Here is a 101,034-nt window from a genome sequence, read left to right as displayed (position 1 = left end):
GGGGCGGGAGGCTCCCGCGGGGGGAGCGGCCGGGCGGCGGGGGGCTTCTGCGGCGCGAGTAGATTAATGTTGTCTTGCTGCTCGAGGAGAAGCTCTCCGCTTCGGGCAGCAGCAGCAGCACGGGTCCTGCGGGGAGGCTCTCAGCCCGGGCCCTGGACGAGTTCGGGTGGGAGCGGGGGCTCTGCTGAAAGACCCTTCCCAAAGCTGCTGGGCGCAGCTTGGCGGACCTGGCCGGCCCCTGCCACGGTGGCGATCGAGCGCTGCTATCTTCTGCGTGGTCCCCAGGCAGTTATTTGCAGAGTTGAATCTTGCCACTTGGCATGGATTACTGAAAGCGTTGCTTAACCGCTTCAGTATTGCGAWGAGTTTATTTTTTGGCCGTGATGCTGGCAGCGCTGGTGCTCTCTTCTTCCTTCTCCATCCTACCTGCAAATCTCTTTTCATAATGCAGCTAAAATGAACTTTGCAGTTCTCCTCCAAACCAGTGTTTCTGTTTCAATATGTGAAGCGCAACTTCTCTTCACCCCAGAACACCCCCTTTCCCTTAACTTAGCCATGTCACATTTTTTGATCGCCACGTATAACTCAGTAAGACAAGTACGCTTTCTTTGCTGATGAGAAGTTTCATGCCACTTCTTACATCTAAACAATAGAGAGACTGTGTCAACGCTTTCAGTYGCTGTTTTATCCTCAGCTCTCGTCTCTGCAGCTTGTGGGTCACTGACTAATACATATTAGCCTGCTTTTCTGGGTTAGTCCCTTTCACATTAGTTCAATGGGTGTGAAATATTTTAGACTGAAAATTTGTGGGATGCAGGAAAGCCTGTGTCTCATATTTAGCTAAGACTTAGATGTGGTCAAAGCTTCCTTCCCTGTTCCTCTCACCTTGGTGTGCCTGTCTTGCCCRGAAGGCAGCGGATATGTTTTCACCATGTCAGTGTGAGTGATCAATAATCCGCTTGCCTCGCCTGGGTTATGAGCATYCATTACTATAGTCTCATCCCAGCATTTGCAGTTATGACTCAAGGCGTGTTTATGGTTATTTGCGCTGAAATGGTCTAGGATCTTCCTTCAGTCTTTTGTMGGTCCTGTGCRCTTTTTTTGGTGTTGTGTTGGKTTTTTTTTGTTGTTGTTTTTAAACTGCATTGTGAGTAGGGAAGTGGGGGAGGTAGGAGAGGCTCTGTTAACTGTAGCTTTGATTCTAACCCACATCCTTAGTCATGCTGGCTAGATCAGACTTAAAGCGCTTTCAAACCCAGCTGAAGGCTCTTGGACTAGTTCGTGGGGATGTTAGTCTGGGTTTTGATGCAGGTGACAAGCCTAAGCTTACTTTGCAATATATCTGTGGTCTTTCAGGTGCAAGGCAGAYTGCCATGCATCTGTCCGGAGCACACTGAGCGTTTTGGTCTGCCTTTGTTTTGCTAAGGCAATGTTAAGTGTTTAGTAAGGCTCCATTCTCCCTGCTGAATTGAATCTTCTTGCTTGAAGGGCATTATTTTAAGTTGAGTCATTTTCTGGTTTTTATTTAGTAAAAAACAGTTTTGAAAACATGAAGGAAATGTCTTTGATGGCTCTTCTTAGGAGAAACAGATGAAGGTTCAGTTTTTGTTTTAGAAACACTTTGCCATAAGCTTTTTCATAATGAACAAAACGCCTTCAGTCCTTGGGTTTTTTCAGCCAGCTCTAATAATAGGTGTCTGCATTGGAGATTAACGGTTTACCCAAGGTGACGGGGGGAGCACAGCGGGTAGAGATTAGAAATACTGCACCCAAATTGATGACTTTAAATACTGGAGTAAATATTTACCTCTGATAAAATTTTCAAGCTTTGTAAAGCATCAGCCTTTGAGATGGTGTCTAAACATGTGTTTCTATGCAAGTGTTAATATGCAGTTTATTCGAAGGACTTCTGTTGGTCAGATCAAGTTAACTGCAAGATGTAATAGAAAAGTAATTTGTGTATTTCAGCTATCTTCCTTCTGCAGCTGTAAGATCCAGAAACTGATCTTGCAAAAGAGTCCACCTTAGTAGAAATGTTTATGAGCTGGAAATAARCTATAGTAGAACTTTGGCCTGCGTTGAAATTATATGTACTGGTGCTATTTAATATCCTTTCTTATGACGAGAATTAGTTAAGCTCACAAAAATATTTAGCGGTGAAATGGATCTACTAATCGTAGATATTAAGATTAGTTTAGAGCCAGGACATACATGGCCAAGATATTCTGTTGAAGGACTTGCTGTATTGCATCAGCTTCTGTTTTACTGGCATCTCTTGGCTTTGCTGGACACTAAATGAAACATGATGAATAAAAGCGGACCAACTCTKTTTGTTTGTTTGTTTTTATTTTTTAAGGACAACACCCTATTGAGGCAAAGTAAGGCAAAGTCATCCAACATAATGATAAATACCTCTTGTTGTTTTCTGCTATAGTGCCTTAACTGGAAATCACTTAAATTCTTCCTCTGCAGAACTTTAATGTGTATAACCTTGAGAATTTGGATTCTTTACTACTCTGGGAATGCACCCTAATTTAGTTTTATAGCTAATCTGGAATAGCTACACTCAGTGTGTTTATAGCTCGTGGATTGGTTTAACAGGGTTGCAGCTTTAGAGCAAGTGCAGATGTTTGATAATTACTACTTCGTACTGTTTTAATCCAGTATATGAAACTTAAAATAAAACATATCCACAAAATCGTTTACTAATACATCTTATTGGAGGAACTAAACTGAAAAGACAAGCAATTGAGAATGACCTGCTGCACCACAAAGCGACATGGAAAAACTGACCTCAGTGCAAATATATTTTATTATATTGAGATAAATGTATCCAGGGAAGAATGCAGTCTCTGCAACTATAAGTGAGATCTTTCTCCTTGAATAACTGAGCCTTGTTGTCTTCCATTCTGGGGAAGAATGGGTGTTAACTTTGTTTTCCTGTCTGTGTTGGGCTAGTAGAGAGTCTCCTATTAGCAAATCTGATACTTAAATATGATTTCGTAATTCCTCCTATTTAAAGTGCCAGCTACCTTTTCTCTAAACATAGATTGTATATTTTTGTTAGTTAATCCCAGATGTACTACATAAAACATCTGCTAGTCCTTTTACGTATGTTAATGGCTCTGGTGGAATTACAGAGGAATAACCTTTTTCCATGCTTTATAAAGTGATAGAAATTATTAAATACACAGGTCTAAACTACCACAGTTGTGCAAAGGGAAGTTCTCCCCAAATCTACTGATATTCCATTGCTTCTGTTGTAATTTTTCTAAGACAGCTACTTGATTAATCATTTAAACTCATCAGAATCTCTTTGAAAGGCTTGCTTTTTCTATTTATAAATGCTGAAGTTTAAAGAAAAAATAAGGTCAGATATAACTAAAGGGATAAGAGTTATCAAGGTAGAGAGTGGAACAGTATCTGAGAACATGAAACCAAGTGGGGTGCCAAATGATTCTCCAATAGATCTATTTTAATGTATTAAATGACAGAATAGAGAGGAGCACTGATTGTACATTACAATCTACAGGTGAGTTCAACTCTAATTCTGCAAAGGTGTTGAGGGGTTTGAGAGTAAATAAACTAGGGAACAAGTAGCAGTGTGGCAGGTAGAACTTCACTATTGATGATGTAAGATGTAACTTAAGCTCTCAGTGTGCCTTTTTCCAAAAAACTTTCAGCTTTCTAAGCTGTCCATGTCCTGTTATGGAGCAGATCTGTGTACCCTTCTGTATATTTAGGAAGGATTTCTGGTCAGTGTAGAGCTGAGGTCAGGGAGCAAATGATACGTTAGCGTAAGTTAAGATAAAAGATGCTGTAAGACCATTGGTGCTCCCTGTTCTGGAATAGCCTACAATAGCTATTTAAAAAAACCCCCAAATCTGTGAAATTAGAGGGCTTGTGGATAGCTGATGAGTAGCTGATACTCTGCAGAATCCGATTTTTTTTTTTCTTCTTTTTCTGGAGGCTAACTGAAAGAAATTAGGAATGTGTAAATAAGGAACAGACACATATGTAAAAGTGATGAATGAATGGTGCAGAGAGTGTTGACCAGGCACTTCTCTCCTTTCTGTTGTCCAGCACAAGATCCAGAGGGCATTTAGGAAAATAGCCAGTTCTGCTTCTTTTCAGTTAACAAAATGAAGCTCCCCATTAGCGTTTGGAGAGGTTTTCATTCATTATTTTATTTTGGATACTTTTATGGATGGTATCCATGTAGATCTAAGGCTCTAAGGTAGGATTCTTCTTGCCCTATCTTTTCCTGGAGGATACAGACTCAGCCAAAAACATCCATTTAAATAAATGGCCTATACAAGGGATACACTAGCAATAATAACTTGACATGGCCAAAAGGGTCAGTTTAATTTTTTTTCATGTAAAAAAGGATGAACTGTGTGCCTGTAAAATAGTGTTTAACCTGCATAACACTGAGCAAGTCAGGATTAATCTCTGTAAAGTGCTCTTGAGGTCTTCAGCTAAAGCTATAGAAAATTAAGTATTTTTATTGACTTGAATAATAAGTACAGAAAAGGTGGTGCAGAACAGCAGAAGGTAAAATTGGTGGTATGCGCACTGAGAAGAAAGAAGATGCAAGTAGGCTTTACTCCTGCCTAAACTTGGCTAATAAAAACTTGCAAACTGCTTGTTCTGTAGCTACTTTCTTGCAAGTATGTTACTGTAATGTAAACTTGAAAAGAGTATTTTCTTTAGTGCAACTTAAAAATCTAGAATCTTATTGCACAATATTGAAGGGTCGCACAAGACTTTGGATAATTCATAACCCATTATTTCATGATGGGTTCCAGAAACATATGCGAGTGAAAAGTGCTGTATTAAGTTAATGTAAAATTTACCATTTGTTGTGAAATAAAGTTCCAGTTCAACCAATATCTGATGTCCAGGCGTTTGTGAATTTAAGTGTCTTGAAATTAAATGATCTATCTGTTGAAGGGACGAGAAGTCAGAACAGTGAACTGGAAATAGGGAGGGAGGGACTTGATATGATCTGATTTAATATACCGGAGAGGTCCGTGCAGCCTAGTATCCTGTCTCCGTGACCCTTGTCGGGAGGTTTTGGTTGTACTTCTCTCATCACCTTTTGATCAGTCTAGTCCTTGTCTGAGGCCCAAAGTTATGGGACCTTCTCCTGGCCTTGGCCAAGGTGGCTGCTAACACCAGAAGGAGGAAGTAGGACAGGAGAGGGACCCCAGGTATGATAGGGACCCCACTTCCATTCCCTCCGCTTGTTGCACATGGAGCAGTATTTGCTGGCTCCTTCGATGCCTCTGAGGAGAGATGAACGCTGTTGGGTGGTGTTTGGTGTCCCCCCCGACTGGTTTATAATTTTTGATCCTTATTCCCTTTCTTTTCAATTTGTTGTTCCTTGCAGGCATTTGTCTCTCTTTCTCTGTACTTTTCCCACCTCCCTTGTCCTCTTCCTTGAGTGGTGGGAATGTCTAAAACCATCTCCAATAGGGAAAGCAACAGGAACAGTAAGTAGTGGTGAATGCCTAGAGCAAAATAGAAGGAAAGGGCAAACAAGTAGCATTACTTCCCCACAGTGCTCTGCCAAACTCCTCCAGCTTAAGAACTTCTGAGCCAGGAGCTCTAGCTCTGCTTTTCACAGCCTTCGGCAGACTCCTGTGAGTTTGTCCGGTTGCTTTCGTGGCCAGTGACCGGCGCTTGGCGAAGTGCTATTCAGCTTTTGACGCTAGCAGTCTCTTCTGCAGGTGCAGAGAGTCTGTCACTTCATTGTGTTCAATGGGCTCTGTTCATTGACTTTATTCCATTCAAATTTACAAACCTGATTGAGAGTTGAAAAGCTTCATACAAACTACAAGTGAAATGAATAACGTGACATATTTTCCGAGAGACTAAAAAACAAGGATCTGGATTAGATGCATGAAAAGCTCTGGAATGGTTTAAGTTTCTATACAAAGTACGGCTTTGTAGTTCCTGCTATTTAGTACTTTTTGGAAGACGTGTTTAATTAGAGACCGCTGCTGTTACATCTAAAAACACATTTTGTAACTAACATTAAACAATACATCATGAAAGCAGAGATGTGAAGAAGGCTTTTGGGAAAATAGGCATAACCCTTACTTGTTAATCTGTGGCCCTTCCGCTGCTGGCGAGATCTTTAATCAAAATGTTCTTATTTTGTCCTGATGCAGCAGAAAATGCAAAGTGATTGTTTTTGTTTTCTCCTAGCTGGGCTTAGGGAGAAAAAAATTGAAGAAATAGGATGCAACAAACAGTAGCAAAAAAAAAAATAAATAAATAAAAAGCAAGCTACTAATTAGTGGCAAAACAGAGCAAGACAAATTAATTGTACAGGATTAAAGGCTTATAACCTAAAAAAACAAGTACTAAATTCATTCCCAGTCTGTATGCCTCAGTACTTACGTGTCAGGTGTTTTAAACTGTTTTATTTAGCTTGTAAGAATTGGTCAAGACAATTTGATTATGCTTAACAGAATATTATGGGCCTACTACAAAGTTCATTGTTAGCAGTGAAAGACAGCATTCATCAGAACCGGAGAATAAGACCGTCAGTGTAAAGCCAATTAAACAGGGTTTCTTGGCTTGTCTCTTCTTTCTTCATTATCGCTATCTGGTTTCCTGTTCTTGGGGGTGAGAAGTAGGGAGCGAGAGGAAGCCCGTGTGTGTATATGTGTGCACGCACAATTTTTGTGTGTGTTTAATCTGGTATAACTTGGTTTCCATTCAGTATATGGCTGAGTTATCAGCTTAAAAATCCTGCTTTCCCTCTTTTTCTAGTAAGAACAACTAAACACTGACTCCTTCCTCTGAAACCTTCTAATTACTTTCCATTGCCTCTTTATGAAATGTGGGTGGGTGTTGTGTTTTTGTTTGTTTTTAACACAAGTTGTTTTAATGGTACCTCCTTATTTTAAGGTGGTGTTTCTCAAAGTTTCCTGGCCAGATGGGTCGTGTTAGCTCTGATTCTGATGGAGCACTACACCCTTAGCAAATCTGTACTTGCTAATTCTGTGGAGGTGGTTCTGGCTTCGTGGATAACTGGTGTGCATCCAGAAGTTAATTGCACCTTCAGTTTTGTAGTTAGTTATTTTGCTTTTCTGAAGAAACTGCAAAGTTCGTGTTAATCTGTCCGCTCTGTGTCCTCGGCTTTGTGGCAGTTTGGGGGTAGGGGGAGGTTAAAACACCTTGCCTTGTGCGCTCTGAAGGATAACTGCAGCCATTTAAAAGACGTTTAACTCATCCAACTAACACTTCGGCATTGCATTCCTGTTGACTACTCTTCCTGAGGTTTGCTTTTGTGCTTTTCCTTCTTCACTAGCAGCATGTGTTGGTAGAGCTGCAAGTTGAGTGCTGTCTGGAGGCATGCAGTGATGGTGCAGTTCTTTTTCCTATAGAAGTCATTCGTTGCTTGTCTTTAAGAGATGTCATTGAAGGCTGTCGTTTGCATGAAGTGAAATTCTTGGCCTTCTCACTTTTGGCTTTTTTCTTTTTTTAATTACTTTGTTTTCTTTTAGGTAAGACTGACAGACTGTTCCTGAATGAAAGTAAGGGGCTGGAAAAAGAATTCTAAATAACTTTTTCTAATAACTTCAAAAAAACATTTTACTTTGAGGAAGCCCATGTTCTCCTCTTGCTTCAGTGGATACGCTTCTTTTAGTAGCTTATGCAATTTGAAAGAATCAACTGTTCTTTCACTCTTTTAATATGACTGAATCTTTTTTCTTGTTATGTAGTCTTTAATTGATACTGTACTAGGCATGCAACTGAGAAAGAATATGATATTTAACCTCTGTTAATACAGACTGACTGTTTCATCATTGTTTCAGCAAATTGTCTTTTATCAAACCTCCAGCTATAGTGTTCTCTCATTCTTCAAAATATATCTGTCAGCTCAAAGAACTCCCGTATCTGCGTACTTCTGTTTTAAAATTGTCAATGAAGGTCTAGATTTAGGAGATGTGGTCAGCTAAAGAAACTGAAGGTTATTACATAACAACGTTTCAGTGTAGGAATGAAAATGTGGTTTGAGTGGGGTCAGATCCTGGTTATTTTTGACTCTATAGCTTAAACTGCACTTTTTATTGCGGACTGAGTACTGAAGAAGATCAGAGCAAAAACACCCAGGGTGTTTTGCCCTTTATTGCCAGCAGTCAGGGTTTTTTTGCAAGCCAAGCAAGAATTAATTTTGCAACACTGGTAGATCCTTGTGCCAACTGATAAAGTAGGCTAATTTATAACAAACTCTTGTTTGAGGAATATTTGCGGTAAAATTAATTTGTTATAAGCAGAAAGGGGCRACCTTTTGTATTCATTGCTAACGTGAGTTTGGTAACTCAATCCTGTGGGAGCATAATTTGAGGTTCGAAGAGCCATGCTCCGTAGCCCCAGCCTAGTCACTGTATCTTCCCTTACAGCGTGTATCCCTGGAGCCTGACATGCATACTGTGGTTCCGTAAGTGGCAGTAGGCTAAGCTGCTCTTTGAGTCTTTCCTAATGATTTATGGGAAGCTTTATGTTGTTTTGAGCCCCAAGGGTGGGAAGAGACTGTGTAAGGTCAGCAGGGTTCTCAGTAGTTGATGTTCCCCAGCAGATGTAGTCTCACCTGGGCTCTAAAGCTCCCCCCTCCCTCTTGCCCAGGCTGAGCCCACTTGTTTTGTTTGAAACTACGATCAGTTAAGTTTGAATGTGAGAAATGTGGCTGTGGGAGGGCTGGAGCTTGGAGCTTGGAAGTTATCTTCAGTGTGTACATAGTTTAGTGTTCCTCCTGCTGCTGTCATCTTAAAATGCAGGTGTGTTGCTTTCGACTGCCCGGCCAGAATGCTGCCGTCCTGATCCAGGGAGCAGACAGCTAAAATGGGTCAGTTCAAAACCTAGTGGTTACTTGCTCTGGTGGTGTAAGCGTCTTCGTGGGGTAACATTGCAGGTTTTAGGCATAAAATACACCAACCTTACTGTGAAGACAAAACGAGTGGTTGTATTACTCGTAGTAGAAGCTCACTTGAAATACTTCTCATGACATGCCATCTCCCCTTCTCAAATTTGAAGTCTTGCAGCTAGAATGTTAAAATTAATCTTAGTCATATAGGAGATTCTTTTGTTTAGAAAAAGTATGTGCGTCTCGTAAAGCAGTGTCTTGATATCCCACCAAATTTTCTTTGTGTGTAGTTAGAATCCTACTTGAATTTTTTTGGAAACTGGTAACTGCAGAAATAAATTGGAGGTTTATTCTGACATACCATGATATCCATCTGGACAGTTAAATGAATACAAGCATGAGTTTGGTTCCTGCAATTTTTGAGGGTATCATCCATGAATTGAAGACTTAATGTGGCATCAATAAACCACTGATTGCTTGTATTTGCTGTGATTTGGCTTGCCATGCACCTCCACTCTAGCTCTTTTGAGGCAAAATATTCATGCCAAAATAAGATGATCAAAGCCTAATGCTTGTGTAACTGAACGGAAGAGGCTGTTGTTAGAAGTGGCTTCTCTGAAAATGTTTCATTTGTAGCTGTGAAATTATTGTAGTGGTCCCAAGAACACTGTTAAAGTGGTTTTCACAAAGTATGCCTTCCATCTTTCTAATGATGGCTAGACCAAAATGAAGACTTGAAAAAGCTATTTAAAACAAAATAGTTTTCTTTTTAATGTTTTACTTTTGTGCTGCACTGTTACAGAGTGTATTTTCCTTTGGCGTTGAAAGCAAGTTACTTGAATCTACGATAAAGTATCGACTAAGTAGGTGTCAGGAGCTATCTCATAGTCCTGTGAAAAGTGTGTAGTATATTAATTTGGTCACATGCCTCATGCGTGCTTTCATGGGACAAGGCATGGTATATGAAGGACTTCACTTCCAGAAGGAAATATGTAGCAGGCTTTCTATGGGAGACTGCTGGCTTTGGTAACAAGTCTCARTGTAATAAGGTGGGAGAAAACACCCACGTAAGGAGAGAAGCTAGAGTTATAAACTTCATTGCTTTCTGACACCAGATTAGATTGCATTTCTTAAGAGCAAAATCTAAAGATTTGCTAAACAAAAGGATAAATAAAGAAGCGTTTGTTTATTGCTGTCTGTGGAACGCTTTCTGACCAGCGGTTTCAGGTTACTCCGTATAGGCCTTCTGCACARCAGCAGCAGAGAGAGAAACCTGTGAAGACGGACTGTGAGCGTTTGATCTGAATGGTAACTGTTCCAGCCTTGAAACTGAGGAGAAACATGCTCATCGGGACCTGAATTTTATTCTTTTAGTTTGGCTGGTTACTACAGCCTGTGTAAAAGTATTTAGCAGAGTTGAATGCACACAGGTAACAAATATTAAAGAATATGGCCAATGCATTATCTGTAATTTGTAGTCATGTTTAAGATTGTGAATCCTGAATACTAAAACTTTGTAAGGAAAAACATCATTGCATTTATGGTGAAGAAGATTTTGGTAGTTGAGCAGAAGGAATTTAAGATTGAAAGTTATGTTAGAAGAGGATGACTATCTGTTTTTAGCTGTGTAGACTTGGCATTAAATCAAAACTGCTTAAATCCTTCCTGAAAAGCATCATTTTTGCCAAACATCCTCCACTAGCAGCCATTCAACCATTGAGTATTTCTTTAATTGTGGAACAAGGCTAACAAATTCATTTGGGAGCTGTGAAGGGAAAGAGCAAAGCATGAAACTGGTTCTTTCTGAGTACTCTTAGTTGTACGGAAAATGGTCTTGAACTGTCGGTAGAGCATGACCAAACCCCTGAACATGCATGTGAACTGGGCTTAAAATGTGGTGTCCCTTAACCATCTTCAGACCAAAATGTTCAGAAGGTTCATACTTCATGTGTTAGATACCTGGTCTTTATCTGCTCTGTCTTGGTCTTCTCCTTTAGCAGGGTTAAAAAGTCCCTGCTGATTATCAGATGGGTTAGGTACTTAGGTTAAGAAAACAACAAAACAGTCTTCTCAGGAGTAAATGCATGTGGTTTATTTTCTGTCTGGAAGATGAAGCTGAATCATCTTGTTGTGAATTCTACCATGCTCATGCCTTAGATGATGGAATAAGGGGTACACTCACTACATTTGCACGTAATATCAAAAGACTGTGAGCATGTTACAGGATGGAATTATAATTCAAAATAACTGTGACTACTTAGAGAAATATTAGAAGAAAAAACAGGCTGCAAAATAATGCAGTCAAATATATATTAATTGTGCCTGAGCAAAATCAGCTGCCCAAAATGGGCAACAGCTGGCTGGGTAGCAGGAAGGGAGTTGATGCGGAGGATGTTCTCCCAGGTATAAACAAAGTATTATATTCAAAATATTTTTCTACAATACTCTTGTTGTTTTTGAATAGTATAATGCTCAAGTTCAGCATGCAGTCTATTGTGCTTGGCCCAGGTTAATCCCCCACTGCGATCTAAGACCATTGGTTGAATACCGCTTTTCCTCAAGCATGCCAAAAGAGAATGGCAAGTGTAGTTGAAGGCTTCTAGAAAGCAGCCTGTCAGGATAGTTAAAACTTGAAGACTGGTCAAGGATGGCATGTTAAAGACTGTTATAAAGAGGAAAAATTCTTGTTTGCTGCAGCTAACACAAGGTGGTGGGCTTAAGTTGTAGCACAGGAGACCAGCAGTTAGATCTTCCACTGTGTCTAACTGAAAGACGTTGGATCCAGTCCAGCTAGGGAGACTGAGATCTCCTGATACGGAACAGGTTGAACTTACTGTCCTGTTCAGCAGGGCCTAAGATAAAGGCCGCATTGCCTTCAGGTGTGCATGGGAGTGGAACCTGGAAGAACAGGACTGTGCGCACTAGACCTCTCGGTGATACTGTAACTTGATTAATGTGTAGCGCTCATTGTTGAAATAGTGGCTCCTTCATAGGTTGAAAAATCTTGAGTGCCTTCAGGACACTTCTGTAAGGAAACCAGATAGCTGCATTCTTACACTTACCAAAGTCTAGAAATTATTGGCTTGCCAGTATTCTGGAAGAGTGCATGTCTTAAGTTATTCTTAAAACCTTGAAGTACCAGTTTTTGAAAACACTGTAGTCTTTAGTTGTTGTTTTCAGAAAGACCATTGTATGCCTATCGCTTTAGTGCATTCAAGGAATGCCAGCTATTTCAGAGTGATATACAAGTACAGCCGCAGCAGCTTAATACGTCCTGCTGCTCAGATAAGGAGCTGCTGCTAGCTGTGTCCTAATCCCTGCCCCAAAAGGCTGGGAAGCACCTTGGGGTGCAGTTTCGTGGCAGAGCTGACTTCGGTTGGGGCTGCTGCCATCCCACCCTCTTCCCCATGCAATCCCATCTCCTTTTTCAGGAGAGCACACTGGCAAGGTAACTGCAGTAGTTACTTCATTATTCGGAGACCATTTTAGTTTCCTAAACCGTATCAGGTGAGTGCCAATTTTGGTGTCAGTTTGAGGCAGGTTTTTGGCAGGGGAAGGAGTGGTAGGACTGCAGCAGCACTTTCTTAGATTAGTTTAAAGTATAATGGAAACTTGGTCTTAAACTTTAGGTGTTGATGGAACTTTGATTTGTTGTAGAAGGCAGAAAGTAGGTTGTCCTAGAATAGCAGGTTTTCTCTGCTTACAGAGCTGCTAGTTGGCTGGAACCTATGAAGTTTCTGGAAGCAAAAGAGAACTTTGAAAATGACTTCTTTAAACTCACAATCTTCCCCGTGCCCCTCATGTTCTTGCAGGCACACTAAAACCCAACAAGATATAACTGCATTACTTTGGAGTGCCTACTRAAGTAATCAGCACCATCACGACCACTGTGATAACCTCAAGGGTTTAGAGTTAACCTGCTGCACCGAGCATGGTTTAACATTGCAGCCTCCCACGTCTAAAGGTTAGATGTGCTGAGAGAGTGTTCCTGCCCTTTGCAGCAGCTTCACTTGATACTGCACTTCCAGTGGGCACAACTTAGGTGAAACATCAAACTTTACTCTGCCTTTTCACTTGAATGCCTTTGGCGACAATGCCGGCTTAGCAGCCATCTTCTCTCACCGTTGGTTCTTCTGCTAGTGGAAGTATTTGTGGTAGCATGGTGAACCAGATGGGGATCTGATCCCACCATGCAAAAATGGATTTTTTTCCCTCCAGTCAGATCCATTCTCCCCCATCTGGTTAATCATTCAGCCATGTGCAAAGCTGTGCCAGTGCAAAGGGGGTGTGATGTGAAGATGGGAATGAGCTCCTAGAGGGGTGTAGGAGGATGAGCATGGGTTTCTAAGCAGAGTTGCTGCTGATTATGAAACCACAGTCTGGGCAAATGCAACTTCTTGAGTGGTGGTGTCTTGCTATATATTCCAACACTTTAGATTCAGTGTTGCCAGCTCTCTTCCGCTTTGTGGTATGTGCTGCTTCGTCCTTGAAATTCCTGCTGCAAGTACATGTACTACGGTATGTGCTGTTCGTTGTCATTCTGTGGTGTGGAAAATCGGTTTCTGCATTAGATGGATTATCCCAGCTCTTTGAAACCAATGCTATGCTGGCTTTCAGTTGGGTCCATCTTTCCAAAGAACATCATCACTCTTTATTAAATGTTACAGTTAACGAAGTTGTCAGGGRAATCATTACATGCTCTCAAAGAGAGAATGATTAATCACTCTGCTACAAAATCCTCTGACTTTGTTTACTAGATGTTATCATGCTYGAATACAGTGAGGTAAAAACTTGAACAGTCACAAGAACAAGACAAGTGTCAGAGAATCAGATTTCTTATCTTGAGAAAGCAGCCCTGCTTTAAGTTGGCCCTGGGAGTTGTCCTTTTATCCTCTAAACCTACCCAATTCACATATGTGTTTGTAAGTTGTATCTCGTTTTTGTATTCTTCACAAGCATTTAATTGAATAAATATCGTATTTAATGCAGTGTACAAATGATATCCACACCATTGCTGCCAAACAATATATTTGATATCAAACCACGTTTTCAAGGTAAACTTCAATAAAGTTCACATTAAATGGTCTTACAGACCATTACTTTTGGCCAGGTTAGAAGATTTGTGAACTATCATATTAACAAGTTACCGGTTGAATTGCTTTCATTATCCTACCAATACAACAAAATGCATCTTTTTACTGTTTTCTCCACAGCCCTACACTTCATTTCTGTAAGAGGCATAACAACGCTAAATATATAGAATTAATTTTTTCCTATAAACCAAGTGGGCTTTCTGGATATCTATGGGTAGATCTCAGAAACCATAAGGCTTTCAACATATTTTTCTTGGCTACTTATGTAGCTAGTGCTTAAACCAGCTAATTAAGAGGGGCTAAAACGGTGAAATTCCTTGCTTGGAGCAGGATGTTAATGTGATGAGTGGGGAGGGAGGCTTCTGTCTGAACTGCTTCTGCCAGACCGCGTGCTAAAATCTTAATAGGTCCCTGCTCATGCTCCCAGCCCAGGGTTCGCGTTTGTACAGTGTGTCAATGTGCAGAAACGTTACATTCGCAGAGGGAGGAATCCTTGTTCTCTCTTACCTGGGGGAGCAGTGTAGACATGCGGTTTTTGGAGGAGTCGGAGCCCGTGGTTCCAGGAGACGTGCCGAGCTCGTGAAGGAGTCGGCTGCTGTTGGCGGGGGCAGCTCCTGCTTCTCCCCCCGTGCCCCTTCGTGCTCCCCTGGCCCGTTCTGGCTGTGCATTTCACAGCTTGCCTTGTGCCGGGTTCCGCACATCGGGGCCTTTGCACGAGCCGGTTTAACTCACTGGAGTGGCAACAGGCTCGGCAGAAAAGGGGAAAAACGGGGAGGGGGGATAGGTAGTTATCTTGCAGGTGAGTTCATAGGAGTAACTGATAAGCGCTAGACCTGGTGCAAGGGTGAGGAAGAGGAGGAGGAAGAAGAGGAGTCCATCCCTCCTGCGGCAAGTCAGCTGGCCGCGGTGTTGGAGGCTGCAGCCTGGCGCGCCTTCTGCTGCTGAAATTGGGACCCTTCATCTACATTTTTAGCTTTTGATCTAAAACCATCGGAAATATTGTATGTATGCTAACATGGATAAGCTTCTACCTGTTTCTTTTTCTTTTATACGCTTTCAGCTTTTTAAAATTTTCTTTAGTCTCCAGCGGTGTGGGCATTGTGAGCTTGGGAGCGAGGGCAATGGTGAATGGAGGGTGGGTGAATATTCCTGCTGGGCATCTTGCAAAGTTGTGCTTCGCAGTATGATTCATTGTAGGCTCTTCGGGGCAAAAGTGCGCTTTAGTACTGTCTCAAATACTTCATCTATGGCGTTGTATTGTGTCCTTTGAGAAAGCATAAGGCTCTAGTGACGCTGCAACATTACACCTGGCGAAGGTGCTGGGGACTTGAGCCAGGTGATGTTAAGCTCCAACTTTGTCAGGGTTCTCTCAGTCTGGAGCTTCTCAAGTGCCTGAGAGATCTTGTTTTATTTTTTTAAGGGGAAGGAGGGAACCATGTCTGTGCTGTTTCCGCACGTTAGAGTTGAATTGCCGGTGTCGGAATATAAAATGGCCAGTTGTCAGCATGTGGTGTGAACATCATGGGTTACTAACCTTAGTGGCTTGCGTCCTGCTTCTTAAAAATAATGGATTGCTGCGCTTGCCTAGCAGTTTAGGGACATCTGGTGCTGGTGGAGCATCTGTCTTGTAAGAGGCTATTCAGACAACGCCCTGTCCAGAGTAAGGTTTTAAAAATATCAGCTACTAAGCTTTTGAAACAACTCTAACAGCAATTGCTTAGGTGGGAATGAGACCTTAAACTTCTCTTCATGACTTTTTTGGAAATTTAAAATTACAAACCTGTGTCCAGTCTAATCTTGAATTTTGAGGACAACCCTTAGCAGGAAAGGCTGGAATGTATTAAATCTAAAGTAATGCAAACTGCTTCTGTGGACTCTGTAAATATTTTAAATCCTGTTTTTTTTTTTCCTGAAATTATGATTCTAATCATCTGGCTATTTCTTTGTTGCACTATTCAGTATCGTGGTGTTAATCTGAAGATCGGTTTTAGTTAATTCTTTAACCTTTTTCAGACTATTGGTTTCAAAATCAGAACTCTTTTAGTAATTTTGCTAAGCCTTTCCCATAATCATTTTTGCTGTTCCACTGGGGTTTTAATAGAAAACTGTAATGAGGAGGAAAGGCTCCGTGACAGCTTCTAACAGATCTCTTCATGCAAATCTGCTTTTTGCTCCTGTGTAAATGTTAAGGGAAAGCGTAATAGATATGTAAGTCGTTAAATATGAACCAACTTAGTATTCTGGCTTTATAAGGCTTACATTTGCATTATTTTACCTTTGTACTTCCAAAAGTTGAATTGGAATAAACTGGCAGTTCAAATTACTTGAGTTGGAAGCCGGCTCCGTGTTTGACAAAGCACTTAGAGTAGTGGCTGGTGGTGCAGCTGAGTAATGCTTGAGAAAACGGGGCATTTTCTCCTGTTTTTTGGAGCTCGAGTGCTCCCTCCTGCTCCCCCACGGCTGCAGGCCGCCTCTCAAAGCCCGGTCGGGGAGCACGGGAGAGCCAGCCYGGCTCGCCGGCGGCAGCAGAAACCTGGGAGAGTTCAGCCCCTTGCCCTCTGTGCTTCGTGGCGAAAGCGCCCGCGTTGCCCGTGAGGTCCTTTCCCACTGCTGGGGAGCCGGTGGGGGACAGATTAAACGTTACCTACGTACCTCGTTGTTCTGAGTAACTGTCCCGATGCCTCGGTTGGCATCTGATAGAATACTGCAGCTTTCGGGTAGTTTGTTTCTTTGGGTTCTTTTATTTCCTAACCAAAGTGTGCAGATAATGTCTATATATTTTATAGCAAGCATTTTTTTTAATATATATTTATTATCACAAGTTAAACCAAAACTGCTATTTCCAGACACAGTATAAACTTAAATAATGCACAATGGCTGTGTGTTGTGTTTAGTATCCTCCGGGTTTGTTTTGATTTTTTTTTTTTTTTCCCACACAAAGTTGGATAGAGTTATTTGAAACAAAGTTTATATTAATCTCGTTCTCTTTCTTTTTTCTTTTTTTTTTTTTCTTCTTCTTCTTCTAGAAATGACTACTGTTACTGCAGGCAATGTTAACTTCAAATGGGACCCCAAAAGCTTGGAGATAAGAACACTGGCAGTTGAAAGACTACTTGAGCCTCTTGTTACACAGGTAAAAACCAACCAAACAAGGATTATTACCTGCTTTGATGTATTGTTTCAATTAAATAACTTTCAGAGCTTTAAATAGTATAAGTAAAAACACTACGAAACTAGTGATGGCAAGTATGTATTCAAGTCATTTTTTGTTCATCTTTTATTTTAACAGTGCTATTGGGCACAGCTCTAGAAAGGCTGTGCTTTTTCAGCTCCTGATAAGACACGGTGTTTCACTTATGCCAAAGTGCAGAAATGGATGCAAGAACTAATGTTTCATTGCTGATATGTTGTTTCTCACCTGTTTTTTAAGGGGTTTACTTCTTACTTGTCTTCTCTTTTAAAAAGCTGTTATGTGTCATTTACAAACTGTGATATTCAGGAATTTTTAGGGTTTTAGGGCTTTTGTCTTATGTGACAAAATAAAGTCTCATAAGTTTTCTTTTGAGATTGCCTACTAGAGTGATAAACATAAATAGAGCTCCCTTTGGAGAGAGCTCCAGATAAATGGTGACGTCTGATACATCATTGTGTTAATCATAAGGCAATGAAGCAACATTTTCATATTTCCTATGAAGAGTGCAACGTGTCTAGAACAGCCAGTGGTTAGGAGGGGTTAGTAATCTGAGTTCCACAAGAGAAATGTGCTTTTATGGGATTTGTTACAGTTTCAATGTATCTTTTAAAAGAAGATGTGCACGTGTGTGTTTATATTAATTCCTGCCTATGCTTTGTGCTGGGTTTGTAAATAAAAACTTATTTCTGCATGGTGTATGTTTCCCAGTGAAATGTACCTAAGACTATAGGAAAGGCTGGAATAAGTCTTGTAAATAAAAGCTGTATGTATTGAGCATTTTGAAGATTCTTGGAAAAGATTCTTACAGGCTTCTTAAAGTGCATTGGAGAGAGGTAACTTAGTTTTCTGGCATAGTTGCCCTGAGGTACAGAATTTTTAAATTAACAATAGGAACTAGACACCACTCCTGCAAAGTGAGAACTGTAAATGATCAAGTTCTCTTTCCAGTACTAACATCCCTTTAATTGCCAGGCCACAGATTGTATCACTGAAATAACTTGCCGTTTTTTCCCTCCAGATACATAGATGAGCAGCTGGATGCTCTACTATACAACTTTGAAGCCAGAGTTATTGATGGAACCTTTCCTTCAAAGAAACTGTCCTAGTTGGCAAACTTCCTCAAGTAGCACAACTGCCTGTAATGGCAATCCCAAATTTTGTGAATGATTTGTCTGGCAAAATATCTAGAGGAAGGTTGGATAAATTGCCTTGTTGCAACTACTTCTTTATTTGTAGTGCATGATGAACTGAGACTACCAGATGCAAGTGCTCCCCATTAAAAGACAGTGCTGTTCCCTGCTGAGGGCTTTCCTGCTCTGAATCAGTCTGCCGAGAAGATGGATTCAGCTCTGAGGACCTTTATGTCAGCAGTCCTTGGGCTTTCCAGAGCAGTAATTTTTTTAGTGTTGTGATTTAACGTTCCTCTGAAGTAGCTTTGTATGCATTTTCCTAGACTTAAAAAAAAGAAAGGAAAAAGAGAAACGGAGACATGTATGTGGATTGTTTTGTTGGATTGAAGAGATTGGATCCACTGTCCTGAGCTAACGGGGGATAACAGATGGTCAGCTGGCCCGTGGTGACCGGCTACTAACAGGGTTTTAGACTAAACCATGAATAGTTGTAAATATTTGTTGATTGCAGGAGGACTGTGACAGTTCAGTTTTGGTTCTTGTAAGGAAATACTGGGCTCTAGGAAGTGCTCTGCTTAGCATTTAGTGCATTGGCGGTTATATTTGCTGTTTTGGACTGAAAAGAAGCTGTGTTAGATTTCTGTAGATAATCATGTCAAGCCTGTTTTGTGTCTTTTATGTCCAAAGTCTGCGGAGAACTATCACAAGCTAATTATCCTAAACTGGCATTTAAACTTTTTATAGTGGTGCTAAATAGCTCTGGCCTGTTACTGAGGCTGCATTTGTCAATACACAAATATGTCTCAATTTTTAACATCAAGTTTTCAGGGCTGCTGCTGCTGCTAAGAAAAATCTCTGAGCAGTTTAGCTGAATTTATAATGCATATCTAATGAATCAAGAAGCACAGTAATGTTTAAAGAGACATAAAAAATACTTAAGTTGTTTGCCATCAGTTTGAAGTATTTCTAGTCTTTGGAACTGGCAACAGTGCAGGCATTGCAAATATGCTGTCTGGAAAAAATGCATGCATGTGGTGCAGCTCTCAAATCGATAAACTTCTAATTTGTTTTATGTTTTGTTTTTTTCCTCCGTCTACACCTTTAGGTTACAACATTGGTTAATACTAGTAACAAGGGCCCCTCTAATAAAAAAAGAGGGCGCTCTAAAAAGGCCCATGTTTTGGCTGCTTCAGTTGAACAAGCAACAGAGAATTTCCTGGAGAAAGGAGACAAAATTGCAAAAGAGAGTCAGTTTCTTAAAGAGGAGCTAGTAGCAGCTGTGGAAGATGTTCGCAAGCAAGGTAAGAGATCTGTGCTTGATAGCTTTTAAAACTAGAAATTCTCCTAGCAAGTGGAAGTATTCCCATGTCCCTTAGCTGTTGTTTCTAATGACTGTGCTCTTTGTTTGCATAGGTTTTCATCTTGTCTCAGTGGGTTTTCTTAGCAAAGGTGTTAACTGGGCAGACTAGGAAATCAGATGTCCCACAAAGAGATTCAGAAGAGAGAAGGGCTGATACTTTAAAGCGCATTTAAAGCTCAGTTTAGGCTAAAAAGTGAACTTTTTTCCCCTACCTATAAACATTATGTAAACACTTCTCAAGTATTTGTCAATAGCTTCTTCAAAACTTGGATGTATTTAAGACAGCATTGTAGGAGGAAGAACTGCGTATCCTTGACTGAGCTGGGTGTTTTGAATATGCTAAATAGCAGCAGCAATAAACAGAATGCAAGGATCTTGATTAAATCTTCTATACTTCCTCTCCCACATCTAATGTTGATTTTTACCATTTTCCTTGTTACTTCCTTGGACAAGACCTGTAAGAAAAGCCTATGGAGCTGACTTACTGTAAAATTTGAACCAGTAAATGTTGTTGCTCATAAATCATTTATCATTCTTCCACTCATGAGCCTTTTCTATGCTTCAGTGAAACCCAGTCAACTGGTATTAATGGTGGTGCTGCAGCAAAAGAAAAGACTCATTAGCATTAATTACTTGTTTGTAGCTGAAATTGCACAGTGCTGAAATATTAGTTGAAAATGGTTCTAAGTTCTGGAATAGCCTGGTTGACAGACCAGTGAAACATCAACATAAGGGGCTGAGCTGGCTTAAATTAACAACAACAACAATCAACAACAAAGACCCCTTTGACTTCAAGGCCTTTAATTCTTGATTGCTACTCAGTACTGGGAATCGGAGTTCAACTGTGGATATCTTCAAGTGACCCTTAGTGGTATTAATGAGGGAGGAGCTGTACTCAATCCTCGAGATGGACAACTTCAGGAATTTCGCCATTAGCTGAATTTGTAGTTGTATATTACAGTGAGAAGCTGGTAGGAAAGAAAGATTGATAGAAAAGCTTCAGTACAACAGTTTCATTTGTTTCTTGGTTCCCACTGGATTTCAAGAGTATACAGGCTTGTTGCCAAAGCTTCCCCTGCTCTGGAGATCTTTGACGGAGGAAGCAGGATCCATAGCTGAAAGGTTCTAGAGTGAAATAACTTTCCACCTTAACATTGTTTCACTTCTTCTGTACTATTTACAGCTTGCATGAAATCTGGTGCCTGGAGACGGTAGCTATATCCATTTTCTGAAGCTGAGGGTGGATGGTTATTAGACTTAAATGATTCACCTGAATACAATTGGCACATGCTGCCTCTTGCGGCAGCGCAGTCGCAGGATGGCTGGGCTGCTGGGGCGGCATGACCATGATAAAAGCCTGTGCGTCTGTCATGGTGTCAGGATTTGGTCAGATTGAGCAGAGTGGAGCAGCTCTTCCTAAGGGGAGGGGAAAAAAATCCTTTGAGGTAATTAGAAGCAAATCATGGAAAATGAGATAGAGCAGACCACAGAAGGAAGGGTTATTGCCAATACTCAGCAATCTGTTTTGGGAGGACTGCTGTTCTCAGCAGCGCTAATGACAGTGAGGAGATACAAAGTTGCAAAGTACACAGTTATATTCTGTGAATTTAGAAGTGTTTCCAGTGTTGTGGTAGACCGGCTGGATTCATGAACTGGGGAAATGAGAAAAAGTGTAATATAAAGCCTAGTCATTTGCTTAGCAAAACTTCCTGTTGTTTATGCGTTTATCTGCATTTTGCAACTGGAGGCAAAAGTGGAGAGGAAATTCTGGATACCTTGGTCAGCAGGAGAATGATTGTGAATAGCCAGCATCTATGTGGCTGTGAAGACAGCAGGGGGATTAGGGATGGATAGCACACTGTTCAGCAGAAGGCAGGAAAACAGAATTAATAATGCCTCCATTTAGAGTAGCAAGAGGTTTAGTTACCGTGATAAAAAGAGATGAATGAATGCAGACAGAGATTATGAAGATGATTAGGACAATAGATAACTTGTCTCATCAGAGAAAATTAAAAGTGTGTCTGGCTGAATGGCAGAGCTCAGAGGGTTGTGATCAGTGGTGCAAAGTCTAGTTGGAGACCTGTAGCTGGTGGTGTCTTCCAGGGGTCAATACTGGGTCCAGTATTGTTCAACTTATTCATCAGTGACTTGGATGAAGGGACAGAGTGCACGCTCAGCAAGTTTGGGAGGAGTGGCTGATACACCAGAGGGCTGTGCTGCCATTCAGAGGGACCTCGACAGGCTGGAGAGAGAGGCAGAGAGGAACCTCATGAAGTTCAACAGAATCAAGTGCAAGGTCCTGCACCTGGGGAGGAATAACCCCATGCACCAGTACAGGTTGGGGACTGACCTGCTGGAAAGCAGCTCTGCGGAGAAGGGGGTCCTGGTGGACAACAAGTTGATCATGGCAAGGGCAGTGTGCCCTTGTGGCCCAGGCTGATGTTATCCTGGGSTGCATCAGGAAGAGTGTTGCCAGCAGGTTGAGGGAGGTGATCCTGCCCCTCTACTTAGCCCTGGTGAGGCCACATCTGGAGTACTGCGTCCAGTTCTGGGCTCCCCAGTACAAGAGGGATGTGGCACTACTGGAGCAAGTCCAGCGAAGGGCTACAAAGGTGATTAGGGGACTGGAGCATCTCTCTTATTAGGAAAGACTAAGAGAGCTTGGCCTGTTTAGCCTGGAGAAGAGAAGGCTGAGAGGAGCTCTTATTAATGTGCACAAGTATCTTAAGGGAGGGGTGTCAAGAGGATGGGGCTAGACTCTTCTCAGTGGTGGCCAGTGACAGGATGAGAGGCAATGGGAACTGCCTGTGTTTCAGTTTGTGCCATCTGAACATGAGGAAAAACTTCTTTACTGTGAGGGTGACCGAGCAGTGGAACAGGTTGCCCAGAGAGGTTGTGGAGTCTCCTTCCTTGGAGATGCTCAAAAGCCGTCTGGACACAATCCTGTGCAACGTGCTCTAGGTGACCCTGCTTGAGCAGGGGGGTTGGACTAGATGATCTCCAGAGGTCCTTTCCAGCCTCAGCTATTCTGTGATTCTGTCTGTGTGTGTTTGTGGTTATAGCCTGGCAAAAGATTATTGAGATGGGGTGTGTGATTTTTGTGAGTGCACTTGTTTGTAAAAATCTATTTGTTGGGGTAAAAACAAAGTGAAATCAGCTATTTAGAATGAAGGATAGTATGGCTACATACTAAATCAGTGTAAGTGCATCATTTAAGTCTTTCTGATTTTAGAATGAAAAAATAAATAAAATCACAGCTTGCTTTCAATATTAATTATTAATATTTATCATTAAATATTAATATGTAAATATCTTAATATTAGATCTATCATGAAATATCCTAAAGTAGGCTTTCTGGCCCTTTAAGACTTTGGTCTCTTGACTTTTGCTGGTTCAAAAAAGGGGCAAGAGTGGTCTTATCTTACTACTCTCTCCTCCCATAAGCTTTATGTAGGGCTTTACCTTCTTCTGAAGCATTGGAGATTGGTCGTACCATGAAGTGCATGAAGTGTTTAGCTGTCCTGGTACTGTTGGGAAGTATTTTGGAACCAAAGTGGTTTCTTACCCACATGCTTGGCACTGAGACTGGCAGCAAAATCTGGGGTTAAGAAGAAATTTTCCTCCAGGTCATATTGACAAGGACAGCTATTCTCTATTCCTGTTCTCCTCAAGTATGACCACAGCTCACTTCCTGTATATATCTGTATACTAGTCTGAAGACCCAAGGTATAAGCTATGTTCTTACTGTTGCACTTCTTCCAGTGGGACATTTCACATAAAGGATGAAAAATTAAGGCTTAAAATTAAAAAGCTTAATCTGTGTGTAGGGTTGGAGGTGGGAGAATGGATGATTTTATGAATCCTGTGGATTTGGATTGCGTTTCATGGTGACCTCCAGTTGCAGGGGAGAGGACCTGCTGATTCACCATGATCTCATTCAGTCCTATGCTTCTGTAAATGAAGTTCTCTAAAACTGAACAAAAGAGCAAATTATAAAAGGGGAAGAAAGTTTTTCAGCTGCACTTTATACACTGCTTAAAGTTTTCAGAGGAACATAAGAAAGCCAGTTTCTTGAATAACATAAAGTTAAACACTGAATTCTTCTTGGAAAGCTCAGATTAAAATTCTGCTGTGATCAGTTACCTTAATTTCTTGAGACATTGCAAAGAGCTCTCTTGCTCGCTTCCTCCAAGAAAAACGTTCTAGGAGTGTGCCATGTATTACAAGTAATCCCCCTGCCCCGGACTTGGGAGCTTTGTAAAGCCCCACCTAGGGGAACTCGGACAGCTCTAGGCAGACCACAGGTGAGTGTTATACACAGCAGATGGGTGGAACTGAAGGCAAGATTAAGGAATTACCGGAAGCTTTTGTTTCCATAACTATCAACACCCATGTTGATTAGGGCAAAAGGAAATCCGAAATAGGGGCTTGAATAAAGAAACAGCAAATGTCTGCCGGAGCGCAGAAAAGCAAGAACAGCCTGCTTGGTCTCTCATGTTGGACACTGAGGGTGGCAGTAGTGGGAAGATAGAAGGACTTACGTATCCAAGATAATACAGTCTTTAAACTCTGATTTCATCCTTATCTTCATTTGGTGGGGAATAGCCAGCCATTAGGGAAATCTGATACGGTATTACGAGCAGAGAGAAGTATGGCCTGGACACCAGTGAGCAATGAATTGTAAAATCCCTGAATGGGAGCACTGCTCTGCAAGGTAACCAAAGCAAGGCGTAATTGGTGCATGCCCAAATATTTGTCAGGTCAGTAAAAATGACTCTTTAAAATGCTGAGGAAGAGTGTGCAAGAGCTGGCATGCTCATGGAGTTCTTTGCATTTCTAATACCGCCAGTGAAGCAGCCAGGACACAGGCTTTAAACTGGAAGGTGCTGATGGGTAGGAGATGACGGATGTATGGGCACAAATTTGTACCTTGAAAAAAAAAAAAATGCATTTGTGCCTGTGTGCGCGCTGAATGTGTGTCGGTTGTCTCTGCACTGCCTGTGCCGAACTCCCCTACCATTTTCTAGTAAGGTGTTCATATAAAGAAAACCTTTTCTGTCATGGTCATCGTTTACCATGCTGTGGAGGAGGATTAATAGTGCTGTCTGCAACTGCTCTCAGACCCCGTGGGCACAGTGAGAATGAGACTAGAAGATGGTAATTTGCTTTTGATGGACTAAAATCTTAGCATTTCTGAAATGGGCTTTGTTCTGTTAGATTTAATTGAATTCTTAGTATTTTATTGGCAAGATCACAGTATGGCTACTTTTGTCTGTTCTTTTCTTGACTCTGTTTTATCTTCTTTCCCTGTGCAATATCTGGTGAAAATCTAAGGTTATATTGGAAAAACAGATTATTCATATAAGAATTCATACCAGTTGCATAATCTGAGTCATACAGTCTGACCCTTTTGCATTGCAACTCGTGAAATTCTGCTGGCTAACTAACTTTGTTACCTCTGGTTCAAACATGAAAAGCTTATATTGGATCAAATCGGATCTCCTAATGCATGCACATAATGCAGTAGCTGCATACCCAAGCTGGGGCAGAGTTTCTTATTACTCTTGGTACCTTTGAATCTAGTTTAAGTAACCACGCTGCGTTGCTTTTTCTTTGTAAAAGAAGTCTGAAAACTAGTTTTCTTTGATTTGCAGAAAAATATATGCAACAACGTTAAATTTAATCTGCTGTTAGTTATGAAAAGCTGGTTATCTTTTAACACTTTGACAAGCTGTCTGAAACTTGCTGAATCTTTTAAAATCTCTCATTAAAATAAAAAAGGATAACTTTTTATTTCAGACTGGCTTGTAAGGTTGCAACTTAAGAGATGGAATGAAGTTTTTTTGTTGTTGTTGTTTTTTATTTTTTGTTTTTTTAGCCTTGGTAGCAACTTTTAAGCTTCAAACAAAGTGAGTGGCCACCTCTGAGTTGTCTCGGACAGGAAAGTAATGAAAACAACGTTGCTCTACTTTAGAGGTTTAGGAAGTAAGAATTTCACATTTATTTAAATGAGGGAGGGAGCAGATGTCATGAACCTTGTCTCTGACATGTCTTAAATACTGCTATTGTTAATAGATTTTATAGCTTGTGGTGGTGAAATTAATTTTGCTATTGTTAGTCTCTTACAGAAGGAACGAGGAAAAGTCATGTCAATTATAACTTGAAGCTTATGGCTTTCATAATCTCCTTGCTGGTTGCAGGTATTCAGCATTGGAACAGATGCTCTTTCACCCATTTAGGAAGCTAAGGCTTCTAACACTTGTTAAACTAATGAGTCATGTTCCTCAAAAAGTTGTGTTAGGGAGAGCTTTAGTCTGATAGTTAGAGTTGGTCTATGCTTGTCCAGAAGCCTTTCTTTTACATGTCGCAGTGCTGAGGCAGCAAATTGTTTACCTTAATGTTATATGTCATTCGTCATAGTACTATTTTAAGATGATGGAGGGGTGTAGCACATGAGGGAGCATTTGAACAAAATTGAGTGTCTTGATGTAATTTCTTGGACAAACAAGCAACTGTGTTCGGGCTGTAGTCCTCTATGAAGATAGAGAACGTTTGGGTGCTAGAAACTCTTCCAGGGCGAGGTATTAATTACTTAATGGTAGGCATGTGAATGATTAATCTCTTGCTCATCAGTGGTAGATGATTTCTGAGCAGTTAAAGTACGCTTCCCAGACCAGGGATGTGTCATCCTGGACTACCTGGCCGTGGGAGTAGGCAAGCCATTGGCAGGATGATACTGCTGCTCATCTTGGGATTTAGGTGTAAATCCAGCCCAGCTCCATTTGCTAGTGGATTGCTGGGAGTTAGTGTCTGCCTCTGCTTGTGAAGTACTACTTGAGATTCTTTTCTTCTCATCTGTGAGACGTGTGCTATTTGTGTTCTGGCATTTGGCCATACAGACACTTTTTCATGCAGGTTTAGGAAGCCTCTGACACAGCAGTTAGTCATAAAAGAGCTTTTGTGTGCTTTCTGGTCATCTCCACTTACCCACAAATCCTTGGCTTTGAGTACCTACCATTTTCTAAACTAAATCCTAGCTGTTCACCAAATGTTTCAGAAGTGCAAAGAAATCAAAGAACAATAATCTAGATTCCAAAACTTGTTGCTATGAAAGCAAAATGCTACTTCAGAAAGGGAAAATTTTCAGAATTTACTGCTCTGAATATATGCAGAAATGACTCGTAGGCTTTCTGAATGCCTTCTGGATGAACTTCTCTAATTGTGTAAAGGGGCCTTTGCCTTTCATAGCAAACTAATTGCATTGTTACCATGTGAAATCCAAATTCCCTCCTCCTCCTCCTACGGATGCTGATCCGCAGGCTATAAAATGTTCAAGTATTTTAGTAGACAATGCATTGCCTTGTATGCAAACCGCTGAGCTGTATAGCTGGTTTCTTTGTAGCCCTTCACACCTATAAAGGGAGGCAATCGGCATGAAATCTAGCCGGGTCACTGCTCGGAATTGTTTTGCTATCTGATGAATTTGTGGCACTTCCTTGTACGTCTGTAATACTTTCTCCTGTTTTTTACTTAACTTTTACACACACAAGAATCTAAACTTTCACTTAATTTTTGAAAGCATTGCAATCTTACATAGAGGGGAGTGAAATTTCTGCATAGTTGTATTTAAATAGTTATATGAAATAACTGGAGACTGCAGTCTTGCACGTGGTAGCTATGCCATGCTGTATTTGCCTCTCCAGAGGCAAATATGTCAGATATGATTCTGACATATTAAAATACCGTATAATTTGAAACAAAGACCAAAGTATTAATTCAAAGTCGTCGTTGTTGTTGTTTTCCCCCTCAGCCCCGTCTCCCCAATTCCATGTGATAAAAATACTTAAAGGCAACTACATGTAATCTTAATTGCTTGGATGTATTTAGGCAAATGCGTTTTGTTTTCAAACCTGGATTGGCTTGTCCAGAAACCCTTAGAACCCCCTAAGAACTGATGTGGGACGTTAAAGTGTGCCAACCTTTTCCTCCTGCGCAGGTGACTTGATGAAGAGTGCTTCTGGGGAGTTTGCCGATGACCCCTGCTCTTCAGTGAAACGCGGGAACATGGTCCGAGCGGCCCGTGCCCTCCTCTCTGCCGTTACCCGATTGCTTATTTTGGCTGACATGGCAGATGTCTACAAGCTGCTCGTTCAACTTAAAGTAGTAAGTGTGGTTCTTATCCGTAACTCACTTTCCAGTGCCCAGCATGCTAAGCTTACTGTCAAGTGGTCTATGTTTTATGCATGTGTGCTGACCCCAGTATACATGCTGGCAGCAGCTCCCTTATGGAGCAGGGGGTTTTCTGCTGGCAGAATGTGCGTAACTGATGTTCATCAGTCATTTTTACACTGTCGGTTGCTTTTGACAGTGTTGCACTTTATTCTGAACTTTTAGTATTGAAGCTAAATGTATTATGATGTACTAACTGCATGCGGTAACCTGCTTTCTTAAAGAAGAAATTTGGTTTTCTTATTGGTACTTGCTTACAGCTGGTAGGTATGCCTAGTTGCTAGTAGAAATGAGTAGCTTCACTTGACTCAATAAAGCGGATGGGCAATATTTGAAGAAGCTTTTTTTATGAAGAGGAGGGCGAGCGATTAATACAGAATTTGCAATGAAATGAGACTCTACTGGGCCCACTTAGCAGTGGAGATTTGAGGGATCTCCCCTGCCCCCTCGATGGCCACTGCCTCAGCTCCGTGAGGCCTCTGGGCTCGTTTGTGCTCTTTCAGACATGTGTAATTGGCTCTGGTAGCTGGTGAGTGCAAAGTAGTAGCGAAGCCTTAAGTACCATTAGCCTTTGAAGTGTATCTTTCCCAAACAATAAAAGGGAAGAGGGGAAGATTGCTTTCTGTCTGTTATAAAGTGTATTCTAAATTATTTTATCTGAACTGTAGACTGGATCACTTGGAAAAAATATATGAATGTATACTCTTTTAGGTGGAAGAAGGTATCTTGAAGTTAAGGAATGCTGGCACGGAACAGGATTTGGGTATACAATACAAAGCCCTCAAACCAGAAGTCGACAAACTTAATATAATGGCAGCCAAAAGACAACAGGTATAGTGATGGCAGCTCTTTGTTCTGTATATTGTTTCTTTTTTTTTCTTTTTCAAAATAAGAACGAGAGGTCGCCTTGCTGCTTGTTTTGGGGTACCAGTTGCTGCTAGTAACTTTTTTTTTGATGAGTACTTTCTGTTGTGCTCAACAGTGTTTAGGAAATTGAACTAATCTTGTACTATAAGCAGAAAATCTGTTCAGTTGTAGTATGCTGCTTCTGATACAGTACGTTGTTAGTAAAAACACGTTATTTATGCAGCACATGTAATGACAACACTGAGCAGCGTGGTTTTAGTACCTTAATGGGCTGCTGCTTCTGTAGAACTGCATCGGTGCATCTCCAAACTCGCGTTTCCGATTTTGAAGCGCTGTTGGTGTGGGTAAAGAATGAGCCATGGTGAGTACCTCGTGCTCTCACGGCTAGCCCACGCCGCTTTTATAGTTCATGCGGATGTGCTATACAGTCCGTTTAAGCAGGGAACAAAAGTCACTGCTGATGATAGAATTTCAGCTGTTTCTGAGAGAGTGCGTGCCACTGCAGCATGGCTGGTTAGTCTTGCACAGAAATGCCCATTTGAGAAGGGGTTTACAATCCTTTTTGTTAGGGGGTATGTGCTGTATTTGTATAGCTAGTGGTTAATCTTAAATTGCATGTAAAATTTGTTTTGTTCAACACCGCTGTTGTGACTCATTCTTCTGTAGGTAAGTTTTGAACAAAAAGCACAGGTGTGGGCAGTCTGATTTATCTGAAACAGTGGAATCCTTGTAGAGCTGCTTTTTTYTTCTTCTTCTTCTTCTTCTTTTTTGTTCTGCTGATCTGTATAAACTGAAACTGCTAATGTACCTCTGATGCTGCTTGTTTTTTGTGGATTCAACTTTGAAAATAAACAGGGTACATTTTTGAAAAGATTGCCTGTTGGTTATGTATCTAAAATCTGATGGCAGTAAGGTTGTGTTGGCAAGGCAATAAATGCTCTTAAACTGCTTGCGACTCCTGTTGTTGAATTGCTCCATATAGAATAAGTATATAGGTTTCTTACTAAATATCTCTGTGCCGGTTGCACAAATTAGTTGAATTAATCACTTGTGAAATGGAACCAATAGACTAATATGCCAATGGTTGTTAGTGATTGCCTTCTCCCACCACCACCCCCCAGTTAAATGACGCTTGTCACTTATATCTAGGCATCTTGAAGCATATTTTACAAAAGACAGTGACAACTTAGATTGATCCTGTGCTGCTTTTCATGTGTGTGACTTGATTTACAAAACCCAGTTGTCTCCAGAGGAAGCCTCGTGCATTTAGTCTAGTTGTTCATTTGATAGTTAAAAAACAGCTTGGTTTTTAAGTTATCTAAAAATATAAAACAATGTTTTGAGGACTTGGCATTCCTTGTAACTCTATAGATGTAAACTTGAGGTTTTTTTTTTTTTTTTTTTTAATCTTTAACTGTTGGGTTCTGAAATTAGTTGAGCCCTTAAGAATAGGGATGTGGGAAAGTTCAAGGTTAAGTTAGATTTGAACATACTAAGCCAAGCACTCGCTCCTCTTTTGAGGCGAYGGGGAGATAGCATATGGATACAAAATGTGGGAAAGGTTCTCAAATGCTTTTTCTCTTTAATTTTCCTAATAGGAACTGAAAGATGTGGGTCACCGTGATCAAATGGCAGCTGCCAGAGGAATTCTGCAGAAGAACGTTCCCATTCTTTACACGGCTTCGCAGGCCTGTCTGCAGCACCCTGATGTAGCCGCCTATAAGGCTAACAGGGACCTGATCTACAAGCAGCTGCAGCAGGCGGTCTCTGGCATCTCCAACGCCGCTCAGGCGACTGCCTCCGATGATGCCGCTCAGCAGCAAGGCGGAGGTGGAGAACTGGCCTATGCCCTGAACAACTTTGATGTAAGTTTTGAACCTGTATGTAAAAAGTGATAACCCCCGGTTTCATTCACTCAATTTACTAGCAGCATCTGGCCTCTTTTTTTTAAATTACTACCTAAGAGATGATGTTCTTTCTACTAGAAAAAAACCCAAGTCCCAGGTGACTTAGGCTTTTGGTTTTAAAAAATATATCTTTTCCAAAATGGGACTGATAGAATACAGAAAGGAACAATGCTGTTCTCAAAGACTGAGAGCTGTCAAGTTAAACTAGCTCCAAAATAGCAGTTACTCTGCTCTTACATTAGGTGTAAGCCCTTGGTTTATTTGAAAATGATTATTCCGTAATGTATTCTGGTAGGTGACAGAAATGACTTATTAAAAGTGAATAATGCACTTGGAATTGTCCAAACTACCTATTGGGAGGAACACAAGGTGGGAAGCTAATGTGATCTTTGGTTGGGAATGAAGTCATTTCAAACAGATGTGTTGTACTGATCTGTCATATGCTTTATCTTACGTTCAGTAGGTTAGAGAGGATAGCTATACATTTTTAATGAGAATACTTTGCTTTTGAAGCAAGCTTTGTGTCTACCACTGATTCACTCTCTGGGTTTTAAACAACTTGGCACTAACTTACTTCTAAAACTTCATTTAACATAAACATTTTCTGAGTGAGGGTCTACTTTTGTTTTTGCCAAGTATTGTTCCCTCTCTCCTTTTTGTTCTTAAGACTCTAGGTCCCCTACGTTACTTTGTCTGCCATGTTTCTTGACTTCTTTTACCCCCTCCTTAGTGGAAAAATACTCTTGACTTCTCCCTGTGCCCCATCTGAAGTGTTTCTATATGAACTCCTAGGTAATAAGAGTATGGCGTGGTTACTTTGACTATGGTTTTCTTAAACTCCATTGGTCGTGTGTTCAGCTACATAAATTTTAAGAACAGGCATCTGGTTAACACTCCGAGGCTCAGAGGTTCAGGCAGGCAGTTTCTGTAACAGCACACAACATTGAGGCCTGGCTTTGGTGTTTAAACTTGAAGAAACAATTCAGTCCAAGCTCACACAGTGGCTAATGTAGCTCAAACCATTTATTCTGATTTCTAATATAGGGCCATATTTTACTATATGAACACTCTAATACGTGGCCAGAGGTGTTTGGGGGTTTTTTTGTTGTTGTTTTTTGCTTTGCGTTTTGTCTTTTTGAGTGTTGCTGTTCACATGGAGCTTTGGAGCTTTTCCCGTTACCCRTGAGGCTCCCTAGGAGCAGCGAGGCCCGTTTGGCAGGCCGGCCTGCGTGGACACCGGCCCATCGCTCGGGCTGCCTCTCCTTGCCCCAAGAGAGGGACAAAGCAGCCGTCTGGAGGTTTTCCGCAGATGTTATTCCTGCACCTCATCTCCTGTTACCATTCAAGCACTGTTGGGCTCTTGTAGGAGAGGTTCCCAGCGCCCTCCGCCACTCTCCCCGACACCCCAGTGTTTTTACTGCGATGGTCAAATATTAAATGGCTACTAGAAGATATGAAGATAGTCATTACCTCTGCATCTCTCTTTTTCATACAGTGCAGTTTTGGAGTTGTAGCATATTACTGCTGTATTGTCTTCATGGCAAAAATAAGGCGAATATTGGAATAATAATGCACTGTATTTTTAAACTGGCTGCAAATGCTGTGCAGTTCATTAGGGAGACTAATTGCTGTCTGGGAAGGGAAGCAGTGGCTGTGGCGTTAATGTGGAGTTAGCTGATATACAGACTGACCCTGAAAACTGCTATTTCAAAAAGTTTGGGGCTTCTTTTATAAAGAGCTAGCAACATCCTCCCCCTCCCCTTAATGAGGGGGGACCCAAAACCTAAACAAACCACCAGACCTTGAAATGGCTAAATCGTTTTCCGTGATAAATTGCAGAACCTGTTTAAATAAACCACGGGAAAATCCTCCCAAGGTGATGTATACTGCGCAGCTTCTTCCTGTAAAATTTTTGTGGGTGGTGTCATTGGCCCCTTGAAATTCCTCAGATTTGCTGATTCAGCCTTAACTCTCTCGGTATGAACTGTGTTTACTAATACACTCTGCTAAGATAAACCTGTGATGCTTTTCTGCCTTGAAGAAATTGATTTCTCTGCTATTTTAAACATTCGTGTTGATGTTTCATTTAAAATTTTTGAGAATACTGTTGTATTTACCTTCATAATTGCATAATGGTAAAGAGAAAGAAAGACTGGATAAACTAAGACAACAGAGCTCTATATATAGGGCTAATTTTGGATGTTTGTTTTTCCTGTTTTTTTTTTTTTCTTCATGATGCAGTAATTACATTTGACAACTTAAATAGTTAAGGCATGTCCAGATTGACATAGAGTTAAGAAAGAGTTCCATACTTTGAACCTTATTTATGCTGGCACATTTGATTTTGCCATTCATGTAACGAGACTTCTTGTGGCCGAGTTTTGTTTAGCTGTCAAAAAAGCATAAGAAATGACTAGCAACTTAATTTGTTGGGAAACCTTTTGGTAATTTTACTAAACTGCTCACAAAAATCGCCCTCAGTGCCAAAATTGTGTTTTGTTCCCTTTTATGCCCAGTCAAGGGCTTGCTGTAAATGTTGGTCTTTTTGATGACCTAACAGTAGCTTACTTGTGAGTCCAGTTGCTAATTTCCAAAACCGTTATTTTACTAGAAACAAATTATTGTGGATCCGTCAACCTTCAGCGAAGAACGTTTTAGGCCTTCCCTGGAAGAGCGCCTGGAGAGCATCATTAGTGGAGCAGCCTTAATGGCTGATTCATCCTGCACGCGTGATGACCGGCGGGAACGTATCGTCGCCGAGTGTAATGCAGTGCGACAGGCCTTGCAGGATCTGCTTTCAGAATACATGGGGAACGTGAGTATCTTCTGTTCTGTTTGTTTAGTTTTTCTGTTTTTTAACTCCATGTGACTATCTAAAACGTGAAATCAAAGCTGTGTGTCTTGAAGCTGGTTTGTCCTGTTCCTCAACAGAATTGAACATTAACCTGTTGTTCCCAAAGGTTTGGCAGAAGGCCAACATGGAAGCAGGATCAAACATATTTAGACCATCCATGATACTTATCCTAAAACCAATCTCTGCTCTTCAGAGAAACTATTATCATCAAAATGAGTAACCCTTCAGTACTATGTTTCGTCTCTTAAATTTTGTATAGAAATTACATAGAATTGTACAGTCTTTCTTTTCCCTCATTTTTTTATAACATAACTCGGCTATGGAAAATTACCGCTTTTTCACTTCTTTTGGAACTTAGAAAGTTTAAATGCATGATCTTTTTTAGCTAAAGGCATAGATTTTCAGAATCAGGTTAATTGCTGCTGCTACTCCATTTGAACAAAGGTGGTGGACAAAGCTAGACCTTAAATATTTAATAAGAAATCCTGAAAACAGTTTGGCATAAATATTGGACTCAGAGCAGTTTTCTTCCAGTGTTTATGCAACCTATATTTAATATACATACCATATTCAAAGCTCGAGAGTGTTTCTACAGTTACTTACAGTAAGTGTCATGCAAATGAGCCCCTGCATTTGAGGACACCATGATGCTGTATTGGACATCTTGTTTTTACCCTGTTGTCTCTTTATTCTTAGCCCGGTGGACTGTAACCTGAATAGGTTTTGCTGTGTTGAGAGATGAACTGGGATATCATAAGATTTAGAATATGCCTTTCAACTTAAATACTGTAAAAGTGGATAAATACCAGGTGGAAAGTCGCAGAAATGGCAACAACTTAGCAAAGCCAGCTAAATGGATTGCAGCACCATGGCAAGTGAAATGGGATAAAGAAATCTTAATGGGAGGAGGTGAAGTCTTATATAAACTTTTGAGCATATTCAAGGTAAAACTTAGCTCAGAAATACTGTCTTTAGACAGTAGGATTTATTCAGGAACATTGTGATGTTATGTACCCTCACCTTCAAAAATGTTATCTTTTGGCCAAAACTACTTCAACCTGAAGTAAAAATGGTCCAGAGGCTGCCCTGTGTGAATTAAGCTGGTGTAATTTAGAGACCAGAGGCATACAGTGAATTGTAGATGGGAAGAAAAATAAGAATTTCTGTTTACCAGTAAAAGATGGGGACAAAGTAAATGAACAGAACTGAAAGACAAGTCCTGTGTAACCTGCAGGCTGAGCTAGGTCCCTCATGTAGTCTGTCTTAACTGCTTGTGAAAGTAGCTTGCTTTCAGCACTGACATTACGTAGAATTTAAGACTGGCAGCCCAGAAGCAAACTACTAAGCTGTGTCCTTTAGAATTCCTTTCTGATCAGGGTGTTTTATTAGGATATGGTGCATCTATAATAATTGCTCAAACAAATGTGCTGCTGGATTGGATGAATCCCTATTAGCATGATCGAGAAGAAAACGTCTACCAAACRCTGATTAAAAATGTGGAAGAGGTAAATGCTCAGTCTTGCACATAAGAGACTTGCTTGGGTTTCTCTCATTGATAGTTGGTCAATACCTATGTGCGGTTTCAGGGCTTTGAATTCCTTTTGCCTAAATGCATATCTTACTCCTCTAGCTGTATACCACTGTCTCTGATATGCAAGCTAAAGTAATCACCCTGAGATGAAAATAATGTATTCCCTATGTTATCTCTTTTAACACATTGTGAAATTAGTGAAGCGTATTGAATTTTTAAAGTCACTGCTATGTTATGATTGTAGACAGTGTAGTTGGGAAAATGAGATTAGAAATTTGGTGAAATGGAGTGGAAAAAGCAATTGATAAATTATGGTGAAAATATGGGATGGTGTGTAAAAATCCATACCGAAGATGGAAGAATCTCAAAATGATTAAACTAAAGAATGAGTAATAGCCGGGGACCTAAATGGCGAAAAAGGATTGATATGTGTACAAGAAAAGTAGGGATGTGCTGACTTACAACAGTGGTAGAGGAAGCATTATATCATGTATATGTATGATATACCCACAGCTACAGAATCCAGCCATCTCCCGTTGTGCTTTTCTCCAGGCTCCCTTTGAAGAGGGAAATGAATCAGGCATTAAATCTGTTAATTGCACAGTACTTGCAGTGCATCATAAATCTCGTTCGAGTGCTAGAATAAGAGGTATTTATTGGCCAAGTGTAAAAACTCAAACAGAAGATTGGATGAGGAACGCGCTGAAAAGGTTGAAGCACTGGCATGTCTTGAGGCAGGTTCCTTCTTAGTTTTAAATGCCTTCTGTTCTGGTGGCTTCCTCTAGCTTGTGCGCGTGCGCTTGTTTGCTTGGTTGGTTGTTTTTTCCTCCAGATCTGTAGCAGAAGAAAGGCTCTTTCCAAGATAGTTTATAACTCAAAAATCTAGTGTTTTGGACCCATAGATTAACGATGTCTTTTGGCCTGTTCCTAAGGGACAGCATTGCGGGCTGTCTTACAACGTATGGTTGAAGCTTCTATCTGAACGCAGTTTTCAATAACGAAGAAGCTGGATTATAGCATCTCTTGAGCCGTGCATCCGCTGGCATAGTGATGAAGCCTGTGATTGTATCGCTAAAAGGAGAGCACGAGTTGCTTGTTCAGTAGTTCATCACAAAATTTCATGTCCCCTTTTCTTAGATTCCTGTGCGTTTTATTCCCTTCCCCATCTGACATGCCTGTCTTACCACTTTCAAAACAGAAGAGTAGCCAGACTTGGTCAGACTAAATGATGTGAACTTCATCTACTGTTTTATTACCTAGTCTCTTGGTTTATAAGCCACAAGCAGAAAATAGGTTTTCTTTTTAAACCTGTGTTGCAGATCCCTCCCTGATTCAAACACCCAGTGTGAGTAGCTATATGGGAGTGATTTTATTACTTTGAGTAAGCTTTATTTTTATTGGTAGTGCTGAACGGCAGAACAAGCATGGGAAGGCCTAACAAAATTTATTATTGATCCTGACTAGCATTGTAAAAGCAGAGTAGTCCAAGGTCTTGAATCTGAGATCATCTGCCTAGAATGCAATAAACTGACCACATCAGTCACAGCAACGTTTGTACTATAACTTACTTATGGCAAGATTTAGATGCTTGTCTGATGCTGCATTCAGGCATGCTTGGTATGTATTTTATTAATTAAATGAAAAAATTTCAAAGCATATCTGAGTTTTGTTGGGCATTGATATTGGACTTTGTTCTCTCCTCTTCTCCTGTCTCAAAGGGTCAACTTAAATTATATTCATGATTAAGTTTAATCTAATAAAGAACTTACGAAAACTAGGGTCCCAAGTTCAGCAATATAACAAAATATAACAAAAACTGCCTTTTGTGTCTAACTTGGTAATGTTACGTAGGTAGACATTGACTCGTTACAATTTGCCCCAGAAAAAAATCCATGAAGTGGAATATTTTTGGACAATACTTCCGATTTATCCCAGTATTGCCTTCGCACAAGCAAATAGTATAATGCCTTTCTCAATATGGAGGGCAGATACAATTCTTGCTGACTTCTTTCATGTACCGTACCACTCAACTCCGCCTCCGTTTTATACGTGTGGCTTTCATTGCCGTTAAATAATCTAAACTAGTTGAAGCGGATGCATAAAAAAGAATAGTGGGCAGATAGAGCTGAAGTATTTYTGCATTTCTAAGCCAACGTACAGAATGGAGAGGTAACAAAATCCTATAAACTTTAAGTTCTGATACAGTGTGTGCTTTCGGGTGTAACTCTCCGTGGATGTTATTACTTTAGAACATGAACAGCTTGATGTTATCTGCTTTGTTAAACAGAATAAACATAGGAGATCATGGTTTTTGAGATTGGGGTTTAGCAGGTTAGAAAGCAGGCTGCAGGACGTGAGCTGGAAACTAAACCACGAGTTTTGAGTCTGCGCTCAGTTTGACTACGTTGAACTTGCAGAAGATATCAATTTGCTGCACTGGCTTATCTGATTGACAACCTAAGTCTGGAAAAAAAGGGCTTCCTTAAGCTTTTGAAAATCCATTTTATTACTTGATGCAAATGCCCTAAAGGATTGGGACAGTTGGGTTTCTTTCCATAAACGCTGTTTTGGAGGCATTCAACAGCAGTGATCAGAGGCATCCAGTTTTATTTAGTATGCAAAACAATGCGGAAAGAACTCTCATTTTAAGGTATGTTCTGTATCCTGGCAATTTCTAATGCCTGTAACCTAGCCCTTCATACACACAGAGGTACCTAAGACTTTGTACTGCCATAAACGTTGTCAAAAATTCTGGATTGGCTAATGTGGAATGCAAACCCAAAGCTCGTTTGTGTGCTACATGCTCTTGTACAATAAAATCCCTTGTTACTACATTTGGAAATAATAAATCATGTTACGTAAAGTGGCTTGACAGGTCCTATTTCAATGGGAATTTTAGTGCTTTCATATTAACATTCTGCCTGGGTCTGCGGCTGTCTGGATTGCATTAGAGGTGCTTGGCAGCAAATGGAGAGAAACCATTTGGGGCCAGCTTTAGAGCAGGCGGTCCAGGCACAGATTATTTCAACTAATTTTTCCAGTTTGTATCCTGTATTTAGCCTCAAGGGCTTGAGTACTGTGGTTGGGTGATTGGGGTGTGTGTGTTTTTTTTTCTAGTACCAGTTTTTAATCTGATTTACAAGTTGCATAGCACGCCTCCAAGGTGAATGAAGCAGTTGAATCCAAAATACATTAAGCATCAGGATCTATTGTAATGTTAGTGGTACTGCACTGCCTGATAGGAGCTCTTGCATGCTGGACAGTGGTCTTGGCTCTCTGAATACCTGAAGTACATCTCAAAATTTCTATTTTTGGACTGGACAGTCTCATAATTTGCTAAATGCTTGGAGTTGTACTACTCTGAGCAAGTAAACTGGTTTTTAGATCTTGCTTGCTCTGGTTTGGTTTGCTTTCCTTTCCTAAGTTTCCTTGAGCATCTCCGTGGTGCTTGGAAACAAATGAGCAAGCAAGTGCTTAGGTTACGTCTTCCGTTTCTTTGGGGAGAAGTAATTCTGTATTCAGAACTACCAGCAAAGGGTGTTTTTATTCCCGACACACACGTGAGACACAGCCCGGAGATGTGCTCTGAATTGCCCTATTAATACTGGTGACCCATAGCTTTGCATTCCCGTCAGGGAGCCCAGCGTGGAAAGGAACGCACGTAAATTTTCGCAGGACTGTTAAACTTATTTACAGCAAGTACCTATGTATTTGAAAGGGCTCTTGCACAGCCCTTTTAGTGAAAGCAACTGTTTCTTGGAAATATATGTGAATTAAAATGGCAGACTGATCTATATTTATCTCTGCGCTGATTAAAAATTACTGGACAGGCGTTCTGCCTTCAGATAATCTGCCCTTCCTATTCTAACACTGCGTTTCTGTCAGCTAGAGCTGCTCAGATACTGAAGTGAAGGACGTCGTGTGAAAGCCCAGGTGGGTTTTCCTGTCGTGGACTGTTCAGCAAAGAGAGCAACCCTGTGTTAAGCTAGGCACTAATTTTCGTAGATGTTATCAATTTGTCAAAGATACTGCTTTTAAAAACATTGAATTGCTGAAGTAATACAGTTTTTTTTTTAAGTGGTTAATGCTTACAGGATGACATCCAGTAAATAATTCAGCATGCTTTGAATGAAGTCAAGTGAATGTTATTAGAATTTAAAACTGTATCAGTTGGGCATTTTGGAGCTGTAGAAACGAGCTGACAGGTTGCTTAGCCGCAGAACATCAGCCTGGCTTTGGACTTAGTGCGGGCATATTTTTAGAAGATATTCTGGGAAGTTTTATTTCTTCGGCAGTAGCGCAAAGCCTATGGAAATAAATGGAAGCCAACCTGTGCAAAACTTCAGTGCCTTGTCAAGCATTGGGTTTAAAGCTTTGCAAACCTGCCTGTCATCCCAGCTGAGCACGTCTCAACGCGCAGCCAGAAATGCTGGTTTGGAGGCGACAAACCCAACTGTGATGACGAGGGCGCTCGGCCGCGGAGGGCAGGGAGAGCGACCCAGGAGCACCGAAGCAAATCTCGTCGGTCTGTTTGCCCTTCCTCACGGCCCGCGCTAAATCCTAGCGCAGCCTGCCTCGGCTGAGGGTAGGAATTCCTTTAAAGATGTAGCACGATCTGAAAGTCCCAAAATACTTTGCCAGGCCCAGGGCAGCCTTTTGGCTCTGCAGTGCCTTTATTAAAGAAGAGTATGGCCATCTTAATTCCCTCTTATGGAAACCCAGCAAAGCACAGCTCTCCCACCTGAAGTCTAGTTCAGGAATGGGCTTAGCAGTCTCCTTAAATCCTACATCACTTCTTAATACCTTTACCAGCATTTTTGTGCTGAACAAGAAGCAATAACTTTTAAACTAAATAGTTTGACAGTAGTTGGGATTTAGTCTAAAGCATCTTATAGCTGTGCTCTGTTTGAGTCTTTCCACACTTTCCACGATTTTGGTGCGGGTTCTTGCTACGTTTCAAAGATCAAAGGTTGCTGCCCTCACTCGAAATGCTTACGTGATGAGTGTGAGCATGTGCGTAGCAGAAACAAACCCTCTAATGCTATCCTTAAACTTGAGAGTTGAATACTGTACGTGCCTTGTGCAGCAGTGAAGATTTCCATCCTACTAGGTCTCTCCTTCCCTCCCGCACGCCGTCTGTTTTTTTTTTTAATGATGAAACATCTATTTTTCATTTCTTGTTAGATGTATGGTGTCTAATGTTAACACCTATCTAATATTTTCTAATATTACGTTGCAAATCCAGACTTTTCTTTATAGCGGTAAAAGGGCGTTGAAGATTTGTGCAAGGAAGCCCTGAAATACTAAGCTGTGTGCACTTGTTGGTGAAATGACCTCTGGCATTTTGTGGCATTTTGTTGAGCTGCAAAATGCTTTACGTGAATATGTTAGAACATTGTGTATGGATTCTGCTTCAAAATGCTGTGTTTTGTGAGTTGATCTGTTACATTTCTAGCATTTGGTAGGAAAATGCTTGGACTTTGTGTGCTTACGTAAGGTCATTTAGTCAGCCCCTACCGAAACTGCGTTCGGTGATTCTTGAGTACTCTCTCAAAGCCAAAATCAAGGCTTACGGATGGAAGAGGGCACGTAAGTTTGCACGGTGGTTACTGATGCGTAGGTAAACAGCGTTTTAGCCTCCAGCAGGATCATGCTCTCAGCTTGCAAAAGTATTACACACGCAACTTGGCTTTTTATCTCCCCCTTGTTGGAGGAAGGGGGTGGTGGAGTTATTACAGAGTTAGAACACTACAATTTTTGCATTGCAACAAATACTTGCAGCTGAAGTCCCAGTCCCCCCCCCTTTTTTTTTCTTCCTCTTAGCCTTGATCTGATAGAAGCTTTGGATTAAATTCCAATCTTTCTGCAAGATGGGAAGGGGAAGATAATGAAGGGAGAGAATGAGGGTAGTGCTCGTCCCTGCACACTTGGCTCTTTGTTATCGTCTGGTAATACTAATATGCCTCCCCCGTTATCTGGTGATATGTGAAACTGTTGAGCTCCATTTTTTTGCCTTCTAATAGCTCTTTAACTTTTTTTCCCCCTTTTAAGATCTCCTTGCAAGCAGTAGGAGTCTTGACTGGAACCCTGTTCTAGAGAGTGCATTTAACATCTAGACCACACTCTTGCTCTTCTTAACCTGTTTTATCCTGTTTCACTTACGTGCTCTGTAATGTTCCTCCTGTGCGCTGGAGCTGTAGGCCTCCTTTGTCGCAGGAAGGCAACCGAAGCAATGCACAATAATTAGCATTTGTGTCTTACTCAAGTAATGGCAGCCCTCTTAAATGGAAATGCAGGCAGAAGACTGACTTAATCCTCCTCTTGTCTGCAGGAAGGAGGAGGGTGAAGCTGTGTCTTGGAATACCATTCACATACAGGGGAAAACTTGGGCTGCTCCTGATCTGTGCAGGGATGTGTTTCTTCAGCACTTGTTTTCCCTGGGCTCTCATCAGCAGGGCTTTGCAGCCCGTCTCCTTTAGTTAAACAGCGTCTTTGCCTGTTGGAGAACGCTTACAGTGTTGGACCTCTACTTGTCCCACTAGAGCTTTAAGGAAGACTTGGAACGAGGGGAAATATAGATAAATGGGCAGAGGAGAAAAAGAGCAGTGAAAACTGCGTATATGCCAGAGTTCACAAATTTTCTGCTCAAAACTATTTGGAAAGACTTGCTTTGTGACTTTGGAAATTGTATATTTGAAAAGTCAAGGTTATTGCTGCTGAACTGATACTCTGAGAGGTTTCTTTAAAACAACAACAAAACCCTAAGTGCTCAGGCGTAGAACTTCCTCGCAGAAGCGTGCTAAAAGATGTGTTTTTGCTCTGTGCAAATTAATGTAAAAAAAAAGTTTTCCCTGGGCATCAGGTCACAGGGGGAAAAACAGGGCCTTTGCATTATTAGCTGTTGTCAGTGAAAAGGCAAAGTAACATCCATCTAAGCTTGCTTTCACAAATAGCTCTGCCTTTAATAAATTGAATGTATTTTTCTTGAACTTGTGTATGTCTCAGGTTGAAGTTAAATGTTGCGTGATGTGCAGCTGTTTGACTCATATTGCGTGTATGTTAACCTTTGACTATCAAGACAAATGATTTTGCCATATATTGGGCGCTCTGCTGCTTCCATACGTGGCCAGGAAAAAAATCGCTTCTCTGCTCTGAACCTTTCTGTACGCTGTAGGCCTGAGGTCCTGTCATCTGTGTTTTACTGACTACAGTAATCTGAATTGATGTTATCAGTTACTTCATAAAACTTGTGGAAAGAATTTTCAAAATGAGGTCTGGTAGTTACTTGAAAAATGAAAAGGTTTTGAAACAAAAGGCTCTTTTTTTTTAGGAATTGTTTCTCCAACTTGGTGGGTATAGTGTCATAAGAGTCACATATCTCTGCGGAGCAAAGGAAATTCTCAGAAGACATGGGAGTGTGCAGCGGAATAATTTTGAGGGAAATGAGTTACAGTTCTTGTGGATGCTAACAAGTTAGTTTTGGTATTTGCAGACCAATTTGTTCTGGTAGGCGAATGTGTTTGGACCCTAGGCGAGCATGCTTGGTGGGGAGCTCTTCTGGCCCTCTAGTCCTTCCTGCTTCTTCCTGGAGCCAGACTTTGATTTTTAGCTTGTCTTCGATCTACTTGATTTTATGGAATATATTTTGATCTCTTATTTAAAAGATGTACTCCTTAAAAATAAAAAAAAAGTGCTGTTTATTGCCTTTGTGCTAAATTAACTGAATTTTGGACTAAGGCTCCCACCTGCCAGCAATGCAAGTACTTCTTTGTTTCATTTTTTTATAATGACAAATTTAAGATCTGACCAGGCAGTGTAAGGCTGTGCATAGAGGCAATTCAGGGGAGTGAACGCGTTTAATGTTTTTAACTATACAAGAATTCAAATAACTCGGACATTGTTAGATTTTTCCTATGTTGTCTTGGTGTATGAATATAGTTACATCATCATTTATGTGTGTATGCCTTATGGTTTTAGGAGAAATATTAGGGAATGCTGGAGATCCTGAAGTATCTTCTTGTAACTTCTTCCAGACAGCTCTCATTTACGCACTTGAGATTTATCTGTATTTTGAAATTTATTTTCTCTCTGGATATCAACTTGTGACCATTCTCACTGACAGGTCTCAGATTCATTACAGAAGTAGTTGATTAGTAACACTGGTATACGATGCTTTAAAAAAAAAAAAAAAAAAAAAGTTTCCTGAATAGGAAGATAATTCCGGGACTTACTTGTGATATGCATGGTCTGTCCTATATCTAAGTCAGAAAGACTTTGTTAGATGTTCCTCCTTTTCTAGTTTCCCAAAAGTTGAATTACAACTGTGAATGGCAGTGATGGCCCCCCAAGTCATAATACTTCCTTTTATGTGATAGCCCCTGGTTTTTCAACCTGATACTGTACGTTGCTTTTAAGTATGCGTTAGTTTTATTCAAAACACTCTCTTCGATAGGAGTTGGACCATGCCACTTAAACCCTAGCCTTTAATTCTGCTCATGTGGAGGCTGAGCAACTGCTTACCTTCTGTTGGCCTTATTAACAGCCCTTTGAAACCAGGTGACTTCTGTGTCCAGGTGGTTTGAATACCAGTTCTCTTTCTAAAGAGTTCATGTGTATGTCTTGCCCACCTCAACGGTCAACTTCTTCTGGCCCCTGCAAGGTCCAACAAATTTCCTGAGCCTGTTCCCGAGATCCTGCATATAGTTTTGTATTCCCCTGGTAACCTGTGGGCCTTTCTGGCTCTTTTCTCTACTGCATCTTTGAACCTTTACTTTGAGGACAACTTTTGAAAACTTTTGAACGGTCTTTATTGAGTCATCTAGGGGGAACAAGGTGACATGAGAGCTCTGATGTCAAGTACAAAATAGGACTGCAGCTACTTCATTTGATACTGTTCTCCTTAAATGCCAAACTGTGAATTTCCTAGAGGCAGAATGAGTTTTTTGGGCACCTCTCCAGGAGTCAAAAAAAAAAAAACAAAACCCAATTCTAGAGGTCAGTGAACTGAAAAAAGACAAGAAATGAGAATTTAATGCAGAAATAACTGAAATGAAGGAAGAAAACCAAGTTCAAAGCTATTCTGCCTTGCACCTGAACAGCTGACCCTTTTGCAGCTAAATGGCCCGCAGCATGGTCACTTTGCTTTCTGTTGCATCTTTTAAATTAGACCAATAATTGAGGAGGACAGAGTCTTCACAAACTTAAAAGTTTATGGTCTTACACTGCGTACACAAATGCTGTTGAGTTTGACTGTAGAATCTACTACCAAAATGAAGGAGATCAAAAGAGGGGTACATGCCCAGACCAAAATGGTGGTAACTGAGCAGTACATCTTCATAGCTTGATCCTACCCCATACACTATCACGAAGACATTATTCACGGATAACGTAAAACTGGCGATTTCGATGCTTGTCGCCAGCAAGCCAAGCTACTCGCAAATTTTTACCAGAATGAATTTTATAGTGGAAACATCTCTTGTTACTGTTAGGTGTTTGGAGAGCGTGTGTGTGTGGTTTCCCTCTGTAAATCACGGATTCTGCCAGATGACGTTTAGGAAATGTTTGTGAAAGAGCAAGACTCTATCATGTTGCCTATATACGGGAAGAAGGTCTGCTGTAATTTCTAATAGACAGATTATTTTATGCATTCTGTAGCCTTGCTCTGTGGCTTTGATTGTATTACCCACTTCTGTGTGGAGTGTATGTAGAGGGAAAGGTTGTTTTAGTACTAGACTCTGCTGAACCTTGTATTCAGTTAAAATTGTTTTTTGATGCAAGACTGAATTGAACAAACTGGGTTTTTCAGGGTGCTGCCAGCTTGAGTACATTTTATTTCCATATTTCTATGCACAGGACTGTATGTTTCTGTACGTGATTTTTATTTGTTTGGAATGGCTGTTTCTTTATTATCTACCTAATGATTTCTTTACCGGTAGTGCATGATACAGTAAAAACATGAGGTTCCTCTGCATCCCATATTGCTCTTTCCTTTGCTTCCCTATTTGGAACATTTATCTTGCAAACGATACTACTTTGCTGCTCCACCTCGCATGTACTGACAGCTCCTGAATGGTTTATTCCCCTTGACATTCATTTTCTCTCGAAGAAGGGCAGCCACTTTGTATGTGTCAAGCTTATACTCAAATTCTAAATACTTTAATGCTTCCTCATTATCTGCAACAGTGGCTGGCTAATTAGTTAGCTTAGTAAATAATGGCTTGATAGCGGCTCCGTAAAGCATGGCGTTCGGCATGTCACGCTGGAGGGCCTTTTTCATCCCACACGGTTCCTCGGCGAGTCGCTCGCTGCGGCGCTGAAGGTAAAAGGTGCTGATAGAAAAGCTCTTGTAACCGAAAGCCAATATCGTCGACCTGCCGGTCAGCGCCGCTTAATTCCTGTTCTAATTTCAAGCACTGTTGTTGTTTGGGGGGAAGCGAGGTTATCGTGTGTGGGAGGCAGAGGAGATGCTTGTCTCGTGCTTTTTGGTACTGGTAAGGCTGGAGGTGCTTGTTAACTAGTCCCTAGACAGCTGGGCTGCTTTTGATGTTATTTCCAGTTTGTAATGCCTTTTGCTTCCCGTCGAAGACAACTTCATATCCAATTTTCTTTGCTGTGTTGCAAGTTAAGGCTGCTGAATCCCTTTCTATAGGATGTATGTAAAAATGTCACAAACTGAAGCTATTTATATTCCTAATAATGAATACAGGATACATTAATTCTCGCTTTGAATGTCTTATGACTGTATCGGTAGGATTGTTTTATTATCTGTTTCTCCAAGCTGTCTTGCCAGGAGTTAGGTGGCTTTCTTCCCAGATTCATAATGCGTTCCCTTCCTCTTGGAAAGGGCATATGCTCTCTTGGCTCGCTCTTTTTAATTTGAGTTTTGCAGGGGTCTGTGTTGTTCCARTTTTAGTTGTTCTATTTCTAAAGCCATTCACATGCATGTAAAGTAAGAAATATTTTAGGGCTTTTACAATTACTTCAGGTCTAAGCTTGAGACGTGCTTTCCATATTTCTTGATGGATCTATTTGTTCGTGTAATTTACGGAGAAAGAACTTGAGATATTCTTTACATTAGGATACCAATTAACATAAACGGGGAAAATTAAGCATAAAAAGAGACTCTGCAAGAGTGCATTACTCACCAGCCCGAGCAGCTGGCTCGTGGATGCTGCAGGATTGTGTTTTGTCCCTCCCGTTTGGTATTCGGAGATGCTCCCCCATCCAGCCTTCCAGTCTGCTCTCTCCGTAGCTGCGCAAAGTGAGTCGAATTGACCTGTATCCAACTTTGTTTAACTAGTTGTCATTCAACAAAATTGGTTTTGTGAGGAAACAGCTGGMAGTATTGACAAAATATTATGCTGCCCTTCCTGAGCTTGTCGGTTGTTGTTCGAGAGCAGTTTGGATGTCGGATCCGGCCTCACCTGATTGCTATACAACCAGCAGTAATCCGGCCTGGTTTTCATCTGCACGTAGCAAAAGGGAACACTATATATTTAAAATTGGGCTGTTATCAGCAATTCAGTTCCTTCTGCGGGTTTTAAATAGACCCATACCTTAAGACTGCGAGGGGCCTATTGGCTGCAGAATGCACTTGGGGCGACCTCACCAATTTCACACTGTGCATTTTGTTTTGCTCTTTGTGTGGATTAAACGAGAGTTGGGGTTGAGTGTCCCCRTCCCTGAATAGCCCAGGGAGCGAGATCCAACCTGTTTGGGTTTTGTGCAGCCAGCCACAGCGGAGCAGCCTGCAGCGGATTGCCGGGGCAGCATGCCGAGTCCTTCCGGCAGAGACAGCCCAAGGAAAGGGCGGTAGGGGCAGGTGAAGGCAGGAGTCAAGCCTGCAAGCTCGCCGAAGGTTAAGCAGGACACTGGGACTCCTGAAGAGTAACCCCTTTGCATTTGGTGCTTGTTCATGATGTGAGATAGGAGGAGGGCAGAGGGTGCCTAAGCTGTGTCTGTCAGCTAGGGTAAGGGGGAAGCTTTGCAGATTTAACCGATTGCAAGCCAAAGCCCTGCAACTTGCTGCTCAGAGGACTCAACTAGAAAACTTCTTTGGATGACCGGTTACTCGTTTCAGTGATAGCAAGCCTTTTGGACCTCCAGTGTCATATTTCCTTRAAAAATACGACTTTAAAAACTTGTAGTTTGATAATGGCGTTCGCTCAAACTTTTAGTAGTTCCAAAGCTGCCTCCAGTCCTGAGGTCTGCAGCTGCTGAGCTCGGCTGAGCTTTTCTGACGATCTGAACAAAGAACTTGGGGTGCTGAAACTTCATCCTTCGTTCTAGTTTGACACGTTCAAACTAATAAGAACTACAAACCCCTTGTGTTTTGCTGAAGACTTCAGGGGTACTTGCTTTGTTAATGCTGTGTTAAAATCCTAACTTTGTCCCTGCGTGATCATGGTGACTTAACATAATCCAGGATAAGTTAGCAAATTTTAAAGCGTGTGTGGTTTAATGCAAACTAGTGTCGGTTTTAGAGTATGTTATATTGCCAATTTCAGTTTTGCAATATTTTTTGTATTGCTTACTGAAAAGAAGATGCAAATTGTGCAATTTTAATGATTTGATTCCAGTGTTGCCTAAAAGAAGACTAGCTCGGTTTGTTTACTGAAGTCTGTGAAGATACCTGAATCAAACTGCTAGTTGCCTGTGCAGTTAGAGCAGAATAGGAGTTTTGTGTGTGTTTACATATGTATATTCAACCTAGTTATTTAGTAACCGGATTCCTGTACAGCTTGGGATTGAAACTTAACACTTCATATTGTCTTCATTTGATAGTCATCAAGATGTTAACTGATTACAAACCAGACCCAGCATTTACCAAGAGATTAGGTGGCAATTCTGGAGCAATTTGTATGGTATTAGGAAGGTGTTCTAGGCTGGAGTAGCCCTGAACATTTTGGAGAGCTGCCAGTAAAGCCCAAAGATAGTGTGAAATCTGGAAGAAGAAAAACTTGTGTTTGTCTGATTTCCCATTTCTGTTAGGAATTAGACTCTCTCTGTGCAAGAGTAAAGCTGCGAATTACAGCGCTCATGCATGAGGAAGTATGACTGAGTATTGCTAGTGAAAAGACCAGAAATATGTGACTAATTTGAAATATCTGTTTCAAAGGCAGTAGAATGCTCTCGATAATAGATACAGGTAAAAATAGGTCTTTTTCATTTATAACTACATTACATAAAGGAAAAAAAAACATACTTGTCAAAACATGAGAAACCAACGTGTGTAATGGCCCTGGTAGAAGCTGTTTTAGTAATCGCTAAGGAATGATTTAATAATCACCAGGAAGTGATATCTGTATTTTTTTACTCACTGCATACGTATGCGTGATTAAGTGTTTCAGAGGAATGAGGTTTGGGTTGTTTTGTTGTTGTTTACCTATCTCATTCTCTCTGGAGTGGATTCCTGGTATTTGTATGGCTCCCAGTCGATACCTGGCTGTTAGTGTCAGTAAGTATAGATTAAACTTTTTTCATCGACTATTACAGCATAGACTGAAGTCAGTGGAGTTTCAGGGAACAGAACGTAATTCATTGTGGCTGGGTTTCCATGAACCCTTGAAAGTCTTTTTTTTTAAAGCTGGTGATCACTTACTAGTTTGCCTGATGAAGATTACTGTTTTTGAATAAATGGACATGGAAAACAGGTGTCAAAAACTTCCTATCTTGAGGATGCAACTTTGCTTTGGCTTATTCAAATGATAAAGTGCCCACTGAACTGAAAAAAAGCAGTCTGATAGTTTTGGCTCATTTGAATCTAGCATAAAATGTTTTCATGTGTGTCTGGACRCAATCTCACTGGCATGCTTTGTCAAATTAATCGTCGTCCAAAGACAGATGTAGATATGAAGGGGTAATATCCCTGAAATTTATCTGCGTGGTGCACTAGAGTGGTTCTCCACTTTGTCAGGGCTTTCCATTTGTCTGCAGTGTTTTATGGGGTGCTCTCAGACAGCTGTTAGTCTTGCCAAAGTCCTGGACTAGTCCTGAGCTGTGTTAAGGTAAGGTATTGAACACATTCGCTTTCCAGACCTCCCTATAATATTAATGCTTTTGTGCATGCATCGGAAGTGCATAGAAACGTCTCTGCTTTTCTTGTGTTTTCTGGTGCTCTGGCTCCTGCGAGGTAGAGTATTCCTCTGAAGCGTGGGAGCAGTGCTTAAGAGCTTTGAATTCTTTCCATAAACACTTCTCAAATTTGGAACAAAGTGGTGTTTTTCTCCAAGTTCCAGATTTGTCAACAAATGCCTAAATTGTAAAATAATCCCAAACTTGGAGTGGAAGAGACATTGCAACTTGTTTGGCAATTTTCAGTGCTGAAAGAATGTGCAAGTTGCAGCATGTGATTTGTGGATATCTGAATTGCATTAAGTCCCGATTTCGCTGTTATATTACATTTTGCGGTGGACAATATGGATGTTAAATTATTTTAGCTGAGGATAGCAAACATCCCTCATCCAAAAGACTGATGTATTTTAGCTGGTCTAAAATGGAGACTTGCTCCCCACTTATAAGCAGACTAATATAACTGGCAAAAGTTTGTTTCATATACAACATTTATAATGTGTTACTTATAAGTAGTATAAGGAACAAATTGTTGATCTTTACTTTTTTGTATATTTTGTAAATTAAATGATATTCCTGCATCTCCAGTAGAGACACCTGTATATTCCCATGAATGATTATCGGAAACAGCGTTTTCCGTACAGGGATGTGTATAGGCATGGCAAACAGTGTGAGCCAATGATGTATCCGGCTAGAAGAGTATTCCAGTGGCTGCCAGGCAGCCGTTTCAATAGCTTTTTAGKGCTCAAACCCAATACTCGTTTGTTATTCTTGATATGGCAAGCATATACTAGAAGGTGCCTTGGCTTCAGCTGTACTGGAGGGCTTCAGAGAACCGCAGGCGGTCCCCATGCCACCTTCTGCTGCGCCTGTGACGCTAGGCTGGGCTCAAGCCCAAGGGGCAGATGACCCTCTGCTCTCCTTTTGGGTCATAGGAAACTGGAGTCTGTACCTGGAAAAGTCGATAGTAAGACCCTGCAGAAATACCTGGAGTTGGAAAATCTGACCTAGAGGATATATAGACTTCTTTTGAAAGCAAACTGTCACTAGGTATTGGAGTAACTTGTCAAAGGTATCTGTTATTATTTGTTCCGCTCAGGAGTGCGGAGTCATGTTAGAGGTGTAATATCTGCCAAAGCTTACAGTGTTTTCTCAGTAGTCCAACCTAATCAAAGGTCTAACCTTAACCTCTTTGAAGTTCCTGGTGTCTTAGGACTGGATGCTAATTGCGGGGAGAAGGCACCTGTCATGTAGTTGATGCTCCCTTATTTCAAAGTTTCACAGCTGCCATACTGCTGATGGATGTCCCTGGGCTGAACTGGTCATCTACAGAGAGGTATATAAACTAGAGGCGTTTTTCTTCCTGTCTAGCCTGTGGCTTTTAAATTCTTAACCATCTGAACCCTGAAGATGCACTTGGTATCCATACGGCTTCCAGCTGTCTGTAGGAGTTATGAGTTAGCAAACTCTTGCCTGCCTAGGCTCGGTCTCTTCATCCATTGCCTGGTATGGCTTACCAATGTCTGCCGCTTCCCCTAGGTAATGAACTTGCAGTCCTACCTGTGCAGCTAAGTTTCTAGGTGTTTCCATCTTCAGAACTATCTGGAAAGATGAGGAGGAATCCCATAACATTTAAATTATTCAACCAGAATTTCAACTGCGGAGTAAATCTTATGTCTCTGTAGACCTTGCCACAGCAGATGTTGCTGCCCATTTGGGGATGGTTTGCTTCAGGGTGGGTTAGATCAGGAAGTTGTTCTGCATCTTTGCTGAAGCATGTCCTCTTATCCTAAGGACAGTATAGACTATGCTTTACTACCTCTCTGTTCTTTAAATGAAGGGTATATGGTTTGACATGGGGCTTGCCAAAYGGCCCACTATGTGGTTTTCCCGAAAGATTCCTTCGTTCCTGGCACATATCCTTTGATAGGTGCATACCGAAGAGGCGCCTGGTGCGAGTCCCTTCTGGAGTTGACTTGCAGTTTGTTTAGCTAAACTTTGACTCACTCAGAGCAGAGATTGCTAACAAAACTGCCAGAAATGTCTTTAATGGAGGGGATTGCCTACGTGTTTTTCCATAGCTAACTATTATGTGATGCCCTTAGTGACAGAAACTCATTAATATTCTGTGTCCTTTTCCATGTTCTCCCTATTAACAGATTGTGTCATTATTAGCTTTAGTAAGGGCTCTATTAATTTTACAGTTTTTCTTCTCTGAAAGATTAAAAACTTAAGGTTGTGTCAGGGTTGAAGGAATCTCTTTGAGAGCAGAAATTCGTAGTCCCAGTTATCCAGTGTATGGCTTTTGAAGCAGAGGTTCTGGATATGTGATGGATTATTTAGGAGTTTGTTACAGAAAAGAGAGCAAGTACGTCATAATAAAATACTTACTGTAGGGTCGAGCTGGATTTCATGTTCTTCTCGATATTTTTAGTTCTATGCAATCATGAAAGTAAATGCTGCTTTTTGCAATAAGCTTTTCTAGGGCCTTTTGTACACTTAAAGGATATTTCAAGAATTTTGCAGCCATACAGTTGAGAAGTATCTTGGAAAAAATCTTTCTATTTGAAATGCATTTCCTGTATCTAATGCTGTCTTTAATCTCATGTGGTCTAGCAAAACCTGTTCTCCAATTAAATATGTAGTAAGGCTGTTCTGTTTGGTAAAAGATTGTATGTTTAAACAGCAGAAGTCCTTGCTGCTCTTGTATTTTAAAATTAAAAATTCAGCTGTAGCACTGCTTTTAGATTCAGAGCCATTAGAATGGATTTTTCAGATTTATTCTCCTGATTAGAATACAGAAAATTAATTGCTTTTGACTGTAAAGAGTTATGACCCATTCATTATTTAAGAACCTTCTTGATGGATGAACCTTTTTTCTACTTCCAGAGTTTTTTTGCGAGATAAGGCTGCTTTTTAAACTGGTATAGAGCATAATGTGCGTATATCAAATAGTGAATGTTCTGCACCTTTTTTATGGGTGCAAGAAATAAAAAGCTCTCTTGCTCTCTGCCTAGGTTTGCCTAAGGATTGCAAATACAAGTAGTAGAGCCTGCTGAGAGAAAACAGGGGTACCTCACCTGAACTTCATTTAAAATAATAAAATATTTCATTTTTGTTTAAAAGGAGGATTTATTAGAGTTCCTTAAACTTCCTGGTAGTAGAGAACACTTCCAGCACATGCCAAACTAAGGAGATGTTTGGGTGTCGTTTGGGGAAGAAGACCATGATTCAATTGTAGCCATTAAGTCTCTCCTGTTTCATGGGATAAATCCCCAAATACATGGTTCATGATGTCAAATATGGCAGAGATTTAAGACATTACAGTATAATTGTTTTCCTAGTATCTGCTGTCCAATTAAGAGTTTTATTACCAATAATGATTTCATAGCAACTCTTTTTTTTTTTTTTGAAGAACAGATTAAAATAAATAATTAATAAATATTAACTGTAAGATTTCATGGTGAATGAACACTTGGACTGAATTTTGTCCCTTAGCCTGTATACTTACGAGACGATCAGCACTTTCCCAAATGTACTTCAATTTTCAATTCATTTGTGTAGTCTTTTCTGGTCAAATTCTCAAGTCTGTCTGTCTAGTGTTGTAGTTGTCTTAACATTGCCTAGTTCCAAAAGTATGTTGCTAGTGATGTTGATGTTTTCTTATTACTAACTGGACTTAAAGGATTTGCATAGTATTTTCAGAATATCATTTTTTTCCTCTTATGTGTCTTACCTTTTGCTTGTGAAAACAAAACTGTGTTTGGATTTTTAAAGAGATGCTTTTTTATCTTAAAATTACCCTGTTTTAAAGTTTGTCTAAAAGAGATTTATCATGTATTTCTTTGAAGTATTAGAAGGATTTGAGGAACAGTTAGCCAGCTGGCATTTAAAACCCAGGAGAACGTGTTTTAACTAAAACTTTTGCAAAAAAGTATGTGCAGCTAAAGCTTAGCTCCTGAAACTATTTTAGCTGGCTGTTCAGATGGGTGTAATCATCTCAGGACATCCTGAAACCTGTTCTTTTTTCAGTTATCAGCCTGTATCAAGCCTTTCGGACTGTGTCTGGGAACATGCCACCTGTCTAAATCAAACTTCTTTCTCATGTCATTAAAGCACAGTGACTTTGATCGTTACATTTATTCAGGGATGTATTTCTCTGACGTTTTCTAGTTGGTTGTAATTCAAAGCCGAGGTCGTGTGTTGGTGGCCTGACACGTTTAGATGATACGGCCCATTTGTCCTTGCTGAGACCTTGGCCAGGCAGTCCTATTGGAAACGCCACGCTCCAAGCTGGTGCTGTGACCCACAGTTGGTCTAGTAGGAGACCTACGGGGGGGAACCACCGCTAGGGAGGCAGCTCTCAGGAGCCCTGCAGGTGAGGTAGCCTCTGCTTGGCCGCTGCCCAGGCCCATGGCCAGCGGACTGGAGAAGATGCTACTGGCCTTGCTCTTCCTGACGCAGGTAGCTACAAGGGTTCGGTCTGCAGAGCCAAGAGCTTGGGTTTGGTTTGGTTTCCGTTCCGTTACTACCATCTTGCTATATGAACGACTTGTGGCAGTCAAGAGGCATCCCCATCTGAGAATAATTCATGTAAAATGCTTCATATCTTGTAGAATAATTGAAAGTGCTGTGTTTGGTGTGGGGACAGCAAATGGCCTGGCCCAAGCTGTGCTTTGGCTGCCTAGGTGATGTGCTTTGAGTAGTGTTGATGCACTCTTAAAATGCAGTGGGTGTAGACTGGTCCCCCTCTTTTCTTTCTTTTCTCCCCCCCCCCTTTTTTTTTTTTAACCTTTGACACCTCTGTTTGAAAAAGGAGCAAGAAAGAGGCAAATTCAGTTTTACAGTATACACAATTTTAATACCAAAATTTTTATGTACACTGCACTTCATTTTACTCCATTATTTATACCCCCCCATCAGAAATTGGCTCTTTAAACATAATTTAAATACAATGAATCTAGGACTTTTCTTTTTAGTCTCTGGTTGCTAAGCTGGTAGAATAGTTCACTCACTAATGTTTTCATGATGCTAAAAAGAAAAACGGTGTTTTTTTTTTCTTTTTTATTTCTTTTTACAAAAGATGAGTTGAAAAATAGCAGGTGGAGCTGCTTTTCAATGCCTACATCACAGGTGCGCAAGCTGTATGTTGTTTTGCCCTTAGATAGYGTGAGTTTGGCCCTGTCTGAGATGAGGTTTGATTATAGCCATCAGAGCTTCTGTTACCTTTCCCTAGATGCTTCTCGCAGGAGGGTTTTATACAAGATGTGAAATGCTGGATTTCCAGCTGACTATGAAATGGCCTTTAAACGTACTGCTAGCACGATGGCTTAAAAAGCAAGTCCTGGCACCAGTTCGGGTACAGGGGCCCCTTCGTTGGGAGGGAGAAGGACGTTGGGAGGGAGTAGCTTGCCGCTGCTGTGCAACTGCCTTTCATTTTTGCTGTTTGTTCCTTTTTAAAATTTTTTTTCTTCCCCCTGGAGAGGAGAAATACTGTGTTCCTCTCTGAAGTCTCATTTTTATGGAAAAATTCATAAGAAAGATGAAATCTAGCTTTCTGGGTAGATTTCGCGGGTCTGAACAGATGGATCTTAATAGCTATGCAGATCACAAACTCGCATCAAGTTTATTTTCATTGAAGTAGTTCAGGAATTAACTTAGGCACATTTGAAAAAAAAAAAAAAAAAAAAAAACAAAAAACCCAAGCATTTAGCACAGATTTCTGGTTTAAAGCCCCTGGATGCTTTCTGTTTGCACGTGTTAGCAATGGGCTGCTGCCTTCTAAGCAGCATAACTGGGCATAAGCTCAAACACTTGGATTTGCATACAGGCTAGGTTTATCTGAGCAAAATCGGATAACTTCTACTTTGGGGAAAAGCAAAACAAAACCGGTTGAAACAGTGGCCTTTATTTTGCCGGCACCTGATAGGAAATGGGGAGTTCTGTTGCCACTGTGCAGGGGAACACTTCAGTCGGAGGCTAAACACTAATCCAGTCTACTCCCTATCGAGTAATTCTTAGCTATATGCATTTTACAAAAGATCTAACGCCAAGCGAGYAGCTACAGTGGAACCGAATATATTAATTCAGACCCGTGCCAATATGATGACTCAAAGTGAACTTTGGCTGCTGGGTTTGTATTTCGCTGAGGCGGGTGTGGGGAGGAGGAATCGGTGGAGAAGCTGGGTGGGAATTAGTGTGGCTGCATGAGGTCTCTGAGTGGGATGAGGATCTTAAGAGCAGTAGAAGAAATTCTCATTTTTAAAAGCCCCGGACCGTTTGTGTGTGATGCTGTGCCCAGAAGTGGTGAAGCACCTGTAACTCCATTTAGTATCTACAAACACAGGCTGTGCGAGACAGCTGATATTTTGGGAGAACAACTTAACCTCTTGTCATCGGTGTTCATGCTGAAACGCAATCGATTTAAACCAAATTGTCTTGGTTTGTATTCCATCCAAAAATGAATCGGAGACTGCCAAACAAGGCAATTATTAGAGTCCCCTCTTTGTATGGAAGAGTCGCTAGCAGTCGGGAACGGAAGACAGAGCAACTCTGAAAAAATTAACAGCCTCTGGTTGTGTCCTTGCATGGAGTGATGACTTAGCCTGCAGTTTAGTGTCCCTCTTCGGGGAATTCAGGTTGCCTTCACTGCCAGTGTTTGACATTCTGCAAGTTTTATGGTACCTGTTCCCCTAAATGTAATGTGTAGTGAATGCTTCGCTTACGCCCAGAAGCTGGCAACAAATGGGCTTGGAAATGGCAGGCATAAACCGAAGATTGGCTGCGTATTAGTGTATGGTACAGCTCGTCAAAGGAACATTTAACGATACGGTGCTAGGCAGGGTCTGGGGCCTTACTGCTGGGCCATCTCTAAGCCCAGCCTGTATTGCAGAACCAGTTGGAAATGGGACGCTGTGGGGAGGAGATATTGGGCGTTTGCTCTGAGACACTGGAGCAATGCTATTTGTCTGGATAAGGTTGGTACACGTGGATTAGAGTTGGGATTAGGGGATGGGACAGAGAAGAGGTTTAAATCCAGCATTGCCAATCAGCTGGAACATCTGTCTTTGCTATGTCGGGCATAATTATAAGCTAATGAAGTTGCTTCTGTGCAGAGCTGGAACTGTTGGAAAGACTGACTCCTCAACAGGAATCTTACCACTTTGGGCAAGCTGCTGCTTCTCCCTACCCTCCTCTGTTGTGGAAGATGACCATGTTACCTTTTAAACTATTTTACAGTGAGAGCTTCTGCTGGGTAGCAAGGACAAATGGGGAACTCCTTCTCACAAAGGTGGTTGAGGACCTCAGAGTTCAGTTTTGACATCTGATGGTTGGTGCCAGTATAGCAAAATTATTTGCCTGCCAGTGCCAGCATAATTAATGAGTTCAGCTGTAACTTTGCCTCTGCTGTTACCCACAGTTCTACATGAAAATTGTTCCCCAAATTAATCTGCCTCCCAGTACCCCGCCATGTAGACCACTGTCAGTCAAATCAAGGTAAGGGGAGTGCCTGGGCAGGTGCAGGTTTTTGTCAAGGCGGTGGTCATGCCCATCTGCCGGGGAGCAGTACAAAAGCCTGGCTGCAGGGGAAGGTTGTGAGCTTCCCTCCTTGTAAGGGATGAAGCAAGTCTTTCTGCAGGCAGCTAAATACACTTAGGTGTATGTACCAATACACTGTAGTTTTCATCTTGGGTCTGGCTTTCTTGTTCACATGGGATTTAATCATTTGGAATAGTCACTCACTGTCCACTTGCCTAGCAGGATTTATTGCGTTCAGCTAAAAGTAATAGTCGTTTCATGGAATAGGTGTAAGGTGTCTTTTCATATCATGAACCATTACGGGAGTTAAAGGTTGTGTTTTGGTTTTTTTTAGGGAAAACCAGTCTTGACTGAATCTCTTCCATTAAAGTACAGAGTCACAGGGAATAAACAAGAAAATGTTTGCTTTGTAATAAGGGCACTGTATGTAAAAGTAAAGTGATGGTGGGCAAAATTAATATCTTCAAAACCAGAAATTGAAAAACCTTTATGTAAAACCTGAACAGAAGTCACACTTATCTTGCTATAATTGTCTTGGACGAATTCATTTCACAATAAAACATCAAACTGTTGTATAATTGCACCCCAAATACCTCACTAAGTGGTAATACAGATATATAAAAGCAGAGTGAAATAGCAAACAGATTTTTATGCAGTGATTTTCTGTTTGAAAAGTTTGCAGAATAGTTTGGTACAACACATAATTAGCATACTGTAATTACTGATTTGCTCAAGGTATGTCAACACTGTGAGGAATTTCTTTTCTTCATCTGTGTGTGCTGGTAACTGTTTAACACTGCAGCATTTGACACAACACATTTTTTAAATATACATACATGTACATCTATATATATATATATATAAAAAAAAAATCCATCCCTCTGGTCCTTTTGACTTTGGTTAGAATGTTTATGATACTTGAACAGTTGACTTAAAAATAATGTAATCCTTTGCGGCCCCCCACCCCTGTGGCATCTTAGAACCACCGTCTCTGCATAGATCTGCAAATATTTACATATAATTTCATAGTATAGTATAAATAGCAATATGGTACTTCTAGGTAAAGAAATCAAATTACTCCTTAAGAGTGAGGGGTGTGTGTGAATATATATATATATATATATATATATATTTATATATATTTTTTAAACAGCATACTAGTTTAGATTCTGTCCCATGTTAAGAAACAAAACATTTTTCAGTGAACTATTCTATAAATTGATTATATTATGCTATCTTATTGGAAGGTATGTATTTTCGACCTGGCAACTACCTTGAATTTTGGAAGATTGGATGCTTTCAGAAGAGTCGGACAAGTGAAAGCTTATATTACAGGGGCGATTTCTGTCTCCCGAGAAACCAGTGGGGTTAGTGCATGAAAATAGCTTCCAGGCAAGAGGAAGCTCAGCTGGGGGGAGGAGGGAGGGCAGGCAGCGGGGGACAAAGAGAGGCTTCTTCCTTCCTCCTCTCTTTTTTTAACCCTGCAATTGGTATTTGCTTTTAATTCAAAAAAAACAAAAAACCTTGCATTCAGGGTATTTACACATGAAAAGGTGTTGGAATAATGTTTGTTCTTAACCGTAAGTAATTAGCCTGAATTCATGAAAAGCATTATCCAGTCAAACCAGAGATCCAGTAAGAATTGAATACATTTAATATCTCGAATGGATCACAGTGCACTGAGCCTTCCTAAATAAATACGCTGTGCTGGCTACTTGTAAGCATTTGGAGAGTCGTCCTGATGAACTGGTGATTGCGTGAACTGCTCCAGTCTGTATTTTTTTGTGAGCTTTAGCAAGGTACATTTAGGCAAGCCAAACTATCCTTACGGAGGGAGGAAAACTATAATAAAATAAATTCACTGGTCCCCGATGCACTTAAATCCCCTTCCTGCACCTTGGTCGCTTCTCTTTTCCTCCCCCTTTTCCTCAAGTCAAATTATCACAGAAGGAGAAGCATCCCCCAAGTCTGCCTTTAAAGTAAACTGAGCCAGCTGGAATGTTTGGGATCGGATAGCTGCAGTGGAACAAATGGGGTGTGTGTTCCCTCGCAGATCTCCCCATGGACACCTAATATCCTTTCTTTCAGCCTATTTTCATTAGAAAAAGTAGAATATGGAGACTTCGGTATAAATGTTTACACACAGTCATATAATTACATAACATGAAACATTTTACATATTGAGGTGAGCATCTCTTTAGACTTTTAAACAGTAGGAGTGCAAATTGAATGTAATCATTGCTTTTTTTAAAACACTGAAAATAGTATGGATTTATTTTTTTAAAAAACTTAAAAATACTGCACCACTCCATAAACAATGTTTCCATTAAGTAGCTTGGAAAATTAGGCTTTATGTCAACATTTGTAAAAATTAGAATCTGATGTAGGTCCCCTACAATTTTAAAATAGGTTACTTATCTGATTTAATTTGTGATGGCATGTAGGTATTATACTTCACATTCTTTATATGGCAGCTGCTGACACTTGCATTGTCCATAGCCATTAATGATGATGAAGGGTCCTTCGTGGGTGGGTTCGTACTCATTGTACGGTCCTTGGTCTGACATATTTGCCATATGTAGCCGTGTTTGGGAGCGGAGTTGCCTGTGGTTTTGAATCATTGAGCACTGCCTAATTCTTCTTAATGTGGGAGGGCAGCATTTCCTGGAGATGAACACTATAAAAATGATAAAAAAGAAAGAAAATAATAAAGCCATTGTTCCTGTAATTACCCTTTGAGTGAAGATGGCATTGTTTGGCTCGGGGAAATGTTCTTCAGTGGTAACGACCATGCCTGCTGTAGTTGGCATTTCTTTGTCTCCCATATGGAAATTAGAAGAGCTTATTCTTTTTGTGTACTCGGTAGTTGGAACTCTGTATGTCGTAGCCATGGAGGTGACAACGGCTGATAAATTCCAGCAAAGCTGAAAACCATAAACTGCATCTAGAATATCCTCGCCCTGGGTGTGGTCTGGGCTGTGGCAGAGGATGGAGTGCTCCCACCGACCTTGGAAGCCACTCAACCAGGTGGCTAGTGCACATATCTTTGGGCTGCATTCCCACAGATTGCCGGAGAGGCCCACTGTAGTTATGGATGTGAGTGAATTTAAGATCTTGGAGTCCAGAGTGGTTAGCTTGTTGTTATCCATTAGGAGTATTTTAAGATTAGGCATAGTTTCAAAAACTGTTAGATCGATGGCTTTGATTTCATTTCCAGTCAAATCTAGCTTTTCTAAGGTGCCCCAGGTCCACTCCATCCCACATGTCAAGTTGCTAATTTTGTTCCACTGCAAGAAGAGTGTGTGCAGGCTGCTCAGCCGGAGGAAATGAGCAAAATTAATCTTTGTCAGCTGGTTGTGCTCTAGGTGAAGTTCCCTCAGTTTGATTAATCCTGCAAATCCATTGCGAGCCAAACTTCGCAAGCGATTTGTGCTCAAATCCAGAAACTCCAAGCTACGACAGTCCCAGAAAAGGCGGACCGGGATAGTCCGCAGGGAGTTGGACCGCAAATGCAAGGTTTGTAGTTTGCGAAGGCCATAGAACAACTCCGGGTGCAGGGAGGACAACTGATTAAAAGAGAGGTCCAAATTTTGCAGGTTAAGCAGCTGGCTAAAAGTTGTGTTTGGCAAATGAAAGATTTTGTTGGAACTTAAGACTAATTCCTTAAGTTTATATAGTCCTTGAAAAGAATCTTCTCTTACTGTTGAAATTTGATTATGATCTAAGTGAAGCCAAGTAAGTTGACTGAAGCTTGCAAATTGATCCCTTTCAAGTTCAGTAATATAATTGTGCCTCAGTGACAAACCTAGAGAGCCCTTTTCAGTGGTGTTTGGCACTGAGTGAAACCCCTGAGAGTCACAGTAAAAGAGCAGCTTCTCACAGCGACATTTTGGTGGACAAGCCATGCCCAAGGCAGGCAGCATTTTTAAAACCATACTCATTGCATATAGTGCTGCCAGCATACGAGCCCCTAATGGCCACTTGAAATGTAAGCCTGCAGAATATAATTTGGGGAAACAACAAGATAGGATAGCCTTATCAGTATACTTTGAACATCACGATGGAAGATTTCACTGCAGATAACATTTCCATGCATTTTCTGAAAAGCTAATTCTAAATGCAAGAAACAACTTTATGCTAAATACAGAATACTTGGATATTATACTTAGGATGAGTCTTTACCGGTATTACGGAGGATTACAGTCTCACAATCTGAAAACATTTTTCATAAGGTTCAGTGCAGAAAAATTTGCTTTAGTACCTAACTGCTGCTTTAAAACATAGCTGTTCATTCATTATACAAGATAGATAGAAATGTATAAACTTACCCATTCTTTTGAGTACATTGGAGGTTGCATTCAGTCGTAGTTTTAGACTCAACGCAGTGAGTCTGGGAAAGGCTCTAATGTACGATAGCCTTTGAATAATTTACTGGCTTTAGGGTCCTTTGATATGAGTGCAAAATTGAATCCACGGTCCTCTCTTAAAGTATTCCTTTTGAAATCGCTGGCTTGATCTCCTGTGACAGGTCTGTAATCTTTAAATCAATGCTTAATACAAGTTTTCGTCCTCTGTGACTGCTCAGCTGTTTAATTGAAGCTCCCGTTTTCGTTTTCCGCAGCTGTGGCTTCCTTTAGTCCTAACTTGTTGATGGCAGATGGGTGGCTTATTGCTGAGAGAAGCTCCTGTAGTAGCATGAGTGCGTTTACTGAAAAGCTTTTCAGGGCAGCGGTACAAGAATGGGTTTGCTTATGCGCTGCGACCACACAGGACTGTATATAGGCTGACGTCACCTGGTGACGTTCCTTTTGTTTGGGTTTTCCAGAAGCTTTGCTGTTTTAAAGCATTGTGGTGCATACTGTGATCACGTTAAAGACCACTGAGAGAGGAGGGGGGGGGAAAAATCCCCCGTAGGAGTCCTTCGTCCCCACACTTTGAGGCACAGGAATGACTTGTAACCACCCCCCGCTTCCCCCTCCCCGTCAGGTCTTTGCTGGTTTTATTCGGATGACATTAAAAGCAGCATAGAGCTGCGGTGGGAAGCGTCTTTAATGCGAGCTGCTGCCAATTTTCCGTTCGGTTTTGCTGCATAAAAGGAACTTTAAGGCACAAAGGCGACGCGGCTTGAATAGGCGAAGGCTGATTAGCACCAGCTTTTCGCGGAGGTGCGCATGAGTTGGCAGTTTAAAGCCACGCAGCCCAACCGTGTGTGCCGGGGTCCCTGCAAGAGTGCTCGAGGGAGTGCTCGGTCGGGTGACGCCGCAGGGTCGGAAAGTAGAGCCGGCCCCTTCGCGCATCCCCGAAACGGAGCACCCGGGGCTGCCGTTTGAAGCGATGAGAAATTTCTGGAAAAAAAGTAAAGCTTGCATAAGAGCACGGGAAAAATTTCATTGGACTCCAGCTTGACAGCATGCAGTTATGAAACTAGAAAATCTGTGTTTTTTTTTTTCCCCCCAAACCCTTGCTTTTGTACTTACTAATTTATTCCTGGGGGCTGGAGTGTAGGAGCTGGAGCTGCGAGTTTGGCATTTACAATTGGGGCTCAGAGCAGTTGGAAGGCTTCGTTGCGGCTATATTCCCGTGCTGCCCGGAAAAAGGTGGGCATCGCTTCCACTGGGATCTCGCGCCAGCGTGGGGCCAGGCTATGGTGGTGCTCCAGCAGGTCTCGGAGGGCAGAGCCGCGCGGAGCGAGGGTGACGCAGTGACCCTGCCAAGCGGCGTCTTGTCCTGCTGCAGCGGCGCGCCGGGCACCCGCGCGCGCACCCTGGGTTGGGTAGGGGAGAGCGCGCTGCCCTGGCTGCTCGTCTCTGACTTCGCTTGTCCTTTTATCCGGAGCAAATGCGTTCCTACGTTTTTGTCTGTGGGCTTTTTTTTGCGTGTGTGCAGGAGGCCATTCGGTGAGGCTGCTCCGGCCTCGACTCCCATGGGAACGAGACCCGGGGCGGGGGATATTCGCTCCCTTCTTCCAGCTCCTTGCATAAGCTCATCTCTTATTTTCACTCTGAGACATGAAGCAATAATGTACTATTATAAAATGTTGTGCAACAGCGAGGTGGCATTTATGGTCTCAAGATCTGGAATGAACTGAGAAGAATAAACTGCCCCCTCCGAAGGGGGCCAAAGATGAATTGTGCCAAAAGGAGGTTTAAAACAGGCCATCTACCTTTGTGATGAGACTTTGGTCCTTCAGAGATAGTTGTGTTTAAGCTAAACTTGTTTTCTGCCTGTGTCTCCCTTCTCTCTGTCCTCCAGTTAAGTTGTAACACTGATTGCAGTACGTCATTTCTGCGGTGGATTGTCCTTTCCAGAGCAGAGCTATAACTTAAGGGAAGTACGAAGCGGCAAGTAAAGGGATGGAGAAGGTGAACAGTAGAAGAACACACTAAGAGTGCAGCTGGCTTTAATGATAAAGCAAATTAGAACATGCTAGCTAAATTTGTTGAACTGCTCTGTCATAATAAATATTTTCACATTTGCTCTAGGTCGAGAAAAATACGTGCAGATAAATCACACAAACCTATTCAAAGAGTTTCTTCATAGTCAGTATTCACTTTGCAAAAAAATTATACAAGCGAAAATCCAGCTGAAGCCGTCGGTTGCCACTTGCCTTCTGGAACTACTCTGACAACGTGCCCGTAGCTATGCTTGTCATAGCAGCTAGTCTGGTACAAAATGCTGTTTTCAAGTGTTGATTCAAATTTTAGTAACTTTTATAAACAACATTGCAAGGGTGTAATTAATAAAATGAAAAAAAGCTCTAAGATCACCTGTTACTACCATCTTGTGCTCCCTCTTTACATTATCACCGGGAGTCTGGATTTAGATTTTGGGGGAATGGTTTTGTCTTTTAGCCTCGGTATCTGTTGGTAGGTTCCTCCCACCTTAAGATTGTATAATTTGGCACAGAGTTAAGAGTTAATGTTCAAACACAGCAAGTTGCTTCCTTTCCAAAGCACTGAATGCTTTGGCTCCTAACCAGAAAAGGGTAGCTACTTAGCACCTTGCCAGCCCGTTTCCTGTTTGGGAAACTGTTAACGCGAACTTTCTGGACACTTTTCTTGGCGAAACATGTTTTTTTGTGCACTAGTTGTGAAATGAGAGATCTTTCCAAAAGTATGTATCTGATTCCTTTTTAGATCTGAAACTCTGCACTAATATTCAAGTTGTTCCCTGGGAACAGTCTTGAGTGTTGAGATGTAATAGGCAGGGAATAAACTCCAGCTGCTTGCAAAATTCACAATATTGCATTTCTTCTGAGACTGAAAACTTGCTTGCATGCTGAGGAAAAACATGTAACAGTGCCATCTGGAGACTTCTCCCCGAACAGGCCCGTCGAGGTGGAGACCGAAACCATCATGTGCAATACGGGAGAAGGAAAAGGGCAAATCCCCCTCAAGAGTAAAACTGCCGGAGCCACAGAACCCTCTTGGGGACGTCGCCCTTACCCCACTCCTGCACAGCAAAGGGACCGGTTTTCCTGGTAAACGCACGTGCTAGGAAAGGAAAATTGGACCCTAAGGCTAGCGCTGTCATTTAGTTAGGCTGACATCTTGTGGAAGGCTTCCTAGTGTATTAGGAACCGCAAATGAGCTGATTTTACTTGATGGGGCTGTGAGTCGTGCGACATCCTTGCGCTTTCGCCTTGGCGGGTGCCAGCTCCCTGCGTCGCCCGCGAGCCTGTGGCACGCGGAATGTGCGTCTGTACGTACGGCGTCGTGCGGCTGGAGAGAACTTCACCTTCTGCGCAAAAAGAGGACCGTCAATTCTTGCTGGACATTAGCTCTTCAGCAGTCGTGAAAGTGTTAGCTGCTGCTTTTTTGCCCGAAGACAGGCTCCTTGCTGCGCTGTTACGGCTGCGAGGCGAAGGAAGCTGGCAGAGACGCGTGGCGGCAGCGTTACTGTGCACGTGCTGTCACCTGGATGCGCTACAGCGAAACGGGATTCGCAACGAGCCCCTTTAGACCGAAAGAGGGAAACGGACCTGTGGAAAAAACCGTATCATCCACACACACGTGTCAAACTCCTCAGGCGAGCTGCGGAGGCTTCTGAAGGAGCGATGGCGAAGGGCACGGGAGGTCTGAGTCCTTTTGCGGGGAGCAAAGCGCGCGCAGGCGGGCCTGGCGGCAGCGCAGTGAACATCACCTGGGCTTGCGACAGCGCTCTCCGCCCGGCAGCGGCTGCGCCTTCGGGGTCCTCCGGGCAGCGGCGCGAGCGGAGGAATCGGCCTTTCTCTCTCGGGAACTCTTCAGCAGAACGCGAGCCACCGAGCGCAGCCTGACGCCGCGGAAGAGGGGCTTGCTCAGCCGGCAGACCTCCGATGCGAAGGCACTGCTGAAGCTCCTGTGGTGGTGGTCGCTCGTCCTTCCCGGCCATGGCTCGGCACCGTTGCGTCTGGGATTCGTTCGCAGCCCTCGCGGCAGGGTGATGAAAGAGTACGGAAGGGAGGGTGCCCTTCGTAGGCGTAAAATTAAGCAAGGCGTCAAGGAGGAGACTAAGGGTGCAGCAAGCTGCATGTGAGCGCTGACGTCTCGGCGCTTGCCTGTGCAGCGCTGCAGCGGTACTTACACGCTGACGTACGGCTGCCTTTCCTCCTGGCCGGCCAGCAGCAAGGCGTGCCAAACGCTCGTTCTTCCTTCATTAAATCCCCATCCTTAACCACGGCACTGTTTGCTGCACAGACAGCCTGGAAGGCGCTTCGCAGCCTACCTGGAGCGAAAAGCCCTTTCCGAAAGATCTTTTTTAGGCAGTCGCGCATTGGGCCGCGGTCAGGGCTGCACGTTCCTGCCGCAAAGACGGCGGCGGCGGCTCTGGTCGTGCAGCCGGGGCGTAGGCGCCGACGGGCAGCTGATGTGCCTGGGATGTAGCGTGCGGGAGAGGGGGTCTCGGCTGCGCCTGGGATCAACAGGCTGGCTCTTAACCCACCGAACGACTTAGAGTAACGTGAGGGCTGGATGCCGGGTGAGACCCCATCTCCTTCAACAGCCGTGTGGTCTGAGGTTGACTTAAATGGTTGAAACGTCAAGATTGGTGATGAAGGCTTTTGAATTTGTGTTAATTTGCTTCATTTACGTTCTGTTTGCTGGACTTTCTAGATAAAAAAAACCCTCCAAAATATGTCATGGTGGAAGAGTTTAAGAGAATTCCAGCTACAAAAACATTGTTTTCTGGGTAACTATTTTGTAATATATGCAGTGCTGAACCTTGTTGCTGTAAGATAACATTCGTTCACTTATCACCACCATTCTCTGCTTTGTTACGTTTATAAATTAGTTGGCGTTAGACTTGAGCATCAATAGCTGTAGGAAGACTTGGTTCACTCTTTTTTATTCAGATGGCAAGCCTACAACAGGAGTGCTTTTTTGACTGAAACAGCGATTGCACTTGCCTCGTTATACTCAAATCCCCTTTCTTTGCTTTAAGCCATTTAAAAATATATATATATTGTGGGGTTAGCTGTAAGAGGAGCCGCAACAGCGAGGATGTGACAGTGACTATTTGTATTGCTTTCCAAGCAGGATAGTAATGATGGTAGAAGAGCGCAGGTTCTAGGGGGTGGGGAAGGGATCAATTTTTAACACCAATTCTAACCTCTTTTATAAAGATCTTATTTAATCTTAGAGTCAATTTGTACCGTGGCTGAGTTTTTATTATCCACGATACTGGACAGAGCTGTGATATCTTAATGCAAAATGACAGACGTGGGTAGTGCGACTGTATGAAATCTTGTGAGTCTATTAGCTGCTTGCTGTACAGTTGGCTGCAAAGCTTGTGATTTCCTCCAAGATAGCAGAGTTTAGTGCTGAACATCTGAAAATCCTATTAGTAGTGTTTGAATATTTAGAATTTGCTATTAGTCCTTCTAATCCAAGGCATAAGAGCAGCTGATAGCTGGGATGTGTTATGCTGCTGTGTCATTAGTATATTTGGCTTTTCCTGGAAGCTTGGGCTAGAAATAAGGACTTTTATTTTTTTTAAATAATAAGGGTAATTGATTCCTAGAACAGATTACCCAGAGGTGATATGCTGTCACTTTGAGCCTTTAAAAATGATTTATTATGTTAGAGAGAGACTAGCTCAAGCATTTTTGAGCTGTAGTGAGGAACTGGCGGGTAAAATTCGTGGGGGTTGGACGCGCAGGAACTTGGACAAAGTGGTCATCGTGGTCTAGGATGATCTTCACCATTTTTATACGGTCTACCTGGCTCGAGCAGCCAGAAGCTGTACTGCTCCTTCATGTGAGGGTGCTGCAGCAGCCGCTGTCCYGCCAGCTAACCACAGGTGGGCTTCCAGGATGCAATTAGCCCCATGGCTAATGTATTATATTTCATTTTATGCAAAAAAAGTCAAGTGACTTGAGTGTAGCCTTCACACTGGCAAAACGTGACATCTGTGTCTCAGGGCCGGGACAAATGAGCTCTATTAGAATTGGCTGTGATGCTTTAAGAGTTTAATGACAGCAGGTTCCCCCTCTGCAGCTGCTGAAGTGCAGGCGTTGATGCTCTTCTCCTACCTCCCTTGGCCAGCTGCAGCCCTTACCAAGGGCCAGCAGGGGTAAGGCGTTAAATTACTGTAGCTAAATTAGCGGGTCATGTTCTCTTGCAACCTTCAGAGTGGAAGTAAACTGGAGCTGCCTTGCTAAAATTTAGTGAGTTTAGGCTATATAGCTCTTTCTGTATTAGTACGTGGTGTGGCTTAATAGGAGCAGCTCAACACTATGAAGTTGTTGCTGCTTCAGCCCTAATGTACACATTACATGCTTTTCTGGCCGTTGTGCTTTGGAGTAGCTGTGGTCCAGTCCCGTGGACTGAGCATCCCTTAGTGGAAACCATGGCTGTGGTTTCCTTTCGTCTGAAAGGTATCCCATTCACCTGTGCCAAGGCTGTTTTGTGCTGGGAACTGCAGGACACCAAAGTGGAAGTGATTGGTAGATGTGCTTCAGAAACCTACTCCTGTTTCACATTAAAATGGTAATGTAGGTGCACCCATGGAGAAATAAAATGGCACTTCTTGGAACAGCTGAATGTTTGGCTTTCTACCTGATAGGTGAACATGTGTCTTACACCCACCCATAAGTATTCCTGGAAAAAATGTGCACGTGTATGTGGAGGGGAGTGCTAAAGTTTCATTAAAGTAATTGCATTGCAATAGGTAAAAATGATGCGAGTGTCAGAAAGCATCAGAAATTGGAATTGTAGATTTATGACTCATAGCAGGCTTTTGGTCTGACCAACAGCAGCTGGCAAATATTAGCGGTCTAGGTGACTTCCCTCTTGTGAGCAGCCTTTTATTTGCTTTGGGAGCATAATGAATGCAAATAGGCAAAAACCCACCAGCACCACCACCGTCACGACTGCGGCTTGAGAGCAAGGGAAGATTGCGTTCGGTACAATCTGCATGAATGCTCCCCAGCCTTAAATGGATTTTTATTTTTTTATTTATTTATTTTTCATGTCTACCAAGCATGGGAGCAACAAACTGTTCAAAAAATAAGTAGCAGTAATTTTCACTTTATTCAGAGGCTTCTGCTTTGATTTTCGAGTGTGGAGTGGAAAGCAGAACAACTTGGGGTCTGCTGACACTGCTGGCATGGTTGGAACTGACTTTGTTTTTTCATTTCAGGTGGTTTTCAGTTGCCTTTTGTGATGAAAATCAAATTACTTGACCAGGGAGGTGACATATCTTCAATGATTTATTTAACTGTGATGACTTCAGAGCATCCTAATTGTTGTTTCCAGTTTTGTTTAATTTTTACTTCGGCTGTGTCCCAGACCCCGGATTTGGGATTCCAAGCTGTCCATCCACGTAGTTCAGAGCAACATGTCACCTGGAGAAGTGATAATTGGCATACCCTCCCTTTAGTGCTGTTAACTGGGTTTCTTTCTCAGCAGGCTAATTATATCGATTGTGCCATTGAACTTTAGAAATTGGTTTGTGGTTGCATAAAGCATGTTTCAAAATCCTCACATGAGGAATATAAAGAAAAAGCTCCCAGTGAAGCTATAAGGACACCATTGCTTTATCTGGTGCTCCCAAATTGAAACAAATCAGAATATTTTGGGCCCAATGTCTGCTTATGAAGAGAGAAGTTGTTACTGCTTCCCGGTCCCCCTTTCCCTCTTCAACAGCGTTGCTAATGAGACTTTCTGCATCAAACCTTGGGGAAACCCAGCACTTGGCGGTGGGCCTGGATACTCATCTGATGGTGGGTTTCGTCCCCAACAAGTCTTTTTGCAAGGATTTTGCCTTTTAATGTAGTTAATTTTTGGTTTAGACCTGTGACCGCTCAAGAACAATCTTTGGTGACAGTCGTGGAGTGTACAACAGCGTAAGGGAGCACCATCGGGTCGCTGCCCGCGGCACGTGCGTCTGTCGGTGCGAGGTAGCGCATCGGGTGCTCGTGTGCAAACCGTAGACTTTGGGTGCTCTTGGTAGAGGAGGTTGCAGAAGGCTCAGGATTTAAGCAGGGCTATTCTGCATGGGGCTGGGTGAGCCATTTTGGACGTGAGGTTGGGTGCAAACCATGTGATCGTTGGTAGATCTCTTGGAGAAGAGAAATCTGAAATTTAGAGTTTAAATATGGTCTCTGGCTGATTTGTGAAACCATCATTTTTCTCTGGGAAGAAGCTAACCAGTGTTGAGGCTAAAATCTTCTGCTGTAAGATAGTGCCATGCTGCCCAAACCTGCCAGTAACAGTAGTGCTCTATTAGCGACATGGAGAGTTTCTTTCTAACTTGCATAATCGGTTTAAAAAGGAGGGTGAGGGAAAAAAAAGCTGAAAATGCATTTGAAATAAATAATATTGGCTTTACTTCGAGACCCTGAACACCCTGTGTACCTCTCTCTGTCTCTTGTTTTCCAGGCGGGACGCAAAGAAAGAAGTGATGCGCTGAATTCTGCAATTGATAAAATGACCAAGAAGACCAGAGACTTGCGTAGACAGGTAGTTAATGTTTAAAGTTAGTACTTGTCAAGACGAATGCCTTTCTGCATGTATTCCCCCTTAGAGATATGTTAGCCGTTGGTTTGTTTCCAGCTGCCAATAGGGTTGCCTGCTTGTGTTTAGTGAATTAAATGCTTGAAGCTTCTAGTGCCTCTTTCACATGGCAGCTTGGGGGTTGGAAATGTAAACCCTCTGTTAACCATATAATAAACATGTTTGCCATCAGGACAATTAAGAATCAAAAATTAATTTAAAAAAAAAGGGAGGGGGGCAAATTTCATAGTGTTTAAATGTAATCAGTTGCATTTTATAATTCTGCTGGTCTTCATTTCAGAGAGCCTATTTTTTTAAATACAAGATACACAGGCTACAGTCCATATGTAACATTAATTTTCTTAATTTTTTTTTAAAGCAACATGTTCCCCTTTGCAAGTAAATGTGGGATCAAGTTTGTTCAAAAATTATTTTATTCTAGCAGAAAAATAAAAGTAGTTAAATCAGCATGTTATTTAATCAGCTGAGAGAAAGCAGCAAATCTACTCAGACAAAACCAATATGAGCTGCTAAATCAATATTTGTGGCCAAACTGGTGACTTGCACTCACATAACTAATCCATTTTTTTTAAGGAGATTTAATTTAAATTGAAGCAAGAACTGTATAGACAAGACTTAGTACAGGGAAAGCCTTGGTCACACAAAGGAAAAAGAATCAACAACAGAACGATTTTAGCTTTGCATATTAATACAGCGAAAGGAAAATAGCATTGGAACACTAGTGAAAAATAACTCATTCGTTTATTTTTATTTTAGCTCCGCAAAGCTGTAATGGACCACGTATCAGATTCTTTTCTGGAAACAAATGTTCCACTTTTAGTATTGATTGAAGCTGCCAAGAATGGGAATGAAAAAGAAGTTAAAGAATATGCCCAGGTTTTCCGTGAACATGCCAATAAATTGATTGAGGTAAGATGGTACAAATTAAAATTAAATTAGTGCTTGTTAAATTAAGGCACAGCTAGGCAAAACACATTTTTCAATTGTGTTGAAACAAACAGCAAACTTTGTAACAAACTTGTGTTTAGATACCTTTTAAATAATTAAAATTGAGGGATTATTAAAAAGAAGCAGCTACTGTTAAATAGCTCATGCAATCTTAGAGGTTATGTAGCATGAGAGTATTATTATGCTCTTACYTCTCTTTGCTTTGTTAATTGGAGATGGAAAAAGATTTGGAGATGGAAAAAGATATGGAGGAAGGGAGACTGGCATCAGTTTGCTGCTGTATAATCTGACCTGTTGCTTGAAGTTTGGAGCGTTTTTGTTGTTGTTGTTGTTTTTTCCCTTGGTAAAATAACAGTGCATTTGAACAGGACTTTAGTGTGAAACTTTCTAGAATGAACAGCTGCTTGTGTATGTGTCGAACAAGCAAATGTACAAACAAAAAAAATTCCAGTAATAACCCAAATCAATCCTTGCCATTTTTTCTAATAAAGAAACAAAGGTCATCAAACTGAATTTACTCCAAACTATAAAACTAATCTCTAGGAGGATTAACGTAAATGAGACTGACCTGTCTTAATTAAAATCCATTAGTCAGCCATTAAAGCTAATCGTTTTGCAACAGATACTGCATTTATGAAGAGAAACTTAAGTTCATGCCGTGCTTTTATGAACTCATCTTGGTAACCTTATCCTATTGCTGTAGTTTTCACATTGTGGTTTTTGTGCGTGTTTAGGCTAAATGCCAGAGAGCAAACTTCTACAGTTATTGTGTAAGAAAAGTGACATTAGGAATAAACTTCAAAAATTCTTTCTGTGTGCTTACATATACTTTGAGGAACCAGCTGACTTTAACCTCGGTAGCCATCTGTAAAGAGTCAGATACCAGTTAAAATTTTTTTTGCTCTCCTAGTTTTACTGCTGTTGTACTGTAATTGAGTCTGTGCATCTGTTAGGCTCATCTTGAATACTTTCACACAACTTGACAGATTTAAATGGCTTCAAGAATAAGACTTATCAAACATCAGTAAGAGGTTTTTTTCCTGACTGTAGTTACAGTTGAGGCTCTTTAGTGCAACGCGGTGTCCACGCAAGGCTTTTATCAGCATAGTTGCAAAGGACTCATTGCACTGCTGCATATTCTATCAGCTGGCTTCCCTGCCACCCTCAGTAGGTGAGCCGTCATTCCTGGTTCTGCTCACAGTACGCCTGCCTTCTGAAGAGCAGTGGATAGCTGTCATCGGCATGTAAGAAGAGTTTTGACTGACCTCACCTTGTGTGTAAAATACCAAGCTGCAAATTAATTTTCCAGAACCTTTCTGCTGCCAAACATTCTGTCTTTCACGAAAGAATATTCCCGTGAAAGTACGTGTTAAACAACATTTCCGACTGGCATCAAAGGGTTCTGCTAAAATGATATGCTGCTGCAACAACCTTTTGGAGGTTTGCTTATTGCTTTTGCTGTCTAAGATGTAACTCTAGCTATAGACTAGCGTGATTGAGATAGCTTATAAACCTCTTCCATGAATGCAGATGGATTGATGCATATGCCTAGCTTCTCTCTCTGCACAGAAGGGGAGTAGAGAGCTTTATGCAACGCCTGCAGAGCCCTTGTCTCTAGGGGTGGAGAGCCACTGCAGAGTCGTACGTGATGTCAAATTCACTGTAAAGGAAGACAGGTGAGGGCTGGGTTGCGTTTCTAACGTTTCTGTATGCCTCCGTCAGAATGGCGAATGATTTTTGTGAGTTCCTGTGCGATTCCGCTCTTGGCTGGAAAACTCAGCCGCGGGTATCTGGAGAAGCAATGAAGACTATGTAAGAGCAGAGCAGATGATGTTACACTTAGGGAGATTAGGAGTGATTGCTTCCACCTGTTTTCAGTGCAGCAGAAGTGTGCCTGGTAGTTTATCATAACTACCCTCAGAAATACGCTGAGTGAGTCAAGACATCAAATGTGACAGACCAGCTGCGGTGCAGAATAGAGTTGTGTTGTGCATCACGCTGTGATGGACAAACCGCTCTGTTTTAAATGTAGAACAGCACCTGTCCCTTCCCACGTGCTAAGGAAAGGCAGGAAATGCATGGAGGGGACGCGCTCTGCAGTAGGTAACTCGGAGGATCCCCATCTGAATTAGTAAATAGCTTTACACCTTGGATTTAATATAGACCGTTGTCCTTTGACCTGAAGGAGTAAGTGCTGCTTTCCTTGTAAACCAGCCACTAGAGGGGACTGCAATATATTCTTTGACACTGAGCTATTGCAAGTGTTCACTAGACAGGAGCGGTGGAAGTGCCAGGCCAGGGCTCGACGCTTCTGTGCTTGGGTTAGCGTGAAGACTTGTTGCTCCTGGCCTGAACAGAGTGTTTATGGGCCCTCATAGCATTAATAAGCTGCACAGGCAAGCCCATGATTTGAGTATTTTTATTTTAAATGTTCCCTTCTTGGTTGCAGAATGCTGTCTACTTCTGTAGTGCCTAAAACCTAGACGATCGGATTTGACCGAAAGATGTAATGGCCACAAAAATCAGATTTGCCTGGTGGGTCCATATCTCCTAGATAAGCCACAGAGAATCAGTGTCCCAAAGGGCTTCCATTTAATTTGTTTCCCTCTCAGTAAAATACTTAGCTCCCTTATCCTGCTTTTTGAAAACTGAAAAACAGTAAATAGTAAAATGTCTTGATTCCTCTATGTTGAATAATACATTTCAAAAACAGCTTTCAAAATTGCTGTGTGCTAACAGTCCATTAACTAGCTAGTACTCTTCCTGGGTCTTGTTAAAGGAGCTTAATTCAGGAATAGAGAAGCTGATTTAAATGCAGTACACGAGGATAACAAAAGACACAGCATTTTGGGAACCAGTGCAGGAGAAAGTTAAATTTACTCATGAACTATGAAAGTGTTGCTAACTACAACTGTAAATTACATACTCGTGTCCCAGCATTTTTTTATGATGCTGTTATATGCTGGATAAAGTAGCCCTGGTTTTCAAACCTGTAACTTTGTCTTCTTTTGAGGAAAGACATGGTATCTTTAGATGTAAGGTCTCTCCTCAGAAACTAAACTGTCCTGAAACTTTGTGTTTATTTGCAATGATCTTGCTCAGCACCTTACCGACTTCTCATTTGTCCTGGTCTTACGCACAAGCTGTCTTCATGCACCTTGCTATAGCCACGATAATGGTGCTTGTAGTTGTTCTCTAGAAAGTAAAAAGGCCATAAATGTCRAGCAGAAACTTGTAGCTACACTATTGAATGCTTCAGCAAAATTAGAAATTAGGTTGTTGACTTGTCATCGCATTGTACTATGTAGTTTTAATTAGAAGGTTTCTCAGACCTTGAAGGAAAAAAATTACATGGGTAAAGGCAGATGAGAGTCCAGGTAAAAGCTTGCAATAGCTGTTTGCTTGCTGAAGAACTTTTTGGAAAGAGGGAATTTGTAACTTAAAGTAAATAACCTTGTCTTACAGGAATGAGTTCAGTGTTAATTGTTTCTCAAATTTTTATTTTTAAGTGTCTCAGAGAAACCAGAAAGCTGAAAGCTCTCGATGTTTCATGAGCATCAGTTTTTACAGTTGCTTTAATTTATCTGAAAGGACTACTCTCTGCCTTTTTTATGCACTAGGTTGTATCTTGGGTATAGAGAGATGATTTTTCCCATCTTCAGTGAAAACCTTCAAACAGATGTAGACTGCAAATTTGCTTGCTTGGAAAGAATCACATTTGGGCACTCACAGCTCCATACGTTATTTGTAGCCTCTCACTGAGATTTTTCCCCTTCTGTTACCCTGACTGTCTAGCCCTGTATTCTAGAATAATTCTTCAGACTTTAATCTAAAAATATCACTCTCCAGAAGCTAAAAGCTTTGCATACTTAGACACTTTCATTACAGTTCATCATGATTTGCCCATACTTGCAGACTATATGTTCTTCAGTGAGCCAAACTGCTGTATTTTTTTAACATGTGAAAAGCTTTTAAAACATCTGAAATGGATAAAACATAGTTTGAGGTTTAAAATGATAACTAGCTTTTGGGCACCTAGAGAATGGCTTCAAACAAAACAAAGATTTTGAATAACTGAGGCTTGCCAGTCCTATGTTTTTTGAGATATAGCTTACTTGGGCATAGACAATTATCTGTCTTATAAAAGGTATGCACTTTTTCTGTCTCTTATATAGTTATGAAAAATGAAGGATGGGTTGAAAGTGTCCAGAAATAATTTGGTCTCCCAAGATCTTCCTGCCTATCTGTTATTCAACTGATGGACAAAGTTTTGTATAAACTTCATAAAATTAGCATTTTTGAAGGTGTGAGTGGACTGGTTTTGCTCATTCCTTAGCTATTCTTTCTTCATCTTTAATATCAAAGGTACTGTGGAGGGACTTAAAATGTGAACTAAGGTATGTATCAATGCAGAAAGACAGGCATGCATCTTGGGTGAAAAGCACCCAGAGAAAGCATAGCGCTTGACATCAGAATCAAATATTGACTTGGAACGCTCTTCTGAATCTTTGGGTACGTCAGTCTCTCTAAACTTGGCATTTACCAGGCTAGAGTCATTATCAATCATTACCATGGTATCTCAGCACCCGTTTTTCCAGTTCAGTAATCTAATTTAGAAGAACCCCAGCCCCCCTGCAAACTAAAGTTTGTTTTTTACTTGCTTTTATTTTGACAATAAGTATGTATTACAATGGAAATGTCCTTGGACGCTATGGTCTGGAGAGGAGAGGCAGAGTTGGTCCAACTAAAGAATAATTTCCCATTTTAAGATGCATAGCAAAGTATCTCTTCCAAAGAACAGGCACGTTTTTTGTAATTTGTCTATGGATAACCCAGGCAGCAATTTAAAACAAATGTCTTCAGCAAATGACCAGTATAATTCTAATATGCCCTCTAAAATCTGACACTTTTCCAGAAGTGATGCACTTTCCTTGCAAGTTCATTTTATTAGTCAACTAAGTCATAAATAAATTAAGTTCTGCTCGTAGAATGTGCCCTCCCTACACACATTCATAATCAGTAAAGTAGGAAAGCCTCAGCAAATAACCGTTCATCCATTTTCCARCAAAACTGGATATACTTATTTAATACATCATAAATAAAAGCAAGTGACCTTTTAATAGGATAACTTTTGTTCTTGTAAGTTTTTTGAGGCCGATATTCTAATACTCTACTAAATTATGTATGATAGGGTCTATAAAATGGTGGTATAGATTAAAAATCAGAGAGAAGGAGGAGTAGGAACACAAACCTTAGGATATTTACTATGAAAACTGGAAAGAAATAATATGCATGGAGGGACCAAGGTGATTAGTAATCTGACACGGAAACTAATGGAGAAATGAAGTGGTCAAAGATGAAGTCGAACCTTGACGTATGGATAGTGATTGGGGTGTTTGGGGACATTATTTGAAAATCATCCAGGTTTGCTGCTGCAGTCGAATGAAGAAGAGGCATTTCTGCCCTGTCTTTTCTATAGGAGCATTTGTTATGTTACTGTTTTGCATGACTTGAGAACGTGGCGCTTGGGCCAAGGGAGATGCCGAGGCTGTAGAAGTTGGAGGCTGTAGTGCTAGACTGGTAGGAGTTGGAGGCTATGGTTTGGCAAATATATTAATGTCCTTTTCTCATCCCAGTTATTTCTTCTGTTCCTTTTTCCTTTGGAAAACAGATGGAAGCATTTGGTAGGGAAGGAAAAATCTATAAAAGATGTCAGAAATGTAAGTACAGTTGAATATTGGTGCTGTTGATGTGATGTTTTTAGAGGCTGGTAAAAAGCCTGAACTACTTCCTCTTTCAGACATTTGAATCTTTTAATTTTAACAGCATTTTTAGTAGCTTTTTGGATACAGCATTTATAGATGCGTCATAAATGTTTAAATAATATAAGTAATGGCATTGGTGCATCATCATCTTATTCATTAGCAATATTGGAATATTAGTCATGTAATGTCATGAAGGAGTTGCCTGTGTAGTGCTCATTCCTTTTACTACTTTGTTGCCTTCTTCAAGAGCCTAATGTACTTATAATTCCCATTAAACTTGCCATGAACAGTTGTCTGAACCACCAGAAACTGTTTTAAACAGCTAATGGTAGGCACCAAGTTGGAAGCCTTTGGGAAGATCATACTGCAACATGATCTGAGTGAAAGGCAAAATGAGATAGGAGAGAATTCTGATTTCCATTTTGTCTGATAAGTGTAGAGGCTTTTTTGATACAGTTTTTTTTTTCAGGCACCATCCAAATATCACCGTTAGGAACACTTTTATTTTAAAGAAGAATGTTTGTGGTGTTAAGAAGCATCTAACATGAGGATTCGCTTTGGAAGTTTTTGGCTAGTGTCATATCTAAACTATGTACCACAGGTGTGATTTCTGTCATGGTAGCTAAGGAAGACTTGTGTGTTTTAAAGTTATAACAACATTTTATCAATTTAGCTTCTTTGTGTGAGGAAAGAATAATTATTATGCCAAACAGACATCTGCTGTTACGGCTGCATCCGTGAGGGGCACATTGCCCACATGATGCACTGGTGCTCCTTTGCTAGCTATGTCCTCCAGGTCAAGTCGATAAAAAGGATAATCTACCAATCCAGAAATAAAGGTATACCTGTATGGGTAGTACTCTCCTGCTGTGGATATATTTTATGCTACTGATATACTAGTCCCCTTCAGACAGCGCCCTCCCCCTTTTTTGAGACAAATGCCTTGCTGTTGGCAAAGAGCTAGAAGCACTCTGCCTTCTGCACTGGCTTCTCAGCAAATGGGACCCGGTTCAATTTGTCATGATGTGCAAACTCTGGTTTTGCCCAGCTACTTGGAAAGTTGCCTTTCTCTAAGAAGCTCTGACAACACTCGAGGTTTACACTCTGTCAGAGAAAGAAGTCCTCTCCAAGCATGGGAAGAACTCAGCAGCGTTGAGCAGAGCTTTTGCAGGACAGCTATACCTAGACTAGCACACAGTAGCTGGAGAGGTATTTGTAGACAGCTTGCTTATATTGAGAGTCAGATTCAAAGCTTTCTTCCTTAACTAGACTTCTATGCATACAGACCCAATATGCCAGCTATAAGTTTTGAGATTTGATCATCCAAAAAGAATGTTACCTCTGAAAATATTAAGCTGTTGCTCGAATATTGTAAGGAAGCAGAAAATACCCAGTGTCTTAAGTCTGTGATGCCTGTTTGTTCTTTCAGTTGTCAGTCGGTTGAAATAAAAAACACCTGAACTCCCTGTTTCTCATTGTCTCTCATCTTTTGAAGTCTGAAAATATTTTGCATGCCAGTTTTTTTCCATCTGGCTGAAAATTTCCCCTCTGTGATTTTATAATGAAGCTTGAAATTAAAATTGTTCTCGTCTTCGGCATAAGAATAATCATAAGTTTGCAGAGTTCTACAAACAGTGGTTATTTCAATTTTAGTCTGCAGTTCCCCTCAGTCTTTATGTCTAGAGTTTTTCTATATGTGTGGCTCATTTGATTTTAAGATTTTTACTATTTTAATATATTGTGATTGTTGCCCACAACGAGCTTTTGAAATGTACCTTCTGCGGAGCTGCAGCCACTTGCAGCTCCTGAAGTCATTAGAATCACAGGATGACACCCAATAACTTGCTCCAAAGGCTCTATGGACTTGAACCAAAAGTCCTCTCTGCCATCCCTCCGCACATTAAAGTGGTGAAACTGTTTTGTGTAGTTCAGAAAGGCCCATGCTGCTCCAAAACTGGTGATTTTATAGAACTTGTAGATATGATGCAGGTTCCCCCCCCCGTGTGATGCCTGTTAGGACTGGACTTTACAATGCTCACATGTTTCTTGAATATTATAGTCAATGAGTGAATTAATAAATATGTGGACTTACTGAATAATAAAAGCCTTTCTTTCAAGAGGGATGGAAATTACATAGTTGACGCATCTCTTCAGAGAGTCCTCAGTTGCCACTTGCTTTGGCTGGGACATTCATTCCTGCCAGCAAATGAACCTTCACAGGCTTTGACCATCAGGAAGTGAATCTGGACCTCTTTCTTAATGCAGGGCAGGAAGAAACTAGATGTGCTGGGAGAACTTGAATTTTGTGAGGATATCAGATACAATTTCTTCAGCAGGTCGTTAAAGGGAAAATGTTGAGTGGTTGTTTGTCCATTCCTTTTTTTTTTACATTTAAAATGGGCAATTTTTCCATGCTCAAAAGTGAGAATTTTCATTCCCAGAGTAATTGTAGTATAAAATAACAAAAATGGAGCAAGAAGATAACATTTTGAAATTTCACTGGAAATTAAAATGCCAGAAACTAACACCTTTGAAAATCTTTGTTTCCATGCTGTTGAAATTCCCAAATTGTCTATATATAGTGAAACTGTGTTTCCCTGTTATTTTTGCGTAAAGATTTGTGAGCATTAATTGAGAGGATTCTGGGTAACGTTAAACTGAATTGTTAAGTTTTTCAGTAGGAAAACCATCTAAAAACTCGTGTACTTTCGGAATGCTGATTTTACATCTGCAGTTTTAAATAGGTGTAGTCAGACTCTTAAAATTCAATTAATATATGTTTGTCTCCTGCATAGTAACATATAATCCTTATTTATAACAATGTTGTGTGGCGGAGACAGGCTCAGACGTTGTTAAATAAATCATGCATTAATAAAGAATTACAGAACCTGCTTTTTTGGATTATGCAATTGCTGGATGGTCATGTCCAGCACCCATCTAAAAGAGGGCTTTACACATTTGACTTCTTGAAGAAGCTCTTCTAAAAGTGACCTGTAAACAAGGTGGAAAAAGTTGGTGGTGATTCTTTGAAGTCAGTGCAGGTATACAATGCAAAAATTCTAATACAGCCTACAGTGTCAGCCTTTGAAACCCTTGGAAAGGAAGATTTTGTGTTTTGGAGACTCTAGTTCGTTTTTTCTTGTGGTTGGTCTTTTATTGAGTGACATGGTTGGTCTTTTATTGAAAAAGCAATTTGTCAATCTTTTAGTAGATACTTCCATATAAAATAAGTCCTTTACCAAAGCTAAGATGTTCAGTGCAAAGAGAAAGTTTAACAAGTACAGACCTGTAGCAGTACTTCTTGATTATTTTCAAAGGTGTAATCTAATGAATGTAATGATGATCCCAACTCATGTAGTTGAGGCTGCTGCAGTTTTGGAATCGATGGAAAACACTGCTCTTTATTCATTATCTGAACAAATTTCAAGTGTGTGTGTGGGGGGGAAATCAGGTTAAAAAGGTTAAAATTGCCTAATGTCAAAGAGCCTGGTTGTTTAGAACAGCAAACAATAAAAGTGTAGGTTGACAAATTGTTGCTAATTGAGGGAAACATTTCTTTAGAAATATCGTGACTTTTCCCTAATAAATCAGTAAATTCAGAAGAAGCAAAATAACTAGAATTTGAGATGAAGTCTCTCTCAATGGCAGATGATACAAAAACCTTCCCCAATTTCTTTTGTATTGGAATCGTACCTTCTTGTTAATACCTTATACCCAGTTGACTCTTCTCACTGAGATGGTGCCTACTTTAGAGAGAAGCAGTGAAGCGATGCCTCCTCTAAAGGCATCATCATCTCATCTTGCAACACTCTGTCACTGTTAATACAAATCAAACATGATTTTCCAAAACTGATTTGTGTGTGTAAAACCCACTTCCCTCCTAAGTTCTTCAAGCTTTGAGTTTTACTTGGCACCAGTTTGTTAGTTGAGTATATGGCAAGGATCCATGTTGAAATGGCTGCATCTCTGCCTTTCTCACTGAGGCTTGGTGGATTTGTCACTGGGGGGTAAATTTAAGCTCATTCATCCAAACACTGGCAGCAGCCTTGGGCCGGTCCTGCCTTTTCGGATATATGAAGCAGTGTCTGGGAGATGGGTGTATACTCTATAAAATGCAAGAGCCTTGATATTGCATCAAAAAGATGCTTTTAATATTGGGCCTGTGTGTTCTACGAGAGCTATTTGTAAACTGAGTCAGTCTCGTTTCTCTAGTCTGTCTTCGTCTCTCTGTGTATTTGTCTTTTTTTTTTTTTTTCAAGAAATTGGTCATTATGGCTGATTGCATTGTTTGCAGGGTTTTTTGTCTCCTTTGGTGTCTGTGCCAGTAGTGCTTGCGTAAGGGGGCTTGATGATACTGAATGGCAAGAATGAGCAAATGGAGCGGGAATTGAATAGCTCCTTTGCTCTCAAACGCAAGTGTTCTTTCTAAATTAAATCTGACCTCTTGCTATGTCAGTCAGCTACGTCGTTGGAAAGATGGAGAAACTATTTCATTTACATTTGATTTGCATGCAACTTCTGTTTACTTGAGGTGTCGCCTTTTTATACGGAAGTTTCAGAAAGGGATATGATTTCCAGGTGCCTGTTTTAAAACAAATTTGGTCACATTTAGTCTTCATCATGGCTACAAAATGCCACATATTATGTGTACATGCCAAATAACTGGACAGGAGTATTTTATCCTTTTCTCATAGATAGGAGCTTCAAGTGATTTGTCAGACATGATGCAGGAGCTGTTGATGAACTGCATTTTCTGATACTTTGAAAATTCAGTTTCTTCATCATACAGCCATCCACCTCAGCTGTTAAATGCAATTTTAGAATTCATGCTATGGAGCACCCGCTAATTAGTGACAATTTAAAATACCTAATTGTAATGTGATTTACTACTTGATTAATAAGTTGACATACAATTTATTAAATTTTGAGTTTTAAGAGGAGTGTGAGTTACTGTCAACAGGTTGAAACAGCCTGCAGATGGGTGCATTAAAAGCTTCATTGCTGTGAATTCAGGCTGTGTCCCATAGCTTGCTGAAGTAATCCCCGCTGCTGCCACGTTTCTGCTCTGGTCTGCTGTTCAGCAAATTGCTGGGAAGTTTGTGTGCTAATCTGGCAGGAAGAAACTAATCTGCCAAAGCAAATAGCTTTCTTCTGGACTAGCGTGCCGAAATGAAGTGTTGAGTTTTGGAGARCCAGAGGTAGGATGTGATGGCGCAGCCAGCAATTGGGTTGTGTTAAACTGCCAAGGAAGCTCAGGCGCGGAAGCACTCGCACTCCTTTCATAAAGGTTGGCAGTCCCAGTTGGGTAATTCCTAAAGAAGAATTGCCATCAGCGAGGTATTCAAAAGAAAAATGACTGTACAAAAATGACTGTGCAAAAAACCCCCCAATTTTATAATACCGTGGAGAGGACACTCAATTATGAACTTCTTCATTCTCTCTATTCAGACTGTGCTGTTATTGTATGCTCTTGATTCATCGGATTTGGCTTGAGAAACTATGCAACATTTCCAGATACTGGAGAGACTGATTTTGTAGTGCTTCAACAAGTTTTTATTCGGCTTGTGCTCAATAGAGCTTTGTGTTCTTCTCACTTCTAGAAACTGTAGCTGCTGCCATGGATGCAGAAACCACATGAAAATATGGGCCGTAAAAATACTGGCAAACTGATATTTCTCAAAAGTATAGCTTTTGCTTAAAACGACAACAAAATCTTTATTTGACTTGTAAATCATGGCATCTTGCTGTCTTTTCGCTTTTGAGCCTCTAAACAAAAGTATAATACACCACAGTTGACTGTAAACTAGGGATTTAAGGTACGGCAAATCTGTGGGGAGGAAAACCCCACGTTTAAAATAAAATCCCTTTCTGATAAGGCGTGATCAAGAGTAAGCCGTTCTAGGTTTAGCCAGCGCCCCCATGGAAGTGCCTTGCAGAAGAGAACCATGTCTGAGACGGYCGTGGTGAATGTGGTAATGGAGCACAGAGAGAAATCAGCCTCTGCTGAGCTGGGTTTAAACTTTGCAACTTTGCAATCAACTGAAGACTTAACGTAACTTCAGTCTTAGCTATTARTATGTAGCACTTTCCTGTGAAGACTAGCGGGGAGAAAAAGTTGAGGAGTAAGACACGGATACTTCTGGAAGCTGGCACAGTTTTATCTGTGGTATATTGATGTTGCACAGGCTTTCTCTTGACTTCAGTTTATTTTCATCCAAATATATGCCATTGCATCTGTTTACTTAGTAAGTCAGTGTTTGAAACATCCTTCTCTTCTCGAGAGCTCACAGCTTTATATCCTTTATAACTTGATTTGGAACTGAGGGGAGGAAGATACTGCATGCTTTGCAGTGGGAGCTTGCTTTGGTCCTAAAATTAATAACGGAATTGAGGAGGCACTTCGTTTGCGTATAATGGCACGTGATTGATGGTTTCTGGGGCAGTAGTGTATTCTGCGTGTGGTAAGCTCTGTTGTAAGGGAATGCCTTGGGGAGGGGGAAAAAAGCATAGTATCTAGCTGCAGGTACTCTTTCAAAATGATTTGTGTACAAGTGCATGGGATAGTTTTTAATTAGAGAATAGCATTTTTCCAGCTTTTAGAGGAAAGTATATGGAGAAATCTGGTTCACTGGTGTTGTATGGTGTTATATGCTGGTTTATGGTGCACATTTACTGGATTTTTTTTTTTTTTTTTTTTGGAGGTTGCTCTGTCTCTGAAAGGACAGTACTCAGTGTTCATCTTAGTGCACTTGGTACTATTTTTACAGCTTTCTGTGTTCAGGTGGCTCAGAATAACATGCTTGTCATTCACCTGTCAACTAAGAAATGTAGCTTGCTTTAGACTTCCTTCCCCTGAGAGTAGCTCCAATATGAGGATTATCTTCAATTACTGAAAAATTCTGTGCTGTCCCCTTCCTGTGTACTCTTAAAAGGCAGTTGTTAATAAAAGGTCTTCTGTTTCAAGATGACCTACTTAAGGATGCTGCTGTGCAGCAGGTCAAGGTTTCGGAGTAAAGTTTTAGCGTCTTGAGATGCTGTTCAGATTTTGGGGAATTGTGGACGAAACTTCAAGACCACCGACGACAGTAAATGTTTTTATTCAGAATCATGGCACCAATGGAGGGCTGGAGGAATACCTGTTTGATGCTGCAGTCGTTGACTAAATAAGAAGTACATCAAGTAGTTTAAGCCAGTGCATTCAAGTATCTGTATCCAGTAGCTAAGGTACACTCTGTGTGCATCAAGAATACAGCTTGAGCTTTGGTATGCCTTTGCACCACTTGTACACGTGAATTGCTCACTAAGCATATTGCCAAGTTCTTCAGCGTTCGCATGAAGAATGATAAAGAAATGCTTTAAGAAAAAGTGAGAGTGCATACTATTACAAGCATTAGAAGAATTAATCCTCAGATGCTCGGGAGTTAGGCTGTTATTTTTAATTGTGTGATTGCTGCTTTCTCACCCTTGAGTTGGAATGAACATTTTAACTGTTACTTGAACTGTTGCTAATGATGATCTTGTACTTTCTACTGGAGAGAACTTAACTGAATCAATGGTAAGAAGACCTGTTTGTCCTGTTTGAATGACTCTTATTTTATGGAGGGCCAGCTAGAGACGGATCAAATATCATTAAAAAATGTGGAGAGCTTGCATTTCTTGAAGGGCTACTGGTCATTGTGTGTGGAGGGTAAAAAGCTTCTTATAGCAGGAAATAGAAATCAATTCTAACAGTTCTGTTTTGTTTTTCTCCCACCTCTGATACAGGTTGCCAACTTGGCCTGCTCCATCTCAAATAATGAAGAAGGTGTGAAACTGGTTCGCATGTCAGCCAGCCAGCTTGAAGCCCTCTGTCCCCAGGTAATGAAGGGTGTAAGAACATAAGACGTGCCTTAGGAGGTTGGGCAAGTGGTCCAACTTAGCGCAGTGCTCTGTCTCCAGCAATGCTGGAGATGCTCTTGAAAGAGAGCTGGAGAGCCTGGCCTCTTTCTGTGGTCCATTTCCCTAGCAGTCCCCCAGCGGCCAGAACTGTTGTAGTAGGGATATTAGAGGGTACATCTCTGGCTGGTCCTTTTAGCATCCTTTTACAGCATTATCCGCAAAACCGGACTTTAATAGAAATACATAGAGAGTGAAATTCAGTGCTGAAAATGGTGTAGGCATCAAAACTTAAAAAAGAACACGTGGCAGAAAGTAATTAGTGATATGGATGGCTCTTCAGGCTCTTTTTACATAATGCCTCTAATCTCACTTGGCATTCTCTCAGTAACCTGCTAGACAGTGAACCAGTGAAGCTTCACTGGTTTACTGCATGTTCATGTTGCAGGAAGATGTGTTGTGAAGACACTACTGCTGCTCTTGGATATGTTATAAGATGAATTATAGAATTGTTTTTTGCCTGAGTATAATATAAATATGTTAAAAAAAAAAAAATCTCCTTGACGGACTAGAATCAGATAAAACTGGCTTTGATGTGGAGTTTGAATCTGACTAAGACACCATTTAATTAATAACTTTTTAATGCAGTCAAGAAAATTAGGTTCGTATAAGCACTAGACTGTCCTCTTTTGTTGTTGCAGTCCTGATCTTATAAATGTCCACAACTAAGATATTTGAATGTGCCACTGAAGACTGCAGTGCATTATTAATCCTTGGGATAACACTTTTAAAGCAACAGGATGTTCAGATCTAAAACATACATTGCTCTTCTTTCAAGAGTGCACTAAATGCTGTTCCAGTGGAGCCTGCTGTAATGTACGTCATAGTTGCAAAGCTGTTTGCCTTCATCTCTTTACCAGTTTCTTATTCTGCTGTCTCCACTGTGGGAGCTTTTCTCATCCTGGGGGGAACTTCTGCAGTTCCCCCTCTTGGATCAGAGCCTGGAGCCTGTGCATCATAATTTTGTACTTATCCCCAAGAGTATGAATGTCTGATGTGTGTTCCCCCAAACAAATGCTCACACTTCTGAAATTACCGTTTTAAGATGGTTAAGCTTTCTTTGAATGTGAACGTTTCTGGTAGTCGTCAAAGCCCGAAGGGCTTTTTCCCACCCCTTTCCTGAAAGAACATTTATTTCAAACTATTATTTTCTTTCTTTGCTTTTGCAACAGATTCCTATTTAAATAAGCCTACATGTTTATAGAGTAAAATTCATGATAGTCAGGTGAACATGAAATAACTAATAAACTTTAATCAATGAGTAACTCCCTCTCAAAGTACTGAAGCAAAGATGTTATAACCTTTTTTCAAGGATTATGGATAATGTATTTTACATGCGTTTGAAGTCCTGATTTGATGTTATCTATGAGTTGACAAGGGCTATAATTGACGGATTTTAGCCTTACCTAAGTTGCTTACCTGAACTGCCAAGCCTACAGGTCTGATACCCTGACACGCAGTTTGCCTTGATTTTTAGGCTAGTCACCAAGAGATTAGTAAATGACACTATAGATGTTCAGAGCACTTGAAAGAGTGCTTTTATATTACATTACATGCTCTTCGGCTGATTCTTTAATGCTCTGAGTATTTATATATGTTGTGAATCCTGAGAGATAATTAGGGGCACTTGTTTAAACTGTTTTACAAATGGCATCTGTGTTTTCTCCTAACAATACGTAAGTTTGTCTTATGCCAGTCTAAGCAGTGCAGCACGCTGTTATCCTCATATACAGCGTTACTGAACAGCCCCAAATGTTGACTGTTCTGGAGAATCTCTAAATGCCTGTAGATGTAAAGAATAGCACAGTATATTTTTTAAGGCAATTATCTGATAATTTCACAGTGTATTCCTGATCAGATGCACTGCTTATTCTTGGATCCTTTTAGGTGGCTGGGCTGAACAAACCTTTGAATTAGGCATAAAATACAAATTTACTCCAACATTATCTGCATTTAAGTTTTATTGCTTAGATAGTTTGGGTTTTTTTCCCCCAGGAAGATAGTGGGCTCAGAATAAGTCAAATCAATCAGTAATTACAACAGTCTTTGAAACTAAAGTGAATATATCAATGTCACACTGAAATACGATGTATGAAATTTAATTCAAGGCAGTGCTGTTATTGGAAGGATCAAACTGATGTATAATGCACTAGAGTAAGTCTCCAGATAACCTCTTAAAAAGCTTAGCTATGTAGAGGCCATTTTGGGAGGAGGGAGCTCCTGGTTAAGAACGATTTCTGCAGAAATCAATCTACAGAGTTAATTATAAAGGCTGTATCTGAAATAGAGCAATTATTCGGTCCCTTACCATAACTAGCCTTTTTGAACTGGTTGTGGGAGTAAGAAATGTGGAACACTTGGAACTATTTGGTTTGGCTAAACTTGAAAAGTTTTGTCAGTATGGACAAAAAATCACTCGTTGCCAGTGTCAGCTGTGGGCTCAGACATTCTCAAGTTTGCAACTTAATTCTTTTGAAGAAAAAAAGGTGCAGAAATTTGCTTATCTGAAAGCTCTGTACAGAAGAGAGCAGTTAAATTTGCTTATTGTGGATACGTTACTGAAAATCACCTCTTCCTCAAGAGAAGTCGTTAGAGTAACATCATCTTTATTGTTTGTGAATCCCCAATTAATGGAAATTTAATGCGAAGTTGAAGACTAAATGTAATATTGAGAACTTCCCTTTGATGTTTGAGGAGAAATTGTTAGGAAGGACTGCGCATCCTGGCTCTGGAGTAGGCCAGCTGAGTCACATGTGCTGGGCTTGGCTTACAGGGGACAGATAATGCAGTGTTAGGGGGCCACCAGTGCATTGAAAGAGCTACAAGAACACGTGAACCTTCTTCATGAAACCTTGATTTAGGAGCTTGCCTGAATCCTTTTATTTATTTATTTACTTACTTATTGAGGGCACATGTTGCTGAAAATCTGCATATTGGAAGTGAAAGAACTTTGTCCAGAATTTAGCAGGAGCATCTTCTCAACATTCATACAGCTTCATGTCTTGGTAGATGGTAGGGAAAAYGGGCAAGTTTGTGGCCTGTCAAGGTGAAGGAACAAAAGTCCTCAGTCACTGCAATTAACTGTTTAAAACGCTTAAGATACCTTTCATAATGGAAATGGAAGAGGAAGAGTACTTCTGTGAAATATTTGAAATAGTTGCTTGTGCATCCATTTGACTAAGAGTTCTGGGGGAGGTTTTCTTTGCCTTCTGAGATTGCTAAACGTAGAGCTTGCCAGTGGGAAGTTAGGGGAAAATCTGGTTTATTTCAACCTGAAAACCTGGATCAGCTCTCGTAACTTTGGCTCCTGAATTCTCTTTCCAAGAAGTATTTGCTTTAGGAGCTTGTGAAAGCTGTTTTGTAACAGCATTTTGAATTACAGATGTCTGAGAAGAGAATTTAACCATACCAATATTTCTGATCATACAAACTGTAGGTGTTTAGAAAGCAACAGTAAAAACACCCTAGTATATCTCTTGAAAGGAAAGAGTACTGCTCCAGTCTTTTGATGTGACAGTCTGCCGTCACTTGCAGCTGCTTTTACCAGCTGAGTGTTGACTTCTGAGTTCTTTAAAGGCTCAGTAAAGTTCATCTATAGGCTTTTAACCAAATTGTAGTCAGACTGGGAGTTTTAGAAAATGATCATAAATGTAGAATTTCCAGCAAATTGTGTCTGCTTCTGCCAGTAAAATCTGGAGCCCGTTGCCCTTGAGGCAGAATATCTCCTGGGAGGCAGATTGTGGGACCAGGGTACGCTGGCACCCTTCCTGATGTGGGTGGCTCGGAGTCTGTTCTGCCGCCTGTAAGGTAGGCTCTCTTTGAGTCAGTGCGGACTACCTTTCCCTCTCAGTGGACATTTCCATTCTGCCTTTAGAAGCCTCTGCTGTCGAAATTACTCTTTCTCTGTAGAAACCTTGGGAGGCAACARGCGTCACCACGTGTCCGTTCCATGTTAACTCTGTGCTTGCCTTCTTACAACAGATGTGTCTGGCTTAGGTCAGCCAGACCTGCACAGTCAAGTGAATGTTGCCCATTCAATGGATTTCAGATAGTTCTTGGATTAAATTACATTTTTAAAGAAGGGTTCTTCTCATATGAACATCTTGTTTTAGTAATTCCTGTTCCACATCCTTACATTCCAATTTTCAAATACTTGAAAAGCAATTTGCTGCTTATGGATTTCTGATGAGGCAGATGGTTACATATGCTGATCACACCTACTGACACAGCAGACAAGATACAAAAGCACAAGGAATCCCGTGGAGAGATTCGAAGTTCCAAGAAAACTTTGTCCAGAAGTTTCAGCATCTTAAAACAAAGCTCCAGTCCCCCCCAGACATGACCTGCAGGCTCTCTCCTCCTTGACCCTCTTGCCTCCAGTTACCGCCTCTTCGCTGGTGGCTGTTGGTGGAGATGACTTCATTTTCCTTGCATCAGAGACTTTGTATCAAGCAATATGTCCCCTTTTTTCTTCTTTTTGAAAGACTATAAGATTTTTCTGAATGACTAAATAGCAGATACATCTCCAAACTGTTTAATTGCGGGTGGTTGAAGTGTTTTTCTGGCACTGAGTAGAAATCTTTAAATAAAAAAATGAACACTTGGGTTGCAGTTCTGTGTCATGCCGGCTCACTATGAAGAAGAGCCAATAGAGAACAGGGGTGGTCATCAGAAAGACAATATTAGATTCTTGTGCAGATGTTGGTGCTCTGTATCTAAGAAAGAAGAATCAAAGATAGGAGAAAGGGATTCAGTTCTGTAGGAAGAGGTGTGTTAGCACGTAAGGACTATCTGTTTTCATCACAGGCGCAACGTGATCTGTGGATTGCAGCAGCAGAACAGCTTCTGGACAAGTTACAAACAATCCCCCAAGTCCCTGAAGCTTCATTGCTTCAGTTCAGTGAAATGCAAAACAAAGTGACACGAATGGAAACCAAAACAAATGGTGCCAAAATTCTTTCATCTTCTGTGTTGAATGGTAGTATAATACCAGTCCTTGGGTACAAAAGAGAATGCTTTTCCATATATAGGGAAAATATAGTATAATTATCCCTACACAATACGTAAATAGTAAATCACTTTGATAGTATAAGCTAAACTGGAAAAGATCATGTTATTCCAGTAAAAGTGTGTATCTGTGCATCATTAGAGCATTTTAACAAGAGTAAATATCCTCTGCAGAGACACCTGTAGTAACTCTGCAAGCAAGTTGCAGGAAAAGAAAGAACCATTCTAATTTGGTCAAAGTATGTTTTTGATACTGGAACAAAGAATTGGAAATTCAGGCAATCTTTTTTTCCTTCTCCTTTTGGTGCATCGGCCTCGATACACTTGCTGGTCACTGCCATTATATCTGGAGAAACGTGCAAAAAACCTTTTGTATGTTTTGCTTCCAGGCATTTCAGCTCATCGGTGTCTGCAGAGTGCTTTTAGCTGTATTGAAATACATAGAGGGTTTAGCACATGTAGACATGTGAATGCAAACCTGGGGTTGAATGTAACTGGAAGTGACTTAAATGTTCTGCTTATGAACCTTTTTTCCCCATTTGGAGCAGAGGAGGAGACATGAGTAGGGTGGATGCTGGGGATAACTTTGGCATCTAGAATATGTAGAACTAAATTGTGAGCAGCTTCCTACCAAGTGCTAGTAGGCAAGCTATATTTTCTTTAATAGAAAAAACACAAGTGTTAAAATCCACCTGAGCAAGGGGAGAGCTGGGTTCGCTTGGGCACAGCTGATATGGGATCTTTGGGTTCTAGGATTGTGAATCACTTGCTGATCATTTGCAAACCTGTGATCTGCAATCATGCTCCCTCTGCTCATATTTTCTGCTCTAACCAGTTGTGGACTGGCAGGAGGGATGGCCAGGGCTGCATCTCATCTCTTTCCTGCAAGGCAGCAATAAAATAGGGCAGATGAGGGGCAAGTGTGTGGTGCCGTTGCCAGTTTTGACAATTTGAGAAAGAGACTATTTCCATTAAGCCTTACACTTTTAAATTACTTATCCTGAAGAAATAACATGGCCATCTGTCAGAACTGGATGGTTTTTTTTTTCATGCCCCAAGTTGTCGCCCCCTCCTCAGCTGATAACTTCTTCTCCGCTGCTTTCTCCAGCAGTCAGGTTGGCGCAAAGCCACGCAAGGTGCTACTCACCATGTCAGGCGCTGTCTGCTAGGAAGCGCAAGAAGTAAGAGAGTAGATGTACAACAGAAAGCAGCAGCATTTAAGTTGTTCCAAAAGTAAAAAGCGAGATCGCTTCTTCTGCCATTGCTCAGTCTCAAATACTTCATCATAAAACCRTTCTTGGAGGCTTGCAAGTAGCAAACTTTATCCTACAGTCTGCTTGACAAAATCCAATTTCAAACGCTCCAAAGTAAAGCTATGATTTTCTTGTCCCAGCTGGGATTTGGTTTGTGCATATCCCTTTTTCCTCTGCCTCTGATGTGACAGTTGATGGATGAATGCTTGTTTTCCTAGAGTGTGGGTTTGTTTTTTGTTTTTCTTTTTTTTTCTTTATTTAAAAAAAGAAAAAAGGGGGGAAAAAGCAAGAGTTATTTAAGAACACCCATTTTTTTGGTGGTAAAGAAAAGGTGTGTAGTAAAGAGAGGGGAGCTAGGTGAGTGTTTGCTTTAGAGCTTTTGAAACTGGAAAAGTCTTTCTTGTTGTGGCATAGTTGCATCCTGAAGCTAATGCCTGAGGAGACAGAGCAAAATTAAGCCAGAAAGAAAGTGTCAAGTGCAAAAAGAACAGTGTCCAGAGTAGAAAACCCCTATCAAAAAAATGAAGCAAAAAAAAAAATACTGGTTATAGCCACTGAGATGGAGAGTAATGTGACTATGGCACTGTATGCACTGAGCCTGTATTAACGTACAGCGGTAAGTGTTGCAAGGAAACTAAATAGTTAATAGTAATAGTTGTCTTCTCCCAGGGAAGTTTCTTCCTTGGCCATGTAAACTAATTGCTCAAAACTGTCCTTTGTAAGAGCAACAAAACAAAGCAAGAGATTTCTTCTGACCTTCGCGTCAGCCTTTCAAACTGGTGGACGTGAAGACGGGGTTAGAAGCCATCCTAAGCTAATCCTAAAGAAATTAATGCTGGGTAACCCAGTATAGTGGGTTTGATTTACCCACAAATATATTTAAGGTTATAAACGTTTTCTGTTGTGGAACAGCTGTGCTTTTTAAGAGAGCTTCTGGGCAGAACCGCTGCAGGCGTGTGTTCTAGGCAGAAAGCACTCTTCAGGGAACCTTGCGGAGTCCCGTCCTGCAACGAGATAGGTATATAACTTCAGTCAGACTGAACTTTTTTTAGTTTTGCATCATCAGTTTCAGTGGGAGAAAGAGCAGGTTCTTCCCATGAACGACACAGGAACGGGATTTGAAGCACAGATTGAGACATCAGTCGCAAACCTTTTGAACGCGGAGCGTCGCAGCTCTCGGGAGGCACGCGCTGCCGAGCCCTGGCTGCTGCTGTGGGAGGCCGAGAGGCGGAGGGAGGATGGCTCCAAACGACTCGGTGGAACCGCGTTACTGAGCATTGCACCGTCCTATTTGAACACTGGAATTGCTACGTGAAACAGAGCACCGGTAAAAACGGTGTGTTTTCCTGTTGTGCTCTGTTTCCTTCAGGGTAATCTGCAAATGTCAGTGTTTGATGCTTTTCTTCGTGCGACTTCAGTGAGTCACTGTGATCGCAGTTCTCTGGCAGAATTTTGAAAAGCTCTGAAATACAAAATATTTCTCCAAAGTTGCCAAATGTTTCGCATGGAAGGTTGCTACTTTTCAAGTACTCTTGCGATATTCTTCCTATTTTTGGGGCTATATATATTCTACCTGTAAGAGGTATTTGTATTTTAAATGAATTCTTGTAATTCAGGTGTCCAGTATTTCATGCTCTTTGGAGAGGCAATGGTGTACTTTATTCAGTCCCTTAACACCTCCCTCATTTGTTTTAAATAATTAAGGAATCATAGTCCCTACCACCCACCACATCCATGACTATGTAAGATCCAGTGTTCCCATCTTTTTGTCATCTCTRAGCACTGTCAGAAAACAAATCGGTCACTCCGTACTGGATACCAGGCATCATGAAAGAGCATATTTACTTGAATAGATAGTTTGCAGGATTTTATTGATAATCCCTGAGCGATTTCCCCCAAACATGTGAGACACATCCAGATGAACTTGCCCATTTAAATCCAAAGCTGTACATATGTGGCGGAGGGACAGGTTTGATCACCCCTGCTAGAACTGTATGTTGTAACCACTTTGCACATGGAGCTAGAATATGTGCTATAAAAAAACCCGCCTGTAGAGCTGCATCTGGTGTCGTGAGCTCCCTCTCGGGCATGCAGAGCCGTACGGGTTTCCTGTACCGCAGGTCTGTCTTTAGCTGCACGCTGGTACTTGAGGCCTGCGCTTTCCCCACCGCTACTTTGTTCTCATCTCCGTCACTGCAGGCTGCTTTCCAAACGCGAGCTGTACCTGTTTGCAAGGGAGCCCTCACCTGCTAGTTTTGCTTGACAGTTTCTTTTAAGAGAAGTTTGACCTGGCCAGCCCCTTTTTGCTGGTGTGGCGTACGAAACGGCTTCCATTTGCTTCTGCTTGGGTAAGCTGCCTGTTTGATTGCGTGGCTTGTGCTTCCCGCATTTGGATTTGGCAATAACATCCTATTTCAACGTTTTCAGAACTTGCAAAGCCCTCTTTCAGTGTCAACTCCGGCCGCTTCCATTACGTATGAAGAAGGGCTGCTTAACGTGGGCATCTGGGGTTGGTTACGTGCCGCTAACAAAGGGCAATTGCCCAGACAGTTGCTCTTGTCCAGACTTGCATCATGCCCCTATGCAGGCCGTACATTTCTTTGGTATTAATGCTGACCTGTTGCAGTGCTTAAAGTATGTTTTCATGTCTCATACCAGAATAGAGGAGGATTAAGTGTCCTAAGCCTTGGTATCACCATTTTCTCTATCTCAGTAGTTATTGTTACTAGTAAGATAAAAGCTAAGAGCAGATTTCTGGAGGGTTGTCTGTTTTACCCTTTCCATTTCCAGGATGCTCATTATTTGGATTCGTCTTCACAAAGCCTTGAGTATCCAGATTTTGACTGATAGATGGGTAATGCATTATATAAATCAGGCTTGGGACAGCAAATGATGTTGCCTAGACTTATGAACAGGGATCTTAATCGGAAGACAGGTTTCCCATTCTAAAATGGCTATTTCCAGTTGATCTTAAATTTTCGAACTTTGTTTGCTTGCATATTGCAAGGCTTTGTTCAGAGCTTTGAGGACTTGAGAACCACGGTCGTAACGCGTAGCAGTTCCCAGCAGCGTGCACCATAGCTGGGAGCAATTATCTGCCTCCAAGGAGGTGCCGATTACTGCAGCTACTTTACCCAGAAAGGGTAAATTTAGTGTTCACTTTGAGGAAGGGGAAGCAGAAGAGAACCTGCATGTTATTCTTGAAAGACAGGGGCAATGCTGATTATTGTTGGGTTTCAAAGGCATGTTTCGTGCCTACGGTTCTGCTGAACAGATTGCCGCTCATGCCAGATTGTTCTTCACATTTATGTGTGTTATAAAATCCATCAAGCTCATTCTGATCTGCGACCAAAAATTTCAGCCTCCATCTCTAGAGGTAGGCCAGTAGCASACAGACGTGCCAGTCTTCCTACCTCAATATAACTTTTCTGGAGCTATTTCTCAGTTGCTGCTAATTTCTGACATCCCTTGGGGGAATCAGCCTACTTTTCCTGTCTGATTCATTCAGTGCCGTCACGGCATGTTTGACATCACCATCGTTTCCAGGTTTAGTGAGTTATAATTTTTTTTTTAATGGATTGTGACATTTTTTAAATGAATCGGGTGGAAAAAGTAGATCTTTGTAAAACCAGGAACATCTGCCGCTTACATGCTTTTATTCGGCAACTTTGTGAAATTAATACGGTCCTAAGTAGAGAGGAAAAATTACACTTTGAACTTGTGAATTAATTAGCTCTAACTCTCAGGTGTTGAAAAAAGGCGAGATTGTCATCTTTGTCCTGATTGTAGCTGGTTTCTGGTGCCTGGCATGCTTCCAGGTCGTTTTGCCAGGGCATAGCTGAGCGAGAGCTAGAGCTGGCGCTGAAATGAGAGAAGATTTTGTAATTGCTTTCTTCCCACACCTGATGAGGCTTTCGTTAGTCTTTTCACTGACCAATTAGTTGGCGTGGCATAAACTTTGTGACGCTGCAATGTTTCTCATATTTCTTCTGCTTAGAAAAATAAAGTAGGATGCGAAGCCAACTGCAATCTAGCAGAGGGTTCGGAGGCAGCTGGAGGGGAGAGTGGTCATGAGCAGCATCAAATAAGGAGCACTGAGTACCCCCCCCCCTTTTTTTTTTTTGCCTGCCTTCCTAGCAAATCCTGATCTCTTCCAGAGCCACGATTTGTAAAAATTTTAGGTTACTATGAAAATTAATGACTAGGTATGGAGTAAAATTTTAAGGAAAAGAAAATAAATACAAAATTGCCCATGTCACTTCTTCAAACTGTGGAAACTTAATTTGTTTTTGACCTTTTTTTTCAGGTTCTGGCAAGTAGCTTGGGAAATGCAGCCTCCAGTGTACTAGGTGACATCCTGCCTAAAACATTTAACACAGGCTGCTTTCAGAAAGCTACACCTTTTGCATATGAGCTGTTAAAGAAAGGTGAAGCTAGCTCGTGTGAATACTTGCAAGGTGTTCTTGCTGTGTAATAAGCAGTCATAATAAATGTGGAAGTAGGTGTGAGCTGGATGTGAGAATAACAGAATAAACATGCTTGCATTTAAGCATCARGTTCCCCCAAAGTTATTAAAGCACCTTTGTTTGCTGTCAGGTTCATTGGATAAACATATGGAAAATAATTGTTTAGTCTGAGATATGTTTTAACAGTAAGGAGGTGTTTTGCAGGTTATTAACGCCGCACTGGCTCTGGCTGCTAAACCACAAAGCAAACTAGCCCAAGAAAACATGGATCTCTTCAAAGAGCAATGGGAAAAGCAAGTCCGGGTGCTGACTGATGCCGTGGATGACATTACTTCCATTGATGACTTCCTGGCTGTATCAGGTAATAAGGGGTCTGGTCTGAGAAATACTTGTGCTCATAACTGAGCTTATTCCCAGAAATGTATAATTGCTACAAATGTTCTGGAGTCTTGCGTGTCCTTTGGAAAGGATGGTGTTGGTACGCTTCACCTGGCAAGCGCAATCTTCTGCAGAGCATAGCATAAAAATAGAGCAGGAGTTTCTGGCACAAGGAGACAAGGTATTTTTACACTGTGAAAACAGTAATAGTTTAGTGCAGTGAGTACTGTGGAAACCTGTCATTACCCTTACGGAATGTGCATGTATAAATGTGTATATATATATATTTACATGTCAGTAGACAAAAAAGATGATCCACTCATTTTACTTCAGACTCTTCTTATATACAGAAAAAATAATATCAAACTAAGTTCATATGGGTTTATTAAAATAAAACTGTTCATATAGAAAATGTTTGAATATTTTTAGTCAAGTCTGTTTTAGCCAAGTTTTAAAAGCTATAAAAAGGAATAGAGAATTATCATAATAGATTCATAATATTGTTTGGCAAAGTGCTTGCCAAGATGATCTGTTTTGTCAAAATCGTTGATAAAGACCTACTAGTAGTTGGTGTGACCTAGAAATGATAGGGGATTTTTGTTTTCACCTCCTCTAATTCTGCTAGTGTGTAGCTAGAGGACAGAAGTGATATAATCACTTGAATTCTGTCTGTATTAGCTTTCACAAATTACCTCTACAAACTGAGGGTCTAATTTTCTTAGTGCAAACAGACTTGAGCATCTCAAGTGATCTGAAAGCTGCAGTAGTAAAAAGATATTTCACAGGAGGATGTGTGGACTCAAGAATACCAGGTGAACAGGTCTGGAAAATGTAGAAGTAAAAATTCTTTTGAATTGAAAGACTGTCTTTTTTTAATTTAAAAAAAAAAAAAAGGTAAGTTGTGCTTTTGCTAGGAGTCAACTGTTTAATCATGCATGTTGTATTGTGGTTCCCTGGATTCTTAATAAAAATTTCTTTGAAATGAGTTAGCATAAGCTTATTGGGCAATTGAATGTCCTAGTTCTTTCTGCATGCTCTTCGTTGTATCAGCAGTTGAAACTAGGGAGCTGTGAGGAGCCTGTTTTGGGGAAGTATTTTTAGAGAGAGTTGTGTGTGGAAGTTCGTGGCTCCATCTGGAATTTGCCCACAAGTGTGCAGAACTTATTTTAAAGAAAAAAAGGTGTTACTCAGTTTATGAGAAAGCATTCTGCCTAAAACTGTTATACCGTATTGCAGTTGCGGATATGGCTCAAACTGTGTCGAGCCCCAGGAGTTGACATGTCTCCTTCCCCCTATGGCCCCTTCAAAGACATGGGCCCTCTGCTTTTGAGGAGGCAGGTTATGGTGTCGGTCCACTGTTAAATTGCTCTGTAAAGCTCCCAGGGCTTGGCAATAAACCGGGAATGCTTCTTTTCTGAGGCGGCGGCAGGCTGACTCGGGAGAGGCGGTTTCCCTCAAGTGTGCGCTTGCCACCCAAAATGATGCCATGGAAATGCTGTAGTTTGAGAGTGCTTCAGAGGCTCAAGTGCATTCAGCAAATGGGCTGTGTATTTGCCAAGTTACCAAAGAGATGGTTGAAAAATACTAAAGCAATAAAGATTTTTTGATTTGTTTGAACTTTGATAGATGTTTTCCGTATAAATGCCACTTCTCTAATTCTCTGCTAAAATTTGAAACTTTTTGGATAAAATAGCGACAGGTATGATTTATACCAAGTACTGTTTGGGGTTATTAAGATGTTTGTGCGTAGTAGGGTTTGTACCAGCTACTAAATGTGATGTAAGCAGAAATAAAAGGGTTCTTATATATATATGTGGCATTCCTACAGCATCTTGCACTGTCCAGCAAAAAAGCGTGTGCTGCTTTGCTCGGTTTAAGAATAAGGATACTGAAATCCTGAGGGTTGAGTACTGCAGAGAAGCTTTCAGGCTACAACATTTTATAAGAGCGTAACACAAGAAAGACCCTGTTGAGGACAACGGTTTGGCAGTAGCTAATCGTGGGTGCATATGGAATAATAACAGAGGAGACCTGCAGGCTAAAGATCCTTCCTGTACGCTACCAGCCACAAGCAATTTACAGCTTGGGGAGTTTCAGCATCAGAGATGGTATCTTTCCTGCATGGTCCTTGACAGACTTTTCTCACTTAAGCCTGTCTAGTTGCTCTTTCAGTCATTATAAACCTCTGGCATCTGCAGCATCCTGTGCAAAATCCACCACTTAACTATGCTCTGGGTGAAGAACCTTGTTTTTGAAATGTTACCCGTTTGCTTCGTTTGGCCCTAGTTGTATTAAGAGGCGGTGAACAGGGTTTTTTAATCTGTTCACATTCTTCATGCTGTTTGTAAATATACGGACTTCACTTGTTTAATCATTCCTGATTTGAAAATTCTTCCGTACTTTCTGTAATTCTTATCACCCTTATCAGTTCCTTCCTTAATACTCTGCATTTGTTTGTGTGCCTGGCTGTTCTTCAGAACAGTGGCTGCTAGCACCATGTAACTGTCAAATTTAGTGTTCTCAAACTATCTCTATACGCTTTCAAACTCTTTAAAAATTACTCTGTTTGCTGCCTTCTCTTTCTCTGGTGCTGAAAGAGGTTTAAGCTAGAGGTTACCCCTCACAGTTGAGCTGTTTCATCTGTAAGAGCCTCTGAGTGAATACTGCGTGGTCCCAATGATCGTCCTTGTTTGTTGCAAAATGAATAATGTATTTATAAGCGCATATAGGCACACAAGTATTTGTTCTCTAACCACATCTATGACAGTTCAATTTGACCCAGTTTGTTTGTTCTTAAATTTATTTTTTTGAAAGATGTTTGTCTTTCCTCTTATCCTGTCTTACTTTGTTGTTACACCACACCATTTTTTCCCTATATTTATTTTGGTAGGCTCTGAACAACCAGTATACCATCTCCAAAAGTCTCCAAGTTATCTTCAAACGTGTGATCCTGTTGGCTACCTTTATTGGTCTTTAACAAGCTGCTTCCTTTTTTTGGCTCTCCTGCCTAAAGATACCGTAGCAAATGAGCGTATGTGCGTCAGCCCCACCAAATGATGGCCCTGCCCGCAAGATCACTTTCCCACTGACTAGCTTATGTTCTGTTGCTGTGAGATTTTTCTCCTTCGCAGCAGCCTGAGGGCTGTTAGCTTTGATGACGGGCAGCTCTATGATGTCCCCGAAGGTATCGGCGCTGAACCTCTGTGTCAGCAGTTCTCCAGCTTTGCCACCCTGGCCTCAACAGACGGCGCTTTGTGCCGGGCCCTCGTGGTCCATATGCCTGTGGGACGGGTAATAGTGTGAGTGTATATAAGCACTCAGAACAGTGTCAGATCTTATTTGTTATCATCCAACTGGAGGATATAAACAGCGTAGGTCTACCTGACAGTCCCACGCTTCCCTGGGGCACCTCGCAGGCTTCCTGGGGAGGCTAATCCTTCCACAGATGTCTTTCTGGCCGCTTTGCCTCTGTAAAAGATGCTAAATGATCAGCAGGCAATGAAATATTCATCCTCATTTTGTCCATGCCTTTTATTAAAGTTCATATAATCCAAAGAGGCTTTTAAATGGCCTGTGACTTAATTTATTCAGTAAGGAGTTCAAGCAATAAACAGGCTGTGTTTTGGCCTGACAGTGATGTTTTTCTTTTTACTGTTCTAATTTGCGGGGATGCCTGTCTCTTACTTGAAATACTGAAACTGCATGTGCTCTTTGCTGAAGCTCTTGTACCTTGGCTGCCTGCTCACTAAATTGTCAAATTACTAATGAACCTGCGCTTTTCTCTCTTAGAGCCACATTCTGCCCTCAGCTGAACTTGCTCGGTCTGGGTTGCTTCAGAGGTATTTCACAAGTGCAATTTTTGTCCAGGTTGCTTACAGAGGTCTCGCAGTATTGCATCTGGCTCTGTTAATTGTGTGTAATTTATGCATAACTCTTCCACCAAGAATCCTTTCAACCAGTTTATATAAATCCTCCATCAGTCAACTCTTATATACTACTCATCTCTGCAGAACTTGTGCAAAATGGCTCTTTTATTACTTGTTTGGGGAATAAAACCCACTTCAGTAGCACAGGTTGACAGTGTAGCATGATTAAGTCGGTGGTAAGTAACACTGGAAACGATATTAAGTGACAGAGCAGCAATGTTTCCAAGTTGTTTTCTTACATAGCAGCACAAATGTTGATGTTGGATTGCAATATCATATCATCGGTACTGATATACGAAAGAGGTATCTGACAGCCTTTGGAAGACCTTATGTGCAAGTTTTCCCAGATGAGCTGCAAACCTATCTGGGCATCTTCGAAAACTTCTAAAGGGATTTCTACTCATTTTGGGCCTCTTGGACTTGGTCAATTAGAGAAAATATCTCTGTATAAAAAGAAAACGTATATTATAAAAGTAAATTACGAACATATGTTTTGGCTTCATTTTCCATTTTCTTCAGAGACAATGAGTACTCTCTTTGCCGGATCTCTTCCTGCATAAATCACTGCATATATTATATGTCTTAAACTTTCAGGGAAGATTAACAGTTTAATATTCTCTGATAGCGCGTGTCTAGTTGCAGGAAAACACTATGCAGGAAGCTAGAAACGTGCTAGAAGTGCTCTGTTCTATTAGCGTATTTAGTGGGTTAGGTGTGTCGCTGAGGCCGGTGGCTCATTGCCCCACGCGCGTATAATGAAGGAGGGAGTGCCTTGTGTTTGCAGTATTTGGAATAAGGGCTTTGGCAGTCCAGGGGAGGAATATGGAGAGAAACAAGTTTGGGGAGAATTCAGCTGGACTCAATTTTTCTGTCGGTAAAGTCAAGTACAAAAAGGGGCAAGAAGTTTGGACGCCACAAGGTGTGTGGACTGATGGGTTTTTTGACAACCAGTCTGGATGAGCAGCTGTTCCCCGGTTATAATGAGCTGTCTTAAAAATTAATGCTTGCCAACATGTTGCTGGAGGTTTTTTAGAGCAGGTCACAGACTGAGAAATTGCTATGCTGATGTACGCAGTAGAAAAGAAGATATTGCTGTCTAAATCCTCCTCCTTTTACCACCAGAGAACCATATTTTAGAAGATGTAAACAAATGTGTCATTGCTCTCCAAGAAAAAGATGTTGATGGTTTAGACCGCACAGCTGGTGCGATTCGAGGACGTGCAGCAAGAGTCATTCATGTTGTCACTTCTGAAATGGATAACTATGAACCTGGAGTCTACACAGAAAAGGTGTTGGAAGCAACAAAGTTACTGTCCAATACAGGTAAGACTCAGTTATTCCAAAATGCCTAAATTCGTGTTGCTCACAAGTGAATGGGCAGATGGATATTAGTGCACCTGTGAAATCTGTTAAAGACTCGATTTACATACTATAAAGAAAATTAGTGGGAGTTATTTGCAGCATTGATGCAAAATGAGAAACATAATTTTGCTTTGTTGACTGGCTTAAAATTGAGCGACGCTGAAGGTCTGCCTGAATAGGATTGCTGTTTCATTGACTGAGCTGTAGAAAGTTAAAATATTGGGCAATGAGTCCTAAGTAGTGAGTCTGGGTTTAAAAGTTAGGCTGATTGTATTGCGTTACTGTACAAAGCTCTGTAGTTGTACAAGATCAGAAATTAGTGTTTCTACTGTGTTGGTCCACTGC

At 41.1% G+C, this 101,034-nt stretch overlaps 2 protein-coding genes across 2 annotated transcripts; one reads left to right on the top strand and one right to left on the bottom strand.

The window, feature by feature from the left end:
- Nucleotides 1-16,996: 16,996 nt before the first annotated feature.
- On the top strand, nucleotides 16,997-100,650 carry LOC112963860 (catenin alpha-1; the record flags this gene model as incomplete). Its single annotated transcript, XM_026061304.1, has 11 exons — nucleotides 16,997-17,107; nucleotides 19,403-19,598; nucleotides 27,654-27,820; nucleotides 28,598-28,717; nucleotides 30,352-30,618; nucleotides 33,272-33,475; nucleotides 69,515-69,595; nucleotides 70,406-70,558; nucleotides 84,127-84,219; nucleotides 95,228-95,384; nucleotides 100,450-100,650. Coding segments are annotated over exons 1-11 (1,744 nt in total), but the record flags the coding sequence as incomplete, so codon positions are not given.
- LRRTM2 (leucine rich repeat transmembrane neuronal 2) lies at nucleotides 59,102-65,027 on the bottom strand. The gene is made up of 2 exons (XM_026061288.1): nucleotides 64,967-65,027; nucleotides 59,102-60,648 (listed from the first exon to the last, which is right to left on the bottom strand). Exons 1-2 carry the CDS (start codon nucleotides 65,025-65,027, stop codon nucleotides 59,102-59,104), a joined length of 1,608 nt encoding a protein of 535 aa, XP_025917073.1.
- Nucleotides 100,651-101,034: the final 384 nt, after the last annotated feature.

The sequence above is a fragment of the Apteryx rowi genome, unplaced genomic scaffold (assembly GCF_003343035.1).
Source record: "Apteryx rowi isolate R43461 unplaced genomic scaffold, aptRow1 scaffold_18, whole genome shotgun sequence".
NCBI lineage: Eukaryota > Metazoa > Chordata > Aves > Apterygiformes > Apterygidae > Apteryx > Apteryx rowi.
Note: the sequence above shows the minus strand (reverse complement) of the source record. Positions and strands in the feature narration are given on the sequence as shown.

Coding starts and splice junctions, on each gene's coding strand:
- LRRTM2 (XM_026061288.1), bottom strand. CDS start 65,027: ATGGCCGGGAAGGACGAGCGACCACCACCACAGGAGCTTCAGCAGTGC. Junction 60,649..64,966: donor GCAGTGCCTTCGCATCGGAG/GTCTGCCGGCTG, acceptor TATATTCTGCAG/GCTTACATTTCAAGTGGCCA.